This window comes from Prinia subflava, chromosome 2 (assembly GCF_021018805.1).
Source record: "Prinia subflava isolate CZ2003 ecotype Zambia chromosome 2, Cam_Psub_1.2, whole genome shotgun sequence".
NCBI lineage: Eukaryota > Metazoa > Chordata > Aves > Passeriformes > Cisticolidae > Prinia > Prinia subflava.
The window spans coordinates 43,542,437-43,686,615 of NC_086248.1; the positions used below are offsets into that span (position 1 = coordinate 43,542,437).

The window sequence follows — 144,179 nt, forward strand, 5'->3', positions numbered from 1 at the left end:
GAAGAAGCAAATGCCTCCCCAAGAACACGGAGGTGTCCTGCGTGAGCCTTTCCGTGTGCTCGCTACTCACTCGTTCTGGTCACCACTTTGTGTCTCGGGGAGAGAGAGTTTATTGACGGGGGAGGAGGAGGAGGCAGATTTACAAGTTGTTAAGACAGAAAAAAACACAGCCTATTAAATGTGCAACTGCTGTTACTACAGAAGCTATTTGTCAGTAAGTGGAGCATAAGCAATACACGTTTTAAGCAGTAAGAGTGGAGAAGCCTGTGTGTGCCGGTGGCCAGCTCTGAGGTCCCACGGCGGACGATGCAGGGCAGAGCACTGACCGCACCTTCTCCAAAAGTTAAAGGACAGAGCAACCTGTCCTGCTCTAGGTAAAGCGATCAACGCTTCTGAGAACTTGCTTTCCCGAGGGCATTCTTTATTTTCAAGGATTTGCTAACTCCGTGTTTGCCAAGGAAGAAGATGCACACATTTTTGGAATAACTGATTCCCTTAAAACTTGAGAAAGCAATGAGCCAGAGCACTTTAGGCTATCCTGAGTTACATATATTCAAATCTTCATTATCTGATTGCAGTACTTATTTTTATATTTATTATTTTTGAGGTAAAAAAGTATTTTTGTACATCTATTAGAGTATATATTAAGGTTCTTGTAGTTAATGAAATATTTAAAGGGGTTTGCAGTGCAGCTCCAATACTTACCTTTCAGGCATGTTTTTTCACAACTAGTTTATGCTATTTCACAACTAGTTTAATTTTAGAAGTATAAGTTGAGAGACTTCTATATTGGCAAAATGGAGGCAGTAATGATTCATTTTTTTTCACTCTTTGTTCTTTATACTTGGGTGGAGTTGAAAGCACTTATTCAGATTTATCCCCGGTTGCATTAGGCATAAATTTGCCCATTGTATTTACTCTTCACTGGAATGATAATAAAGGGACAAGGAAATACATAATAAAAGAAGAGTGCTAAAGTGTTTTATTTGATCTGTGTATCTACTGAGATTACATTATTCCAATAAACCACTGTTACATCGATTAAAATATGTTCCCTCTAATCACCATAAAAGAAGCAAGAAAATTCTGGTGGCATATCTGTAAGGTACTTTTTGAGTTGTACTTAGTTGGAAGCAATGGCCATCATAATGCTCCACAGACATATAGATCCCCAAGGAACAAGAACCACTCTTATATTTTTTATTTTAAATCAGTCAACTCCACGTCAATATTATCCAGTGCTGTAAGACTGAGACTACAAATTACCTTCTCAATCTAGCCTTGGAAATCAAACCCAGATGAGAGACCCAAGGGAGGCACTAATAAGATGGCAAAGCTGCCATGTGGTACAACGAGACTAGCTCTGCCCAGTGTGCTTTGAACCAACCACTTGAGTCATCAAACTACGCTGATATTTTTTAAACTGCTGGTTGTACTTATATAAAAGGTCTATTTCTAAAAGGTCAGATAATCTAGTAAGTGTAAAGCCAAATTATGACCAAAAATATTCTTTGCAGCAGTATGGCAGGATATAAAGATCATAGTTAAAGCTAGACTTACAAGTGAGCCTGTGGTAAGACTCAGAAATCCAATATTGGACTCGAGAAACCGTAGGAGACTTTGTGGCCCTGGATCAAGAGAGAGGCTCAGCTGTGGCAAATGCTCTGCACAGAGGGTGGGAAGGCAGCTGGCCAAGGGGCCTCAAGGGCCAGCTGGGAACACATAGCAGAAAGGGCAAGATTAGTTCCAGTTGTGCTGGACAGGAACCTGAACACTTGGACAGGCATCTTTGGGCCAGCCCCACTGCTTAGCCATGAAATGGGGCATCGTGAGCTTCTGACTGTGAATAATAGCTCCTTCTTCTCACACCTGCTGTTGGATTTTTGGACCTTAGACACACCTATACCTGGACCTGATTCATCCTATGAGAAGCCTGGCAGCTCTATTAAAAAAGGCATGCAGAAAGCCTTGCTGTTGGCTTCTCCGCTGCCCTGTCTCCCGATGCCTCTTGTACTCTTGCTGCAGCCAAGGCAGGATTACCCAAGCAGGCATCCAAAAGTGCCCCCTTAGAGCTGGCACCAGACCTTCCCTTGGGTGTGCTGGCAACTTCCCCCAGAGAGAGGAAAAAGAAAGCTCAGTCTATGATTTCACTGTCTAGAAAACAGGCCCATCTATTTCCTCAGCAAGTGCTTCAGGAGGGACTGACTTACAGCATCAGATGGTTGCCTTCTGCATTATCTCCGAAGTAATGCTGTTCCCTACATCATGCTGTCCTCTAAGAGGAGAAGTTATCAATAACTGTTTAATGGGAAGATTTTTTCTATTTTCTTAGACTTTTTAAATGTTTAATACATCTCTACTGCATTTTTCTTTCCCTGCATTGTCCTTGGTCAATAAAAATAAGTTATGAAGCATGGGGACATGGTAGCAGGGGCATGATGAATTACCTCTTTAAGAAACGATGTTCTTTTCCACTATGGATGTAATGTTCTTCCCAGGTAGTCATAAGAGGGTTCTTCTGTAGGAGCTCTTAGTCATTTTGGAAAGGGAATTAAACTCTCTGTGTGCTTTGAAAAGGTTTCAGCAGACTTATGTATAGTTGAGCTCTAATGAAACTCCTCCTCTCTTTATTTTTGAGTAATGAAGTAAATAAGATCAGGTTTGCATTTCTGTAGTGAACTAATTTTTGTTGCTAACACTTACAAGCAAGACATCACGAAGTTGTGTCAACACAATGTAATACTGTCATTCAGATCATATCCAGCCTGCAGGACTGAGCAAAATTAAAACTGGAAACCTTTTTTAAAATGTCATTCGACTAACAGCATCCCCTGACAGTTAAAAGAGCTTTAATTTATAGTTTAAATTTAGGGAAAAGGTGCTTTTTTTTTTTTTTTTTTTTTTTTTTTTTTTTTTTTTTTTTTACACATCAGTAAAATAAAATGCTAAATAGTACATTTAAGTTTTTATCTTTCCACATGTAAAGGCTCTCAGATAATGGACTTAGATTTGAATATCTCCGTATCCTCAGCTGAAGTTAAGGTGGAAAGCCTTGGCTGCTTCTTCACCCAGTTTTCCCTAAGGAAGGGTGTGGGAGACATAGCTCACTGTCCAAGTGGCCTCATGCCTTGAAGCAGCCTGACCACAGAGATTTCTCCTTCTGGAAACTGGCTCTTCCCATCCTGAGCTCATTTCAAACACTACCATCTATAAGAGGTGGATGAAGTATCCAGTGTAGGATTTAGCTGTAACAAAAATACATAAATCCCAGTCAGTGGCTGCTGTTGGAGATGTTTAAATTCAATTAGTGAATGCTTTTCAGAGTTTAGGTTTGTAAAGGGCCCTCTCTGATTCCTGTATGTGGCCAGAGTCACTCTGCTCAGGGCACTTTCCACAGCCCTTGCTGGGCTTTACCCCAGCAGAACCAGGGTCAGGCTCAGAGCCTGCTTCTCTCACCTGCAAAAATTAGAGCCCTTCAAAGATTTCATCTGATGTCAAATGCAGGAACAAGAGAAGGCTCTAAGAATTCCATGGGACAAAAAGAAGGGTGCAAAAACCAGGGATGTGTTGAAAGCCCAGTGTTCAGAGCACTCAGTGTGGGAAAGACCTGCATTTTTTTCAAGATTGTTTCCACTTTACAGCTAATGTAGTTTAATGCATGGCTGCCTTATTCAGATACATCCCACAGATGCTGGGTATGTCCAGGTTAGGGTTAGGGTGTTCAGAAGCTGGCAAATAGAGCACAGTAAGTGCTTGTATGGCACAAAAAGGGATTTAGATTTCAGTTGTTCTAGATCTCTTGCTGCTAGGATGGGTGCTTTAACCACGAGTCTGTTGGGGATGTGGCTGAATCATAGCTCTCTGTGAGACAAGCTGCTTCACTGGGCTGATGTTTGTTGGCATCACTGCAGACTCTGGTTTAGTTCATCCCCCAAGTAAGGTGTCTGCTCAGGAGTGAGAATGTAAAGCTAAAAATACAGAGTGTAAACCTAAAAGCTGTTCAAAACATTATGTAACTGTGGAAGATATCAACTGTGAAAATGAAAAAAGTTACAATATAGTCAGGCAAATAAAGCAGGTACTTTCCACCACAAATATTTAAAGACTTCAGGAGTGGAAATTATTTCTGTTAGCAGTATCTTTCTCTTGCTGAAGTTCTGAGCTGTCATCAGCCTCCTACTAGATGTTGCTGGAAAAAGGAAGGAAACCTTTAATTCCCAGCTTAAGCTTGCATGTCAAATATTCCGGTAGTTACATAAAGTTTTCAATAGTTGTTAGATTTACACCTTTTATTTTTAACTTTACACTCCACTGCTCATTTTGCTTTTTCACCTTCTTCTGGCTCACCCTTCATCTTCCCAGAAGCCTTCTGCCTCAGTCCTTACTAATCAAGCTACTTTCACAAGCACTGGCATTAACAATAGATAAAGATCTTTTAAATAAATTATTAACTTTACTTTGAAAGATCCAGATGACCAGATGTGCTAATGCAAGAGATCTGTTTGCCTGGGGGAGCCTGTGTTCTTGTTAAAACCAAGTTTGGACTAGTTTAGAGTTGCACCAATTCCACTTGACACACATACAATATCATTTGTCTCTTGTTTCATCCACTGCAGCACTGTGTTGTGAAGGTGCATCTACAAAGATGTGTAAGATTAATTGCAGGTGGAAAGTCTGGGTAACATAACTCACTGAGCCCTGGCAGCAAACAGAACCAAGGTGAGCCCTAGTGAGGCAGGCTTGTCATGAAAACTTATGAAGTTTAAGAAATGCCTCTCAAATATTTATCAAAAAGCCTCCTCTTCAAACCAAACCTTTTATTTTTAAGTATTCAAAGAGAGAAAAACCATATAGCATACCAATCTCCATGTAGGTATAGAAGAGTGACATGGCACGTGGAGAATTCTGCCCATACCTGGATCCACTGAAGTGCAGCTGGAATATGGAAAAATTATTGCAAATATCTGTTCTTGCATGTGCTTGCACTAATTTAGTTGTAGACTTACCTGGCCAGGGGTTATCAGTAATACTGAGATGTGGGGCTGAATTCCACCACAAATACCATATTTCTGAATGGTTGAATAATCTTAAAAGTCTTTTCCAACCTAAATATTACAATGGTTCTATGAATCGTGGTCATCAACAAAAAGAGGACTCCAACCCTGTAAACAGGTTCCCCATGTGATTAACTATCCTCCATCATGATCACTGTTCTTACATTCTGCTTCAAACACAAAGCTTTGCAGAGAGCCACAGATAGCAAGGATGCAGTTATATTTAATTCAAAGGTATAAAAATAGGAAGTGAGCATTCACTTCATTATGTTTCCAATGAATTATAAAATGTATATCATCAAAATAAATATTCTTGAAATTGCTTCCTAATGAATCACTTACACAATGTGCCTACTCAGTTGTGTCAATGATTAATTATATTCTTGCCTTCTTCCTGGAATACAAATGCTTTTATTAAAGCAATCCAACGACAGTAAGACAACAGACTCATTCTTATGGTCATTCATTTGGTTGTGGATTGATAGAGTATTCCTTTCAGTGTCTTTAGAGTGCATCTGAACAGCTGCAAGTGGCTGTGACATAAATGAAAGTTCATGTCACCTTAAGCAGAATGAGATGAAAGACAGTCTATTCATCCAGTTTCAGCTTATCAGTGCACAGTCATTAAATACTAATATTATCTGGAGCACTGTGATAAATACAGAGCGTACTGTGCCAGCTGCGGGCGTCATCAGATGGGAGCCTTTTTACAACATTCTGATGCACAGAGGTGAATTATTCCAGATTATTAAACATTTCATTACTTCTCAGCTTCAAGATACAGCTTTAGAAGTGGCCGGTCTCACAGAAAAAATCATTATCACAGAATGCAATACATACAAATAGGTATTTCTGGAGTTCAGCAATTATGAAAGAGCCTCACAAACCTTTGTGTAGGTGAGTGACATCGTTCTGCAAGGCTGAAAAGCAGTTGCTTATTTGCATAATGGCATTCACATCATTGTTGAAAGATTAGGATTCATTTAATGAAAGTGGTCATGGACAGAGAAAAATGGGTTTGTACTGAATTTAAATAACCACTCCTGAGCTTAGGTATTGCTCTTTGGCTGCCTCGCACAAGTCACATGGCAAACCTTGACTGGCAGCTGTCCTTGGCACTGATGGGCTTCATGTCAGTGAACATAATTAATAATGTTTTTTCTTATGCCTAACTACTTAGATGACAGTAAGCAGGTTACTTTATTCTAGAAAGTCAACATCTGCAATTACATGGAAAGAAAGGAGTGCTGGAAAATTCATTTAGTGCAGTCTGTCCTGCATAATGCAGTGTCAATACTGTGACAGGAAACGAGGAAGGGTGATGTTAACTACGAATATACCACATGTGTGGGGTGCAATACCTTCAAGGTATACGGTTTAGTTAAAATTGATGAAAGTTAAAAGAAAAACCAAAATACAATCAGGCCAATTTGAAGAATATCCAGACATAAAGAATCCATCTTTTATGTACTCTCTGTATTAAAAACATTTGATTCAAGTGAAATTTTACTGGAAAAAACCCTCAGAGTTATCTTGTACATAGGCTGCAGCAAAACAAAACTGGTAACTTACAGAAGAAGAAAGCAAAGATTTTTAAAATGTGAGTATTTTTAAATGCTTTGGATTACAAAGAAAAGGCAGAGTGCCTGAAGCACTAGTGATAGTGCTCTTTTTCTTCGAAGTGCAACAATTACATGTAGGGAAAATGACATTTAAAAGAAAAAACCACAGCAAAGAAGAACACAATTTCCTTCACCTATTAACATTCCTCTTTCTTGGTTCAAGCCTGCCTTTGTTTTTGCACATGCATCTCACTGAATTTAGTGAGTAGCCCTCTGGATGACCCTCTCCAATTCCATTATGGAAAAGGAGACTCTTGCTGAGTTCTGGGGAGTTTAGGGGTAGCTCTGGATGAGGAAAGATTTGGGGTGGGTCCTACTGTTGACAATCACAGGGGCTGGAACCATGTCCTGTTTGCCCTGACTTTGTCCCCTTCAGCAGAGGGGTCAGCAGCCTGGCCAGCCCGGACAGGGCAGGCTCTCACCATGGGGGTGGCAGCACTGTGGTGCCCCCCAGGCACAAGTCCCACAGCATGTGTGACAGGGAGGGAGGGAGGGAATAAAAAGCCAAGTAAAGGCTCTGTCCTTGTGCTCTGCTGGGGTTATCCTGTGTGGGCAGAGCTGTAGCCGGTGTCCTGATACTGTGTCTGGAGCCATGAGAGGGAGGGGAGAGGTGCTGGATGCAGGGAGCAGCCATCTCCTCCTGGTGCCACACCCTGGCTTGGTACCATCTCCCCATTTCGCTTGGGCAGAGAAGCCCTTGCAAGAGCTACTCGGCTGTTTCTGGCAAAATCTGTTTTCCCCTGATGCTGCCAGGAAGTTTTCTGGCTAGCTGGGCTCATTAGCCTGAAGTAGCATCTGTGACCAGCTTCCTGACACTTGAATTGGCCTGTGGTACATTCATTCAGGTACAGACAAAAAAAAAATACAAGCACTGGGGAGCCAGCCCATTGCCAGTGTGGTGTGGCATGGGGACAGCTGCTGTTTTCTCAGAAATACTCACCTGGGGCTTCCGTGGCACCAGAGAGCATCTGGCTCCTGGAGCATTCCCACCGATCACTGCCCCCTCCTCAACTCCAGATGCTCGCCCAGACCCTGCCCATGTGCAGGACCAGACTGACCATGGGAAACAGGCAGAGGAGAAGCAATTAGTGTGTTAATGATCTCTGCTCTGACTACAGAAGCAGATTCCTGTGCCGTGGAAATCAGCAGGAAGGTACAAGTGCAACAGGATATGAACATTAGTGAGTACTGGTATGTCCAGGCTTGGGGAGTTCTTTTCCCCAGACAGGAAGGGGCTGCTGTTCTCACTGAGCACCGTGTCCCTGAAGCACCTCTGCTGTCTGTGTATTAGCTGTACGAATACATTACCGAGACAGCCCAGTGGGGGGGGAAAAATGGATACATTAAGGGAGGATGGAGTTCAGAATATGTATACTCATACCAGGCACATATACACAGGCTTAGATAAGAAAATGGATAACAACTGAAATTCAATTTAGGGACTCCATAGCTTAGTTTTTCTGGAAAGTGTCATCCACTTCAACATACTCCTTTATCTTTCTCTCTCTTAATAAGGATATTGTCTTTCAATTGAGTTAACTCGCCTTGTTGCTTAATTACTTTAAAACAAGATTTCAATTACTCTTTTCATGATCCATTGTCAGACATGTTTGCCTGCACTTATTTATAGCAACTGAGAAATTTTTTTCTTTAGTCTTTTCTGGTGTTATCTTTACAATTTGCAGTGTATGCTTTGGCTAAACACATTCAGCCAAAAGAGTAACACAGATTAATTGCATACATCTAGGCTAAAATGCAGCTTCATTGGGATTGCTCTCGAAAACGAAGCTCTTCAGAACTATTTATGAAAGTGGCAACTGTATTGTGTTCCTGAAGGCTGGAAATTCAAGAAAGTCATTCTGCTTACTAATGTGGATTGTCTGCCATAATGCCAACAGGCTGTGTGATATTGCACACATAAAATTAATAAATGCTACTGACATCCGCTCTGCTTTTGTGGTTATTACATGCACAGGAAATTATATCTGTAAGAGTATCTGGGCATGGATGACATGCTCAAATACTGTAGTGATTGGCTGCATGTGGAAATCAAAGGGGAATAAAGAAAAAATACCATGCTATTGGTTTTTTTTCCTGCTTCAGAGCTTTACTTTCTGAAGCAAACATGTGTGGACAGATACATATCAGAGATTTATCCAAGTTAATTTTCAAATCAGAGCCCTCTGAGCATCTAATTTACTGTGCTATAGTATTTCTGTCCAACAGCTGTAAAGTAGATGTACCTGGTTTGGTGTGAAGCTGACTCAGAGCTGTCGGTGCCTGCTTAGTCCTGCAGGAACGTAGATGCACTACAAATCATGTCCAGAAGTTTTCAAGAAGCAAGATGGAACCTAGGGGTTTAATATTTTACCTTTTTTTGGTTATTATTCGCACTGGTTACAAAGCATTACACAAGAAAAAATAAGAAGCAGAAACACAACTTACTGTACTACATTTTATCATGGTAAAATGGTCTGTGGAGTAAAGCAACAGCAAACTAAAAACAACCTCAAGAGACTGATATGGCTGCAGAGCTTGAAAATATTTCCCAGTGTGATGATCAGCTCCTGTTTATCATTAAACAATACAGTAGCACTAACTGTAACACACCGAATAACACAAGATTCAACTTGAACAGTGTGAGAATCTCGTCCTGCTGCAAATTGCTAGGAAGGGAAGAGAAAGGAAGGGAAGAGCAAACTAATGTGAAAAACATGCAAAGCACAAACATTAGGCTGGATTTAGAGAGCTGCAAGTTATTTTATGAGCATTATAAACTGGATATTTTGTCATTTAAATGAAGATTCTGAGCTCTCGGCTAGCTTACATTATAACCCAAGCATCAGAATTAAAACGAAGATCAATAAGTGGTTGGAAACATTTGCAGATAATCTAGTCTCAGCCTTTACCCTCATGTGTAGGCCAAGCAAGCAGTGCTGCAGTGTGGTGATGAGCAGGAAGCAATTCCTGTCTTTGGCTCCACAGCCTGCAGCTCCGTGCCTGGGGAGCGGCGGATTCTCCTGCTAACACACCCTGAGAGCTTTGTGCTCCTCTTTGTCAGGTGAGGCTCAAGGGAAGGAGTACCCAGAAAGATCACCTACCACATTAGATTGCATGATCTTTTATATGGAGATAAAAATTTAATGCCAAATTCATGAGGTTTGATATCCCTTCCTATACTAGTGGAAAACAAGCAGAAGAACTTCAATTGTGGTGCCAAACCTTCTTTGGAATCTTACTGACTTCTTGATGTGGGTGATTTCCTCTGGAAATGAGTTCTGGATAATAAGTCATACGGAAAATCATCCATTTCCTCAGTGATGTATTCCCTGCATTGTCATTTCACCAAGGAAATTTTCTTGGCTAGAACAACAGCAATCCCTTTTGCTAGAGAATAATTGTTATAGCTTTTATAGAGGAACATCACTTTCTCAGACCTTCAGTTCTTTGAAAATGTCAGCAACAACTGAATTAGAAAATGCTGGCTGTGCTGTCTACTACTAATCTCCAAAAGGCTTTCAGCAAGGTCTTTCACCAGAAGCTTTTAAGGAAGCGAAGCAACAGTGGAGCAAAAGGGAAAGTTCATGTGTGGATAAGTAATTTATTAAAATAAAGAAACCAAAGGGTGGGAGAAAATGGTCATTCTTCATGTGAAGTGAGATTGTAAGGGGAGTCCCACAAGAAATTCTTACTGGCACCTGTGCTTTTCAACACTGTCATACAGGACTTTGAACAGGGTGAGGAGCCAGATTTGCTGAGAATATAAAGTTAATAATTTATTCTGGACAGCAAAGATAATTATGCAGACTTGCAGAAGGAGCCTGGTAGATTGAGTGGGCAGTAAAATGACAGATGAAACTTGATGCAGACAAATATGAAGGTGGGAGAAAACCAATCCTGTTTTCATATATAAAAAGATGGGTTGACTGCTTCTCTCAACAGCAAAAGCTCTGGGCTATGACAGATAGTGCCATGAAAACTATTCATGCTTTTTATCAGTATGGAGTCTAAGGAAAAGCAAGTATTGAAAACTTGCCAGGAAAGAAAGAAAGAAAGAGAAAACTGGACATCATCATCATTCCACTTCATAAGTCCATGATTTCTCAGTCTTTCTATTCTGCATGCAGTTCTGGTCTTTCTTCCTCAGAAAGGTCTAGAGATGCTGAAAAAGTTTCAGAGAAGGGCAACAAGGATGATCAAAAGTATGAAACTGCTTTTGTATGAGGAATAACAAGAGGAAGGGATCAAAACAATCTGAAAAAGAGTCAATGAAATAGCATGGAAGGGAGCCAGCACAGAAGTTAATGAAGTCATGAAAAGCATTGAAAGAGAGGATCAACAGGACACTCCTGGTAGAGGAATGGGGCACTGGCAGATGGAAGTAGTAGGAAACAGGTTCAGGCTGACAGCACCAGAGGTTGTTGCACCCTCAGGGTGTCCCTGGGCTGTGAGACCCTACTCACAGATGTGGATGTCCAAAGTTTGCAGGTACTCAAGGGGAACAGGACAAAGTCATGGAAAAGAGCTTTTCTGAGGATTATGGGATACTGTGAGTCACTTGCAGTCTCTGCTGGAGACAAGGCACCACCTTAAGAACCTTTCTGGTCTTACATAGCAATCAACAGCTTTAAGTGTTGGGAAAAAAAAATAAAAACAGAACTTTTTTTTTTTTTTGCCTGGGAGAAGTGATTTCTGATCTGAAATTTGGAAACAGAAATCTACAGTGAAAAGACAAATGCTGTTTGATCCTTTACATTTGAGCCTGGTGTTGCACCCTCCCAACTTACTTTCCTTCCTCATCTGTACCAGATGCAAGCACTGGGGAATCCATGGGTAAAAGTCAATGTTTGTGGCCACTGTGGTCCCTGAACTTGTTTCCACCACTCTAGTGTAGTACAATGCAATGTTATTAAAAGCATTTGGTTTTTCAATAAAGGTGGGATTGTTCCTTTGGCCAAAACCACATTAAAGTAGGACACTGAATCAGCCTGGGAGCTATCAAAATGTCCTAATCATTTTTAGCACTCCTACCCACTGCAGTGCACAGCACCTATCCTAAAGAAATTATCCAAGAAAATACAATTGTGTAAAAATGTACTGAGCAGCAAAACAGATAGCACTATGATTTGGAGTAAAGCCATGCTTTTACTTAGAACTAAAAGCAACCTAAGGCTAACCATGAGCTTGTTAGACTGAGTGCTGGGCTGTGTTTAACATCGTGTTTTAGCTGCCATTTGTTAGCCCACTGCATTTCCTTTGAGAAGGAGAAGCTTCTGTCTGATCAATTCCTTTGCTGCTAACAGTGGGTGAGGGATTTTAGAAAGCATCCCCAGGGTACAGAGAGCCCTGCTGGGCTGTTTGCCTTCCTGCCAGCGTTTTCCTGTGGAAGGGTACAATATAATTCTTTGGTTTTAGCAGTTAATTTACATCTGTTGCTGCCTCTCATTTGTTATTCCTACTCCCCAAGCCAGACACTGTCATACTTTGTCCTTGGCATAATGGGTTTCAGTGAGTGTGTATGATGTCATGAAGAGGATTATTAACTTCTAAATTATGACAAGTGAGAGCAAATGAAGACTTAAAGCAAAGATATCAGTTCTCTGAGAAAAATACTAGAAAAAATTAAATCAGATAAGACATTACAGAAATTTGGAATAGGAGGTATAGACAAAATTGTTTATAGTTAGCTCGTTGGGGTTTTTTTCTGTATAGACTACATGTACTTTGTACTATTTATTGAATAGACCAATGACTCCTCTGTGAAACAGTCTCTTTGAAAACAGTCAGAAAGCCTTCTCTGGGGTCACTGTTGTATACACCATGCTGGCAAACCCGGCATGCTGCGTGGGAAGCTGCCTTCACCCATGTTACACCTGGCACGGGGCAGGTGTCTGCTCTGGCACCGCATCCCAGGTGTGTTTCCATGCAAGGGTTTGGGTGTCAGGCCTCTAAGACACAGCAGCTTAGGTGTGGGCTAAACTCAGAACCCACATTTGCATGTCCAAAAGATGACATTTAAGATTTGCGCCACATTTAAATCTAGATGCTTGTATGATAGAATTGGAAATAATCCAAGTAAAGCTTTCCAGTCTATCTAAGCAGTGCTCCTGGGGGGTCTGCAGAGACAAAGCTTGGAGCCCAAACGCCTTTTGTGGCTCTCTGGGGCACATCAAAGCAGGTGTGGAGGGAGTACACAAGATTTTTAACCAGGTGTAGGATGAGACCTCTACTTATGATTGAATGAAATATATTTTCTTTATTCAACAGATGAATGTAGAAAACATGAATTCAAAAACTTGAGCCAGGTATCACTGGGAAGCCAATATACAGCAACTTCAGTTTTCAGGTCTTCAAAGCATTCATAGATGGTTTGTGCTGAAAAATGGGCATATGAAATAAACTCCAACAGCAGAGGCAGCATTTGAATAGTTGAACTAAGCTGCCAATCTTTGAAGTAACTCCTAAACCACCATGAAGTCCATACACACAACAGTAACCAGAAAGCTTTGCCCTACGAAGCTTCAGATACTGAGACCTTGGCCTTGAAAAGAGTTAAGTCAGTATCCTACTTTAATTCATTGTCATCCAAGGAGAAAAACCATTTGCAAATAATAAAATATCATATGATAAAGACAGTATTCATATTTGTAGTTGCTGGACAGTTTCTATTTTTGAAGCCAAGTGAGTGAGTAGAGTATAAATTCTGTATTTGTGTACCAGTAGTACCAAAACATATTTAAACATTTGGATTGTAAAGTTATGAGTAATTTTCTCAGAACAGGGATATTGGTGTCAGAGATGTGACTGGGCATCCTCTTTCAGGCCCTGCTCTGGCAGAGAAGGTAAAAATAACTAAGTTGGTTTTGGAGGGTGGTTAATTCTTGAGTGACTCAAGACTTTCCTTCAAAAGTGCATCAGCCTCACTGTCCATGTTGTGGACATATAGTGCACTTATGTGAGCTTAGATAAGGCTCCCATTATGGTCCCCATGTAAGAAGGTTGTTCAGTTTGGGATGCCCAAGGGTTGTCTGTGATGTCTCAGCAGGGCTGGCACACACCTCCCAGGGCCTGGAAAATCTGTCCCCTTTGGGAGAGTCCCTGGAGGCTGAGGCAATGCTCAGGATCATTTCAAGTGTCACCAGACCTGTGTGGGCAACTGAACTGCTCTGCTAGTCACACACCATTGATCAGCCACTTAGCAATCACACATGAGCTCATCTGGCTATGCCAGACTTCATAGGTTACTTTTCTAAAGATCTTTTTAAAATGTGTATTTGTGGAGTTTTTTGTTGCTTTCTTTTTTTTTTTTTTTAATTTTTTTGTGCATCATAGAACTATAAAGTACACACACTTGCTAGTTGAATTACATTTTTAACAGGGTGCCCTGTTCATGAAGTCTCCATTCCCTGATTTGTTTATCCATAATCCTACCTTTTACCATTTCCATTCTCCCTGCTCTATTTATGAAAGAAAGTGTGCTGAAGACACTCTGGAGAAGTGTAAATCATCATAGCTTGCTTGAATTTAATGAAGTTATAAGAACTTTTATTAGGGAAGGATTTTGCCTTTACATCTTCAGTTGTCATGTGTTTCTCCAGCTATCTTTGCTGTAAAACCCGAGGGGTGCAAACTTATATGGTGAAACAATATTGTGTAGTTCATTCAGATGGTTATGAATTATCTGTTCATTATAAATCACAGATTTCTGTTCAGAATTGATTAGGTTTAAAGATTTTGAGAAAAAAAAATCTTTGTGATATTTTGATTAATTCTGATGTGATATGAAACTCATCATGTGTCTTCCATAGAACACACTCCCATATTAGATGAAATAAAGACTCGGAGAGCAATAATGGCTGTGTGGTCCACAAGTAACTGTACTGATGTGGAAATATATTCTTTGTGTAACAGAGGCATCATAGCCTTTAAGACATCATTTTTTTGGGTACGTAAAATTGAAGAAAACTTTTTCCTTTCAGCATAATGGAATCTTGTCAGGAATTATGAAGCACAATTTTTCTTCTTCAGGTTTTAACACATTGCTAAAGAATGTTTTGCTTTGGACGGAGACAAGAGCTAATAATTCACTGTGCATGAAAATAACACCAAGATTGGACAAATCTGTAAAAGACATTGTTAACAGAGCTGACAGTAGCTGTTAATCTTAACTTTTTTTTTTTTTTGGCAGTTGGCAAATGAAAAGATATTTTCCATTTCCCTCTGAAGATGTGTCTACGAGATTCATTGTAGCACTATGACAAATGGGCAAGAAGAAACTAAAAATGGGATGGTGTAACCTGAATTGTCTGAAGGGCTTAAGACAAACCTTCCAGTAAGCTCCTCATAATGTCTTGAGCATCTTTAAACTGAGCTCAGTGCACACGTGGCTCCCAGTAAAGTTACTGGGAAACACGGCATGGCGGTAACAGCATCCCACTGTCCATTTTACTGCTGGAACCATTCCTGCCTTTCCCTGCCCGTTTAGCATCACCAGTGCTCCTGATAGGAAAGGCAGCCCTTGCTCGATGAGGTCGGGTGGCCACTGCTGGGAAGTGAAGGTGAGGCACCCAGGCCCGGACAATGACTGGGCACGGCAGGGCTCCGCTGTCGTGGGGGGACCACAGAGCCCTGGGGAGGCTGGTGGCTCCTGCACTGCTGCTGCTGTGTGGCTGTGAGCCAGGCTTTGTTTGCTGAAAAACGGAAATAATACAGGAGACTGAAACCCACAGTTTCTCACTACTGCTTCAGACTTGTCCTCGAGGAGCAGAGTTTTCCCTGCTGCCTCTGTCTGAAACTGTAAGAGAAAGGGAAACCCATGCATGCAGAAAGGCGAAGAGAAGAAAGCCCATTCACTGGGCAGAACCACTTGAAGATGAGACTTAAAATAGGGCAAAGCCTTGCACCCAAATCTGAATTTAGGAATACTAAAATGTAACTGCTACACATCCAATGGAAGAAACATGGGGAAGTCTCTTGATCCAGCAGAACTGTCACTGCAGTTAAAATAATAAGCTAGAGGTCACTGATTATGAATGGAGGCTTAGATATAATACCTCAAATGTTGTTTTGAACTGGCAAGAATTTGGCAGGAGGCACTGATTAATGCTTTTGTGCTCTAGCTCCTGTTGAGAGATTATATGTTTTCAGCAACAATCTGGCAGAAAAAAACAGAGGAGCAGCAGCAGACCTGTTCTTTGAAGAAACCTTATAAAGGTAAAGGTGGAAACACACCAAAAATCTCTCACAGGCATATAAATGCTTTAGAAAAAGCATGGGAGTCTTATGGCAATGTAGGGTTATTTAGAGCATGAAGAACAGTGAACATCAATATGCTCAAACTGGACTCCATATTTTAGGACCACACAGTGATGTGTTCATGAGACATTCAGTGAAGTGTTGGAAAAGAGTCTCACAAAATCAAGTTGGTAAAATCAAGTAATTTCATTTTCAAATTTCCTCCCTTTTGTGACAGATGTGCTTGATTTTTTTTTCCTGGACAAATGACAATTTTTCTGCAATTAAATATGAATTTTAGGACATGCGTTTCAGTGAGGGAAAAAACCAAATAGCAAGACATCGAACGCCTTAATATGAGTTTGACCAGAAAACTGAAAACCAGTTTCACAAATAGCAGAGGTAGAAAATGGAAGTGAAAAGGCAGAGACCACTGGCATCAACGTCAGCATCTACAGCACAGTCAGTTAAGTTAAAAGAGAGAAGGAAAAAGAATGAAAGAAAATCAGGTTAATTGTCAGTTGTCAATCCAGCTAAAAATTAAGTGTGAGTAGAGCAAAGGATGTGTAGGTATTTAGAAACATTTCTAGTAACAAGCTGGCACCAGAAGCTTAGTTTTGTTTTGATCAGAAAACAAAGAGCTCAGGAAACTCCTTGATAACCTTTGCATGAATCCAAGTAGTAAGGGAGCAGTACTAATGAACAGGTACATACACGGTCCTTTGCATAAAACCATCTCTGAGCATTTTACCTGTTTCTCTCTTTCAAAACACTGTGCTGCTAAGCTTTCCTACAGGGCAGCAAAGTCACCTCAGATTATCACATGGGATGAAGACACACAAGGAATGAGTACAGAAGTGCATTCCCTTGGCTGAAAAATCCCAGCAGTGGTGGGGTGTCACATTCAGAGAACATGTGACCTTAGTCTTTATAATCTTACTCTTTTTTATATCTTGAATGGGTTCAGACTGCAAGAGCTGGAAAAGATTTAAGAATGAAGGAAAATGTTTCCTTATTACAACCATTTCCTCACATTTCTCCCACCTCACCATCTTTCTAGTGTGAACAATCTTCAGGATGTGTCATGGAGAGAACCATGATGTTTGGAGGGGTTTTCCCCTTCTATTTCAACAGTAAATTGTACATTAAAACGATTTGCTCCAATTCAGAGGGGATTGTCCACACTTTTGTGGCAAGGTTCAGACTTCCCAGGACTTGAAGTGAGCAGGGATAGCAGGGTCTCAAGCTGCCACTTTTCTGATGCTGAGCCTCCCCCAGGAGCAGGGCTGAGATGGAGATGCTATTAGGAATGCCTGCAGGGCTCCCTAGCGTGAGCTGCTAGCTTGGAGCTAGGTGGGGATCGTCCTGGGGATAGGGCACAGCTCCCTGGCCTCATCCCTAACATTTGTTCTCACCTGCCCTGTCACTAAGGGTGGCTGTGATTGTTCAAGGACTGTTAAACAGAAGTACAAAATCAGCAGTGGCAGAAATACCCTAGTGAGGTATATTGAAATATCCCAACAGGTATTTGAGGGCTCTTTTGTACCATCTATGCTGCAACTTCACAATTACACTAGTGTGAAAATTTCCCTGCTGTTTTTGGGTCTGATCTGAAATGATCTTCCCATTGCCAAAATGGGAAGATTCACATGGCTTGTTGTGCTTTGATGAGGACTGCCTTCTGCTGCCAGTCATTTTTCAGCTTCCAGTACTGAAAACCTTGTGTTGGGGGGATGGTGATTCACTTTGAGGAATCCCCAAACTCCTCCGTTCTGTTGCATTTTGTTTGATTTAGACCCTGCTGACTGTGTTTTCCTGAAATGAGAATAGGGAAATGCAGTGCCAGACATGCTATTTGTGTGTCTGCAGGAGATGCTGTAATGAAAACAGCACGGAGCAGAAGGAGGAGGAAAAGGCCACACTGTCTTGTGGGCCTGTGTCTCTGAGACAATTACTGGGACAACTGGCTGCTGTAGAGGTGAAATCACCATCTGGGCTGAAAGCTCTGCAAGCTGCCTATCTTCCAGTGTGGAAAGCATACACAGGCAACATCTTCTCATTAGCAATTTCAAGGAATGAGATGGAGGAGATGTACAAGAGGTGGCAGCAGCCTTTGGGGACAGCTTGCCCGGGTGAAATAATGAGTGAAAGGAAAAAACAACAGAAGCTAAACCACAGCTAGTTCCAGCTAGAGGAGCTGATTAAACAGACCAGGAGGACGTTCAGAGCAGTAGTATGTCTTGGGCATTACTTGTTTGTTAGCTAAAGACATCCAATTCTCACAGAAGCAATTGGAGAGAAGGTTTTTCAAAGCCACAATTAATGTTCCAAAAGTGTTTCTTTAAAAGGCAACAGCTGGAGTTTGCAACAGATGGTGAAAGCACAGTGAAAGCAGGGATTACAACCAGAGAGCAAAATGGGAATTGTAATGCTAGTACCTAACATTCCTGAACAAACATTTGAGTGAACCAGTCCTTAGGAGGGCCACGTATGTGGCAACCATATGTCACCCTAGGAGAACAGTTAGTCTTCAGAAACTGGCTCAAGGGATTTCTGAATTTCTAATAAGTGATCCGGAAAAAAGAAGAAAGAAAGTGAAGCAAAACCCCAAGGAACAGTCTCTCTCTGCATATATGTGTGTGTGTGTGCCTGCAGCTTGTTTGTTTTGCCATAAGCTTTGTAGACATTCTCACATGCTGAAGCCCTGGGTAATTGAAAGAGTAGACAAAGTTAAAAAGCAGGAAAGTCGAAGAATTAAAAATGATCAGGTATAATGTGATTAGGAAAGATGAGAACACCTTTTGGAGCTCGAAGGTACAGAAAACTAGGTATTCCTGTAACATGCAAACCAGTGTAGAGGGAATGAGTTGGAAGAATGAGAAGGACAAAGCTGTTGCTGTAAGATACGTGCTCAGACTCAACAGGAGGATCTATGTCAGATAGGCTTTAGGTTTTTAAGTCTAAAGCTGTCCTTCAGAAAACCCTGTAAGTTCATCGCTTCCATCCAAAAATATCTCTCATGCAGGCCAGAAATCCCTCTTGGTAGCTGGAGGTCTGCTGTGCTAAAGGCCTGACCTGAGCAGGGCTTCTCCTCTGCACTGAATGACAGTCCAGGCTTAGTTTCCTGCCAGCTTCATGCTTTACAGGACAGCTGAAACAAACGAGCCAGTGGTAGTTTTGGTAAGCCCTGTAGAAACTGGGGCTCCCCAGCTTTCCTGGCTTTGGCTGCTCTTGCTAGTCCACAGGGTCTCCTTGCTTGAGCATCTCCTTTATCTATAGGTCTGTGTGGTTCCTGGGTAGGCAAGCCAGGAAGATCAGATCCATGCTTCTGCTGCAGGGAGGAAGACCCCTGGGAAGCTGGCTTCTAAACTAAACTGGTATTTTCATCAAAATCTGTGCTGAAGGTAAAGATGACATGTTCTCCCAGAAGGCTTGTGCAGCCTTCGAGGGCTTGACAGAAGAGTAATTAGCTTCCCTAGATATCTGCTGTCATCCTGAACAGTGAAGAAAACCACAAATGAGATGAGCAGGCTAATAAACTTGGGGAAAAATAGCTTTGAGTGCAAATGTTTAAAGAAAGGTAGCCTGTAATTTGGCAGCATTCAGGCCCTCTGCTGAGGCAGGGCAAGTGGTCCTAGAGACCTCAAATTCCAAATTTATTTCCTTTATGTAAGCCCATTTTTCTCCATAGCCAAGACCCAGGTCACAGAATCAAGCACCCAGAATAATTTAGGTTAGAAAAGACCTCTAACCTTTGACCGATCACCACCTTGTCAACTACACCACAGCATTAAGTCCAGTTATTTCTTGACCACCTCCAGGGATGGTGACTCCAACACTCCCCTGGACAGTCCGTTCCAATGCTTAACAACCCTTTCTTGAAGAAATTTTCTGATGTCCAGTTTTAACCTCCCCTGGCATAGCTTGAGGTAACAACCTCTGAATTTTACCATGACTAAAATTTACTGGGCTAAAATGATTAACATCAGACTTCTTTCTAGAACCTTAATTCAGGAGAGGCATCTCCTACTAATTGGATCCTAACAGGGAACAAGTATCAAAAATAATGAAAGCAATCCAAAATCTCCAATGAAATGTTCTCAATAACTGTCTAACTCATTAGCTGGAAGCAATTTTGTAAATTTGGTACCCCTCCCCCTCATTTGACTTCCTCTGGCAATGGAAGTGGCCCTGGAAGGCTCCACCAGGCAGGAAGAACGGGCAGCAGGCCCATGGCAGCAAACTATTTAATGACTGGGTTGTTGTGCGAGTGACTGTCATCTGTGAGAGGAGGATGTTTTCCAGTTTGTCCTTGGCAGCTGAAGCTTTGCTGAAGGATAACCACATTGCAAAGACAGGGAATTTCAAGAACTACTTTTGTTTTTAGGCATTTTGAGTGATGTGTGCTCTTATGAAGTTCAGATTTGGATCTGTACATCCTTGAAGCTCAAGGAGGGCTAAGCATCTTTAATTAGGAAAAGTAATCCCTTTAATTTCAAAATACAGCTGGAGGCTTGTTTACATACAGTCAACCATAGAGACTTCTCAAGATCTTCTATGTATAGGCAGTGATCATCTATGGTTATTTCACTTTTTTACTGTAATGTGGAGATTTTCTACTTCAGTCTGGAACAAAAGCAGCTTTGGGCTGACCTAACTGTGACCTTTCAGTACCCTGCAGGTAGGAAGCCTACAAGAAAGATGGAGAGAGACTTTTTACAAGGGCATGTAGTGACAGGACAAGGGGGAATGGCTGCAAACTGAAAGAGGGCAGGTTTAGATTAGATATTAGGAACAAACTCTTCACTATGAGGGTGGTGAGGAACTGGAACAGGTTGTCCAGAAAAGTTGAGGATGCCCCATTCTTTAAGTGCTCAAGAGCATGTTGGATGGGGTCGTGAGCACCCTGGTCTAGTGGAAGGTGTAAGTGCCCAGAGCAGGGCAGTTGGAACTAGATGATCTTTAAGGTCCCCTCCAATCAAAACCATTCTATGATTCTACGTGTGTCTACTCAGTGAAACACAAAATGAAGGGTAAACCATTCAGGAGCTGAAGCTCGAGCCCCCTATGAATGGTCTTACGTCTACAGCTTTATGCCATTTATGATGAAAACATGGTTTTAATGCTGAGAACCTTTAACTAAACCAAAAAGCAGCAGAATATTAATTATGAACACTAAATACATTAAGTAGGAAGTATTTAACAGCTTGGCCCAGCTACTGAAAGAAATATCTCCACTGAAAGAACTATCTGCACATACCTACATCACAAAGCTTGTTCTACTACAGCAGAGCTTCCTCTAGAACAGCAGTACTACCAGAAAACAACATATTTTGTTGAGAAATGACACTATTTCATTTGAAACAATCAGAAGACAATAAGTATTGTTTATCTGCTTCTGTTACTGTTCCAAAGGATTCTGAAGAGTGAAATGCCCAACCCCTTTATTCAGTTTCTTCCTTAGAGAGGAAACAACAGTCCAAGTCACAGCATTTTGTCACTTGTTGTCACAATGACATGCTCTTGTTGCACACCAGAAAAGGCCTAAAAGAATAAATCAGCATGGATAAATTTTTCATCAGCTAAGCACTTCCACTTGCATTAACTGATGTAAAACTAACTAATGAATAAACTACTCTGTTACTATGTTCATGGTTGTTCAGTAACTGCTAGGTGGCAAAGCAAACCTTTTTGTTTCTGCTGCTCGTCTTCTGACACTTTCAATGTCCCAGAGCAGAATATATTTGATGGCATCACTGAAATGCAATGCATCTTCATGTTCATCTGTTCTTATGCTGAGGTGATGTCAGAGGTTAAATATGGATCTTCAGAGGGAAAGAAAAAGAACATAAAAATCATAGTGCTAAATGAAATTACCACCTCCTATTAGTTCAGGTGCTACTGCTGTACTTCTGCTTTTCTGATTATTTCCCTAGTACCTTAAGAGTGAGGCTAAAAGATAAAAATTACACATAATATTTTGGGCCTATAGGTTATAGAGAAGTATCAAAATTAATGCTTAGTTAGCACTTACCCCAAATCACTCTTCTGCAAGAGCAAGCTAACAAAAGCCTGATTTTTTATTTTTTCTCCTGGCATGCTGTATCTGAAGGCATCTAAGAAGTAATTAGCACAAGGAAAAATGAACAAAGTTGCCAAACCTGGCTCCTTTGTTCAAACCAGAAGGAGCTATCCATATTCTGAGAGGTCTGGACAAAGAGACAATTACACAAAAGTGGTCTACCAAAGATTTTCGAAGTAGAAGAGCTTGGCAGAAAATTGTATGGTTGTTTATTTGCCTCGCTTCCAAGTCCCTCCCTTGGCCTTCCCGCTAAATCCTGCTCAGCCTGGAAAACCCCATTCACAGGAGAGACTGTCAGGAAGTCTATAAGCAGATCTTTAGGCAATCCTGAGGGGCAACCTCAGGTTAAAAATAAATTAATGACGTGGCAACATTCATCTTTGAAAGCTGCTGCTTGCCGTTTTGAATCCAGAAGTAGTGCTGCTCATGTTTCTGCTTTCCTACAGACAGATGGCAAAGTAGAGCCAAGTCAAGAAAATCCTGGTCAAGAAGCTCTAGCTGCTGGGACAGGTATCTATCTCCAAACTCTGTCTTAGCACCCTTTGTTCTTACATACCCACAGGTCAGCTGCCCTCTTCCATCCCTAAACTACAAGACTGCAGCTCCCAGCTGAATCAGTACATACATACACACACATACACAAATATATTTATCTATGTGTCTATCTTTTTAGCAGCTACCAATATGTAAATTAACTCCAATGCAAAGGAATTCAAATATCTCTTTCTGTAAAGACTATAAAGACTCTCAACTTTTAAAAATACTTCTGACCTTTTACACACAGATCAACTCTAATGCAAATGTACACTCATGGATGGAGAGACAACTAAGGTATCTTTACATCAGTTGTGAAGACTATTAGGAAAAATATGTAAAAAGTTCATTTATTTCCACATAAAACCAGATTTTTCTTCATGTAACATAAGCCTCTTACAGGGCTTTTTGGGAGGGGTTGGATCCTGGAGCAAAACATCAGTACCTAGTTTTTTAAGGTGGTTTTGAAAAAGCAGCTAGTTAGGAGGTTACCTTGCCCAGCTTGTGAATTTTGCTTTACATACTGGAAACAGATACCACAAAACATATCTTCATAAAATAGTGTTTTCACTATAGAGAAAATAACTTAACCTTGAAACTAGACTAACAGAAATTTCATTGTTTTATACAGCAGGAATGGTTTGGCTCCAGGTCTATTTAATCAAAACCCTGAAGGTTTAAATCCCACTATATTACAAGAGCATTACTTGCTCAGACTTACTTACAGATTCCAGTTGGAGTAGGACCCTGTCTGCCTCAAAAGCAGCAACTCAGAAAGAATAACATGACAGCTTTGCAACATCATTTTTTTGGCACCTGAATCCTGAACTCGGCACAGCTGATTAAGATCAAATAAATGTTGACATGATGACCCTGTTACACAAACACAAAGCCTTCCAAATACTGACACCAGCATTCCACAAGGGATACTCTGGAACACTTACTTTGTGAGTGGTGTCTCCAGCAAGCAGCTCCACCTTCAGTAGTACTGATTGCCACTCAGAGAAATGTTTGTTTCCAAAGTCCCCAGATTATGGGTCATTAGTCATGACACTGAGTCATTCAGGGAACTCAGCTTCAACAGAAGGCTTCAGAAGGAAAAGGAGTTACTTTTAACCTGTGCTTTAAGTTTTGTGCTTGAGCTATTGGAGAGCAAGGAAAAGCATTTTTAGGAACAGACCTGGAGATGACTGAGGTGGCTGTACCCAAGCATGTGCAATTCAGTGCACCAACACAGTTCAGCTCTATTTCTCGGATGTCTGAGGACCATGTTTCTACACACTCTATCCTGCAAAGCTCTTTAACAGAGGTGAAGCTCTGCCCTCTTGACAGTAACTATAAATTCAACAGAAGGCTACATGCCACAACTATGAATATTACAAATGGAGATGACACAGTTTTATGTGCTTTTCTTCTGCCATGTGGGGAAGCTGTTGAAAATTTCTAGATGATCGATGAAAGCAGTTCATATACTTCTGGGAAAAGGGAGGTGCTGAAGCTGCACCCTGTTTTCACAGCCTGGAAAGAAAAAAATTCAACCCTCTCTCAACTTCCTATTCCAAGTGTTTAATTCAATGCTGTGATCAGAGTGCAGAAGTCTACAGAGTATCTTGTCAACAACTGTAATGCCTGTGGATCCCAAATAAACCCCAGACCACATACAGGTTTTAGGTGTGGTATTTCATATGAAAGCAGAAATCATTTTTTATTTTCTCCTAAAATCAAATTATCAGAAATAATTTTTTATTTTCTCTTAAAGTTAAATTAGCCATACATAACAAGGGCCTGGAGAGGATGATCTTTCCTGGACTCCAGAGGGAATCAAAAGAAGTCCAGATCATGAGGGAAACACAGAGTGACTCTGGTACAAATTTATTTTTATTTTTGCTGCTCTTTAGAGCATGCCCCTGTCTTTTAAATACCATTCCCTCCTCTTCCTGCACCAAGACATTGTTTCTTTATAGATAAAACTCCTGAGCCCAGAGTTAAAATACAGTCCTTAGGGTCTAAGTATGAATGTAACGACAAGCACGATTCTGGAAGACTGCATCAGTACATCCAAAAGTGAGAAACAGCAATGTTTTCTGGAGGGGCAACAAGACTAATAATAGTTGAGAGAATACTTTTTTTCTCTGTAAATCAAACTCTAATTGCTGCAGTGCATCAGAGATTACACAGTAGACAAATACTCACATCTACTTTATAGCTGTACAGCCTAGATGGGAAAATGGCAGTTCAAATAATGTGCCTGTGTCAAATCATAGGGGAGTCTGACTACGAGCTCTTGCTGTTTTGAAGTCAAAACTAGGTTATATATGCACATTCAGATTTTGTCTTGTTGGAGAATGTCCTGTCAGAAGCATCAGAAAAAAGGTGAACCTGAATTATCTGGACAAAGCTGTGGCTTTGAGTTGGGGTGGGTTTTTTGTTTTGTGTTAGTTTATATTTTGTTCATTTATTTAAATCAGTGCCTGGTTTACTTGTCAGAAACGGTTAAAGAAATAATTTCACACGGGTTGTTGGAGAGTATCTGTATAGCTTGACTGAGATTACAGTGAGAATCTAAGATTTCTTCAAGTTTTTCAGCCTCCAGTTTTCTCTTCTGAGCAGAAATAAATGGCTGAAGAGAAAACTGGTGACATTTTGAAGTCTCTTTGTAAAAGAAAGAACAATTTAGCAGCATCGTTATTACAGACTGTAACATGTTTATGAACAGAATGTAATATAAGCTTTTTAATAATATTTGACATAACTGGATTACTGTCTCTTCATTTTTTCATGGTTATCACTGAACACCTTCAATTTACATTCTTAAATAAATTACTGTGTAAATAAAATATGCTCAGAGTTCTTGTATGTGAACAGTACTTACATTTAATTACAAATGATCTGGACATGTTTATAGGTAAAATACATTAAAATTGTTTACAGGAAATAAGCTCAACTAGCACTAATTTTGAAATCTAAATTTTCACAAAGTACTGAGAGTAACTCAGCTATTTTTTTGAACATGCTTTTCAAAATGGAATTTGGAATGCAGTAGAAAAAAAAATCAAAGAAATGCCAAGAAGAGGGAAGTACAGAAGATAAAAACTCCCTAGCAGGTTGGATCAATAAAATATTAAACTGAAGTTCTTAAATGTAAGTACTATACCAAGTAGTAGTGTGGCTATTCTTAAATGTTAAAGCCCTTGTTTTCTAAAGGAGACAGTAATAAGCATTTTGCCTATTCAATCCATTCAAGATTTAGACATCGTGCTATAAAAGCAAACATATCTGACACTTCTTCTATAACTTTAGCAGTTGGCTTTCCTGCTCCATGCCCAGCCTTGGTGTCAACATGGATGAGAAGTGGGTTGGTTTGTTTACTGCTTCGGCCCACAACGTACTGCAGGGTAGCGATGAACTTCAGCGAATGCAGAGGGACCACACGGTCATCGTGGTCTGCTGTGAGCAGCAGTGTGGAGGGATACTGGATGCCATCTTCCTCTGGTAGTTTGACATTGTGAAGCGGAGAGTACCTGAGAAAAACACACAAATGTTTCCGTATCTTTTTCCTCAAGATCCAACAAGAAGATCCCTTCCCACTGAAACCATCACAATGGCATTTGTTAGCACTCAGAATAGGAACAGTTCTCAGTTACATTAATCAGAATTGCACTAGTGGCAACCGACACTCAGTAGTGGCCCCAGTGGCTCTGAAATGTGAAGCAAGTACATTTCTTTATTTTCAAGGGAGACCTATGTGTACATCTCACAAGAATGTCCAAAGTATCAAGGGTAGCCAGCAGGGAAACTGCAGCAAAACCTGTCAAGTTCATAGCAGGATCCATCCTGCTGGAAACAGGAAAATTGAGACTCTCAACAGAAGTTCAGAAATTAATTAAGATCCCATTATGGTCTACTGCCATTCAATTCCTATAAATAAATCCCACCCACATTGTATAATACACATATGTATGTATAATACACATAATTCACAATGGTGACTGTCTCTCCCTCATGGTAAAAAAATACAATTTTTGTAGTGGTCCACTTGAGAATATTCTGTTGCAATAGCCTAAAAGAGTCATTATTCAGAAGAAAACCTTATGAACTGTTAAAAACAGCTAGGAGAACAAGGTCTTTGAAAATAGGACCACTTGATTCAACAGGGCTTTGAAGACAGTCTTTGATTCAAAATCTGACTTGTAAGGAAATGCTGAACTCCCCAAATTCAGTGCGGGAAAGGATGAAGTAATCATTAGAATAGATATTGATCATGACAACCACAAACTGTTGAGCAGACTATGCATTTTAACAACCACAGAAAGTATTTAAAGGCACTTACTTGTGCAGCCATTCAAACTGCTCTTTACAGTCAGAGCAACCATAGTCAGTGGTCCAAGCATGGCCGATGGTGTACTTGTGGAATTTGAGCATGTCCATCACTCCCACTTGGGCAATAGCACAACCAAAGAGGTCAGGGCGCTGATTAGCACAGGCAGCTTCAGCAGGAAAACAATTCCGTTAGTAGTCAGATCTTAAAGAATTAAGTTCAACAGTAAAAGATTCACTACCAAGTTATACTGGGAATAGTTTGTCAGTGAATATGAAGTCAAATTGAGTTTCAAGCAAAACTGTAAGCAAATACACAAATGGATAAAATACATAACTCTGAAAAATTATGTGTTCAAAAGAACTTAAGAGCCATTTCTGTGCTCTTCAGACAACAAATGTCATTCTGTGAACACTGCCTTTCAAACCACTGAAGGAGAAATGAACTTTTAAAGCATGTGAGATTTTGAACTACTGAACTGAAGGTACCTAAACAATTCACTGTTTAAACTTTTAACATTAGTCTCAAGAAAGTAAAGGGCATTAAGGATCAAACCCCCTCCATTTACTGATGGAAGTTGTCTTCCATAATTACTGTGTAAATACATAGGAAATGAGTTTTGATAAAAGCAGACTGTTAGAAAATCAGTGGAATAAGGTCAAATTTACAAAGTGAATTGCTGCTGTATTTTCTTGTTTTACTATTTGTATCTTCCTAAAACTGGAAGGGACAATTTCTTTAAGAATAATGCTTGCCTCATATATTGTAAAAACAACTGCAGTTGTTTTTAAACATCAAGCTCAGTGTTTGATGTATAAGAGTGACAAATGGGAGATCTTTCCTGTAAATTATTATCTGATAATAATTATAATATAATAATAATATTAATATAATTATAATATATAATAATAATAGTTCTTTCAGTTTTCTCTGAGTTGGAGTTATCTCCAGCCATCCTATAAGAAAGCTATCAAAACACACATCCCCTACAAATACAACTGCTTGCTCTCTCCTTGTTTATTCATCCAGTGTTTATCATATCCTGTAGCAGTAAGTTCTTCAATTACAATTCCTGTTTTTTGATTTAAACCTTTTCCCAGGTGATTTTACAAATTCCCTTGTCTTTTTTTTTTGAATTTTAAGAAACAAGTGCACTGAAATTTTCCCATAATGACTACAATGGATCCCAGAATCCCTTAATTAATTCAGAACTATTCACTGTGCATTCACATGTAAGTATAATCTTTTCCAAATTCTTCTTATCTCCTCATTTTTGCCCATTGTGAAAATGGACTGATTATTGCCACTCTTTGCCTTCTGCTAACCATGATATTACCATGACATGACTTTGCTTCCAGGTCAACAAGGACTTTCTTTCACAGCCTTATGTGAGGAAGCTTTTGAAAACGCAAGAATAGCTCCTCACCTAGATCACTGTTACAAGCCCTTATGCAGCCCGATTCCCTCACATAGCTCTGATACATTTGAAAGCTGCAACTTCAGTCTGCAGAATTCTTTCTTTTATGTCAGCTATTATTTATTGGTTTCAACAAGCTTGCCCAGTAGACAAGTCAGATTTACTCATCTGCATCTTGTGGATCACCATGAACCATTTAAAACTTGGCATTACACTTGCCCCCTTCTGTTCCTCAGATATTCAGGCTTAGTAGTCTGCAATTTCATATCAGAGTTCACTTAGGATCCTGCATGTGCACCATCTGGTCCTGGCAACACACTGCTTTTCATTGGATTGATTAATTCCAAAACCTCTCCTGCTGATGCTTCAACTGGAGTCAGCTCCCCATAATATTCTCCATGAAGACAGACTGGTGCAGGGAACCCCCCCTACTCCTCAGGAGGGAACATCAATACAAACAGACCATTTAGTTGTTCTGCTTTGCATTATTTTTCTTTAATGCTCCTTTTACATCTCACTAACCTGCAAGTCCCACAGATTATCTGGCCAGCTTCCTGCCTCTGATGTGCATAGAAAAATGTCACTGCTAATCTTAATATTGGAAGCAATTTGTTCATCAGTCTCCTGTGGTCTGTCTGTCCCTGCCAAGAGTTTATACTAGACTCTATTTTCTTCATTTAAACATGATTTTTACTTTCTGAAAAACGAAGTTTTACTTTTGGTCATCTCTGATATGTAACTATGCTAATAACTCTTCCTTATTTATGAGTCATTTCCATAAGTTATATATATGGCCTTAAAGACATACTATGTAAAAGATCTCCAGGTTTTAATGGAAGCTTTTGATCAGATCCCTCCCCTTCAAGCTATTTTCTTTTATGATCATAAATTGTATCATGGTAGGAACAAAAGCCAAAACAACTACCATAACATTTTATTTTAGTACTCTTTATTTCAGAGTGTCTCTTGAAGCACTGTCTGTTGCTCAGGATTTTGGAAGAAATTGCTCCTTGCTAGTTCCTTAAGTAGTTACTTCAGTAAGAAATCACCTATGGAGACACTCATCCATGCACACTGCACCTTTTTAATTAGCCATAATACTTAATTATATGCTTTAATGAAGTGTAACCTGGATTTGCAGTACAAACAATTTATTTGTGCATTTTATCCCTCTATACATAACTTTGAGCTTTAAAATTCAGTACGAAAATAAGCTCCAAAATGTCAGAACTAGTTTTGTCTAGGCAAACATGAGAGGTAAACACTGCATTTGCAGGAAGGTTTTCAGCTCACAGCTGTGCTGCTCTGCTCAGCTTGGGGATCACACTGCAGGACAAGAAAGTCTTGTTTTGCGGCTGAATGAGGCACGACGAGCTCAGGGCTCTGCAGTCCTCAAAGTCACCCCCTGTTAGTCTGACTGAAAGGAAACAGTATTTTGGAAGAGTGACAGTACTCTTCCTTGTCAGCTTTTTCTTCAATAAATAAGAACAATTGCTTTGATAGAAAAGACCTTACAAGAATTTCCTGAATTCACCTAATTCTACTCAGTCAAGGAAAATCCCTATCTGGCTCATAAACAGCATGGAAATCCTGCTTCACTGTAAACTACCAGTAAATTCAAGGGAAGGATTCTAACAAGATTTTTTAGAGTGGGAGGTCTAGATTCCTAACACCTGTCTCCTACCAGAATGATGTATTTTCTGCAGTTGTCACTTGCTTTCCCTTATTGACACAAGGAGCCCAGCTGAATAGTTCAGCCAGTAAACCAGGGGGTTTTATTACTGAAGCTGGGGAGGATGAACCTCATCCTGACTGACACTGAAGTCCACATAACAATAAAAGAGTATTTTCAGAAGCTATGTAATATATTCAGAGTTTAACTGCATTTCAAACTATATATTTAGGCTCACACAAAATTGACTTGTGCAATGCCTGCATTCCCAAATGGAGCACAAACCCTTTAATCCTTTATCATATTTACCCATTTCTATTTTCAATGCACAGACACCTGCTGCCACTTGTTATTGAGAAGCATATAAGCAAAAACCAAAATACAACTTTTATGAGTACTTGTTCTTTGAAACAATTGCTTTCTAAAAATAATAATGCAGGTCTAGCCAAGATGGCTTAGACCAAAGAGCTGTTGCTTATGCTAGATGCTAATTCACTGAAAAATAGAGTAAAATCAAAAGTCATCATAGAGCAGCAGATAAATACAAAAAGAAGAGCAAGCAGAGTGGGCCTAGTAAAACTGCTCACGTTTAGTAACTCAGTGGTTTATCAACTTGAGGTGCTGTTTTTACCCCCTTCTCACATAAGTAGCTCAAATCTGTCATACTGTCACCTTTTATGCTGCTTAAAAAAAGGTAAACAGACCCTGATACTATTAGTGTTTCTTTTTCCTTTCAAAATTGCATCAAAAAATCACCTTCCTTTTTCTTCTGTTACTTTCAGATGTTTTCAGATAAGGATCTTATCAAAAATATATTTTGTAGCTCTTAGACTGCTCAGAACACGAGATCTTTCTGTGATAAGACTTCTGTTTAAGAGGAGGCTATTTATTTCTTTGAATTGAAGAACACAGCAGTGAATTTTAAGTGTACAAGATGTATTGTAACAGACCACACACAGTTTTCCAATGCTACGTAAATCATAAATTAATAGTTCAGTAGTTATTTTGTAAAGGTTAACCCGAAGAAAGAAAAATTTTAAAAACTCCATTTTTAAAAAACCATTCTTACTTTCTGTGTGATTCTACCACAGGGTTAGCTCTTACCACAAAAGACTGCGTGGCTTTCAACAGTCAGCCTTTGCCGGAGACTGCAGAATTCCAATATCCTATGCAAACAGCAAATGAAGTCCTACTGTACATATTTAACACCTGGTATAATTAATGCATTGATATTCTGGCAAGTTTTGACAGGCAGATCTCATCCTCAATTTTCGTCTGGTTACTTTAATAAGCCCAGCACCAAATCTGGGAAAGAGACAAGCAGTTCTTACCAACTAAGAGGCCCCCATTTGAGCCTCCATTAATAGTCAGCTTCTTTGGGGACGTGTAGCCTTCCTTGATGAGGTATTTGGCAGCACACTGAAAGTCATCAAAGCAATTTTGTTTGTTGGCCAAGATACCACCTAGCACGGAAACAAAACAGATCAGTTGATACCATAAAATCCTTTTGATACCATCTCTTCAGAAAAACATGTGTGCAAAAAATACCTGGGAACAATTCCAGTTTCATGAACATTTTAATAATTGATGCAGCTCAGAAAAACAGCAAAAATGAAAGATTCTGTCAACACAGAGAGGCTATAAGATGGTTCTGTCAATGATGGTTCTGTCAATTCTGATGCTTTCAGAAGCTCTGAATAATACATACCTATACTGTGAGTGAGTGCCAGGTAATGTTCCTAACCAGTGAAAGGAAAGCCAAAACCTTTGCACAGCAAAATATATACAAAATGACTACATACAACCTACTAGAGGTTTGAGCTAATGGGTCTTTAAAACATCATTAAACTCAGTGACAGCTTCTTAAGGCAATAAAGATTCAGCTTATAAAAGAAGCTATATAAAATAAGCATTTCTAATTTCCTGGATATATAATATGTGGCTGGTAATTTACTTTTTTTCTATTAGTTGTTTTCACCAGATCATATGAAGCTATGGTCAAAAAGAGACTTCAGGGTGGCATCTTGCTTTCAAATTTTATTAATTAGCTTTCAATATGGAAATGCTTAAGATACTGCCATAATGTTGAATGAAATTCCAAATGTCATCAGATGTATAAGGGAATAAATAATGACAGAAAATATTGGTTCACATGACATCATTGATAAGATTTCCAGGCCTGAAAAAAAAAATTTTTTTGGAGGGTAGGATAGGGAAGGAGAAGGATGGTTATACCTACACTCTTTCAATTATTTTAGTAGAAGAGTACCAGCTTAGAGAACTCATAATTGTTCAAATCTTGCTTGTTTGGCAAGACACTATAACTAGATCCTCCTCAAAGGTTATCCTACCTAAAGACCATGGTAATCTCAGGCAATTAAATGCTAGTAAGAAATAGGAACTAGGAATTCCTGTAGCAAAGGCAGTGGCAGGCAAGAAGGGCTCAAAGGATGCAGAAATGGAAGTCCAGTTTCTTCTACTTTCTTTAAAAGCTGGATGATTATTCCAAGTTGATTGCCTGAGGTTACTCTTATGATCCAGGAACCTCCAGGACAACTAATTTTACCCTAAATTAAGTGAGATGAGCTACAGTCTGGAGATGCCTCTTTATCTCCATTCTCCATCAAGTGATCCTAGACAACCTTGTTTCTACATCAGAGAAGTTCAGCAAAATAAGTCTAACATTTAGTCATAAAGATCTTGTAGAACTGAAACCAGTACATTTGCAATACACATGATTTTTGTATTAACAAGAATCTTGAAGAGAGATATACCGGGACAACAAAAAAGACTTCAAGTATGTGGCAATAAAGGAGAAATAAATCTTACTCCTTGCTCAAAACACCAAGCTGGTGTAAGGTCAGAATCCTATTTATAAAATTAAACCTAAGCAAAAAAAACCTTCTGTAATTGCTTCTGGAATTACAAAATAACAGACACATATTTTATTTCAAACTGCAATAAAAGACTTGGGTCAAAATCAAGCAGGAAATAGGTGGATCAAAGAAGCATTACCATATTACGATAAATTTTATTAAAATCTACTACAAATCAATCTGCAAATTACAATTAATGAAGGATACTTCATCTTTAGCAATAATATCCTGTATCTGCAAGCACATACAGCTTCTATTTATGAAACTATTGCATAATTAACTCAATTGTGAGGAAATGACCCAGACAAATAGTTACCACAGATGAAATAATAAAATCAAGATGCACTGATCTGGAAATACCCATTGTCTGATAAAAAGATATTATGGATTACTGCCATGGCAAATTGCAAGATGATAAGCACCACTGTTTTGCTACATTTGCCTTGCTGACAACATTCCCAGCAACTTATGCACCAAATTCTTGGAATACAAGTAAAGTGTCACCATTAAATAAAGATAGGTATGTTCCTGAGATAAGATGGACCTTTTCAAGCTTTTTCTCCTGGTGTAGGAACGTGGACAGTTGTCCACAATAAGGCAAAGACAATTGAAAGATTAAGACAAAGACTTGATGGGAAAAACATGGACAGAAATACATCAAAAGTGTTAAGAAAAGGGGAAAAGAGATTGACAGAGCTTTTCAGTGTTTGACTGAGTTTCCCTGTGGCATGACAATTAGCTTAAAAAAACCCTAAAAGGTCAAATGGTTACCTACAAGTTGGATCCCCCAAGAGTGTGGAGGGGATGATGTGAACACACTTCTGGAGCTGACAGTTTTCATATGAATTTCAGTCATAGAATCAGAGAACCATTTAGGTGGGAAAAGACCTTTGAGATCATCAAGTTCAACTGTTAACTCAGCTCTGCTGTGTCCCTAAGACACACCTATGTGTCTTTTAAATACCTCCAGGGATGGTGACTCAACCAGTACCCTGGGCAGCCTGTTCCAGTGCTTGACAACCCTTCTGGTGAACACATTTTCCCAGTCATATTCATCAAATATTAAAAAAAAAAAAGGTCTATTCATAAATTATTCAAAGACAATATAGAAGAGTTATACTGTGAACCCAAGAGTTCACACCTTCTGCAAAGTTCTGCAAATTTTTTTTGTGTGTATGTGTGAGATACTAAGAGAGTCTAAATAGTCAGTGCTGTTGTCTTGGGGATTTAGAATTGGGCACCTGCAATAATGAAAGAGGTATGTGAAAGCAAGCCAGGTCATGTGCAATAGACTGACATTTTTTGTAAGTTCAGTTGAAGATAAATAGCTGCATTTTCCAGTGTTTAAGTCCAAGGAACTTGATCTTGCTTAAAAAACCACAGTGATTTTCTTGGAAAATATTGTCTTTGTACAAAACAGTTTTTAAGTAGGCTGCAAAAATGAAAATAACCTAATGAAAACCATCAGATTAACACTGGACAAGGTACAGATCTAACATGCAAGTAAGGCAAAAGATCTACTTTTTTGCAGAATAAGTAAAATGCAAAAGGAGATGTGAGCATGGAAGAGGGAGTGAAAAGATGATGTTGCGATTTTCATTGCTAAGCCTGCAGTTTTGCTCCTGTGCTTTGACTGACTTACCTTTGTGCCAGGTCTCTCCATACTCGCCCCCGCCCCTGATGTTTGCCACTGCTAGAACACCTCCCAGGTGTCGCACAAAAATAAGTCTTGACACGCTGAAAAAGCAAATAGATAGGAGGATTATTTTTACTTTCCAATTTTTTATACACCTACCACTTCGACAAAAATACTTTGAGGGAAAGATCTCTCCCAAAATCAATCATGAAGTTGTGACTTAAGTCCCTCTTGATGGTGAACCTGAGTAGTTTGGCTTTTTTCAATGGTTATCAATGGAAATCAAACTCCCAGCAGATTTAGGAGGGGGAGGAACCAGTACTGGTCTGTTCTTCCTCCCTTAGTTCTGCTCTTCGGAGAAGAGTGGCCATTGGTTTGGCCTAACAGATGACCACTCAGAATGTGTCACCATTTACAAGAATTATCTTCAAAGCCTTTAGTCTGCACACTAGAGTTATGCAGTACCACTGGACTTACATAGCTTTCTGAATTGTTGTTTTTTTATGGGATCTCCACTTCTTCAGAGAGGAAAGGAAGATTTAGCCCAAAGGAAGAAATCAAAGAATTAAGATTTAAGATCAGCACTTGATCTTTGTTTATGAGCAGGTATTTTCAACCTAACTTCTGCTTAATATATTTCTTCTGGACCTCTGCAATACTGTGTTTGCAAAGAAAAATTCTGTATCTACCATTCTTTTGTGCCATGGTCAGCAGCCAAGTCAGCAGCTGGCCAATCCCATTCTTATTCATTTTCCTCTCATGTCGCTAAATACAAAACAAATATTATAACATAAAACTACAGGTTCTGCCTTCCCTACTATCTCCTGAACCTGTCTGCAAGCTAAAATAGTGTATTTTTTAAAAAAGCCAAATTGCAAAAGTATCAAAGATATTATTTTTTTTTCAAATGGACTGAAGTAATTCAAATTATGTTCAACAATTAAAAAATGCTAATTGCTGATCTGTTGAGTCAGTACCTTAACATGGCAGAAGCTGCAGAAGGCAAACCACATATATGCTAAAGCGACAAGTAAAATATTAAAATTTAACCTCAACATGTCTTTTTTTTCCTTCTAGTAGGAAATGTCTTGTTTCTTTAAATTTCTTATTTACTTGAATTCTTTGCTCATCCAGAAACCAATGCCTGCAGAAAATAAACTTTTTAACCACAAGGGCAAGGATTGCATCCTTTTACCTCTAAGTCCCACTACTGCTTATCAGAAATGGCTTGAAAAATGGTAGTCCTACACTGTGTCTCATGTGGATGAAGTATCACAACAGGTGAAGTTTTCATACCTCCCAAAGCAATTACCTATGTACTGGCACATGTTCTTGAGAGTATATATCAAGCAGTAAGGAAACAAAAGTAAAAGCACAAGGATAACTGGTAAGAGATTTCTGTATTTTCATAACTATCGAAGGAAAACCTTCCACCTAGGCTGGTTATCCAGCCCATCAGATAGCTCAGGAAGCATGAATTAGCTCAGCTTCCGTAAAACCAATTCTGAAGACCATCACTGTGAATTGCGTTTTCCTTAGATTGCTGTGACATGCTGATCAAATGCAAGATTGATATTCTACAGACACATTGTGCAAAGGTCAGAGAGCATTACTCTGTCAAACTCCAGGACTCTTAATTTCAACACATTTCTACACAGCTAATGTGGAGTAACCTGACAGTAGGCTGCCTCATGAGGCTGTGGCTCCTAAATTTTTGGTATGTAGAGTCACAAAACCTCCCAAAATATTCTGCACTTCCTCTCCCTGTCTGCCTCAAGCTTTGGACCTCTTGGTCCAAAGTTACTTGATTACCTAATAATCCGAAGTAGCAAGTAAGAATTACAGGTAAGGTAAGAGCTTGCTTCCCAAACATATTGCCTGAAAATACTTTAAAAAATAAAATATTCCACAACAGAGTCCTTCCTCTTCTGTCTGCTGAAAGACACTGTGCCTTTCTGAAGGATCATGGTGAGTCAGGACCCCACCTCGATCAATACTTGGGAGGTTCAAACTTGTAACAAACTTTCTCAAAGTTTTTCTCTCTACTTTTAAGTTCAAGGAACCACATTTTATAAGTATAGAATCCACACTTATTACCTTTTAAAAGACTGAAAGTTCCAAGTAATCAGACAGCACAAATCTCAAGTTTCACACACAACCCTACTACTACCTCCTGTATTTTTGGTGGATTCTTGCTTCCAGACTTCATTTCAAGTTAGCTTGGTGTCTGAGTCACAGCAAACTGCCAAGTCAACCTGCATGGCTATGAAATGCCTCATTCTGCAATGTAAAGTCTGCCTCCCTGCTCTTCCCAACATTCTCTGTAGCCTTTTTTCATTATCCCTGTTCTTCCTTCTCTCTTGGAAGCAGGGTAAAGGAAAGGGCAACAGGGTCAGGATGAAATCAGTGGAGGGATCAGAAGATAGTTTCTGCCATGTAGAGATCCTTTCCAGACCCTCTAATCACTCTTAAGGAACAAACAAACAAACAAACAAACAAACAAACAAACAACCACAACCAAACAAGCAAAACAACAACAACAACAAAACACCCCAAAAAAACCAAAACCAAACCAAAAATGTCAGATACTGTTTTTTACAGTAGAGAACAATGTGAGGAGCTGTGCTTCACAGAGCAATACTACTTCCTCAGAATGACTGATCTGCTGTCAGGTATTAGAGCTGACAGAAAAATGCAGGCTAGTGCACAGGTTATGGGGAAGAAGTCCTAAGCCAGGATTTGGTTGCTTTTTCAGCTTTTGTGGAGCTGAAGAGAGCGGTAGCAGAATAAGCAAAAGGAGGGCACTCTGCACTGAGGGCTGCTCTGTTGCCTGACCTTTCTCCAGTCTCACAGTCTCTCTTCCCTGCACCACCTCTTTGCTTAAAGGCTGGGAACAACCTGGCAGTGAAATGCAATTTCATAGTCTGCTGCACAACCAGCTGTATTCCAGGATGAGTTAGAAATTGCTTCTCCTGTACCTATGCAGGCACACCCAGAACAGTGAAGGGAAACATGTTGGTTCCTACAGTGTAGTTAGCCAAATCTGACATTAGTGGTGGGTTTGTGATGGCATTTCCCCAGCAACTCTGCCAAGCCACTGGTATCAGTTCCACCAGCCTTCACTTTTTATGTGGGCTGTATAAATTAATGACAGTGCTCTAGCAAGCACCATCTCAAAATGCCACCAAATGCAGCTCTCCAGTCCAGAGCAGCATATGAAACATGCATGCTTGCATTCAAAAATAAATCACTTCTGTAACTGATTTAATGACTTTGGCCTATCATTCTTGCAGTTATTTCTGGATCCTGTAACCTGCTGGTTTGTTTCTATTGCTTTCAGTGAAAAACAATTTTTTCATTTTTGGTGTGAAAAGGAACACAAATTTGTGAATTAAGCAGAAATAAGCTCCCCAAACCAGAGAGCTGGCTCATGCTGATGGGTGTGAAATACCAGTAAGAAAATACTGTACAGGCTAGAAGATACACAGGACAGAATTGAACCACTGGAAAGGAGAAGATGGAGTGCTTTGTGGAAAGTTTTAAGAGCCTTAAGTTTAAATAAAAAAGCCCAGGTGTATTTAGCCAGGAATTTTTTGTTTGTTTTTTTTTTTTTTTTAAAGGTAAGCTGGCTACTACTTGGTTACACTTCCATGGCTACATCTCAGCTCAGGATCCCAGTGAGTGATGTGACAAGCTTCAGCCCTGGCCATCCTGTGGCTGCTTTCTAGCACTCATGTCTGTGGTAAGAAAAGGAAGAAAAAGGAAAGGAATGGAAAGAAATGGAAAGGGGAAAGGGGAAAGGGGAAAAGGGATAGGGGATAGGGGATAGGGGATAGGGGATAGGGGATAGGGGATAGGGGATAGGGGATAGGGAAGGGAAGGGAAGGGAAGGGAAGGGAAGGGAAGGGAAGGGAAGGGAAGGGAAGGGAAGGGAAGGGAAGGGAAGGGAAGGGAAGGGAAGGGAAGGGAAGGGAAGGGAAGGGAAGGGAAGGGAAGGGAAGGGAAGGGAAGGGAAGGGAAGGGAAGGGAAGGGAAGGGAAGGGAAGGGAAGGGAAGGGAAGGGAAGGGAAGGGAAGGGAAGGGAAGGGAAGGGAAGGGAAGGGAAGGGAAGGGAAGGAAAGGAAAGGAAAGGAAAGGAAAGGAAAGGAAAGGAAAGGAAAGGAAAGGAAAGGAAAGGAAAGGAAAGGAAAGGAAAGGAAAGGAAAGGAAAGGAAAGGAAAGGAAAGGAAAGGAAAGGAAAGGAAAGGAAAGGAAAGGAAAGGAAAGGAAAGGAAAGGAAAGGAAAGGAAAGGAAAGGAAAGGAAAGGAAAGGAAAGGAAAGGAAAGGAAAGGAAAGGAAAGGAAAGGAAAGGAAAGGAAAGGAAAGGAAAGGAAAGGAAAGGAAAGGAAAGGAAAGGAAAGGAAAGGAAAGGAAAGGAAAGGAAAGGAAAGGAAAGGAAAGGAAAGGAAAGGAAAGGAAAGGAAAAAAGACCAAATCATGGATGGAACAGCACTTGGACTTGTGGAATATTGCAGTATATAGTAACAGGGATGGAGTAAAACATTAGTGGAATCTGCCAGGTAAAGGGTGAAGTGGACATCCTGCCTTTCTGGCATAAATTCTGTCTTACGGTTTCCTTTCCCTGATTTTGCCTGCCTACTTTTGGAATGCATTCTCTTACCAAGTACTCAATTCTCAAGTTACTAGTCATAAACATGTATTTGAAGGCTTTGGCTTTTTTTTCTTTTAGAAGGAGAAATCTGCGAACTTATATCTTGATATTAGAGGGAGAAGAGTAAGGAGGGAGGTGTGGCAAATCATGTTTTATTTACATTGTCAGTGGGATAATATATTTTGATCTGGAGGTCACTGATAGTTCTCTGTGCATTTACTTTTAAGGGACTGTTACAGATGCATATTCCTAATTTATGAACTGTATAATGAGGGTTTCATACAGTTCAAAAAATATAGGTCACTGCTCCTACCTCTCATCTCCCTCTCTTCTAAATGTCAGCTGCACCCTCTTGCTGCTGTTTGCTGGACTCCTACGAGAATTAATTTTTAGCTTGCCAAAATGGCAGAAAACCACCCACTCCGTTTTGCTGGGACAGTTTTCTGTCATTCTTGTGAGGTAAATCAGCTTAGCAAAGGCTCCAGCAAGCACTAGGGCTAATGGATGGGAGGTGGAAGTAGGCACTGTGAAACAACTTCTCCTCTTGCCAGCAACTAGCTCATGTCAGCTCTGCAATCTCTGAAATTTTACCTTAAATCAATAGATGTGTAATATTTATTTTACATTCTTTAAAAATGAAAACATGGTAAGTTTTATCACAGTTTTCAGCATCTACAATAAACTGAAATAAATCAGTGGTTGAACCTAAGTATAAAAGAATTTTAAAACTATGCTGTTATGTAATTGTCTCTCTCAAGAACCACAGAAAAGTAGAAGTGTAGCTTTATGAGGCAGATAAAAGCTTGCAAATAATCACAGAGCACAAGATGGGAGGTCCATTGTTACACAGGTATTTGCTAAAAAGGAAAAGAAACTGTAAATGCTATTCAGAAATACAATCACAGCAAACAAGAAAGGCAAGAACTACAAAGGATTTCTCGAAATGTGCTAACTCTAAAGCAAGACTGGTAGCACATAAACTTAATAGGATTGTTTCATAATAGATTATTTTTCTGTGGTGAGCTGCTCTTTGGCTTCCTGAAAAACTGTTCTCTATTCAGCCCTTTCCATTTCTGTTTTCCTCTGCCTCACCTAGGAGCATTTCTTAGGTATTCAAGCACTGCCTCTTGGCAAGTCTATTCAAATTGCCTTGCTTAAGAAATAAGCCTTTTCTTTAAAGAGATCACCTATGCAATAAAGCTTATGGCTTTTGAGAGCTACAAAGCCTGTTCTGAACACCACATTTTTGTTTTACAATGTGTTGCTTTGCATTTGTGAAGACACAATCCTCTTTCCTGATCATATGGCACACAGAAGGATTTTGTTTCCAATGTAATCTCAAAAGTATAATATGAAAATGCAGCCAAATTTTAATCATTTTTATCAATTTAGTCAAACAGTTGATTTTCTGTAATATTTAGACAAAGGTAATCGTTTAACTTGGAAAAAAGAAAACCTACTATGTTATTAGTTCAGTAAAGGGCTCAAATATTTCCTTAATATATATGTCCATATTTTTCTGTTGAACTCAGTGACAGAGCAAGCAGGGGTTAAGGTGTAATCCTAAGGGCAGGGTGACTGTTGTAAACCTCAGGAGAGCAGAGCATTTCTCTGTTCTGACATAAATAATATCTTCTGTGACTCTGGGTAAAACCCTTGAATTCAGAACTAACAAAGCAGACAAACTATGCCTTGGCAGCCCTTATGGCCCCCATCTTGCTTCTTAGGAACCTGAAATGCATCCTGTCAGATTCATGGTCCATGCTGCCCACAGTCTGTGACAGCTGTTAATACCACATACTTCAGAAGAAGGTGTGAATCACTCTGCTTACCTGTAGCTCGGTGTAATTGATATGTTGAAGCCTCCATATCCATATAAGAAGGCAGGATGAGAACCATCTAATTTAATTCCTTTCTTGTGAATAATAAACATTGGGATCTTAGTGCCATCTTTGCTAGGGTAGAAAACCTAAGACAATAGAAAAAGAAATATGAAATGCTCTTAGTGCTGTAACTCTCCATAAGTGTTGTTAGCAAGAATCAGAGGTGATAATTTCTGTGGTGTCTGATGAGTAAAACTTCCTGAGCAACTTGCACCTATTGCCCAGGTCAGGTTCAGTAATGGGCACCACCCATTGGTTGCTTAGCAGCTCTGAAAAATGTACCAAAATGAGACAATCCAAGGGGTATGATGGTATCACCTTTAGGTAACTTATCCATCAATTCTACACACATGAATGTTACAGAAAGAATACAGTTCTCTGCTAGGGAAGACTGTGAAAACACAAGGGCTGGATGGTCTATCACATGTGAAAGGAGCAAAGACTGAGCTGGCACAAAGAACAAACAGAACTAAAACCAGATTTCCTGCACAGATGAAATCACCAAGGCAAGTCTGTATCCAGCAAAAGCGGACTAATCATTGTCCAGTCTTTCGGGTTGTCTCACAGACACTTCAGCCTCACTCACAGCTTGTGTGGTAACACAAGCCATGACAGAAACTTTTGTAGCACTTCAGTGCATTTTCCGACATTAGCAGGCAATTAGAACCAGGAGACCCAACCTTGCAGAAATCCCCAGTTCATCAAGTAAGACAACTGAACTGCCCACTGGCTTTCTAACTGAAAGGAAACCAAAACACCAAATATTCACATAGCACATGCTTTCATATGTCTTTCTATTGCTGCCACAGCACTGTGTCAGGTTAAAAGCTGAATTCCATGTACACAAACACAGACTATAATTGCTTAACACAATTCCCACATTTTCTTGCTTTGATGCATGTCTCTTCCTGCATATTCTAATTTGGGATCCACTGTGTCATATTTTGCCAATCAAGCAAAACACGTGGCTGTGAATGCAGTTTATTGCTCCTCCTAAAATTCTGGCTGATTCCTTTTCATTGCCTTGCTTTAACATTGTTGCAGCTTCTACTCTAATTAGAACAAAAATGTAGTAAATTAAGAGTGACACATTCTTATAATTGAGTTGTGTGTTTACAATCTCTGCTTTTAAAGGAAACAGTCCTATCGTGAATTGTAAAGCACACGATCAACAGGTTCTATTTTTACAACACATGAACCTCATCAGTAATATGAACCTATGCAACACATTTATTCTGAGCATTGCCTGTAATGTGAAACGTGTAAATCCACATGGCACCCTGAAAACAAAGTAATAATATTTAATTTTAGTTTAATCATTGCTAAGGAAATGTGAGAAATTTCAAATGAAATCACATCTACCTCCAAAGGCTTTACCAAAACTTCTAGACATATTACAGATAAAAGTTCAGTATTTCACAGTGCTCAGCAGATGGAAAAAAAACCACCAAAAACAAAAGCCTAAGGGTGTTTTCACACAGATGAAATCACTATTTCCAACTGCTGCCGTAACTGTATCTTAACTGACAAAGTGCTTGTCAGAACAGTAGAGTATAAAGGATTTGCACTTTAAATAGTTACTTGAACACTATAAACGAATAAAATAACTGATGAACAGGAGAACTGCTGAGGTTGATGAGGAGTTCCAGAGACTCTTCCCTAAAATGCCATCCATCGACTCCAGTTGTCACTAGCAATTCTCAGGAAACAAGCACCCGGCCTTTCTACATTTCCAGAAACTTATTGCCATAGACCAGTCCTTTCCTAATGATTAAAGTATGCCACTAATTTTACTGCTGGTTTCTGAATGAGGACTTTATCTTTTCTACAACAACTCCCTGAAAACTGACTTCCGTAGAGCTTTTATTGTCATCAGTCAAGTTAAAATAACATAGCATGAAATGAAATCTCAACAGAAAAAGAAGATGCATGTCAAGCTGACATTTCCAATTTAAGGGTTTTCAGTCCTATCTTTGCTAAAATAATTATTACCTCTCCCTCCAAGATGAACACACGAGAGGGGGGGCAAATCAATTCAGTGAGACACTAAGATATGTGAAGCTATTTAAGCTTCTCCAAATAGACTATTTTCAACAACTGATTCAATCTCACCTTTAAATTAGCTGTTATCTCTGAAGCAAGTCCAATGGTTTATTCATGTAACCAATAAAGGGACGTGCTTCTATCTCAAAGATTAAGGTTACCTGCAAAGGGCAAGCCCTAAAAAGGATTTCCCAAGATGGTGTTTCATGCCTAACTTTAGATGCTGTCAGCTTTTACAATGGTAAATGCTCATAAAAGGGTACTACACTTTCCTGCTTTACCACAGATAGGAGCCCCACTTGTGTCAGTCACACTATATTTATTACTCATTGTTCATAAATTTTCCAATAAGGTCTTAAGTCACTAAAGTCAGCACATATAAGAGGACAAGTTAGGAAAATGAATTTGAAGAGAAAAGGATGGAGAAAAACCCTTCAGAAATATTATGATGAATGCTGAAACTCACCATTCAAGGAGACACATGCTAAAAATAAGTATCTTCAGCCTTTAGGAATGCAACAGCAATGTTGTGTGGTTGACAGGGCACGTGCAACCCTTGGTGCTATTCTAGGGCCATAGTGCTGGAGCAGTAGAGCAGCCCTGGAATAGCTGAACCTGTTAGTCTCACACTAATGTTCCTGTGTCACATGGCAGTGGGGTCTCAGTGCCAGAAACACTTTCAGATGGCAGTTCAGATGGCAGAGCCTGAGCCATACATTTATAGCCTCTAGTCTACTTATTGTGACAGAAGGACACTGTTGCTCATTGCTACAAATTACATGAAAATTAGGCTATATAAGCGAAACAGAGCCCAATCTTAATAATTCTTTAGTGCATACATATATATTTATAGAGTGGTGTGTTACTTTCCTTTGATTTTTAAACTTAGCATTTGAAAGCAATTTACACTCCATTTTCACCAGAAAAAGCCAATGGATGTTTACATCAAACACAGTTTACAGAGTTAGTTTTACAAGCAAATACAGTTAATAGCGCTATGATCTGGCTTGTAAACTTAGTTAGGGGTTAAGCAGGATAAAAAGTTCAAACAATTCATTCCTGAGGAGGTCTTTGTCCTCCAAAGTATCATCTGCTTTAAGTGTGCAGTATTTATGTTAGGTGAATCCTCACTTAGTGAAGAGGGGAACTATCAGCTGGGATTGTAGACACAGATCGAAATTCAGAAAGGCTCTATATTTATCCACCTCTGCCTCTGCAATGACAAGGAGCATCCTCTCCATCTGAAGCCTCCAGGAGGCAAAACTAAGTATTTTAGAAAACCAAAAGGTTTGAAAAACAGAAGTTGCAGATGAAGTTTCTCTTTCATTTATCTACAGAGATAACACAGCCAGACACTGATACTTACATACAGAACTACAAATAATTTTGGCAATTATCCAGTATGCACTTTTCTTGTAAGTAAATATGAAAACATTATATTTGAATATTAAAGAAAGTGATGCAATCATCTCAATAAATAAATAAAGCTAATATGTCTGCATATTCATATTGTGCCACATAATTAAAATACCTGAAATTACTGACATTGAACAGAAACTTCAATTTTTAAAAATGAAAAAGCTCAGCAACTTGAGTATTTAGTTTCCCTTTTTCTCCCTTTCAGAACTATTTTATCTGTTTATATAATGGAGAGATTAAAAGATATATGTAATTTTAAGTGTTTGGGTAAGAAAAGTGCACCTGAAATCATCTTGGTTTTACAAAACCTGAAATCCTTCTACACAAAAACCAACTCCAAACCTTTACACTTTTAAAATTAACCTTCTAAGGTAAGATTCAACACAGGTTTTGAAATACTGCTGTAAAACACAAATCCAAAATAATCTTGTCCATATGGGTCTAAAGTATATAATTTTTGAACTGTGAACAATATCTGAATGTTCAGAAATCTTTTATCATTTGCTTGACTTGCTCATTAATGGCAAGGCATTAAAATCCAGTTAAAAAGTGATTAGTTTGTCTTGTCAGAAAGAGTTATTTCCTGTAGATAAAACATGAGTTTTATATACGAGAAGAAACTTCGATTTCTGAGACTTGAAAACACCCACTAAGTCACAGCAGGCTGATTATTTTTAGGAAGCCAGTAGTTATTCTAATAATGTCTCTCCCAAACTCTCTTTCAAGATTAGGCATTACATACCAGAAATAGCAATTGTTTCCATGTCTATGTGTGCTTGATCAAAACCAGGTAAGAATTACACTTGTCATTAGACTGACATCCATTGTGTGAAATGCCAAAGAATTTTACAAAGAGCGACTAAAATGGCATATAAATCAAGCTGGAATGCTCCTTATTAAAAATTCATGTTCGGTAATTTAGGTTTATTAACACTTCAACAAAGCCTTTAAAATAATTTTTCCAGTGTCTCCTACATAGTTTTTCTGAGATAATTCCTTTTAATTTGAAACAAGCAGAGAATTTAGCAGTTTTGTGAAATTTAGTAATTTTTTTCTGCTTCTAGGTAAAAGCAGCTGCCCTCACACACTGCTGCAGCCACCACAAAGTTACAGACAGCACTGGGGAGGCAAAACACTGTTCAGTCCCAGCAACCCCTGGCAAAGGGGTTACAGGTAATGACTACTTCAGGTTTTACTTCTTGGAACTGAATTTCAAACATTCCATTTCACATAAAGTATTTCCCTTGTTAAGCGAAGATTGCTCATCAACTTACACCAACATTTGCAGTTTGAGATTTGGGGAAGAAAAGTATAAGGAATTCATTATACTTATATATTCATTCACTTATTCACTTCATGTATTCAAAAGTATAAGTAAATCATATAATATTGCCCACATTTTGCCAAATGTCACAAATGCTTTGTTAAACGTTCACTGTTTTAAAAATTCCCTACCAGTATCTTTGAAAGGTGACTGCAACAGTAAAGTTGAAGGAATAGTCCCTAGCAGAAGTCCTCCTTTACAGATGGGGGCATCAAGGTTTTCAAACCTACATTCAAGTACAGAGATAACAGTGCCTGAGGCTAAACAATGCCACATAGCAACATCTCCCTCTGACAAGTCCTGACACTCAGTGCTTCAGGAAAGCAAGTCACAAAGATCCGGCCCTCACACAAGCAAGTCTGAACATGCAGCAGTGGTAGGCAGGGAGAAATCCTCTCTTGAGATGCCAGGGCAAAAAACTCACTGATTCAAGCAGAATCATGTGCTGCCTTCCACACCATCTGTTGATAGCCCATTCCATGCCTCATCACCTCTGACTTTACAGAACAGACACTAGCCTGGGGCTAAAGATTACAGCATGTCACAAGCAAAACTCCCTATTTATTTCAGCAGTGGCGTGGACCCAAGTATAAGATCTGCATAAGTAGCCTCATAGGTGGCTCTGGCAGCCAGCCAATGGCCACACCTCAGAGCAGCTCTTACTAAACACCAGTTTTTGTATTCTTATATAGAACATGAATCAGAAGTCAGGAAAAAAATAACAGAGAACTGTTACCACTACAGAGCAAATCCACAGGAACTGAGGTTTCCTTTCTTCAGAGGGGAATCCTCATTAATCTTCTTTAAGCTTCTTAAATTAGCTTCAAAGCAATTCTGTGTGGGTTGCAAAGCTTGCTTAACACAGAGCTGGAGAGGGGCCAAAGTAACTCAGTACAGTAAAAATTCATGCAGGTAAAACCCAGAAAGGACACCCACCACAGACATTTGCAGAAGTACTATGGAAATAATCAAGAAACCGCTCAGAAGAAATTGTTTCACCACCCACCCAGCATAAAAGCAGACTCATGCTCATAGAGGCAAAGTGCTAGGAGGTGGTCTTTTAGAAGAAATGTCTCCTTGCTAGTAGGTTCAGCTCCCTAACTGCAACTGACTGCAGGGAGACATCTCACAGGGTGGTAGGAGGATGTAGAAGACAAGAGAAAAATACAGGTGAAAGATGAGAAATTTTGCAAGACTGGCATGGCAGAAATTGCTCTTAAGTCATTATTTTCTAGGTAAGTTAAAAGGTATCACCACCCTTACATAAAGCCTTAGTGGTAAACGGGATCCAGTGAGACGCCCACAGACTCTCTACTTCTGCAGCCAGAGAGGCTTTTTGCCTCTTGTGTTTATCCTTTGCCCCTTTCAGTGCGATCTCAGAGCTTCCTGCAGCACAATAATTAGAACCTGCCAAGTAATTTCTTTTCTTTCAATTTGCCTTCAAGGCTTAGTGTACAGTGCACAGGCAGATATGAGACAGATAAATTTACCTTTTCATTTAAATATACACTGTAGTAATGTTAAACAGAAAAATGTCCCAGGGGCCTTTGTAAGTTACAGTCTCTTTTCTGAATTACCTCTGTGTTTATGCATTCAGGAAATGCACTACTGTGTAGTATAGCATGAGACAAGAAAAGGGATGTCTTGATGGAAGTAGCACACCATTATGAATAAAATCATAAATACCAGCTGCTGGCTAGTCCATTTTCTTTCATTAAATCAATCTTTACTTGCTCTGACAAGAGACAACTCACTGGAGTAGTGTGTAGGCATTAGAATGTAAACACTACTCATTTTTACCATGCTGGAAATCAGTTCAAATTGTAATGAAAAACACTCTAAGAACAAAAATACTGAGGCAACTTGCCATGGGGTAAGCAAGAGGGAGAACTTACTTCTTCCAAGCTACTTCACAATAACTGTTCTTATGTATGGTTTTGTGATGTGGTAGATGCACACACCTAATCCAACGTGCTGAGAGAGACACACATTCACTCAAACTAGCTAGTAACTAGCTAACTAACATTCACTAGTAACTAGCTAACTCACCTTCCCTGTTTTTGACTCCATCTTGCTTCAAACTTGCATGGTCATCTCAACATAGCCTCACTGAAGCCTCAGGAAAATGACACAACTACCCTTGGATTTTCTCCCTGATGTAGGGGCATCTACACAGTTCAGGGTGCTCAAATACACAAAAATTCTTGCATAGAGAAAATTCAGTCTTGATAATGAGCATGTCAAGTGTCAGGTTGTGTCAAAACCTCAAGAGAATCCATGCATTTGCTTACATGGCCAATAAGCTTCGTTCATGACTTTCAAAGCCCAGGCAATTTCAGAGGGCTCTGCTCTCTCTTCCTCAGAGAATCCTACCATGTTTATAGATGTCAGCTTGGCTACCCAACACCAGAAGCACTAGAAATCACTAAATACCCTCAAAAATTCTGCATGTGGCTAGTAGAATATTAAAAATTCATTGATGCTTTTTGGTTTGAAATAATAGAGAGACCTTCTACACCAGACAGTGCATGTTTCAAAATCAGTTCCAAATCACTTTCCTATGAATATTTATTCTGAAATACTAACTGAAATAAATAGGTCATTAAAAGTATTGTGAAGCAGTTCCATATGCGTTTTCTCACTCAAATTATAGCTACATATAATTTAATTTCTGAGATAAACTTGAATTTAAGGTTACTCATTTGTGCCCCTACATGATTAAAAAACCACCAAAATGGTAGCAGAAGGGGAAAAAAATCCCTTGAGAGTGGTCAAGGAAAAACTAAAGTCCTGTAAAATATATGAGTTACTATCTTAGAAAAAAGAATTTAAAGGCTCAGATGCTATTGATTTCAACAGTTTCCTATGGAGGCAGTACTATTGTTTTCAGATTTGTAGTAGTAATTTGTACATTGAAGAAAAATCACTCAGGGAGTAGCAGAAGTATGACTTTTCATTCATTGTGGTAACAATGCTTAGGGAAAAAAAAATATTCCAAATCTAATATAAAGCAACCCAGCAAAAATTTCAGCTGATGGTGTAGTTTCCACACAGATGTCAAAACCAAGACTTTGAAGGGACTTCATACGAGGAACACCAAGGACTGTACTGAAGCACCCTTGCAATACTCTTGGAATAGGGCAGAGAAAAATGAGTAACAAAACAGGAACTCTTTTTTAGAAGTCCTAAGTCTAAGGACAGTTTCCAGCAATCTTTCCTTTCTTACACAAAACACGAACAAGACAGCAAAAGCCAATAAACTTGTATCAGACATTATGTAATCCACAACTAATAACCAACTCTCAATAAATCAACAGATCAAGTTTCTAATGATGCCAGATCAATTAGAATGAGTGCTATCAGTTCAAAACCCACCAGTATGCAAAAGGAAAAAGCCAGGGATGTCCTTGCTGGTAAAATATGACTCCCTGATTTCAGGCATTACGCTTTGAAGCTTTTCTGCATCCAGACTATTTTTAGCTGTTAGCAGGGATCTGTGTACACTGGTACCTTTAAAAATAATTGGCAAATTGGATGAAAAGCAATTGGTTCAGGGAGTTGTCAGGGAGAATTTATGTAGCCATTTTTCCCTGCCTGTGAGAATAGAAGCTGGAAGTAAGGAAATCATTTCTTTATATCATTTCTTTATAACATCTATGCAGTTGAAACACTAGTTACTGTGAATAATAATAGTTCTTAGAGGTTTCCCTTGTCTCATAAATCTCCTCAGAGATGACTCAAGGACAGAGCAGAAATAATTAATCTAAGGGAAGATAATATTTTATCCGTACTTCTGAGCAGCGTTGATAAAATCAAATCAACTGCTAAATGAAGATGCAAACTAGATTACCATTAATAAAATTGCACACTGAAGAATTTGTGCTGCATCATAAGCAGACAAAAGCCCAGAGAAAATCACTGATTGAAATGCTTTTGGATAGAAAGTGATCTGAAAAAGAACTATACTCCTTTCTTTCCCTTCAAAAAAATGTTCTTTCAGAATACCCCAAGATTTTGTGATTTTTAAGTTTTTACTACTTCAGTTCTTATACTGAGGACAAATAAGAGAGGTCTGCAGAACAACTCCACTCATGCGTTCCACTTACACTTACTCTGCATCTCTAGATACTTATCAAAGCACTTTATATTTAGCTTGTCTTTTCAGCAGTGAATGCAATTTAAGAAAAAACAACCCACAAAATTTGTTGACAAAGCTATTCACTAAGCTTTTTAAGTCTGCCTTACTGTTAATAGTGCATTTTTTTTCTGTGTTTGGTATAAGTGGAGACTATGCCCTTCAAAGTGGCCAGCAACACCAGCGTATTACTAAGTGGTGTGATTGTGCAACTGAACACTGATAATAGAGCTTCTCCAAAATCTCCTCATTACTATTTAGCAAAAATTATTTTCTCAGTATAAAATGAACTGGTCATAACCACTATGTGATCATCTGGGTTAATATACATCCTTTTCTAAGGTAATCATGTTCACAGTGAATGCAAGAGGTGAAATTTTAGGTTACAAGATTTGCTATAATTTGCTTTCCTTTCCCTCTTTCAATAGCAGAATCTTCTCCAAGCAGTGGCCACACTCAATCAATCATTTTGCAGAGGTTTTCATCTTACATATGACAGTCAACATCTGAAATTGTTGTTTTCCGCTCTCAACTCTATTTATCTGCTTTCCATCACGATGACAAATGTTAATTAACAACAACAAAAACCCTAATTGACCAAGCAGTTTTGACCCTTGATGAAGACAGCAAATATAATTATACTGGGCTGCAGTAATTATGTGTGTGTGTATATATATATATATATATATGTCAAGAGTTTATCTGCATTTTTTACCAGTTCTAATTTGGTTTTGTAGTTTAGGTAGTTAATGCATAGCCATCATTATTAATCTTCCAAATGTAATTTATTTCTCTGTTCTGCTTCAAGCTGTGATTGGTAAGGGTCCTGTGATGGTCTGCATTTCCATGCTGTCCAGCACACTGCTGAATGTGGTCCATGATAAAGACTATTAAGTCCTGCAATAACCAAGTGAATAAAGGAGCAACGACCTTCTAATTTGTTCTCTGCTGGCTGCCCTACCTCCTTAAACTTCTTTGTAACAGTTGCACGCCAAGCCTAATAAATAACTGCATAAACTAGTTATGAACTTGTGTGTGTCTGGAGGCCTGCAGCTCTGAAACACAAACCTCCCAGCTCTGCCAGAGCCACGTCTATTCTGAAAACACTCCAGTTCCCCAGTTGCCTACAGGGACACTATTCAGAATGAGAGATGCATCCACTGTAAAGTATTTAAATGGGAGTATGGAACTGTGGTGAAGCTTAATTGCTAACAGAAAACACTGAGACTGCAGAAAAGAGGGGACAAGGGAGTGTTTTTGGAAGGAGTAACAAACACAAGGCAAAACTACCTGAAATAGTAAAATGCAATCCAACAAGGCCAGAAATACAACATACTATAATGTGACAGATGCACTCACATGAAGAATAGTGAACAACTCACTAAAAAGTAATTTAGAAAAGTATCTTGGAGTTGTAGACATGCCAAACTGAATTTGAACAATGAATTGCTAGAGAAAAGGCAAACCTTACATGAGGATATAAAAACAAAGTATCACCCACAAGGTGTTATAAAGTAACCCCTCCTGTTGCATTCACATTTCCAAAGCCTCATCTGGAGTGCTGCGTTCAGCTAAACCATGGCACATCATATGCTGAGCATCTAAACAGACTCCAGGAAGAGGATGAGCAATAGGAGGCCAGGAAATACAATCCACTAAGAGAAACTGAACAGGGTGCAGATTTTTCTTTTGTTTTGATTCTTTTTAGTCTAAAGGAAAATAAAATTGAGGGACACACAGTGACAGTCTCTAAATATGCAGCAGTTGGCTGTAACTAGAAGAGAACTGATTTCCTGCCACAGCAGTGAGGGACACAAAGCAACGCTTCTTAAACTCAAGAGGGGAATTCAGGCAAAACCTTTAGGTGGTGTGCCCCTATTCCCTGCAGAAGTTTTTTAACAGTAAATTCAGTGAGAACCTGGGACAGGTTGCCTAGGGAGTGTGAAGGCTTTTAAACACAAGGCAGACAGAAACCAGGCAGGGAAGGTACAGGCAGAAGTTACCTGCCCTAGTGCCCACGACAGATCAGTCATGCCCATGTCACCACTCCATCCAAACATTCAGGCACAGTAGTTTCTTCCTTTTCCCAGTCTTTTTGCTCCTTGTTTACTACAGCAGCTCTGCTACAGGTTTTTCTGTTCACAGCTGCAGCCACCTGTTGGGCAGTAGAAGCTGATTCCTCTCTACTTGCAGGAAAAGCCAGTATCCTACCTCCTGGGACTCCAATGGGTAAGATGAGCTTCTGAGATTGTTCTTAGACAGATTTTATATGATTTCAAGAAGAGAAGCTTCAAAAGCAGAAGTGGAGAAGACAGACACTAAAACAGAAGAAGTGCCTTCCTTCTCACTGCCTTCTGCCTTTCATAACACTATGACTGAAAAATGTTAAGGCTATCCAAGAAATTTACATATATAACAAAATCTACAGGAACAGCTGGTGAGAACAGAGATATATACAAAAATCCACCACTTGCATTATGGATCTGCATTAGTTAAACTTGAGAAAATGGTTTAAAAATTTAAGTATTAAACATTTACATGTTAAAAACAAAGAAAACATTTTTAAAACTTGTCCATATGTACAATACAGATGTGCAAATACCTATTAACAGAGTGCCCAACATGTTATTTTTAAGTAATGTGAGCTTCACTAACAAATAAATGAATATAATTGCTACTGTTCTGGAAATCTGTTTGAATTTAAACACTGTCCTGTAGCACAGAGATACTTGGGTATATAACTCTTACTAAGAGTAAATCCCCTTCCTCAGAAACTTAATGACTATTAAATGCACTTATACATGACACTGCTAGCACAGTACTGAAAAATAGAACCAGAAAAGTCTGGTTTCCTTGGTGGGCTAGTAAAGACAGTCAACATGTCTCCCTGCTAGGTCAGTGGCCTGAATGCTGGCCCAGGCCAGTGGTGACTGACAACTGCAATCATCTAACAATCTTCTGCCGGTTGTGTGGATAAAACTTATGAGTGTGGCCCCAGAGCAATCTGTCCTCAATGCAGAATTATCATCACAATTATACCCCACCCCCCCCAGTCAGGCTCCACGAGGCAAAATGATGGGTGGGCAATTGGATAGAAATATTCCCATTCTGCAGAGGAGCACTCTCATTCTGAACAATGCTGGCATGACAAAGTTTGACATTTATCCTCTTAAATGTGAGGATAAGGGGCAGCTATCACTTTTGTCTTTCAGTAGAGGACTATGCTGACATTTCTCATTTTTATGACTACTTGGGTTAAGCAAGAATTAAACAGGTATAAAGAGGCTTTTCTTTTTTTTACTGGAAGCATTCTGTTTGACCCTCCACTGTGGATGGTATTGCCTATTCAATCTGCTATATAAGACACACAAACACCATAATGATCAAAAGACTGTGTGCTGTCAGCCTTTATTACCATTGAACATATCAAGAGGCAGACTTTTTATTGATGCTGAAGTTCTCTAAAATATTTGTGTAAGATTTTAATAACTGTCTTGATTAAGTTTACAATCCACATCTGAAAACTCAACTCTGAGGATCAGCAAACCACTGTCATTAGAACAGCAAACCATATCCCCAGAGCAACACCTCATCAGTGTGAAGCCATGGACAAATTTCATTCTGAATCTTTCTGTTCCTGTAGAATGAAGTTAATAATATTCACTACCTTTGAGAAATAACACTGATAAGTCTATGCAAACGGGAGAAGAAAAGTTGGATGTAGATTCCCACTGAGGAACATTAAATAGAATTCTTACTTATCCTGTGAGTAAGAGAGTTAATTAAAATAGCAATGTGTTCACGCTTAATTACTGGAGGTGAGCTCAATCAGAGGAGTGAATATGAAAGTTGGAGGAAAAATAGGACAGAAGAAATTCTTCAGTGACTTGTTTAGAAAGAAGACAAACCCCAAGTATTTTTACTACAACACTATAATTTTAATATCTCTATATCAGCAAAGAATCTACCTACTGAGGTTCCTGAAGACTTCAACACATGTTCATTTAAGGAGTGAATGACTTTTTAAATCTTTTTGATGGCAAAAGCTATTTTCCCATTTACTGTAAAAATCAAAATTATTTTTTATTTACAATCAATAATGCAATAATTTAAGACGTGAGGCAATCCTTTAAGCTCCAATACAATTGCTTAAGCTCTTGTTTAGAACTCCTGTGTGCAAAAAGGAATTGATTACACTATGCTCAATGGTTCCAGGTCTGTAACAGTCCGTGCTATTTTACCTTGGGTAAAAGGTAAATTCCTTAAGGAATTCTGAGAAAGAAATGGATCATGGAATGCAGCATGGGATTAATTAAGCCAACTAATATCTCCCTTCACTAGAAAAGTGGGAAACAAACCACTGCAAGTTCATACAGAAGTTCTACTGAGTAAGGCGTAAGAATAGTATTTCGTAAGAGCTTTAGTTAAACTACTAAGCAATCACGTCCGTTGTAGGATTGAAACAAATCAATGTTTTTATAAATTCTACAGCATGAAGATTCTACAGATACCTCCATTTTAAGAAGCTTTCCAACTCCATGCACATTCAGCAGAAAAATAAACTATTTACTATTAAAAGCTTGGAACTAGTGAATCACAAAGCCTATATGACAATACACACGAACACAGAGAGTATTTTTTTAATATTTTAGTATTATTTCCCACATTGTGTGGTCAATAGTGTGCTAATTCTTCCTAAGAGCAGTTTTGCATTCCCCTCCATCTCAAACCACATTTCCATTGTTCTGCATTCTGCTGAACAAAAGCTCCCAACTTCCCAAACTATGCATCAGTCCCCAGTGGTATATAAGAAGGGGACAGAGTAAATCCAGACATTTAGACCTTAAAACAGGATTTGAACTGGACTGGTGAAGAAAGCAATGTGAAGTCTATCACTTCATCCTCTTATTTGGAATAGAGAGATGTGGTTCCTACTCCAGATACCTAAGGATAATCTGAATTGCATTGGATGGGGGCTACTTAAATTATAATGGATTTAGAGCCAACTGCTATTCTGCTACTCCAGCATATAGATTTCAAAGTTCAAGAGCATTTAAGGTCATTCATAGGAAATCCATCTCGATACTCTATCTAAAGTCCTTGACTCTATTTCCTCCCTTAAAAAGGAGTATAATGTGGCTGCAAATATGTAACATATTTAATATACAATCTCTTGGCTTTCAAGAACTACAAGAGCCTTTAAACTAAACAATTTCAGTTAGTGTTTCTTCACTGACCTCCAACTAGAAGAGATAATGGCAGACTAATGTGGTATTTGTAACAAACACATGCCAAGGGTGTAAGCTACTACATTCACACAGGCAAACCGCCAATGCTGTCACAGTTGTCACTGTAATTTTGCTGAAGTCCTCCAGAGAGAGACTGGTGCCTTGGTGCCAAAACACTAGGTGAGATCAGAGCCAAAGCCTTCAAGTTCCTTCCTGGGAGCTATGAAAGGAGTGGCTGAAAGCTTATTTCCCCCCTGCAAGACACCAGGTATCTGCCATAATGTGGCAAGCACGAAAACTGTGGTCTTTGTCACATTCCTTCTTCTCCCCCGTACTTCACAGAATATGTTTAGTTGGAAGGGATCCACAAGGATCATCGAGTCCCACTCCTAGCCTTGTACAGGACTATCCCCAAGAGTCACACCATAAGTCTGAAAGTATTGTCCAAACACTTCTTGAACTCACTATCTTCCTTACTGCAATACAAAACCTAAAGGAAATAAAAGGAATAAAATAGAAACAAACAACTTGTTTTCCTCAAGCATTAATTCTATCCTCCCATCCCATGAGATCAAGGCAGGATTCAAACTCCAAACACTGTGAGAAGAAAGCCCAGCTCTTCAAAAATCAACTCCTTTTCTGTTGTGATGGATTCTTAGGAGAGGGACGAAAATTATGCCAAAATTACTTATTCCTCTGTAGAAGAGGGGAAAAATATTTGTCTCTGCTCAGAATTGGTTGAAAGTACATGCATTTAGTTCTCTGGTATGAGAACTATGCTTTATCTCAGCAGATAGATTCAAAGCTACTGAATTATGTTCTCCCCAACTTACAATGATCAACTCATACAGAAAGTCACACTCAGAGTTCTGATCAATGGGGTTGGCATTTGGGCTGACACCTTCTCTCGTCAGCAAAATGGACAGTGGGCTTAAGAGTCTCCTTAGCAAGTTTGCTGACACCAAGCTGTGCAGTGCAATGGATATGCTGGAGGGCAGAGAGGTGGGACTGTGAACCCTGGCAGGCTTGAGAGGGGGGACTGTGAACCTCATGCAGTTCAACAAGGCCAAGTGCAAACTCCTGCACTAGCATAAAGCCAATCCCGAGCACAAATACAGGCTGGGTTGAAATGGACTGAGAGCAGCCTGAGGAGAAATACTTGGGGGTGTTGGTTGACCAGACACTCAATGTGTCCCAGCAATGTGTACTCACAGCTCAGAAAGCCAACTGTGTCCAGGGCTGCATCCAAAGAAGCACAGCCAGCAGGGGTGTGGTGTCACTGTGGTGACACCCCACCTGGGGCACTGTGGCAGCTGTGGTGTGCCCAACATGTGCAGGACACTGACCTGTCAGAGCAGGCCCAGAGGGGACACACGAAGATCAGAGGGCTGGAGCACCCCTCCTGTGAAGACAGGCTGAGAAAGTTGGGGTTGTTCAGCCTGGAGAAGGCTCTGGGGTAGCCTAATCATGGCCTCCCAGTACATAGGAGGGACCTACAAAAGAGCTGGAGAGGAACTTTTTACACGGGCATATTGCAACAGAACAAAAGGAAATGAGTTTTAATTGCAGGAGGGAAGGTCTAGATGAGAGATTATGAATAAATTCTTTACTGTGAGGGTGGTGAGGCACTGGAACAGGTTGCCCAGAGGAGATGTGGATGCACAATTCTTGAAGTGTTCAAGGCCAGGATGGATGGGACTTGGAGCACCCTAGTCTAGTGGAAGATGTCTCCGCACATGGCAGTGGGGTTAGAACTAGAGGATCTTTGCAATCCCTTCAACTCAAATAATTCTTTTATTCTATGATATATATGTGGGTAAAGGGAAAAAATGACGTTAAGACCATCTCTATAACCACACTGAAAAAACCAGAGATAATTATAGTATCAGCTCTTGCATTGATTAGCAGGTTAAGCTTACTACAGTTTTCAGAGGACACTGCTTTCCTCTGTTATTTTTATATTAATGAGGGAATCTAATGCTCATGGAATGATACCACTGGCAACAGCAAGATCCAGGAATAGCATGGGCAGGTGCTGTGCACAAGTTTCTCTGCCAATCAATCTCAAGCCTGACTCATCTTCTGTGAGAAGTATTGTGAGTGTTGTATTTTCCTGAAGCAGAAATTAATCACTGTGCCGAACTGTATGGTGTAAAGTTCCACTTGGAATGAGAATGACTGTAGACAAATTTTCCCTATCAGTGCCTCATAACTTGAAATCAGTACTGCAAGGGCTTGGTGATGGGAGTGAGAGACTGAGCAAGAAAAGGAATAAAGTTCTCATGGAAATTACTTCACCTGCAAAAGTAATTTCTGCAAAAGAAAGGTAGAAATTCATTCCAGCCTGAAGAGAGATCTTTTTTAAGACCTGTGCTTCTTGCATCTGTGCTGCAATATCTAAGCAGCAGCTACTTTTTAAATCAAACTAAGTTGTACAACCAAGTTGTGTTATGAATTTCACCTTCTGGAAGAACTAATTCAAAGTGCATCTGTCAGTAGCAACATCTATTTTTGGTTCATCTCAAAGTATTTTAAGTACTGGAGGGTATTCAAAGAATGAGCCAATCAACATTTTTACTGTTGCAATATTAACACTTAAAAGCCTACACATACCAAAAAGTAGGTGAGCTGTGAGCCATACCAGAAGACTGTTTATCCATGATTAGGTGTCACTGTGAGGTGCTAACATGGAGAGGGGCATGTAAGAACACAATTGGCAACTATACAGAGATAAAATAAAGGCTTTTTATTTAAAGTAACAGTTGAGTTATTAACACAGTAAACATCTTAGGGCAAGTGCTGTTTTTAAGTTCCTGTAAAAGTGTTTTTTCCTTCTGTAAAACCCACCCCAGGCTATTTCCTGAAAAAGTTTGTCACTGTGATAGATGGAAACACACAGGGAAGCAAAACCAAATTTCAAGAAGTGCTTGGCAGAGGAAGAATAATTAATGCAACTTAATGTATCATTTCACAAAAGCAGCCAGGATAATTTTTTGATGTGTGTCAAGCATTTTAAACAGTTTGACTTTTTCATGAAGGTCATAGAGTCTTTCAAGGTAAGAGCATAAGCACAAGCTACAGTACAATAGATTAGACTATGTTCTTGGAGGGTGTCACATGGAGCCAATAACTTACAAACATGCTCTCACCCTGGTGCAAAAGTCAGGTATGCTGAAACAGCTCTCCCTTCAGTGTAAGCTGGCTAATTTGTTCTTAGTTTGGGCTGTCAAAGTGTAAGATCTTAACCCTAGGTACAAAAACAGCAGCAGCTCTACCAAAAAATTTCTTAGTGTAGTAAGCTTTATCACTAGTCCACTCTTGCACTTTACAACATATACCAAATACTACAGGTTGGATTTGAAAGGCCAAATAACAGGCCCTGTGGCAATTTTCAATTGCCATTAATTCAGGTTTCACATACACAAGACACCTTACATTTCAGTTCAAATCTTGACCCAGTTATATTCAAACACTGTTAAAGAACAACTCATTACAGTTTCATACATGCTATGCAGCAAAGCTGGGAAGATTGCTATTATTAGTAGGTATTTCTTCAGGTATATGAGAATAAAGAAAGAACCTTGGCAGGAGACCTGCCTTTCATTAAGGACATGGATTAGGACAGTCAGCAACAATATCCTTTACTACACAGTAATTCTGATGGAAATTAAAATTATTAAATAGACTCTGCAGCATTGTTCATTCTAAAGTAATCAGGGTTTGCCTACTTGCAGTATATTTCTTGCATTCTTATTTTTTATTTTTTTCAGAATTCCCTGTAATGTTCCCTGTGTTTTGAAATGGCTATGCATTCATCTAGGTTGACAGCCATTTACACTCTGCTTTGATACCCTTGCATCCCGTTTCCCTCCTCCAAGCAGAAGCACCATCAAGGCTCTAAGTGGGACCACACAAATGGCAACAAAGACTGGAGTCTATCTGACCTATGCGGCACTGACAGGCTCAGTTACAACCAACCCAAGCAGGCAGTCCCAGCCCTGGCCTTGACAAACAGCCTTTTTCACAGCTCAGCTGAGATTTCTCCATGGATCTGAATGAAAGACATCAAAAACTAATTTCCAAGAGGTTGCCATCCTGAGAGCATTTGCTGGTATAAGGCAAAACTGGATGACAGGTGAGCCAAGAGTGCTCTTTATAAGCGCTGATCCCAGTGTAACTACACAGGTCACATTCCCTAGAGCTGGAACTGAGCAGGAGCTGAGTAAGGAGAAAACCAGAAACAGCGATACTGATTTCCACCACATTACAGCCTAGCAGTGAATCTGCCAGTGCTTTACAAAGTGAAGGTTTCCAAGGGCATAGCAACAGCATGCTTCCTCCTTGAAATTATTTATATTACTGTTCTACTTTACCTTAATTTAGCATGTAGTTGATTTAAGTGTAAAATGAGATTTTATTTTTCCAGACATTTCTTCTATAAAATTTGATTTACTAGAAAAATACATTGTTTCTAATTTAAAGCAATCTCTTCTATACCCTTTTTAATTACATAGGTATTTATTATTATCCTTCTGGGTTTGATGGCAGCATTACAATTGTACCAAGTTCTTTCCTAAAGAGAATGCAGTTTTCTTTTTCTTATCCAGCTCACTCGGCCCTAAAGTTACCTTGAGGAAATCCCTTAATGAATTTGAGTGAAGTAGCAAAAAGTCATTCTCTGTGAGAACATTTCCAGCAAATTGTTCTCTGTCACACTCTTATTTCTGTCTCGTGATGCAGAGACAAACAGATGGGCCTGTTTACAACCACCTCGTGTACACATACTACTGTCTTTACGCTTTTAGAGAATGTGCCTTGCGCATGTGTCAGAGGAACAATTAAAAAAAAGGTATTAAGAGAAGTATCTAATTTCCTTCTGAAGACTCCAAGCCATGCTGTCACATGGCTTCATGTTGCTTACCTTCTACATAATTTCACTGTTTTGCAGGCTAAGCTTATTAAAGTTCCACTTTTGGCACTACATTTTGTTATGCCTTTGTCTACAGAAAGAAGAAGCCTCTATTCCATTCTTACTTTTAGAAGATGAAAAAATAATACATATAAAAAATTGAATCCACCCTCCAATATTTATTCTATAAATTGCAGGTCTTGAACGTGCTAAGCATCCCAATGTAATGATTGTTTTTCTAGACCCCTAATGATTTTGGTTGAGTCACCATCCCTGGATGTTTTTAAAAGACAAGCTGATGGCACTTAGTGACAGGCTTAGTGATGGACTTGGCAATATTAGGATTATGGTTGGATTTGCTCTTAAAAGGTCTTTTTCAACCTAAATGATTTTATCATTTCAACAAATTTCCACGAACTCTCTCTAGAAGTTCCATAAATGTCTTAGAAGTCCTGACCAGGGCATAGTATTTTATCAGGGTGTTACCAAAGCTGTGTTTAGTGCAAAGATCACTTACTACTTAAAATGTGTATTTTGTATAATCTTTTTAGTCACAATACTTGGATGAGGTCAAAACAGTTGTCTGTGAAGAACTCTGTATTTTCCTAAACCCGTTCCATATACTCTGTAGCTTACACTGTTTCCCACTGAAGTACTTTCTCTTAACTTTATAAACCTTAAATTTAACTACTTCTTATATGCCTTCACTATGTGTAATAGGCATCTCCAAAGGAGTCTCCACACTACTACACTGAGATACTTGTCTGAGCCTTCAGAGCACCTACAATGGTATTTTAGTTCAAAACCAAAGCACGGTTCTAAGGCAAGTCTCCTCACCAATAGCTAAGTCCAATTGTCTTGAGCTCTCGCATAGGTGATTATAGCAAGACAGTAGGGTTCATGTTTATTACCTGAATTGTCTGGTAAACTGAAGGATCAAATCCTTTAACAGTCACTTCTCGGAAAACTCTTGGCTCCAGTTCCTCTTTGGTCAGATCACAGTGATATATAATTCCTAAAATACAGAATACAACGCAAGCTTGTCAGCTTAGTATACATCCATTGTTAAAAAGATGCCAGTTTAGGCACTGTGATGGAATCATGAATGGTAAAGGTAACTCAGCAGGGTGAAAAACAGGAGTTCTGGACAAATTTGTTTTATTTATTATACAATTTAACACTTACATATATGCATTTCATCTAGGAGGGTGCAAAGGCTTTCTGTGTAGAAAGAGTAATTCTCACCACTCACACAAAGCCAGGGGGCTTAAGCAAAATAGGGGGGAAAAATAATTTACATAAAATTAGAAAGGACTTACTGAGATCAATAATGTTGGAAGAAAGAAATGTAAAGTCAAATTTAAAACACTACCTCTTTTAGATCCACCAGACTGAGAATAAATATATCAAGAATTTCACTCAGGTTAACAATTTTCTCCTTATGATAAAATATTTGAAATTAAAATTCAAATGGCCCAGATAACAGAAAGAGCTAAACATGCACTTGAAATTGTGGCAGACTAGTACAGGTTACCTACACACCTGAACAAAGTCTGGTCTTGAGTAATTTCTTTTACATCTTGATCCTGCAGGTTTGAAGACAACTTCACTTGAGTTGTCGTGTGATTTCCAAAGGATTGTGCACATGAAAAAACTTATTTTTATAAATAGTATAAAACTTCTAGGTTGCAGGAGAGGCAGAATCACAGGAAATGCAGCTATCTAGACAGATGTGTAATTAGCCAAGAAAAATTTGGCCTTTAAACAATAATATGTATTTCCTGTCATTCAGTCCCAATAACATTTGAGTATATGTCATACAGCATGACAATACATATTGTGTTTGCACACTGGTTAACATACTAAAAAATCCTAATATTCATGTCTGTACTATGGATACATATGATACACAAATTAACCTAAGTGATAATTATTTTTTGTTTTTATCCTTTACAACAAGCTGTCCCTGACAAATTAGGAACATATGTTATGGAAAAGAACACTAAAAGGTATGGCAGCAAGCACTTAACTGGGATCCTCAATGCAATAAAGTTAACCGAGGTGGACAAGACTTGATTGAAATCCTGCTATATTGTGTGTATTACAGATACAGTCAGGAAATAGAAGTAATAATTACAGTGATTATAACTATAAAAATTCATACTGACTAAAACATGACATAATGAGGAAACTTATCTGATACCAGGGAATTGCCTCTTTAAGTTAGTTTTACAGACTGGAAAATCAGGAAGATAGAGATTGGTAAACAAATGTAGATGTAAGCTAACATTTCTAGCAACGGATAAAGCCTTTTTGCATAACAGTGAATTAACAGTGAATTGACTAAAACTGACTAGGACTACCATAGTCTGCTGGGATTTTTTTTTAAATTAATCACAAAATGACTAGCAAGCCTAATGATGTTGATAGGTATAAACCAGCACTTAGGCAGCACTTCCCATAAAGATCAGGACCCAGAAAACGATGCAGAAGAACAGTGTAAAGCCCTACAGGCAGCAACAGCAGAGCAGCTGTTTGACACACAGGCAGCTGCCCAAGCAGGGTAATGCACTGCAGGCTAACACTGCACACAGGGCAGGCAGAATTGCCACATCTTAGCAAACCACGTGATGAAGAATAAGCACAGTCACAGACTGCATTTACAGAGCAAATCAACCTAATGTTACAATAACATGCGATTCAAACCCTGCTACTGCATCTTTTGTTCTGTTTTTTTACTGTCACAACAGTTCATATAAAAAAATCTGTAATATTTTTAACTGTTTTGCTGGGTGCTAAATAAATGCAAAATGCCAGAGTGGTCACCTAAGCATTTGACTAGAGTGGACAGCAGGGATAACCATATTTTTCATGGAATAACAAAAATGTTATAGTGTCAACATACATGGCTTTAAAACTGCTTTATTCATTATTTGATATATGTGTTTATTATTACTTTTGTTGTAGGTATTAAACATTGAGTATGTTAAATTGTTTCTCATTAGGAAAAAAAAGAATAGTCCAAATTAATACAGGAGCAAATTATATTGATTTTCAATAGTAAAGTAGGATTATTTAGGTTAACCAAGGATCAGCCCCATGCCTTTTCTATGATTATTCCACTGATGAGGTGAATGGAGGTTGCACACAAACCAAAAAGGATCCATAAACCTACCTAAAAATTACCTCTCTGCTCTGCTTTTGTCATTCTTTCCTTATCTTCATACAGTCTATCTGCATTTCTTACCTCCCCTTTTACTTCCAGATTCCAGGTCACTCTGCCCCAGTTAACAGAGCTATGCCATAGTGAATGCTTTGTAGATGTTAAGCAAATTAATGAAAAGGAGAAAAAGAATCTGCCTAAGCAACCAGCAGGCAGTGAGAGCAGCTATTGCTGACCAGCTGGAAAGCCACAGGCTAAACCAGATCCCAGCTCTTCCCCTACACATTTTTAGCAGCTGCAGAGACTCAGCTGGCTCAGCTGAGACAAATGGTGCAGGCCTGCAAAACTGGCAACTTCTGGCCCACAATGTGGGCAAGTGAACTATGAACCATCAAGCTGGACGAAGTTAAGAGATAAATGCAAGAGTGTCCTCAAGCTACTCTCCAGCTACAATGGCTGCAACAATCTGAATGTTGTTTAAAAGAGAAACTGAAAATACATCATATTTCTGTTTATGTAAATAGTAAGATAATAGGCAATTCATCACACTTATCTGCTAAGATTCAATCCTGATTTTGATAATTTGACATAATCCTTTCTAGCAAAACCAGTAAACTTCTCTAAAGTATTTTACAGCCATTTTGCAATATAATGTTGCTGTCTCTAACAGCAACAAGCAAAACTATATGTCAGATGCTATAAGAACATTTTTTATCCCCTTATGAGAAAAAACCTTGGCAGAAGATAAAGATCCTGAAGCCTAACTGCCCCTTCATATTTGAATCCTGTCTTGTATAAGATATTGATTGTTTGTGCCATAAAGAAGAAGAAGAAAGAAGCATGAACAGTAAATACATTTTCTTGTCATATAGTGAATGACAACTGTCTTATTATGCAAGAAGTAACACAGAACTTACTATGCAAAATCCTAGAATATTTACTGTTTTGCCACACCTGTATTATGTAATGCTTTGGACAGCCTCAGCTTTCCAGGACTGTACAAAGAAGATTCCTACAGCAAACCAACAACACCATGTACTATAAGGACAGATAGTAAGGATGCTCAAATAAAGGCTATCTATAAATGAATCATAAAACTGTAAGAGAACAATTTCTGTTACTTTTATTAATTTTCTTTAAAACTGTGATTAAAAAAATCTCATTAAACACATTAGTATTATCTTTTACTGAGTTTTTCACCTTCTGTCTTGCTGTATGAAACAAGAACTGTGAGAATGCTACAATTTTATCTCCAGTACAAGTCAGTCTTGAGTCTTAATGCAGGTGTCTCAAATAGCAGTAGGCACATTATTTGATGGATCCAAGACTGATATATTTTATGTGCACAATCACTGCTAACATTGGTGGAAGCAGTTTTATACCAATATACCAAATAACTACTAAACTCCAGAAAATGAGAAAGACACTGTTCTCAGAAAAACGAACAATAACATGAGACAAAAAAATCTTACCTGGAGATAAAAAGGAAGTAAACTGGTAGAATATTTCAGTGTCCTTCTTTTGGCCACTATATCCCACAATACTACCAACTTCTAGGGGAAAAGTCTTGAGATGTGCACCAGTGGCTAGGTCATGAAGCTGCAGGATATTCTTCACATCATGCAGGTAGCACAAAACCAGGAAATTGGACCTCACACAAGCAACCCATTCTGCACAGCATGGGAAAGAAAAACAAAGCCACAAAAAAACCCCACAATTAAAAAACCTAAGAAAGAAAACAATCAGACATGCTCTGATCCTAAAATTCTTTAGCATACCTAAATGCATGCAGCAAAATTTCTTACATGCATTGCCTTTAATTCTTAAATCTTTGTAAATGAACCCAAAATAAAGTCTGACATTCTCTCGAAATGCATTAACCATGCTGCCTAAAGTTAATTCATGCAGACACAAGAATAAAGAATTGCTTCATCAATATGCTTATGCATTTGGGATATTTATTGATCAATATTGCTCCTAAATATCACATATTTCAATGCATAACCCAAGCAAAATATTTATCTTTGCCAGCAATACTTATGAAAAGTCATGAAAATCAAAACAATCATAGATTTGTACTCAAACTAAACTCATAAAGAAAAAAGACGTGATCCTGTATTGCACACTGAGGTATAGAACAGACATTACTATTTGTCTTGGTTCTATTGCTGAAGTAATCAGGAGACTATTCTTGAAAGCAAGCCCTACTGGGTGTAAGAAAAGGGCTGTTTTGGGGGTGATACTCTCATCATGCCATCAAAAAAGCCCCATGTGCTTATTCAAGATGCTAATGTTGCTAAATAGCATTCTTGAGACTGTAAGGTAATAGGAGCAGGATGCAGCACAGTGAACTCCATCCAGCAACAGGATCCAGGAACAAATCCCTCTGCAGGGGTTCACTGCCTTTATGTCTCTCCTGGCAGTCCTAGCTCTAGTCCCACCTTGTCTGTGCAGCTGTGCAGGAATGAGAGCTTCTGCTCCACGGAACTTTTCCCATCCTGAGTTTGTTCCTTGGAATAATTACTAGACATATGTGAACCTTTAGTTCACGACATGCTAATTTTCAACTGGACTTTAGAAAATTAAAGCAAATTAAAATAAAATATCTGGGCTGGCAATTTCTAAAAATATCTGTGGTTCGACTGACTATCTCACTTTAATCTCCATCTCTATAGCCTGTAAAGCATAGAAACTCTTTGGAGCTCCAGTTCACACATGATATATCATGTAACATATTCTCTCCTGTCTCCTGTGCCACTGGCTTTACATCTCTAGTGACAAATCTATTTTGTCAGACAGGAGAAAGATTAAAACATCTTAATCTTGCTCGGCATTTCTGTCATTTAAGAAATTACTTTGCAACAAAAGTATTTTAACTTCTCATTAATTCACAAATTGAATACAAGCAAGACCAAATACAAGCAAAGTCAAAAGTTAAAGAAGGTATCCTGAAGGAGGCAATGTGGGACATTTTTATTTGTTTGTAAGACTAGGTGAGGAGGTGATTCTTATTCTCTCCCAACTACATAAATATGACTTCTTCTCTGATAACTGAGACTGAAAATCTAAATCATGGGAAAAACACAAGTGTTGGACAGTGGCTTTTTTTTTTATGTGCTGAAAGCAAATAATGAGGAGATGGAACCAAATGAGCAAGAAATTTGAGGTAGGACTGACAGGGGTACACTGTAATGCCAAAGTAGCAATGTGAGATGAAGAGTTTAATGTGACAACATTGGAGGAAAAAATGCCAGAACATAAGCATATAAAAATTGACAGAATTTCAGTTTTATGCCATTTTATGTTATTCACATCCTTCCAGTTTCCTCAAAGTCCTATAAAACCAAATAATTTGAATTCACAGAGTTGTAAAGAAGACAATCTTATAAATGCATCTTTGCATATTCAGGTTCCAGAAGAAAAGTTCTGAATTGTGTGATGTGCCCCTTCCATTAAGTTCATTTTTGAACTGAAGGTCAAAACTCGCTATTCTGAAAGCCTCCTATATGCTTTTATATAGAGTTCAGGTCTGTAATAACCCCCTAGAGCTCAAAGATCTTCAAATACTTTTAGCTTGTTTCTGAAGGACCAGTGAAATTTAATACTTGCCTTTCTAGAGATATGAAGTCATGTTTTATAAACACCTAAATAAAGCTTTACTTCTCCCCTCTTCCTGAACACCACCATTCATTGTTTTTTTACCCCAAACCTTCCAATGCCCTCATGAGCTTCCAGTCTAAAGTCAGGAATTTTCTAACCAAAGCCCCAGGGAACACTAACTGAAATTTCAGCCATATTCAGAAATAAGGTACAACATAACATAACACTGTTTATAAATTAGTAATTGATGTGTAATTTTAGCACTAGGGTGGGTAAAATTTCTTAAGTGAGGCTGGAGAACATAATAAACGTTTTAAGTTATTTAATTCAATTACATATTTTGAAATACAGAATCATTCTTGGCTGTATACACGAGCGGAATATGTAGTAATCGAAAATATTTTTTGCATTGTCACTGCACAAATTTTCCAACATTTTTATGTGGTTTATTAACATAAAATGTGAATAAAAAAGTTAGCATCCCAACAGTAACACACCTTTTTTGCATGCAGAATTATTGCCTCTGCAATGAGTATGAGATCGCATGAACTCCACTGGTATTCTCAGCAACATCTATAATTAAAATGTCTAGTTTTACTCTCAAAATTTCTTGAAAAAAGTTTCACAAAATGGATTATAAACACTCTCAGATCAACTTAAAATATGTATAACATACAGCTTTGCTTCAACAAAAAAAAATTAAGGGAATTTTAATTTAAAATTATGTTGTGGTGATGCTTTAATTCCTCACTAATTAATTGATTAAACAGTTCACTTTAATGGATTTTTTCATTAAGAGCTGATGTACTTTGACTTATATACTCATGAAGAGGTATTACTCTTTTTATTAAAAAGATTCAATTGCTCAGGAGTAAGGCTGCTGGCTTAGATGGGGATTTCTGCTACTAAGGAACTTGCCTAGGAAGCAGTAATATCAACTCTCCACCACCTCTTTGGTTTACAAGTTAAGATGGTCTCAGGTGAAGATAATAGATGAGAAGCCAATGCAAAATATTTTTAAAACATTCCATGAGATTTAGGAACATATCTTGTATGTACAGTACATGCATAATAACTGGTTTTGGTGCATTGCTAACTGCCTCCAAAACTTACAGTAATGGCAGCTACAAAGAAACACAAAAATCAAGAGAGCAAAACACTGAAGCAGACTTGAAAGCCCAGAAGAAAAAGCAAACACTAAGAACCAACACTGATTATACACAGCAAGCTAAAACAATGCTGAATTATTAACCAGAGCTATTTTTTGCCTGCAAGCTTTGAGTCTCTGTTACTCCCATGCTCAGTACTGAGAACCACAGATACTGTTGGTGTGTTGCATTAGCAGTCAAGCTTTTGGTTTTGCTCGTGCACTGCAGGATGCATCCTGCATGCCTCTGTATTTCCTAGAAAGTTTTAAGATGGCATGATTTCAAATCTCCAGTCTAACCTGACACCATTGCTGTAGGCACCCTTTATAGACAAATGGGGTGAAGAAATAAGGACCTTTAGAGTGCAAGTGAACCATTTATTTTGAATACCCCATTCTGGGATACTGTGCTTGCTGAGCAGTTTCACTCACACAAGTACTGTTTTTTAAAAAGCTAACTATCCAAAACCTCTCCAGTGTATAGGTCAATTTATTTTCAGCTAATACCAATGAACAGAGCAATTAGTCTCCTGGTTACACCTCAATTTATCAACCTATTTCTAACATCCATCAAGCACAGGACTTCTATTACTACACAATAAACACTAAGAGGTTGCTTTCTCCAAACTGAGCATCTTGCTTCAGGCATCTGAGAGAGATGAACACACTTGGAGGCAGCTCCAAGTACTGAAAGCAGGTGTGAAGAATTATCCTTGGTATTGGCCAGTTCTCTCTGAAGAGTCCAGTGGCCACCTTGGTGACTAAAACAGGTTACACACAATTCTTCAACAGCTAAATTTGGGCTAGAGGAGGTACACTTCTTAACAAGGCCTAGAAAACTGAGCTCAACCATATCTAGAACTTCTAGTTCAACCTTCCAGAAATTCACATACCGCTACTTTCCAAAACCACTTTTTTTTTTATTTTGACATTCATTAGTCTTTGTGACTGTCATTAGTCACAAAGCCACTAACCTGGCATTTGCAATGTTACTACAAACAACTTTTTGAAATAGTTTCCGGGGAAAATAAGGGTTGAATCCTCACACTAAACATCTGTGCCACTAACCTCTAATGACTTAAAACAGTTTGGACCTTTCCTTTCTGCAGCAGTAACTACAGCATGTTAAGTGTCTGAATGTACAAACATACTTTGACAGATGCAGGCTGAAATGCTGATGGAGAACACACCATGCCAGAAGAGCCAGGCAGTCAGAGCTTCAGCAGGAATTGCTGAGTTACTTGATGAACACTGTGCTTATGCATCCACTCAACACTTGTGTTGTGAGTGAGAATAATTAATGTATTTCAATGGATGGCCAAAGCTGTAGCTGCAAGACAGACCTGGAAGGTCATGGTGGTTTTCTTGGTCATCACAGACAGTGACCCTAAACTTCAGTGTCTCTGCAGATTAACAAGTACCAATGCTGATCTCAACTAGAATGACCTGTAGCCATCACTCAAGGCTACTTACGAGTAGACTTGCAGGTAAAGCATGAGCAATTTACAGAGTAAAACATGAATAATTCTGAAACATGTCAGTAAATGTTGACAAGCCCTCACAATATAAAGCATTTATCTTCTCACTGAGACGCCATCCTCAGTGACAGCATGCCATGTCAAAGTTAATGGGAAAGCTTCCACCAATTTTAGCAAATCAAGGATTTGGTGCTCCTTCCAGACTTTTCCTCCTGGCTTCACAACAGTGCCAAAACACAAATTTCAGCTGCAGTAACTCACCTCCCCATCTCCTAAGCATTTATGAATTAGCTAGCAAGTTAAAGGTATAAATAAAAATACTTTTTTCCACTTGGGAATTGTAGCTGAGGGAACGGAAGCACTTTACATGCACTAGGTTTAGGTGTGCAGATCTGTACAAGGTAGAGGGAGTACTGCTAACTTTGGGTGCACAGTTCCCAAAATGAATCATTTAACCTTCTAAACCCAGTGCCTTAGAACTAGGGTTGCAAGTCTGCTACGGTCAGTCAGCATTTATGGTTTCATAGCTGCCTTTCAATTCTTGCAGGTACGTGGTCATTTAAAGCACAAGTTCAATGCCAGATGTGAATCTCTCTGGTGGTTTCATTTCAGAGTAACTGAAAATTAAAACTAACACTTTATAAACAAACTCTGAAGGGAAAGAAATTAGTCTCATCACACTACAATATGCTCTGAGGTGCCCTCTTAAATTTCCTTTTAAAATAGCTGTCATTTATTGCTTCCCCTGAGCTGAGAGAGTACAGATCTAAATTTACCTCATCTCTGTAATTTCTGACAGTTGTAAAATGAAGCGCATGTACAACCTCACTGCAGGAATATGCTTGATTTTTCCCTTTATTTCCCAAATTATCTCATTTATAAACAGTTCTTGAAAAAGAAAGAGTCAAAGCCAATTGAAAAGTCTGTTCTTAAAGAATTTGTTGAGGAAACCAAATTACATTCACACCAACATGCAGACGTGTGTTTATTTCTTGGTTAGATTGTATTAACTGTAGCATCTTTCTAAGAATACAATGGTATTTTGTGAAACACTGGTAGAGATTCTCTATTCTCAATTCTGAATTTATTATTTGTAAATAAACTATTTCTATAACTGCAGCTTTTATGAAATTGAATCTAAGTTAAGGCACAGAAAAGAACAGGCTCTGTCTTCCAGGCAGGTCATACTAACAATAATGTTTGTGAAGAAATACTAATACAGCTAAATAACTTCTCGTTAAAAGTCACTCCCACATGTAAGTAAAAGGCAGCAATACCCATTTATCCTGTGAATCTCTGCTGTCTTAGCTTTTGCAGGAGCTTCATTATACTGTCATCTCTTTATCACCCAAATCAAATTCACTTGACTCCAAGGTTTTCAAGAATGAATTATAAACTGTCATTGCTACATGTATGTCTTCCTTAACAAAGCTTGGAATGCTTAAAAAAGCCTGACATGGAGACTGGCTTGCTTGCTGGCTACATCAAATGAAGGAGTGAGGTTTTTATTCATTCAGGACTACAACTTCCTGACCATGATAAAACTCCCCTATCTTGGTGCTAAGGATACAACACTAATCTGCAAGTGTCCGTAACAAAGGAGTAACTGAAGAATTTAAATTTACTTTACTCTAAGATCTACTATAGATTTATTAAGATCTACTTAAAACTCATCTTCTTATGGAGACTCTTTCATTTGTTAGTTCAATCCAATTTCTTTACATACTGCTCCAAAAGGCTGAAGAGAGAAGTAGACGTACGATTGTCTGTTCCAGCTTCACATTCAACTACAGTAAAAGATTAATGACACACAATATATTCCTGAAAGTCACCCTGATGGTTTTATATGACAAATTATGTTTGCTTTCAAGTGTTTAAGAGCTGAATGCCTGTTGGGTTTACAGTCTAAAGGTCAGTGTCCTCAACAAACCCATTCATCTGAGCTTTCAGTTTTTCTAGGGCAGTTCTTGTTAAGTCTGTACTGTCAAGGCTGTCATGTATAAGCCATTAAACAAACGTTGCATGCATTATTATTATTTTTTTTTTGTGCATAAACATGAACTCATCATGACTTTGACTTTAGAATGAAACCAAAATGGAGTTGAGGTAAATACCACAGTGTAGGGAAGAGCAGATGTGGCATTTATCTCACTGGGAAGGAATGCATAATAAGTGCTTACAGAGCCACTGGTCAAAGCTCCTTTGGCTGCCTAGACCGCTTTCCAGGTAAATCCACACATGGCAACCACATTTCATCCCAGTCACACATTTCTGTCCCATTCTGTTTATACACTCACCATGTCCAAGTGAATTCTTCCATTTGGTCCCACTTTATAAACTGCAGTTCCTCATAAGCATAGCTTAACTCACTGTCAGTCAATTTGCACATGACCAAAATTAAGACTTGGAAGCAATTTTTCACTGACATCTATTATCAATTCTCTGCTTAGGACATGAAACATACTTCATTTAAGATGCAAATTACTCCTATTCAAATAGTTTCCAATCTTAAGAAAAGATTTGTGCCTCACCAACTCTAATTTGCTACATTTCCATTCACTAAAATTCTCTCAATATTCTATACCCCAGTCATTTGCAACATCACTACAATTCTGGATATATTCAGAATCAACATTTACGTCACACTGGGAACAGCTAGGCTGTAGCAGAAATCATACAGGACACACTGTGAACTGCAGACAGAAATAAAGATTTTTTTAAAGTGATAAAAGCCTTAAGATGACTTTGAAATAGTAGCAAAATAGATTTGTCCCTGTGGAAAGACAGAAGTTACTGTATATGCATATATCAAATCATGTACACAAAGAGAATTCCACTCATCCTACAAGCAGCTCTTCACTGAAAAGTAGCAAATATGAAGGAATTGGTATAAAATTGATTAATAAAAATTTAGAGTATTTTTGAATAACTAATTATGCTAGTCAGATAAATCATAATTGTACCTTGGACTGTATGGAGAGCAAACTACATAAATGTACACTAGGCATCTGTAAAAACAGCTCAGAGGAGGTTCTTCTATATTGTCTGAAACTAATTATAAGCTTTCATAGAACTTTCTGCAAAATGATGGGATTAAAAAAACCTTTGTTTTAATTATATCAAAACTAAAGATTTATGTTTTGAACTTGCTTCTATACTTTAAAAATTCCATGCCCTTACACTTTCCTGAGATTTCTTTTTTTCAAGTATTGTTTACTCCTCTTATTCCAGGAACAAAAGAAATCCTGTCTCAAATTCTGACCAGTTCTGTTCAAAGCATGCTGCAGTACTGCCAAATTTGCTCTTTCCCTTCTTTCTGCTTACAAAGTCCCTCTTCTTGTAATGGCTGACTGTCTAGTAAACATTTATTTCCCTGACATGAAGCAGGAAAATACTTTCTTCTCATTTTTTACAAACACAGAATTAAAACAAGGACAGATGAAGCAACTTCACTAGGGCCACACAGGACGTTGGAGAGAGAGAGAAAGAGATATTCTGGATCGTTTGTATCTCAGCAAGTCTTTTAATTGCAAATCCCAAACAAAGTTTAAACACAGGAAAAAAGCAAGAAAGTCTGTAAAAGATCATTCAAATAACTAATTACTGAATTAATTTGGAAAAAGCAGAACCTAATGTCTTAACTTGACATGAACTCTTACCTAGAACATCTTTTTCATGTTCAGGGACGAGAACTTTCCATTTGGATTCCTCTGGATCACTGAAGTCAATGTTGATTAACCGATAATTTGGAGAATGGCGGTTTGTCTTGAAAGTGAACACTGTTCCTTCGTTGGTGACATACTCATACTCAGCCTCAAAGTTATCTATCAGCTTCACCCATTGAAGAATTCCTGCAAGATCAAACACAGAGCGTCAGTTCCTCAGACAAAACCTTTCAACGCCTGAGGGCAAGGCCTTCCTGACAACTGCTGTAAGCTCTTTACTGAACAGTGGCAGTGGCCAGAAGCAGTAGAGCTATGGAAAGGCTTGAATGTGTACCAGGTACTGAGAACTTCCAAACAATGCTTGAGATCAGTAGGCTGCAGTGGAAAAACACCAGCTCACAGACATGTTAACACAACTGGTTTGGAGGAATTTCTAGCAAAATACTGACAGAGTTGTGGCTCATGTTTCACCAGCATTCCTAAGGGGCTTCTGGAGAGCTCAGATCTGTTTGCCACAGAAATGCTTCTCCCACAGTGGCTGCTGTGAAGCCAACGCTGCTGAGCACATCCGGTTTTCATCATGGGAGTTCACAACTGCCCCCTTCTACAGACTTACAACGAAGAGCTGCAGCTGAGTTGAAAGACTGCACTAAGCTTTCAAGCACAATTTTATTTTTAACAGCTTTTCTAAAATTACTATTGAATTATAAAGAAATGTTTGGAAATTTTAGTTCCTGCAAAAAATTTTACTTTGAATGGAAAGTTTTCCATTCTCCTTGAAAGCCCAGAACTTCCTGCAGAATAGAAATGATGCTATTAGAATGATTACAATAAACTTCAACATAAGGAATTTCCCTTTCAACTCAGAAACAACATTCCTGAAATGCTGTTCTGCAGAAATTTGTCACCACCAAAGTACAACTACAGTTAGCAAAAACATCTGAGTTTCTGAAGAATGAAATTGCATTTTGCCTATCAAAATCCTAGAATATTACACTCAAGAAGTAGATTTCTCTCAAAAATGAATTGCCTAAGTAGACTGTGGTACAGAGTAGGCTGTATTGACTCAACTTGAAGATGGGATTTTAAAATTTCACTGCTTTTTATTCACATTTTCCTGTTTTGCAATAGGTTGAGGCTAGTAGAAAGAAAAAAGCAGCAAAGCTAGATAAGATACGTGATATACTTATGTCTACAACCCAACCTAACATCCGAACTATTGCAAGCTTCATACATTAGCTATGCTGAAAAATCAGAATCCTTCTTGATATGTGAAACTGAAGTTCTTGTATCTTAAAATAACATTTAGAGTGCTGTCTGCCCCCTTCCTAAAGCCATATGTTGGGTCTTCGCTTTTAAGTATAAACAAAGAAACTGTTCATAAATCTGTTTGTGAAACTCTATATGCAATGTTTTTATCAATAAAAAAGCATTTCAGCTTATTTTATAATATTAAAAGCTGAGCAGAATAATGCAAGTAGATCATAGCCAAGCCGCAATTACTGTAAACTTAAAAAAAAGAAAAGAGTAATTGAGGAAGAAGTGAGATGACTAAGGTCATTTAAAACCCATTAGATGTAATAACAGAGTATAGTATGGTACATTCATAAAGTTTGTATCTCTTAATTGCCATTTTGGTTTAAAGAAAACTTCCCTGTCTCTTCATGCGAAGTAATTAAATTCTACTTTGTGTACTGCTGTAATACAAACTTTCCAGACAATCCAGACAATTTAGTATCCTGAGTGAATACACTGCCCTTAAATTTTGATTTTTACTGAGACGCAAAGTTTTGCCCTTCTCAAGAGAGTTCATGTTGAAGAAAAATCCTGCTAAGTCACTCCAGTTGCTGTGAGTTCCACAGAGAAAAGCTGCTTCAAGGCCCAGTAAATGCAAAGCAAATCCTACAAAGCAAAGCCTACAGTGAGCCCTGACAAACACCAGTGAAACCATTTCAAGATCCCAAGTCATATGTACAGGCATTTTAGTAAATAAAAATTTTAACTCCAGAGTAACACCATCATAATACTGGTATCTGACAGAATGAAACCATCATACTGAAGTTAAAGACTTCATAAAAAGAAATTGTCAGACTGTTGAAAAATCTCACTTTTTAAATGGTAAATACACACAACAGTTTTAGTCTCCTTGAGTGCAACACAACAGGAATTCCATGAAGAAAAAGGACAATAATGTGACACTAGGGATTTACATTGCTTCCTTGCAACTCATTAACCCACCCCTAAATGAGCAGCTAGAAAAAAAGTGAGAGGGTTGATGTTCTGCAGGGGTACACTTAGTTGTTATTATACAAAAACAAGAGCATCCATCTTATTAAAGTGGCTTTTATGTAGTCCTCAGAAGGAAATATTGCAGATGAATTGCCTCTAAACCACTGTCTTACTGAAGTGGTTAAATACGCCAACATCTAGTCCCGAATCAGAGGCGCTAAGGAGGCAGCTACAGGCAGCCCTCACATCAGACACGTCACTGCTGTACAGGGAATGTGCTGCAGTTCTCCAGTGAGAGGAAGAAATTCTTTGCAGTAACACAGATATCAGCCATAAGAGGATGCTTCTTTATGGCTGGTTAGAGGTGACCTAGTTGTGGCTGTGACTGAAGTATCCTAGCATCGCTTCAGATCCTCCTGCTTAGCCTTCTCCTTTGGGCTAGACATAACAACCTGATGGCAAACACAGGCATTCACTGAGCCCTAATATGGCTGAAAAGTGATTGGGACACACACCATTTCTCCCCAAGTCATGCCAGTGCAACACAAGGAAGGGGCAGGGCCATACAGCTCACTAGTATGGCACTGCCCTCAAGTCAAGCACTCTGGCCTTGCCTCTCAATAACACAAAGAAGAGGACGTCTGTAAGTAATGACTTCAAAAAGTACTTGAAAAACAAGGTAAAGGATGTACATTCAGTCATTCTTCATAAAATGGAGAGAAAAGAGTTGATGAACTGGATCTTGATAAGACATTTACAGGTTTAACCAGCAGCCCTCTGAGAACACGTCTTTGAGAAGAATCAGAGAAGTGGCATTTGTATAGTCTAAGGCTACTCTTCACATCTGAAACGCTGAAGACTTCCATTTAATCCACATAACCATACAATGAGACAGATTTATTACATACAGGAAAAGCATGACAGTTTCCTGTATGCTGCTGCTATACTCTAATCCTTTCCCCTGCCAGTCCTTCTGTTAAAATACATTGCTGAAATGATACAGATGGTTTTGCCTATATGTTTTATACCAGTCAGTTATTCATCATCACATAACTGTGTTACAATAGGAACTGCAGGTAGAATTCAGTGGACAATAAGGCCATGTCACACAACAGAAAATCATAATCCTACAGAGCTAGGCTTCTGCAAAAGATAAAAGCAACATTTAGTATACAGATAGGATTTTTAAACAAAGGTTTTTTTGATACATAGATGATTAAAAGAGATTTTTTTTCAGTAAGCATCACAGCATAAGCTCTCAATCTTGTACTGGCCTCTGAACATAGTAAAGTATTCCATGGTCGGTTCAGAGCTCTGGGTAATGAAGCAGGTCTGTAACTGAATGACAACAACTACAAGAGAAGGAAAAGCTAATTTGAACAAATTGATAAGAGCATGAATTATCACAAGGTCCTGTTACCAGCCCTCTTTTAGACAGAAAGGATAAAGTGGCTGAGAGTTACTGTTAATCACTTCACAAAATGTTCTTGATACTTCCATATTCCGTGTTTCACAGAAAGGCAAAACAATCAATTCATGGCACATAACCTCTTGTCTGTGCCTACTGGAGAGACAGGGTTTAATTGTACGGTTATCTTAACACTGGGAAAAATAGTTTTCAAATGTCAAACACTTGTATTTGGCTTTTTTCATGTGCTCTAACAGTCAAAATTAGCAAGTGAAGACATAAATGTTCATCTCCATAAATTCCATTCTGTCTTGTCATTTTTTGCAAGACAGCTTTTCTAGAAATGGGGCAGTGCTGAGAAAACTCAGGAAATGAACGAGGAGGCTTGGCTTATAACAATAGGACAGGTTTTCTAACCCAAACAACGATGCCATATTTTATTATGGTATACACAGCAGGTAAATAAATTTCTACCCAAAGAAAGATCATGATTTTTTTTACTCCTAGATTTTAATAGAATCACAGAATAATTCAGGTTGGAAGGGCTCTCAAAAGCCATCTATTTCCAACCACCCTGCCATAAGTAGTCACATTCCACTAAACCAGGTGCTCAAAGCCCTGTCGTATCTGGATTTGAGTATCTCCAGGGATGGGGAATCCACAACTTCTCTAGACAACCTCTTATGATGTTTCACAGTACCAATCCACACTAGGTTTTACATTCAATTGCAGACATCATACATACATCAGATTGGAAGAGACTGTTTCAGGGCCCTAGTGGCACGTTCATAACCTATTCCAGGAACTGAATGGCAGAGTCCTTCACTCACACATCTACTTCCACATCAGAATCTAATTTCTTCTTGAATCATGCAATACTCAGCTTGCTCTCAAGCCGCTGTTCTGAGCAAGGCAGCTAGGGAAAAAAACTCAGGGTTTTTTCCCTCTTTTTTTCTTCAAAGCCACAAATATTTGTCTCACTCTGGTCTCCAAAGGCAAGAGAGATTTTCAAACAATTTGGACTCTCTTTAAAAGCAAGATCTCTCTATGTCTTGGGACCTGACTTCACTTACAAACATCTGAGGGAGAAAATACTGTAAAGGAGATATTAAGATGTTCCTGAAAGGAATGCAACTTTTGTATTTGTATTGAGAGAATACCACTCATTTTGCAGATGATGAATGACAGCTACTCAATGATCATGGAAAGTTAATGTATTTGCCATCTAAAATATAAACAAATGGAAGGAAGCAGTATTCATTCGTTTGAGTTAAAAAGTTCAGATGTGTCAAGATATATTCAAAGATTAATCCAGTAGAAAGAAATCAAGCACTTTTATGAACAGACATTTCTCAATCAGTTTCAAGGCTCCAATTTTACTTCCACTAGGATAATCATTCGAAAGACAGGAGAATATATATGATTCATTTTGAGAGACTTATAGCTCATGCCCTCAGACAGCAGAACACAGCAACTGAAAAGCAGGCATCAAAGGTAATCTCTCTCCCTCACACTGCACTTTCTCTAATATAAACAGATAAAAGCATAAATACCTAATCTAGCAAATATCTTCATTATGAATACTATTTACACTGGTGGTAGTTCAAAGCCAGTTTGAATAAGGCTTTGAGTAACCTGGTCTAAGGGAAGATGTCCATGCCCATGGCAGGTAGGGTTGGGACTGAGTGACCTTTCAGGTCAACATTCTATGATTCTGTGACTCATAAATGTTCCGTCAGACAGTATCAGCATGAAGACGTCCTTGCTCAAATTAACAGCAAGCTATTTAATTTCACAGAATAGTTTGAAAGGACCTTTAAGGGTCATTTATGCCAATCCCCTTGCAATGAGCAGAGACATTTTCAACCAGATCCAGTTGCTCAAAGCCTCATCCCACCTAATTTAAATGCTTTCAGCAATGGGGCATCTATCACCTCTCTGGGCAACCTGTTCAAATGCCTAGGATACAACTGGCTATCTGAGCTGTGAGTGCACATTGCTGGGTCATGGCCAGTCTCTCATCCACCAATACCAAGTCCTTCTCAGACCCAGCAGGGCTCCTCTCAATCCCTTCATCCTGCAGCTTGCATTGATATAGGGGGTTACCCCAACACAGGTGCAGCCTTGCACTTGACCCTATGGGACTTCATGAGCTTCCCATGGGTCCATTCCATGAGCCTGTCCAGGTCCATCTACATGGTATCCTCAGGTCCATCTACATGGTATCCTGTCCTTCGGGTGTGAAGCACCACTCATCCTGGTGATGTCTGCGGACTTGCTGAAGGTGCATTCGATCCCACTGTCCATACAGCACCGCTCCCAGTATGGGACCCCTGAGTACGTATGGGCCCATTAGACCACACACACTTGTCACCCATGTCCATTGGGACACTGACATTGAGCACTACCTGATGGATGTGATCATCCACCAATACCTCATCCACCCAAGAATTCACTCATCAAATTCATATCTCTCCAATTCAGAGAGACGGATATTGTAGGGGATCACGTCAAAAGCCTTAAAGAAATTCAGAAAGATGACAGGGCTTTTTTAATCACTAATTTTATTGATTTTTATTGCCAATAATTTGCCTCCAAAAATACATATAAAGTATGCATTTATACTTATATTTATATGTAATTAAAAATACAGTGAAAACAAAACTCTTTGACATTTAATGGACATGACACATTTTTCTTAAAACACTGTTGTTGATCCTTCCACATTTTTCAAGACAACTAATTTTTTTCTCTCCATTTGTTAGGATACAATAGCCTTGTTTTGATACTCATTTCTGAAACTTTTTTAAAAGCTAATTCAATCACAGAAGTTTTTCAAACCATGGAAGAGTATTCTCCCTCTCACCACATTCCACTTTACAGCTTGATGTCTACTGTCGCCTCACTCATTACAAAGGTTTTCATCCACTATTTCAGGCTACACAGCACAAAGTGACTCATCCCTCTGATTTTACTGTACTGTTTATTGCTTATTTATTTATTTTTTAAGAGAGCCTGATAAATTGCAATGCTAAACTCAAACACAAAAGGCCAAACAATCCTACTTTCAACACTGAAGTGCACAAGCATTACCTTTTTTCACTTGCCCTCAAGTCACATACATGCTTTTTTAGTGTGGGGAAAAAAGAACAACATTCTAAACAAAGAAACAGAATAAAAAAACCTTCTGACTGATAGCCTTGCTCTTGAATTCTTTCTTGCAACCTTTCCCTGTCAGTCTAGTACAAAGCAGTTCCAGCTGACAATGACTAAGCAATCAGCAGGCTGTGAACTTATGTGTTTGCTCAATTTTCATCACATCTTTCCAAGCCAGTGGTTCTCAAGTATTTTTCACTAGCTCCTATTCCCCTACAAGTGTCCTCCCACCACCTCACACTGTTCCCACCAGACACAAACTACCAACCTCCAAGCAGCCCAGTACCCAAGCTTAAGAGCCCCTGTTGCTGTTCTCTCTCCAGAAAGCCCCTGTACCTCCTATTTAAAACAAATCTGTGTTTAGCTTCCCTTCCAATCCAACTACTCAGGTGTGCTTCCCAGTTAGCCAACTCTCTCATCTTTTTGCATTCCAGAAATCACTGCAGCTTTTCATTAAGATTGTGTTTCTACCCACCCAAAGGTTTTAAGAGCCATGTCTTCTGATCCCGGTATCCCTGGTTTATATCCATTCTTTTTTCCCTCTGCTCTCATTTTTCAGGTCCCTCAGAAAGCACAAAGTGGGCCTCTGCCCAGAGCTCTGAGTCAGTAACTCATAAAACAGTTTTATAGTGTTCACAAGAGGATCCTGATTTTTTTCATTAGGCTTTCTAGCTGCTACCACAATACAAAAAAAAAAAAAAAAGGTCAATATTAAGGACAACTTCAACAAGACAAATAGGGCATGTCATGCTGGTCTAAGTTCATAGCCAAGGGTGATTAAATAGCTTTCATTTATTTTTTGTTGCACACCAACAGACTGGTGCTAAATTCCTTCGCAGCACCAAATCACATATTCAAATGAATAAACAGTCAAGGCTGACAATCTTAATGAAAAAGAAACAATCTCATTTCTCAAGAAAAGGGAGATTCAAAATTATTACCAGGCACAGAAGAATGAAGAGACATGCTACATAAAAAACCCCTCTGTTTTCTGGTTTGGTTGTTTTTTGGTTTTGTTCTGTGGTTTTTTGGGTTTTTTTTTGCTTGATGCTTGGCTTTTGGTTGGTTGGGATTTTCAAGGGTTTTTTGGGTTTGGGGGTTTTTTTGGTAAGGTATACAACAAGGTTTGCTAATAAATGATTGCTTGATTACTGTGTATCCAGCTATTTGGCTACTATGAGGCATTTTCAGGTACACCAAGAACAGTAAAGCCAAGTGATTAATGGGAGTTTTCTTGTTTGACTGGTTCAACAAACAAGCAAACCTGAGTGCTATCTTGTGGAAAACAGGCTTGATGAAACAGCGACCAAAAATTGTGCCTTACATTGCTCAGTTACTGGGTAAACATTTGGGTTTTAATAAATACTTAGCATTGTATCACTTTAAAATGTTTGTTACAGAAGCCAAGAGTTGAAAAGCCTACTAGCAGCTTAGCAAGTTAAGTATTTCTTACTTAAGAAATTTGGAATACTGAATGAGGGAATAACCTTCTGGCCATGAACCTACAGTAGTGTCCTTCCTGACCCAACAGGCACTGCACTGCTGCTACTGATTCATAAAGCAAAATTAAACTTTATCAGTTGGCTGACGGAGTGGTCAAATATGGACAAGAATCCCGTAATATTGTCCCTTAGCCCACAAGGAAATACAGAGGCAAGCACAAAGGGAAGAGCTCCCATAAGCACAGTTACTTGAAACAGAGTACAAGGGAGTTACCCGAAAAGTTCAAAAAGCAGCCAGTTGTCTTCTCCAGAGTGGGGTCTTGTCACAGCATTGTCTTGCCATAATACTGAACTATGACCACAGGTCTTGAGAAATGGAGTATTTGTAAAACACTGATATGAGATAAAAGTCTTTTTGGGTAAGCTAGTTGTAGACATAAAATTCTAGTCAGTAAACCTGGCCATTTCTAACACAGAGTTTTGTCACAAAAGCTATGCCACAAACTGGGTTAATCTGGTGGGATTCACAAGAAGCCTATGATACTAGGGGAGGAAGAGAAACAATATCTCCCCAAATCTCTTATCTTTTCAGACTAATTTAAAATTACCATTAAAATGAAGCTATTACGTATTTGTTACAGGTTACTTACCACAGTGATTTTTATATTCTAAAATAAAAATTTGAGCACTCTTCGCACACGTATCTCACAATGGCATACTTAAAAATCTAGCAACAACCTGAATATTCAAAGAGGAAAATGACTCAGTCTGAATACAGCAGAAGTCCTGTGACGGGGGAAAGGAAAGCATGAAGAACATTTTAGCTAATCTGGGAGGCAGAAATGATGCTCAGATGCTCCCTGTACTGTTCGTGAAAAGAAACAGAAACACTGCTGTGTAGATTACCTACTGAGGAAAACAACCTGACAAGGAATATCACAGGAGACTGCACTGCAAATTCGATTAATCTACAGCTGTTGATAAAAATATCATGACATAAAGTAAAGGGGAAAGATCTATTGACACATCTAAATTTTCAGGTGTAGAAATAGACAAGTTAAATCCTTTTAAGTTTCCTGAACATTTAGAAATAGTCTACTCTCATTTATTAGATGTGATCTCCATTCAGAGACTAAGATGATTTCCCACTCAGCACAGGGCAAGTTAACATCCACTGAATCACAGCCTGAGAAATACATGAGCAATCAATGAATGCAAAGGACATGACTTCCTTCAGTACAACAGAACTAATATAATGTTCTCTCTTCCAAAGCATCTTTGATGACACCATTATCGCCTCACTTATTATTTGAAGGCAGTATATTCAAAAAGAAGCATCAACTCATGCTGTGCAAGAAGGCAATGAAATGTATTAAATCAAGATTATTAAAGCAATAATTAAGTGACAAATATTGGACAAAGCATGTTTCATAAAAAGATAACTTGTTAGAAAGTTAAACCAGAGGTTTCCTCTTCATCAAAGCAATTTTTTTTAGATTGTTAGCAAAATCATTCTGTTCCATTTCTTGATGATTCTTGTGGAACAACCTGGATCTTCCCTTTCAGTGTCTCGAATTGAAAAAGTGCAAATTTACTTTTTTATTTGTATTATCTAGACAGCAAAAATGGGATATGCATGTAATTGAGTACAAATACAGAAGAAGTTCACAATTTAAGAAGGCAAAAAAGGGTTTTACAGCTTTGTTTTTTTAACTGAATGAGCTTATTTGGTTGGATTAATCTTTTCAAAACAGCCACAAACTGTTGAATTTAATTTGAAATTTAAAAAGGAAATATTTTCTTGCTATAAAGACATGCCGCATGTAAGTAAGAGTAAAAATGGAAGATTACACATGCCTTTCACCTGCTGGGGAAAGAAATATCTGAGCTCCTGTAAGCTTGTTATGGGCTATATTGTGTTGCTTGATGATCCCCACAGTAGCTGACTCATCCCTGAATTCACAGCAGTCTTCCAAGTTCTATCAGGCAGATATTTACTAAGCATTTGCCATTTCCACACATGAAACATACTGTTTAATTTTGCGCTCCTGATTCTTCTTTGTTTTCCCAGGATGGGTACCCGCCCTTTTTAGTATGCTGCCCCACTCTACCCTGGCAATTTAAGCAAAATAATTCAACCAGCTACCGTGGTCTTTGAGAGAAAAGGCCTTTTTTGTCTCTCAGACAGACAAAATGAACTTCATTCTGAGCAAGAACATCTCCTAATATATAGGTAATTTTTTTAATTGTGTCACATTTCTAACCTACAGCAAATTAGAAACAAAGCCCACAAATGAGCTAGCCATCCTTAATTTTAACAACCCTGAAGAACAGAGCATTTACTCTTTCGAAACTATGACTTTACAATAGAAATAAATTCAGAAGTATGAGAAATTTGTTGACACCAGACTTGAAATATTTCATGAGTATATAATTTCATATGTCCAGCTGTGTGCTGAAGTAGATGAGTTCAGCTAAATCAAACAAGTCTCCATAAATGAAAATAATGAAAAACTGTATCAATACAGTCTATACATGAAAGAGAAAACTTAAAATTTTTATTTGATCATACAAAATCTGCCACACACCGTCTATATATCCAGTGCAATATTGCCAGATTGTATGAAGTTTTCAAAATCTTTTTCTGAAATCCTCAGTGAAATGAGAAAAATTATAAAAACAATCACTATTTCTAAATAAGCTGTACAACATACTATCAAAGGGATCCAAACTATGAATCACTTCATGGAAACACAAATGGCTTTCACTGAATCCAAGGGCCTCAACCTAGAAACCACAATATTGCCATTCAGTACAAATAGAGCTAGTAACAGGTAACTAGCCTATAAAACACCTATGACAGGAATAGTTTATTATCACGATCCCTTCATAGTTGAAGGAAGTCTTAACCTTTGTTTTGCTCCATCCAGACAAGGGAAGTCAGGTCTGCCTATTCATCCTTGCTGCTACAGCCAGGGTGCTGCTGCAGAATGACACAGTAGTACATTGAGCAAAGGAGCTTCTGCAAGCAGAGTGTGGCTTTAGTCCATAAATACACACATGTGCGTTTATCCTGACCTGCTGTTCAAAAAGGACTCAAATTCTGATGTATCTCAAAGAAGTTAAACAGTATTAAGGACACTTCTATAACCAGTCTCTGGGATTTTAAAGGACAGGTCCAAACACTGGAAGTGATATAAGGAACATGGATGTAAGAGGTATAACAGGAGGAAAAAAAAAAAAAAAGAAGAGGGGGACAGAACAACCTAAGTACAAAATTACCATAAGATTGTAGTATCCATTGTGTACTGAGGTACATTCCATATATCAGGTCCTTTCCCTTGATAACTAGCTCTGTTTCTTTTTTCCTCTTTGTTACAAAACCATAGTTCTGTCTCTTGACAGAAGCTTTCCTTGGTCAATCAATTTCAATTATCCAGGAAGTAGTTTAGTCAATATCACCTTAATACGGCGTTAAAAACTTAAGTAACTAAGAACTTAATGGTCATTTTCAGCTTTCAGTTGCAAATTCAGACTTATTTGCACCTCTGTCTTCAGCAAGCATCTCCGGGATGTAAGAGCATTTTGACTGAAATAGAGTCTCTACAATGTTATTTCATTTCTTCTTTATGGTTACTAAATTGGAGTTGCACTGTCAAATCACTCTGTCCTTAAAACAGCATCTATATCAGATGTGTTATCTGCTAGATCCTAGGCTACCTATAATATCATTCATTTTCTTTCATTTTTCAATTTCCCTCATTCCCTCTTTGCCAGTCAGTACAATTTCTGAAATAACTAATATTCACTCAAATAGTCCTGCAACTAGTTCTCTTTTTTTCTGACAACTTCTTCACAAACATCCGTGTCTTAATCAGATAATTTTCTCTCTCCCCTTACCTTTGTGTTTTTTTTCAGATTTCCCGCTTTATTTTTTTCAAGTTGCTTTCAGTTTTGTGGTAATTCTCTTTTCTTTTACTCCCTTTAATCTTAAAAGCATATGAGCTACAAGCCATGTAATCAACACAGGGGTCCAAATCTGCGCAGAGCGATACTTGTATTTCACATGGACTGAATCATCCTGAGGGAGCACGGGAGAGCAGGAGCCTGAGCTAATGGTCTAAACAGGTACATTCAGTCCATCATCTTATCACACCTACAGTCTGGAAGTGAGTCTCACTTTACTTCCAATGCAGAATTTGGCAGCAAGCACAGTCCTTCATTACAGCATAAGGTAAGTCTCAGCAGAACAGGCTCATGGAGAAAGCTCTCAAACCTGTACTGAGGAATCAGCACACTTGGGTGCCTGCCTGAACTGCCTCTACACTGATGCACACAACATGGGAACAAACAGGAGGAGTTAGAAGCCTGTGTGCAGTTTCTGGACTATGAACTCATAGGGATAATGGAGACATGGTGGGATAGCTCACTGCCGTGCTACCATGGATAGTTAAAGGTTGTTTAGAAAGGACAGGCTGGCAAAGTGAGGAGGTGATTTGCCTTTTATGTGAAAGAACAGCTAGTATTTGTGGAGTTCTGCCTTGGGACAGTTCAGGACATGGTCAATAGCTCACAGGTTAAGATTAAGAGGCAGACCAGCATGGGTACTACTGTAGTGGTATATACTACTATGTGCTATAGAGTACTGTAGGTAGTGGTGCATGCTATGGACTTTCTAATTATGAAGAACTAGATGATGCCTTCTTCAGACGACTGGAAGAAGAGTCATGTCTAGAGGCCATACTCCTTACAGTGGAAATTCTAGCCACTGATGTCTTCTGTGTGGAAGGACAATGTAATCTAGGGCTCAAGCAATCTAGAATTCTACAGTGCCTTGATGGTAACTTCCCAAGGTGATCATGAAGCCAAAGAAGGGAAGGTGCCCTGCCTGACCTGGTATGTACAAATAACAAAGAATTGCCTGTGCATGTGGAAGTTGCTGGCAGCCTTGGCTGGAGTTTGGTTGTAAACAAGTCAGTAGTAGTGTCCCCTCCTTAGCCTGAAATATTTTGTCAATAAACAAGAGAACAAGTTTCTTGAGATTCAATATTCAACAAAAAGCTACTGCAGTATTTTTTATGTTTCTGAAGTTTCTGAAGAGAGAAGCTGCAAGAATCAAAAAAGCTGTGTTCTATGCAAAACACACATTGAGGAATATCTTTCAATAACCCAATGCCCTGGAAATACAAGACTACATACAGTAAACTACCTAACTATGCCAACCATTAACAACAGTCATATGGTGCAAAGTGCCATACTTTCAGCTCATACCATTGCAGCTACAAAGCCTAAAACACAAAAGCCAAAGGCTACTCCAACTAGAAGGCAAGGAAGGAGCACTTCGTGAAAGCACATTTGAAATAGGAGTTGATACTTCTACTGTAACAACAATGGTATTACTAAACAACACTGGAGGATTTTTATTTCCTAGTACCATGCATAGGAAAAAAGTTATCTGTAAGCCAGTCACTTTTTGTAAAAAAGTGCTATCAGCACTTGAAAGGAGATATGTGAAATTCTAAAAATACAAAAAAAGCTTAAACATGGAAAAGTATTAGTGGTGTAGAATGAAATGGAACATACACAGGTATGGCTGCTTATACTATACTAACATTTTCTTGTGACCTTTTAAACAAACTACAGAATGAAGAATGGAGTTTTTCATCTACTGATACATAACAGAAAATGGAATGCTAGCAGTGCTTATTTTATGTAATTTCTGCATTAGGTTGGCCAAGCAATACACATATTTGAATATATATGTATTTAAATATTTTTTTTATTCAAACATAAGGTATTTCAAATCTTACATTGTCTTAAAGGAAGTAAACTTACAAAGCAACACATACCTGATATACCCTGAGAATCTTTCTGTAGATCACAGTACCACAGTCTGTTCACTGGATCACAGCCTTCTCTGATAGACAGCAGGACATATCGACCATCATCCGACACCTGTAAGAAGTCACAGAAAAATCAAAGACAATTCACCCTCTGGAAAAAAGAAGTCCAACTTGAAAAGCGAGTTCACACATGCAGAAAAATCTAGTGCTGCTGTTGAACAAACAGTACAAGCTACAATCACATTATGATTTATCTGATGAAGGTTCTTGGTTTGCTTTAGCACATGCATGTATACACATAACAGAATTTCTGAAATGGTGTCTCTAGTACAGAAAGTCATCGATTAACCCTTATTGCTACTTAGATTTTGCAAACATAATACATTTCTTGACAAAGTTTTTGAAAGTGCAAGTCCAACAAAGAAAGGCAAAAAGTAACAAGAAGTCATCAACTTAAAGTCTCCCTCTCCTGACTGAGCTGTTTTCAGCATATTCCCAAATTACCAAATTTTGATGATTTTTAAACAGAGCTGATAGAGAAGGCTGTTTACTGTCCACATTCTTATATGACTATTTTTAATGGAAATTTAAACCCCCAGTCACAAAATACAAATTTGGGCTCTGGAAATTTTCCACTTGGCCCTACACATGGCTTCAAAACAATTCTTACATTGTAATTACTTCTTAGATATATTTCAGTTTCTATTTGGAACATTTGTTATACAAAATATCTGCAGAATAAGTTGCACAAAATAAATTTCAGAAGAATTAGGTTCTAATTATACATCTATTCCAACAGATCCAGAATTTTAAAAACACAAAAAAGGTACCTAGAACAGAAACAAATCTCAGTGTATGGAAGTTAACAAAAAAACCCCAACAGCCAAACACTCCTTGAAACAAAAACAATCCCCAAATGAGTGTTTCCAAATTGTATTTTTACAGGCATTTTGTTAAGAATTAATTATACCACAAAAAAGTCCATACATCCGAAAGCTCAGCTAATACAAGACAAACAGAAAAGAACACCTAAGATTCCTACTTAAAAACTGAGATATTTTGCCTTCTTCTTCCTATAAACAAGTATATCCAGAAATGGAAACCAAGATTAAATGATCTTTCTTGAAAGATACATCTTCAGTGGTTTTAGGTAAGAAATAATTCCAGGTGTAAATTTTAATTAAGAAAATGATTGCAATATGCTCCTTAAACATCTGTCCATACTTGTGAAAGCACCAAGTTCCCTTCACTTTCTCACCAACTGAAAAAACATAACAAATAATTTTAAGTTGTATATAAAGATTACAATACATATATACATATATATATATGTATACACACATATATATATACGTATATATATGTATATACAGATTTCAATTAAACTCAAGAGTATGACACAAAAAACTCTTTTAGTCACGGTCAGAACCCACATAAATTTATTCCTTGATTCTATGAGTAAAGCAGTTAAGAGAACTTTAAGATAACTTTACCCAGGAAAGAACAGAGATGTGCAAATTTCTGATGTTGTTGCAAGGGCAATTTGGAATCTCTGATGACAGCGAATCTGAGTACATGTAATTTTTTCTCCCATATTCCCAGCTGGACTAGTTAAGAGCTGATAGCAGTTTATGTTTAATTTGAAATAAGAACTCCCAAAGCATCTTGCTGGTGGTATACCAATTATGTGTGTCTCGATCACTAAAGCTATTCTAATACCAATGAGTACTATAACCCAAAGGACATCCACATTGCAAAGTTACAGTCTGATGAGCAATCTTGGCAGCAGCATCAGTTTATGCAGTCTCCAACTCCAGCTCTTCCTACTGCTGCAGTTGCTTGTGTCCATGCAAGTTCATTCCCCACATCATGCCAGTACAAGCATCCATTTATAAAGTAAATTAGTTCAGGGAACTGATCCAGCTGAAAAAATGGCATGTTAAAAAATAAAAATAAGCCTCCAAGAAATAAAAAAGAAAAAAGAATCCAGAGGAAAAAAAAAACCCAAACAAAACAAAGAATCCAGGAAGGGAGGGAGAAAGAAGAAAGAAAAAACTTTAAAAATAAAAAGAGAGAAAGAGAGAAGAATAAAAGAAGCCCCTCTGCCGGATTATTATCTCAATCAGTTCACTGTTCAGTTGCACAAATGGCCAAGCTAATACACAGCACCAAACAGCTGGAAACATGAAGAACAGGGACAGAGATTGCTCAAGACAGCTCAGACTGCAGCACTGATGAATGTGTAATCACAGCCCAAACGCCACTGACCCTACACTGTAAACAGACAAGAGTATGGGTTTCAGGCTGGCAAAAGGAAATAGGATTTACCAGGTATCATCTGGATTATTCTTATACTGCTACATCACCTTCATGAGCTGAGCTGCAATCCCTGCTCTTGGCTCACAAATTTACAAACTGAAATTTCATTTTAGTACCTCAATCAAATATCAGAATGCATTCATGGTTCAGCATAAGGGGGACAGCTGCAATGTCAAACCTGGTTTCCCTCATTTAAGATGAAAAGCGAACGTATCTCAAGAATTTCTGAGAGAGATCTGGAATGCCAGTCAGTGTACATTTCTCTCATTAAAATAATTACTATCATTTCAAACACCGACTGGTAACAGGTAAGCAGGCTACAAAGCAATTGCACCTCTTAAAACAACATTTAGTATCTGTCAAAACAGGACAGAAGAAATCCTGTAGCCTTTCAACTGGAGCTTTTAAAAAGCTTCAGCATAACAATGATTTTACTGGCATAACACAGCACTAATCCCTAACTTAGCACTAGTAAAGGAAGGATTACTTCAAAGAGCTGATTTTGGTATGTAGCTCTAGTTTCACTACTACTGTCAGTCAGTCAGTTGGTGATTTTGAGTTTGTTAGACCTACTATTTCTTAAATATTTGTCGTGACCATCATTACAGCATACAAACATACACAACAGTATCACTAAGACAGCGGTACTCTCAAGTACTATTTTATCTAGACTTTCAAGCACCAAAACCTTTGAATCCTCCTTTATAGTAGTTTTGGTTCATAGTGGAATGTTTCCTGTGGGTTGTTTTTGGCCTAGTGGTTTCATTTCAGTGTTACCTGTTCTCTCCATTTCCTTGATCAGTAACTACTGCTAAGACAAACACTAAGAGAAGAAGTGGTTTACCTGTAACTTCAATATATCAATGAACACCAAAATAAGAAAAAATTACTTGACGTCTAATAAGTAAAAAGATTCTTCTAACCACGCAAATCTTGTCTTTTGTTACAAAATATAACTAATTCATTATACAAGCCATATAAGGAACTGCAAAGGGTTATGAGGATCCACAGCAAAAACAAACACATGCTAGACACGACTCTGTCTAGCAGCAGCAGCAGATTTCAGACCAAAAATTCATACATAATGGAACAAACAGCAACAAAAAAGAATGAACACGAGAAAGCTGTTGCGTTTTTAGACTTCCTGACTTTATGTATCACTCAACTAAAATGTCAGTATGAGAGATACTAGAGTGGTCTCCTTTCAAGTCATGTGCATATCACCAGTGAATATTAGTGCAAGTGCTGTGAACACTACCTGGACAGTCACCACTGCCAGATTCAGGATAAGGAAGAGCTCTCTATATTTAGTTCACAAACAGGAGCCCTTACAGTATGTCATATTCTATTAAGGCAACTATATATACACATCATTCCTTTATAGATAATAAATTAGAAGTTTTACTACCTTTGCCCTTTTTTGTTATCACAGAGGAAAAAAACATAATCACTGTGTAATTTGTTTCTGCATAATAAGGTACTAAAAATAAAATAAATAAAATTCAATTATTAGATCCTATGCCTTTGTTGAGAAAAAGATAAACTCTCTTCTTAACTGCAGATATTAACACTGTGGTAATCTACAACCTGATCTGCATCAGCAGTTATTTCACAAACGACGCTCTTCATGCACTGGTGCTCTTTGCATATGAAACTGAGCAATTGCCATTGCTATCTAATGCATTTCCAATGAAGCATAGCACATGAATCACGTACAAAAAAATTAAAAATATCAAAGTTCACAAAAATCACAGACAGAATCAAAGCTTTCCAACAGAGCTAAAAGGTCAAATTACAAACTGTAATGTATCCAGCCATGAAAGATCAGATCATCCACAAAAAGAAAGATGTGTGGCAATAAAGATGCAACCATGCAACGTATTGGCATTAATAACCAAAAACTAAAACCTCATTGCATCAATAGGATGGATTTTAACACTGCTACAATTTTCACTACATGTTATGGATGTAACAGCTTAAAACCACCCAGAGTGAGTGAACAGAATTTTTCTAAAAATACTTATTTAGAATGTACCTAGTCACCACAATAAAATAGACTCATGACAGCAGTGACTTCCTTAACTTTAGATACATGCTGCACAAAGACTTCTGCGTAACACCACTGACCCTGGATATCACTCCACTGAGAAGAATTTACATGCAAGAAACCTTTCACTTGGTGCAGAAATTACCTCTTTTGTTGTTTATGAGTATTTTTAAGCTTTCTATCAGATGAACAAAGGAAAATATTAAGCATAAAAATCCACAAAGCATGTGCATTCTACAGAAAAAAATTACTGTAAAATTTGCTGAAACATTTGGCAAGTAAAGAGCAATTACACTGTCTGAACCGCTTCAAGTGTTCTACTATCACAGATGTGCACATGTGCCTGTGCCACAAAGATCTGCCTGCATGATGACAAAAAATCCCCACAGTAGTCTCCTAGCCTTACAAATTCCACTTTTATTATCTCACTTTTTATTACAAAAATCAAAGCAGTTTCTTTCCTAGAACAGGAAACCCTTTTGTAAAGGGTTGTGGGTTTTTTATGGGGATTGCAGGGTGTGGTACTAGTTTGTTGGTTTTTTAATGAAGGGAACAAAAGCTACGTTCTGACATTATCTTTGCCAGAAAGTCACTGAAGCTTGCAAATAGCTCCTATCATATTTTATGTTCTCACAGTCTTTCGAGACGTTGAGGATTGGGGCACGAACTCCCTTCGACAAAGCAACCTCTTGGGGCTGTCTGCACAATCCAAGCCACCTGAAACTGCTACTCTTAGGCTGTAAAGGTGTTGTTTTGTTTTCTGTTTGCAGACTATCGGTCTCAGAATCAACCAGATTTCAGAAGCCCTAATGATGGGTGATCACAGGAATACATATTCAGGATGAGGTTCAACAGGATCTCCTTCCTACATTCTGAGGCACATGCCCCATACATTTTATGCAGGATGTGGACATGGTTACATGCAAACAACATTCTGATGTGTTCTATCCACTCACTCCAGGTTGAAAAACTCACTCTGGGCATTAACTCAAATCCCTTACTCCAGCTGGGTTTTTATTCTTGGATTTTAGATATAATGTGCTAGTATATAGAGCACTTATATTCTGACCATATCCTTTTGAGCCTCTGCTAACTTTTGGGTTGAAGGAGCCCTACCAAAGCCAGGGAACAGGGATTTTGACCCTAGATCATTGTGCTTATGACTATTACAATTCCAACAGAACATCAGGCAGCCTTGTTTCAAAGAGGAACACAGCAATATGTACACATATATTTACATGTATTTTCTTTCCTAAGTCTAGCACAGAATAAATCAGCAGCCTTCTAGGGTGACAAACATCACACACAATTTTTACTGTGGCTTTCTGTTTGTTTTTGAGCAATAAAAGCACCAAAACATCTGGAATCTGGCTATGTAAGAGATTACTGGCTCCCATAGTCCCATGTGCAGCCACAATTACCTGCCTCTTCCTTAAGAGTAAAATTCTCTGGGCCTACTGCCAGGGCTGTAGGAATGTATTCATACTAGGCTTCTATTCAAGATTCATCCTTGACTAAGAGAGTGTAAAACTTTAGAAAAATTCCCACAGCCCTGTTTTACCCAGCAATGTGTCTCACTTGAGTGAACTGACAATGTTTTCAGCCCTTCCCCTCTGTGCTGCTCATGGCTTCTATGTTGCTGCAGTGAAAACACTACAGCCAGCACACATCTGGCACAGCCTACTCCTCTGTGCTCTGAATTTCATATGCAAGATCACCGCCCTCTTTCAGAACCACTGATGTTAACTGACAGCTCTGAATATAAAATCAAGAATTAAAAAATAATTCAGAGACAGGGCACAGTGTTTGTTAGAAATCATTAAAAACTGTACTTATTTTACTGCTGGCAGAATTGGGATAGGAGGGTTCCCCTCACCCACTCCTTTCCGTTCTGTTTACTTTCCTGCTGGTACCACAGGGACTTCTTGCACTACCAACTGTGAAAGACTGTTATATAACTTCTTGTTTAACTTTGAGAATAACAGTCTGTCTGTGAGAGAGAGATATGCTCAGTCTGGAGAAGAAGCAAGAAAATGCTACTTAAACAGAGAAGCATGGGAAGCTGCTGTTTTCCCAGAGTGCCTATGACATTGCCAAGGTTTTAAAAATCCTCATACCAGACTGCCCTCTGCTGGGCTATTATTCAATTACATTCTATCCCTGCCCTTCACAACTCTCCTACCACTCTAGAATCTGTACCAGAAATGCATATGCTTTTTCTAGACTAATGAAAAGATTTGACAGCCTCTTTTTCAAAACTTACATATCTGACTAACAATAAACAGATTTTTTCCTCACAAACAATTCATTCAAGTGAAGAGCTGGAAATGCATCTGTATTTCTCTGCCAACACCATTTTCAGCTCCACAGATTTTGCTTAAGTCAAGCATACTTGGGGCTGGTGTTGAACGTATAATAAGGAAAAGAACCCTAAAGCTATTTGCTTGCATATTGTCTTGTAAATATATTAAGCTGACAAAATTTTATACAGCCCTCTTTTGTCCTTACAAGTGACCTAGTTTCCCATCTCCATTGAGAATACACACCACTCTGACTCCCTACAGTACACCTGAGATCATTTTTTCTGAAGCATCATGGCAACATTATTAATTTTGCAGTCTCTGAAGGATCTTCTTGTCAGGTGCTTTTCATTTGCAAGCCAGGTATTTCTCTTCCTTGACCTTGGTTGCAAGACTTGCAAATTCTCTTCAAATCTAGGTATGAAAGTTCAACTCTCCCCCCACCATAGAGAAAAGTATGGTACATAAGACTACAACACCCACACCGTAATTCAACTGTTTTCACTGAAGCTTGTGTAAAACATAACATCTCTAGCTACTGGGACTAGCAAAGCTGGTAAAATAAAACCAATTTTTTATTTATCTGACAGGAGTGCATGAAAGCATGCATTTTATAACACGTTGAGCTGTGTGAAGTTGTACTTTAAAATCTATAGCAGCATCTTAGCACTTAGCAAGGAGGTATAATCAGAACAGCACCAAAATAGCTATATAATTTGATTTTGACTAATGAGATTTTAATTTTTCCACCATAACTTTGTGGTCTTCCACTTTCTCAAACACTTAGAAAAACTGACCAGAAAACTTGTTGAAATGGCCTGAAAAGAAGATTTTTGATCCATTGCACAAGGATGAAACCACATTTTGCAATTGCACTGTTTTGGTTTGGGTTTTGTTGTTCTTTTTTTTAATTGCAGAATATTTTTCTCCTGACTATTAAAACTCATTTTTTCATTAGCATCAGTACAACAGAGCCACATGTTACAGCTGGAGCTCACAGCACAGCCCCAGAGTATCAGCTGTTTTAAAGTATTCTCACTTAGAAAAGTTAATTATTATTTACAGAGGTGGATCTCTGCTTTTTCACTCCTCCCTAAAATAATGTTTCTTCTTAAGTACCAAGATCTCTGGAAGTTTATGCCTCCTAGAGGTCACAAAAACCACCATAAGCAGCCACACCCATCCTGTAACATAAATTTATTAAACAAAAACCAACAGTAAAGAGCTGTTTCTCTATGCACTGTCCTCCCCACTTCCACAACCGTATCGGGGCTGTTCCAACCCCAGTGGTTTCAGAACTCACAGCTGTGCTACATTCCTCTACCCCTGTTCTGCAGTAAAACTCTAATTTAGCAAACTGCAACAGTCCTTCCCCATGGAAAATGAATTTGCCTTCACAGCAACATGTGTAGTTAGCTCACGATACTGGAAAGGAATAATAATAATATGCATCACTCATGTGAATCAGGGGATACATCATTACAGGACATCTGTCACCGACAAAAAGCCCATTTATTTATGTAACTAGGGAAAAACAAGGATAACAATGTCCAAATTCCATTTTATTGCCAGTTAAAACCCAGAACTAGTTTTTGACTAGTTTTTGAATAACTATTCAAAAAAAACCCCCAAAGTCCCATTTGCAAGCTTCCATTGATACTCAGGTCAGTTGTTAAAAATATGTTTAATGAATACATGAGATTGTGTAAATGAGGTTGTGGTTATTTGCAGAACCTACAGATAGGTCTGATTTGTTAGAAAAAGCTCAGTCTCATCACTCTGCTGGGAAGCCCTTCGCATTCTCACCGTCTCATTTTAAATCCCACCATTCAAATTCTTTGAAAGAACCTTTGTTTTATGGCAGCCTACAGTAAGGACACCCCTAACATTTTCATGGGTTAATGTGTTAAAAAGTGACACAAACTGAGGATCACATTTTTCAAAAGAGGTTCTTCTCACAGAGAAAAGTATTTGTAGGAACTGAATACCCCAAACCAGGCTAAAAACACTTCATATTCATCAAAAGTGTCAAACAAAAAAGAGACAAATATAGAAACGAAATGTACTGATCAAACATAGTAGGCAGGAGAGTCCAGAATATTACAAGTATTCATCCACAGGAAAAAGTCAGTTCCCTGATAAATGGAATGACCATCACTACATTCTAGCAGCCCTTCAAAATAGTGCACTCAACTGCACATTGCTAAATCTTATATGGAGAATAAAACACATTAATTACAAAAGGTTTACTGGGACTTTGCACTACATAGTAGTAGTTCAACAAAATAAGCTTAGGGAATCAATTCCATTTCCAATAACACAGTCAGTACTGTCACACTGTACCATACGTGTGCTGATAAAACTTGTTGTAGGGAAATGTAAGAGTTCTCCAGTTATACACATAGTATTAACAGATTTTGACCTGTGTATCTCCACTCCTCGATTAAGCAGAACAGATATATTTATTTTTCATGGAAGACATTGCAAAATTAAATATAACCAAATAAATACATGGCATGGAATATCCTTTCACACTGACTATTAGAATAAGCTTTTTGTGCAGGAAGTAGAAGCTGGGGCTAAACACTGACCAAGAAGTAACAAGCATAGTGACACATTGTCCATCAAATGGTCTTCTCTGTCTTGGAATGTGTATCAGGCAGAACGACCTCAGTGAAGAAAAAGGGTATACGACTGTGTCATTGCAGATTGGAGGAGTGATTTAAAGCAAATTAGGCAGTCTTATTTTCAGGAATTCTTCATCAATAATTCTTAGTTCAATTGTTAACTCTACAACACTAGTTAAAAGTGCTCTTTTAACAAAATGTTTTCAAATTAATATCCACTATCAGTGGTTAGAATCTGAAAAACAGAATATGACAATGATAAGGTGCAGGACATTCACCATACCTCAGCTCCACCCATCCACTTTGGTTCATCAGGAAATTCAGCACATAGGATATCTTCTGACTGGTTAGTTCCTAATACGTGATAATACAGCTTTTGATGCAGATTAGTGGAGGTCTCAGTGCCTAGTGAAATGCAGATATTTAAACCAGTAAGTTCTCAAAAAAATGCAACAATCATATGAAACCCTTAGAAACTTCTTAATCCCTTTGTATATAAAAGAGAAATTCAGAAGAGAACCAGGAATGGTTCCAAGCTACAACCATTTCCCTCCAAACAAACATCCTCATACAGAACAAGATAAAACTTCATGCTGGAAACCTGTTTAAACTGTAACCCTTTCCTTTTATTGTTGATAATACCTTCTTCAAATTTGAAGATTTATCATTTCATGCTTTGATTTCTAGAAATAAAAGCAAGCAAAGCAAAGAAAAACAAGAATCCCTGCCACCCTCTAATGACATTTTCATTTCCATTTCATCCAGAGCAGCTAAGGGGAGATTTACCACTAATTAACATTCCTAGAAACCTTCATATTTCCATTTGCTGAAAATATAAAAATGACGTATTTTAAAGCACTGCATGAGATGCCACTTGATATGTATTTTTTTTAGATTTCATTCTTGCAACATTTTCCAACACTTTAGCTTTTGAACTACAAACAGGAGGTTAAAAAAACCTCAACAAAACAAGGTTGGTATCTATCTTGCAAGTCTGACAAAATTATAGGCTTCAAAAGCAAATACAGAGGCAAAATTCAGGCGCTCTTCAGTTTAACAAAGAGTACTTCTTCAGAAGAAACTGTTCAGTAACTCTGCCTTATAATAAAAGCTGCTAAATTCCTTTCCCACTGATGCTCCTCCGCAATTTATTCCATTCTCTGTGATGCTCCTTGAATTTTGCTTGCATAAACATTTCATTTTGCTTTGCTGTGAACCACACATGAATTAAACTGGTTGAACAACAAAAACCTTATGCCTCACACTGCTGTTCATCAGGTGTATCTTCCAAAGCAGTTTATCTATGCCCACATAAATGCATAATGGGAAAGATCTAAGTAAGCTGCCACCAGACATCAAATTCTAGCCAACACCACCATTATGGAACCTAAGTAAATCACGCCAGAGAAAAAGAGCAGCAAACTTCCATGAGAAAAAGAGGTGCAGGCAGACAAGAAGCAGCTCACACTAACTGAACACAAGCTTTAGACATACAAGACATAATTTGATCTCTAATTGCACAACCAATACAGCTACTTATTTCAATATAGATTTGTAGAGCTAATTATTCGTTGCACCAATTCACTGAAAAAGTGATTTTGCTTCCACACAGCATGCAATTAGAACAGTCATACCTACCATCACTTTTCCCATCTTGTTTTGGGTAGGAGTTATAGAACATGCCTTTTCCATCATGGGTCCATGCCATGCAACTGAATTTAACTCTCTCCAGTGTATCTGGGAGTTCCTCAGGACCTTCTACTTTCATAAACTTGATAGTAATCCAATCAGAGCCACTAGCACTCAGGCCATATGCAAAGTATTCACCATCTTCACTGAATGCATAACCTAGGAAATCGGAAACGAACAAAATGAAGAGAGATTAAATTGGGATACTAGTTAAAGGAACTGTTCACTAAACACTAAGAGAAGGTTTATTTTCTAAAAATCAGTGCAAGATACTACATCTGGTATCATTTGGGATTCGCAGCACTTTTCCAGTCTCTGTGGACTTCTCAATTAATTCACAGATCCAAGTTTAGGTGCAGATACTCAGTAAGTGTACCCATGTTCAGTAACATAACTTATGCCCAACATCTGAATTATGGTTTGAATCATACTTCTTCTACTGCCCTGAGCTTGGCAGGAAGAGCTAGAAAATTAAAATGAACATAGGTAGAGAACTTGAGTGAAATTTTAGGAGAGAAACAGTACCAAAGAAGCTAACAGAGATGCAAGCTATGCATCCTGAAATAGTGTAAGTACCATTTAAAAAATGGAGTCACTGAAAACCTGACCCTTTAAAAGCCTGAAAACTGAAGTAAATGGAAACTTTGCCACTAGCATGCAAATGGTTAATTATCAGTATTCTCAGCTAAGACCTGTGATACATATTTCACTTTATGAAAACAGTGAGGAAAAAAGCTTGCACTGTAGTTGATAAAGATCAAATTCATGCTTGCAAATCAAGTCAGGTGAAGAGACTGAATTACCATAGGCTTGTACAGACCTGAAAGTATCTACCAGAAAACAACCTAAGAAAAACCTGCACTTCACAGACATGAGTTTTGAGAGGCACAGTGCCACACCAATATATTCTCTCCCGTAAGAATGTAAGAGTGCCCATTTGATTCAGAACACAATTCCACCTAGCTGTCCTCAGGAGTCACCACAATGTGATGCCTACACAAGTAAGAACAACCACATAATCATGGAATGGTCTGGGTTGGAAGGGATCTTATCAAGATCGTCTAGTTCCAACCCTCCTGCTGTAGACAGGGACACCTTCCACTAGACAAAGGTTGCTCAAAGCTCTGTCCAACCTGGCCTTGAACACTTTCAGGGATGAGACATCCACACGTTTCTGGGCAACCTGTTCCAGCACCTCATCATGTTCACAGTAAAGAAGTTTTTCATAATATCTAATCTAAACCTATTCTCTTTTAGTTTAAAACCATTCCCCTTTGTCCTATCACTACACGCCCTCCTAAAAAGTCCCTCTCCAGATTTCTTGTAGGCCCCCTTTAGGTACAGGAAAGCTACTATAGGGTCATTCCACAGCTTTCTCTTTTCCAGGCTGAATAATCTCAGCTCTCCAAGCCCTTTGTCATAGGTGAGGTGCTCCAGCCCTTTAATCTTTTCACGGCCCTCCTCTGGACTCCCTCCAACAGGTCCATGTCCTTCCTACAATGGGGGCCCAGATTTGCAAGTAGCACTCCAGGCAGAGTCTCACACAAGCCCACTGGAGGGGCAGAATTCTGTCCCTTGCCCTGCTGGCCATGCTGCTTTGGATGCAGCCCAGGATTAGATTGGTTTTCTGGGCTGCAAGCTCACATTGCTGGCTCATGTCCAGCCTCTCATCCACCACAATCCCCAAGTCCATGTTAGCCTGGATGCTCTCAATCTCTTCATTCCCCAGCCTGTGTTGATACTGTGCCATGCAAGCACAAGAACAAAATGCAGGAATAAATGCAAGAACAATGCAAGCACATGTAATGTTTCCCTCAAATACTCTTATCGTCTTCAACCATTTTTAATTTAGCAGGCTCCTTTTTCAATCCAGTAGTTGGCTAATACTCCTGAATGCTTTCCTTCACCTTGATTATGTCCAGCTTGCCTTTTTCCACCACCATAATCCATTGGTAAGGGGTTCTACAGATCTACTTCTTGCAGCACGAACCATCACCTTCTTCTGTTTGCTTGGGACCTGTCTCCCACTGCTTTAATTTGATTTTCCCTCATTCTTAAGAGAAAAATGACTAATTAACCCTTATTCTGTCTCTCCATCCTATTGCATGCCACACATGATTCTGTAGTTCTCTAATATCCTTACTAAATTGCCCCTTTTCTAAGCTGATTAATCCAGGCATGCTCAGTTTTTCCTTTGATTGTTCCTATGCACTCCTCCAGTCTGTATTTCAGAGCCCCTTTTGAGCTGAGGAGACTGGGACTTGATTTAGTGTTCAATGATACAGTATAAACTCCTGGGTTGCTAATGTAATGGTGTCTCCTGTTTTGTTTTCTATTTCATAGAATCACAGAATCATTAAGGATGGAAAAGACCTCCAAGATCATAGAGATCAACCTTTGACTGACTGCCACCTTGTCAATCTGCAGCATTGAGGGCCACATTGAGTTGTTTCTTGAACACTTCCAGGGAGAAATTTCTTCCTGATAAATAAATTTGTATTTGACGTACTTGACCGGCTTCTACCAAGAACCAAGTTGATATCATCATGGAATTATGTATTACACTCCAAGCATTGTTCCTAAGAGGTCATCCCAAGCTCAAGAGTTCACTTCATCCATTCCTCCATAAATGAGGTTAGGATTGTTTGTCCCCTGTGCACCACTTAATTTATCTGCACAGAGACTTTCACCTTTTAATTTATTGCTCACTTATTATTAAGGTCTTCCTGCAACTCTTCAATCACTCTTCAGCCAGGAGTAACTTTGTACTGTCACCAAACGTTGTTACCTCATTCCTCACTCCTTGTTCTAGCATTTTCAGCATATGAACATTGCAAATCCTAGCACAGTCTCTGACAGGACTTTACTGGTGATTTCCACTTGACAGCCCATCAGTTCTTCCTTTCCCTGCCCTTAAATGAATTATTCATCAACCCCGGGAGCTTTTCTTCTTGTTACACAGCTGTTGGTTTTCTAAGTGCATTTGGAAGGAGACCATGCTGTAAGACTTCTAGAAATACACAGAGATTATATGAATGCAATATATACAGTTTAAGGCAGGACTTCTCCATAAAAAGCCATATTGATTCTTTGCAACTAGGTCACTTTTAGAGAAACATTCACTAATTCTGTCCTCTGTTTTTATTAATTGTCCTTGAACAGACTTAGAGGACTTTTAGGTCCCAGAGTCTGCTTCTACAAATGAGCAACTAGGGAGTGTGAAAACTGACAGCTAAGGGAAGTTACAGCCCTAGTGAACACAAACAATTTTTTGATCATAGATCACCACATCACCACAGATCATCACAATTGTATTCCTTCACAGTTCCTTACTTTAATTCATTGCCTTGTGTTAAAGATGCAAAATTTAATTTTAAGAGAACTAGTCAATATAAATATGTAAACTTTTTTCCTTGCTCCTTCTCTCAAGAGCTGCTCATATTTCATTGGAAACTTGTTACAGAGCTGTGAAAAAAAGCATTGGGAAACTGAACCAAGTTAATTGTGGAAAAAATGCAGATTTAGAAGTGTTCTTCTGAAACACCATACAATTCCACATGCGCCTTTTGTAATTACTTTGATTAGATTTTCAACTTCTGCTGAAGACTCAGACTTACTCAGCAGGAGCTGGTGTCTCACTAACCTCGTAAGGCCACAGTGCCATCATCAGAAAGCTTATTTGGATCAAGAAAAACTTTGGCATCAGCATCCAAGGAGTCTTGTACATACAAAACTCGCTGATTCTGGAGTCCTGTATTGTAGAAGTGAAAATACCTAAAAGAACATAAGAGGGGAAAATTAAGCAGGAAGAACTCTGATATTCAGTTAGGCAAGCACAAAAAACTTTTATGAGGTTGTTATGAAGTGAATAAAAGACAGATGAATAGGTTAGGGAAACAAGTTTCACAGTACAGTAGGAATCACGGCTAGGATGCATCCAAAATATCCTTAAAAAAAAAAAAAAAAGCTGCATTTGCCACAGTGCATTTCAAAGAATTCTAAGTGTACTATAAACTCCACATAACTGTCTATGTTAAACATCTCTGGCAGCTGCAGCATTTCTCTGTTACAAGTACTGGCACAGGTTCCCATCCCTTATGTTCTCAGCTTTGCCATTCATACAGCTGCTTTCAATCCATACTGAGTGACACACTTATGTTCAAATGAAACAGAACCAAAACTGTTTCAATGTCCCTACAAATGTGTGTTTGAAAAAGTTGTAGGAACAGACAATTACAGAGTTGTCTTTAGTGATACTCTTCACACCCTAAGACACTACAGAGCTCAAAAAAATTAACAGCCATATTCACAGAACTTTACTACACAAACACAACTGCAATGCCTGGGGTTTTTCATGCTGAAGACCAATTCATTGTGTCTTTCAGTAATCTGAAGGTCTAAGAGATGTAATTAAGTCCCTTTACTCCCTTTCTCTAGAAGCTTGCTAGTGTTTCTAACAGAGGTCACATTAAATTCAGTGGCAGCTGCAGTCTCCAGACCTTGGGAAAGACACAGAAACACCATCTCTTCACCTAGCCACAGAGTTGAAACAGGGATATGAGTAGGTTAGGCACTAGAATATAGCAGGTTTTCTTTGTTCCTAAGAAAATATATATTTTTCATTCAGATGATTAAAGTTCTCCAAATGATTTTTCCCATCTACCCTACAGCTACAGGAACAGTCTTTCACAAGGGAATTCCTACTGCTTTTCACTGGCTAGGACTAAACAAAAAAGCCTACCAGCTGCTCAAAGAATGATCAACGTAAGAGCAGTGTTCTAGCAAATATGTGGAACAGAACACACATGATGGGCTGATGCTGTTTTCAGACGACGTGCCTCTAACAATACTGACAGTGACCAAGCCTTTCTTAAAGGAACTCCTCAAAGCATTACTTTTACAATTATTCTACAAAATCATCTGAGTTCTGATAAACTCACAAATTCTTCTTCTTATAAAAAGAAAAGTCAACAAAAGAAGAAGATAATATGATTTGGAACTGGAGAGAGTGAAGCACCTTGTGCTCTGCATCACACAACCACACATGTTAACATTGGCTTCATTTTCTTACTTCCCAACTATAAAGAAATAAATACAAATATAATTTATAGTTCATCTTCCTAATTAGTTGTTTCTGACTTGCTTCACATTTATCACCACCTCCAAAGACATTCCTCACATACCTTTTTCCTTTCTTGAAGTGGCAGCTGTACTTAGGATAATCATAGAGTTCAGTCATTCGTTCCTTGAACAGTCCTCTTACAGGACACTGCTCAAGAAAGGGTACTGTGAGCTTGTTCTGAGCCTCCACAAATGCCTGAAAGAAAAAAATCAAGAAGCATAAACTCAAGCAGAAATGCCTATTTTCTACAGAAAACATTTTCAGAAGCAATGCGTCACAGACATCTTTCCCCCATATAGATTATGCAGTGTCACACATGAAGAATGTGCATGCTTATTTGCATTATGCCACAATTCTTTAATAAGACTCAACTTATATCTTGAATAATATCTCTCCAGGGCATACACTGGGGTAACTAGCCAAAAGACAAGACAGTCCTGACTCTCCCCATAAAAAAATCCAAAAACCCAAAACAAAACCCCAACAACCACAGAAACCTTAAACAAACACAAAAACAAACACAAAAATACCACCCCAAACTAAAGCAACAACCTCCAAAAGCACACCATGCTTTTAAGAACTCTCATATTTGCCTAAATGACAAATATGGCCCACAGACTGCACTATTATTTCAGGAGCTGGGGAGAACTTTAAGATGACACAAAATGTCATGTGCATCATCTGTCCACATCATTAACATAACACACAGAATTAGTCCCAGCCAGTATTTCATGAGAAGCCCAAATGACTGTTCACAGATCAGTTCTTAGGAAAAAAATACTAATCTCTGAAAACTTTGGGAAGTCTGGTTTCTTTAAAACACTCCAGCTCCCTGTCACAAACACGTAATGACAGTGACCAAAACCATTACCACTCCAGCTGTTTGTTGCATGCATGGAAAACCTGGTGCTCTGTTGGTGTTTCATCATCCCTATTTATAGCATGGTACATTAACACAAAATTAATGCCTAAGCATCTTAAGGTGAATCACAGCTGCTAACAAGCAGACATACAGGCTTTTCTGTCTAAAACGAAGCAGGTAGGACAGGACACAGTGTGTAGCTGTAACTCACAGCCAAATGTTGCAGTGGCAGCTACAGTGTCCTCCAGGCTCTCTCCTCCAGCAGGAAATCCCATCCACTCATCTCTTGCTTACACAGGGCTCTTTCCCAGAAGTAGTCTGAGAGAGCCTATTGTTTCTACCTGTCCTAAATCTGTCACAGGGCAATCAGATCAACACACTGTAACATCTGAGTTACACTTCATTGCAGGGCATGACCCGTAGGAACAGCAGTACAATCCACATTGCACAACTTGTGCTTCACAGATCTTCAGAAAAGCCGGCTGCTGTACAGGCAGAGTACCTGGCACACACTTACCAGATGCCATCAGTGTTTAGTCATGTATTAATTCTTCAGGTGAAGAATTAATGTGTACAAAACACATCCCAGTGGTAAGTCATGCAGCCTTCACATTGTATCACCATAACCGTCCCCACCCCAATCAGATGGTGAAAGAACTTAAGAATTATGTGTATCTGGTTTTCTCTAAATGGAAACACATGAATTTCAAAACCCACATATGGGCTGTGGATTCTACACAAATAAACTAATTTCTCCCAGTCCAGTGACATTTTCAGAGAAATGCTTATAAAAACGTGTAAGACCATCCAGTGTACCGGACAGCCAAAAGCACTTTCCAGTTACGTGCAGGGAACAGAAACTGGATGAAACATCTTTGTTTCATCCATCAATAACATGACCAGAACAACAACATTGCTGCAAGGGTATACTGGAACTGTGTGTTACCTACTGTTAACTGCATAGACACATTTTACCACATCTGCTTTTATTAGTAATACTCAAGGAAGAAACACAGACTTTTCCTGACAAGCATTTGTTGCCCAAGAGCATGCTTACAGACTAATTATTGCACTCACAACTGTAGAACTAGTAATTTTCCTTTTACAGGAACTTAATATATTAATTTTCTCATTTCCAATTAGTATGCACCAAAGATTCCAAGAATATTTGTAAAAGGAATGCCACGGCTGTATGATAAAGGAGCAAGGAAGTACAGATTTTTCAAAGAGTTTTATGGAGAAGAATACAGTCCAGTTTGGAAACTTCCTGTTTCCACACTTTTGAGCATGAGGTTGCACTCACATTTAAAAAGCAATACATAATTGAAATATTGCTCTAGATAAAGTACAGGACCATATGTCCTGTTGTTTACCACAGTAAACAACTCCATCCACCACACTGACCTCATCAGATGCCACCCAGGCTACAAGACTAACAGTAACTGTATGCCTTCACGAACCTAGAGAGAAAGATTTTTATTGTACCTCTAGATATTTGCATCTGACAATGTATCGGAAGCCTTGAACCAGGACAGACTTTGCTAGCAGAAGAAAGGTCAGAATAAGGGTACAAGTAAGGCAACTTTTTATGGCTGTTTCGGAAATAAGGTAATCTGAGAAGCAAAACAATTTCTAAAGCATTGTACAAAGAATAAAAATGGTCTACTTGAGGCTGAAGTGTCTGGCCATTAAGCAGGCCAATTCTTATGCTATAACAACAGTCAAACTAAATTTCATCTAAGAAACACATGCCACAAATTTTTCTTAACCATGCTTTTTTACAACCTTTCTACATTCTACTAAGCTACTCTATCAAAACAATTATTCCACTGACAGTAAGTATACTTTCCAAGAAAAAACCTCAGAATAGAAACTGTTTTAACATGACCAGTCTTTCTTATTACTCTGCAAAGTATTTACCGTTCATATATATGTATACATACACACACATATATATGTATATATTCAGCCAAGGACAGTTCAGTGAAACTCCTACAAGAGAGCACATACCTTTCCTAAGTGTTACAAAAACCAGTTTATCAGTTCTTGTGACTTGACCCTGAGCATTTACTTTTTTAGTGTTTAACAAAGGAATATTCAAAGTGCAATTGGAAAATTTATCCAAACATGAACAAAACACTGGTCAATTATAACTAAATCCCTTTAATTGTAGATTTGAGAGTTTCAGTTGTAGCCATAATTCAAGTACACACATATCCAGAATAGTACATCCCAACTCTACACAATCCCTGCTTTTTCATCACTTGTCCATCCCTCACATCTGGAACAAGCTCAGCATTACTGCCTACACTGCCACTGAGTTAAGGTACTGTATACGACTAACTTAGCAGCAAAAGGCTTTGCTGTAGTCTAAAAATGACCTTACTTCCCACAAAGTATTAAAACGAACCAAGAAGTCGAAAGTCCAATTAAAACAACAGTGCAAGTGTGGTGTTGCAGTTGTGGCCTATGTCATTACCAGAAGTGTTTCACCAGTGTAGCACATTTCAGCTGTGCCAGGGACGTTTCCTCAACCTGTCCTAGAAGTCAACAGCCAAACAGCAGCAGAACATGAACTCTCATTCTGCACTTTCTTTCCACAAAGTGAGAGAGGAACTTCCCCACCTGACCAAGGATTCATTTTGATTTACGTATCTGGAGGAAGGAGTTTGTCTGCTTATGGCTGCCCTTGACTGCTCCAAACAAGCACACACAGGAGAAAAAAAAAGAGACACAGCAAAGCACACAGATAGTGAACATGGAAGAGCGTAGTTCTTGAACAACAGCTTTTCCACAAGAGATTGAGGATGTGACTTAATGATTGTCCTTATCAGCTCTAAGAATATGCATTGGACCTGCTTAGCCACCTGCAGATTTCAAAAACCTTGGTTTTTTTTGTAGCAGATAAATGCACTGCATACATAGTAAGATCATCTTTGTGACCTGGCTGGAAAATTTCTAGATATATTTGACTTTCACCTAATTAAAGTAGATTGGGTGGCTAGAAAAGGAAAGATCCCATTCTTGGACCATCTTAGATCCAACTATCATTTGGTTTTGGGATGACCTAGATTAAGCATGTACGTCAATAAAAAACTAATTCACAAAAGTGTTCCCTCCCAGGACATCACCTTGTGATGGTTCTGCCCATGCAAGAGAGGGACAGAAGCATTCATGTTAGTGCAAGAAGGGGAGAGAAGGCAGAGAAAAACTACACAACCACTTGACTTCATGGAAACCCGCAAACAATACTGGATCAGGTACAGCACCATCTGCACTCTACTTACACCGCAAAAATACCTGATTTAGCCAGTGACAAAAAAATGTTCTTGCACCCTTCTATGTTCACCTGTTTGTAAACTGCTAGCTATCAAGAGTCCACGTAATGATTTGGACTAGTCACAGAAAACAAATATTTTTTTTTAACTAATAGCTGTTGTGGGTACTTTTCTTCATCCCAGTCCCTTTAGCTCTATAGTGGACATCAGGTGAAACCACCATGGACATTTCAGAGTTAAAACTGACCTCACATACCTTTGCTTCCTTCTCCATGCTTCAGGGAATAGCAAACTTTATGTTCCGCTGACTCAATACAAAAACTAAGTGAAGCCTACTCATTTATTTTCTGTGAGCACACCAATGTTTGACATGTCTATTCCTGCTACACCTAGAAAAGCAGAAGTCTAACATATTTGTGTATCTATTTGACAGCATTTTTTTCTGACTTCTTCTATGAAAGAGGTAAATCAGAAAAATACTTTAATTCTCTTAGTTCAGTAACTCCTGAAACTTTGGAATATGATATACTTGCATACTTACTTACACAGGAACTCTAGCCACTCTTTTTGTCATACTGCTAACTACTGCAATTTTGCACTGCAAAATTCTGCCCAGGTGAGTGCTTTTTCCAGTGTAGGCAAGTAAGATGTAATGACGACCATTCCACCAACAGACAACTTGTGTCTGGGCTGCTGCACTTTTGCAAGGTTTTTGTAATTCCCTATTCCTTTTTCTGCCTCCTGTATAAACCACAAGCTCTAGAGAATGTGATTCACTGTCCTCCAACTGCTCTCACCCAACCTGTTCACAGTATGTGGTTACAGTATTGAATACAGGGACACGTGAAATCAGGTCTTTGCATTTTCTCAAGCCCTAATCTTTCACAGGATCACAAGAAACACTTTAATGGATGTGTGTAAGGCATGCCTAAAAGAAAGACATAATCATACATCCCCCACATACATTCCTCTCATTTTGGCACAAAATTATCCTGTGTTTACTTCACCCAACTTTCTAAATAGTTCATTTTCAATATTAATGTCCACAGTAGAGTTTTTCACTAAAACCTGATCCCAAATCGACCTTTTGAATCCACATCAGTATTTATATATGCTGACAGATTTGTAAGTAAGGAATCAGTTCCTAACTGCACACATTTTATCTTGCTCTTGACAGTTACTGTAAGCTCTATCTGACCAGCCTCAGGCTCATGAAAATGTGTAAGGTAAACACATTTGCAGAAGAACCTAGAAGGAAATTTCACTAATGGAAAGCCACACTGTTAGGTATTTTTGAACTGAGACCATACTCTTCATCAACTTCCTGACACAATCATGCACAGAGGGCAGAAACCAGAATTTTGGATCTGGAACTACAGTTATAACTAAGTTAGCAGCCAGTGCAGAGGAAACCTCCTCCACACCGTCACCTATCACTTTCTGGCCATCATCCTGCAACTCCCTATGCCATGAATATCAGAGGAACTGGCTCACAGCCATTATTCTTCATGATTCTCTCTCAGTGAAAAACCAGTTCCAGCAGCGCATACTTGCTATACCAGACTGCAGGCTGAAAACACTGCAATACCTGCAATCTGTAATAACAGACACTAACAAAACCTAACTTCAGGAGGAAAATGTCTTTGGTTTCGCTTTAAAAAGGAGCAAAAAAATGTACTCACACACTTTGTCGGTTTTTGAAGAAAGCAAGCCCAAGTTTTCCTTCTACCCTTTCCTAACTATTTTATTATGGCAATTTTAGATTTTAGATGTGCTTAGGACAGTGAAAAAAGCACCCTAAAACTTTAATGTTTCTCTTCAGTATGACACCACCTTCTTGAGCATTCAAACTGGCCAAGAAAAATGGGTGCAAGACAAGCACGAGTTTAGTTTCAAAAATTCTGTCATGTAAGTTATAGCAAGTGCTCCAGATTTTCATAGAATCATAGTTTGGGTTAGAAAGTACCTCGAAGATAATTTAGTTCAATGGCCCCACCATGGGCTGGGACATTTGCTAGTAAACCAGGTTACTCAAAGCCCCACTCAACCTTTCCCCCACTAAAACACAGGGACAAAACTATGGCATTGCTGTTGGTGGCATGAGATACCACATGAACCACATCTTCATTCACTATGTAAGTTTTTAAAAAATATTGGCAGGGTCTCCAAAAGCAGAGTACCAATGCATCTGGTTTATAAAAGAAAACCACGTGAAAACAGCCCATGCAAAAAAAGGTTACCTTCGTCTGCTCACTGTCAGGATCTTCAAGCCAGCAGTACGGATCACTGATTTTACATCCATGGTAATCCGACACCTGAATTTATAAAAGACAGTAATTTTAAAAAAGAAATGCACACAAGCAAACTCTATCCATCCAGGAATTATAGTCAGCTCAATGAAGGGCATTTGAAATTTCACAAAAACATACAGTGTTAAGTAGCAAAGAGTGAACCAACACACTGCTCCCAGGTGAGTTACTAATACAACCATTCTTTGGTGATGGCACCACAGCAGCAGAGTTCTCAGAAAAAAACACAGAGCACCAGAAAAATGGTGAAATGCACACAAATTCCTTCCATAAGGCAGATTAGTAAGCAAAAATGAAATCCCACCAACTAAACCAAGACCCTTAAGGTTTTCAAGCCAAATCATAAAACCTGATTACAGGACGTACGCAAAATATGGTTCCTGGTTACAGTCTCTGGTTTGGCCCTCCCTACTACTGCTGCCCACAAATATGCGCATAATGTATATATATATAAATTAAATTTAAAAAAATCAAAAGCCCATCCCCAAAACAACAAACAAGCAAAACAAATAAACTACAAAGATTAATCCACATGGTTGAATTTACCTTCTTCCTTCCTGCAGAACTAGAAAAAAGACTAGATATCTGCTACTAGGGCTTGCACAGTTCAGCCTTTCAGTCAACTAGGAAAGTAAATACTTCAGAATGTTTTCCAACTTTGGCTCATACTGGCAAACAATTTGGTTTAAATGCAATGTAAATCCTTCCCGGCCGGTGCACAATGCACAGTGCTCTGAGGAAGGGAAAGAAAATCGAACCCATCTTCGGCAAACTTACACTGTAATCCCTTGTGTATCCAGACACGGTGGAAACACAGGGAGATGGAACTATGCTACAGATGTGCCATACTATATAAATAGACTATCTGTTCCTCTGCTGACGCTGCTGCAGCCCGGGCGGAGGCCTGGCTTTCCCTGACACATGCACCGGTACCGAAGCTCCGGGACGCGCCCTGCGGCCGCTGCTCCCTCACCCTCGGCCCCGCCGCCCGCCCCGGACCGGCTGCCGGCCCCCGCACGCGGGACGTGCCCGGAGGCACCGGCGCCAAGGGCCCGAATCCCGCCCGAACAAGTCCCCGGCAGCCGCCGCGGCCCTCGGGCGTGACAAACCCGAGGCCCTCTGCCCGGAGCACGCCGGGCGTTCGCGGCCGCAGCCGAACAAAGCCCGAGAGCCGAGGCGGTACCCCCGCCCGAGGCGGCCCCGCGGGGGATGGCGAGCCGGGAGCCCCGCGCCCGGGCCCAGCGGCCGCCGCACGCCGGGGGCTGTCCCAGCCGGCGCCGTACTCACGGCGGTCTCGTCGCGGTACACCTCGGGGTACTGGAAGGCCGGCATGACGGGCTGCGGCACAGAGCGGTGGGAAGCAGAGAAGGAGGAGGAGGCAGAGGAGGCAGAGAAGGCAGAGGAGGCAGAGGAGGAGGAGGCGAGGCGCGGAGGCGGCCGCGGGGCTGGGGCCGTGTTTCGGGCCGTGGCGGCAGCAGCCGGCAGCGGGCGCGCAGCGCGGCACAGGCGGAGCGCCGTCGCCGCCATACGGCCGCCCCCTGCCGGCCCCGCGCCGCCAGCGCGGCGCCCCCTGCCGGCCCCCGCCGCCCTCGCGCTCCGCTGGGCAGCGGCTGAGGGGCCGGCCCTGCCGCCCCGCCCCTGCGGGCCCACCGCCCTCCGTGTGTGCTCCCAGGTCGTGGTCACCGTCCTCCGGCGGGACCACCTGGGATTCATTCTCCGTATAATAAACGTTTGCCAAAAAAATAAAATCGCAGGCTTTCATTCCTTTTCCGCTCGGCTCCCCAGCCTTGGCACACGGTGAGGGAAAGGCTCGGGTCTGGCTTGCAGAGTTCCCCTCCGCGCTGGCCCGAAAACAGAGCTGCTTCTTGCGTGGGGTTGATTCTTTGATTCTGATTCCGTGACTCGGGCAGCTCGAAGCCAGATCACGGAATCACAGAATCGATTAGGTTGGAAAAGACCTCTGAGATCATGAATCTATGACAGAACACCACCTTGTCAAGTCCACCGTGGTAGTAAGTGCCATATCCAGTCTTTCCTTGAACACTTTAGGAATGGCCCACCTCTCTGGGCAGCCCATTCCGATGTCTAATCAACCATTCTGTGAAGAAATTACTCTTGCTGTCCAGCCTAAACCTGCCCTAGCACAGCTTAAGACTGTGTCCTCTCATTCTATCATTGGTTGCCTGAGAGAAGAGACCGACCCTCACCTGGATAGAACCTCCTTTCTCACCTGGATACAACCTCCTTTCTGGGAGTTGTAAAGAGTAATAAGGTCACCCCTTCTCTTCTCCAGGCTAAACCTGGCTTGGTCCTCTCAAACCCTTAGTGTGTTTCCATCGAACATGCTTCTACAAGTTTCCAGGGTCTCCCCTTCACCCTAAAAGCGAAGGACGAGTTGGCCACCTGGTCCCAGTGAAGACGGCCACTCCAGAGCACCAGCCCGGCTGGCTGGTGCCTGTCACCCTCACCCCCAGTGTCATGGTTGTGTAGTCCCACGCCAGCCCCCACTCCGGCCTGCGCAGCCAGTCTGGATGAAAGGGCACCAGTAAAGATGCTTCAAGTGGATGACTTCAGGCTCATCCATGGGGTGTTTATGTTACAGTAGGATTTCCTGGGTCAGAAAACTTGCAAACATTTTTCCTCCAGGGAGAGACCACATGTAGTCCTCCTGCACAACGGAAACACGCAGGGGACAGGAGGCGGTTTGGCAACACGGCTGAACTGCTTTTTTTCCAAAGGAAGCTGCTGCCCACAGTCTTTGCCAAGCTGGGGAGCCTTGTCCTGTGTCCTGTCAGCCTGGGGAGGATTTCAATGCAGCTCTTCATCCAGGGTAAACTCGTGTGTATGCAAGGCTAATGGCAGCTGAAGACATGGAGGTTCGTGTGTGGTCTTTAAAAGTCTGGTCAGCCCAAAGAGCACTCATGATTGTTAGTAAAGTAACCACCTGAAATGACAATGACCTAAAGCATTTTGGAAATGGCATCAAACCTTTATAGTTACCAGCTCAGAACTGTGATTGCCTTCTCTTAATGGAAAGAGCTACCATTCTAATTGGACATCCTGTGTAGAGGGTGAGGGCTGTGTACATATGAAATATGCCAGCCCCATAATGGCCACTATTACTAAGTGACATAACCGTGCTCATCATCTTTGCTTACATCCTAAACAACAGCTATGTGGCTTCTTTTCTCTCATCCCTTCTCTTTTGGTAATTTTTCCTTCTTACGTTTTTTATTTGTTAATCTTCTTCCTTTGCAAGGCAACAGGACAGCTGCTGACTATGACTACATTTTTTGTTCTGGAGCCCAAGAACATGCCACCAGCAAGGAGGTTAATGGCAATGCCTTGACATGCCCGGTGCTGATAAAAGCTTGCTAATTGTCTGAGCAACTTGCTTAGGTAGATGCTGGCAAGCCAAAGCTGTTTCTGTCTGAAGCTTCCCAGACAGAATTGTATATGCACACAAATTTGCATCATGGGGAGAACTATTAGCTCAATACCTCTGTCAAGTATACTGCGTGCCAGTGTGCAACACAAACAAGCTGTATGTGCACAGTTTGTCTGGGAGTTTTGGGCAGCCTACTGCAAATTCATTTTGTAGACAGCAGAGGCCATGCATCTGATTCAGAGCTGTTGTATGCCTCATGAAAATGTCTTTTTCAACCTGAAGGTGTTGTCCAGGATGAATGTATTTATGTTTGTCCAGAATTCCTGACTGTTTGACAGCTCAAGCAAGGTTATCTATCGTATATCTGATAGGTTTATCTGATAACTGAACATCTCAATATCCTGGGCATTTCCACAACGTCTCCGAAGATCAGCTCCATGCTGTAAAAAAAAGTAGTCTGAGTTGCAGTGGAAGTTTTGGGCAGCTGTGCTTCTTCCACACAGCTGGATCTCCCTGAGCTGGCGGGAGAGGGCAGCCTGGCCACACGGGTGCTCCGTAGCTCCACACGGTAGCGCCCGCAGCTCCTCAGGCTCCGGCAGCGCTCTCAGAGCCGGGCAGGGTAACTCCTGAATGGGCTGGCAAGCATCCAGTAAGAACAGCTATTATCCATCACAATACCTTTCAACTCATCCTGGATACAGGATGAAGGTGGGAATATACAAAGAAACCCCCAAGTACATAGCGGCCCAAGGTAATAACTTTGGACTTGTAATTTTACAAGCAGTAATTTTCTTTCACAGGTGAGCACCAGAGTCAGAAAGTGAATTTTTCTCTATACTGTAAATTTTTTTTTTTTTTTTTTTTTGAGGGTAGTGTGTAGTGAGGGGAGAAGGAGGTGAACAACAGCAGAAGGAGCAAATCTCCACTGTCAGATCTTTTCTTATCAGGAAAGCAATTAATACAGGTTCACATAGTGTCTAAAACACTGCCCAAAATATATCCCTCTTACCAGACATCATGCACACCCTGTACAAATGAGAGAGAGTGCATTGTGCAATCTGATAACAAAAATCCTTACAATGAAAGGTATAGTGCTCTTCTGCCGTTTTCAATATGTTTGCTTAACACAAAATTCAAAGTCATTCACATTAGGACTGTGCTCTAACTGAAAATTTGAAGCCTTTCTTAATTGTTAGTGTCATAGCAGAAGGTAAATTTCTACTAAAATTTTACCTTTTTTTGGACCTAACCAACACCAACAGAGTTCAGCTTCGATATTTGCTGCGTTTTGAGAATAAATTGCTGAGTAAGCAAAAAATTATTTTCCTATATATAAACCAAAAAGTTTGAAAATCTCTCTCATTAGTATTTGTCATCTTATCACGCTCCCATGTTAGCATGATTCTGATCTTTTGCAAAACAGATACTGGTCTCTGCTGATATTAATTATAATTCTGCTGATCATCCAGTCATTAGTAAATCTCTTTCAGCTTAGTCAGCATCTCCACAATGACTCACTGCGAGTAGTATATTGACTCAGTAGGAAGTGAACTCACCATCTTGGTCAGGGAAGATCTGACAAAAAATCTAGCAGCAAAGTTTGTTTTTACCTTTCTTTGTCGCCCTTTCCCCAACCTCACTCACATTATGACTTACCAATAACTGGAAACATTTCTTTTACAGAATGAAGATACGTGTGTACCTTTATCCTGTTTTCTATATATTTTTTTTAAATTTAATTTACTTGTGACATCAGTGCTGCTGTTCAGACGTTTACCAACAGGTGTCAGCAGAACCTCAGTCTTGTGCTACAATGAGCGTGTGCTGAGGTGTACAAATAACTCCAGTTTCCGAGGAATGTGACTCTCAAATTGTCTGCCTTGATGGGTTTCTATCTTGGAAGCACTCACTCAAGAGCCTAAGTCATGTTGATTTTCAGTGATCCTTTGATTCCTAAATTATGTTCATCTAGTCTACACATTAATTATGATAATTTTGTATTTTTTATGGGTAATTAAAGGATTGCTGGTTTTTGAGCTGAATTATGAAGTGGCTTACATAATAAAATATGGTTTTATTATCTCAGTCACAGAAACTTCTACATGATGTAACTCTACTCAATATTTGAACGTACAATCAAGCAAAACAATATTTCATTGTGGTAAACTTCTCTGTATGCCATGGAATAGGATGGGTTGATTGAAGTCGGTGTCACGCTGCAGAATCATCCTCTAGCTTGCCCTGGGTATGTGCCTTGCTGTGCTTACATGTGCTTACACTGCTGTGAAGTCAGTTCAGTGATGTAGAGATGTCCACGGAGCGTTAGCATGGAATTGCAATTACAAAGTAGTATGAAAAGGTATTTCATCAGGTAGGCAATCTAAACCAACATATCTAAACTGTTGTAGGAGGATGAACACAGAGATAATAGTAAAAATACACCCAATCCAAAGTCACTTTTCTGTGAAGGAACTTTTTCAGACAGATGAAAGTTAAGGTGTTTGGTTTACCTTTTCCTTGTGCAGTGGCCTAAGGCAAAGAACCAACAAAATTCTAATTGTAGACAAGACTGATGACCAAAATTTTTTAATTGACTTTTTTTTATTATTATTATTAGATTTTAACATATAATTTGCCATTAAAAGAAAGATTTGCCAAAAGCCAATGATCACACAGTAAAATCTGTGTCCTTGTGTCCTTGGGTAGACAGTCAGTACTCAGGTCTCACTGCATGTGGTGTGCTTGGGTCATTGAGTAAGCTTTCACAGAGACCTTCAGTGTTTGCAAGGTTTGTAGGTCTGGTGCCTACTTATGCACCCTACTTATGCACCAAATCACTGTGTTCCTGATATCTAGATTATACTTCAGCATTTCTGGAAATTAATCCTAATCTTATACAATTCAGCTGGGACTCATGGCTCAAGTATTTTGCCAAATTCTTCTTAAGAAGGCTCTTGCAGAAGAAAAGTTAGAAGGAGATGAACTTTTCTTGCTACGCAGTATTTTATTGCCTCACAGGGTAGAACAGTGTGATATAAAGTCCAACAAAGTCAACAGAAGTTTTTGTGTCTACCTTTTCCCCATACCTATTTCACTGAATCTTGAGTCAGCCCTTCCTCCACCTCCTCTCACCAAACATCACTCTGAAAAAATAATTATCTTTACAAATATAATTTTCTATCTAAAGAAATTATGTTTATTGTTTTGTGTGGAAAGGTAGCAAATCCATATTAGTATAATGGAAATACAAGTGTTAATTTTCAGTGTTTGCTTTTGCCTTTCCAAAGTATTTTTTGTTGTTGTTGTTATTGTATGCTGGAAAAGCAGCTTATATGCTAACTCCTGCCTTCAGTGTCAAAAGCAACCAAGATAATCTTTGTATAGAAAAGGATGACGTATAAATAATTCTTACATGGCAGTATCTGAAAATGGAGATAAGTATATATTGGAAGAAGGCTTTTCATTCTTTTGCATTTGAAAATATAAGGATAAAAATTTTCTGCTTTGGATTAAATCTTCTGCCTATTGAAGTCATAAGAAGTTTTGTCACTGATTTCAAGAGTGTAGGAATGTCACCCCTAATCTTGGCAGTGAGCAAACCAGTAGGCAGCTTCCCGTTAACAGATTATGACATGTTGACACTAAACATAGGGAATCTGATCTATTTTTCTTGGAAAGGAAAACAGTTTTAGCTCTTTTTAAAAGATTCCACATCTAGAAATATCTTCTTCTGCAGTCAACATCTACCCATGTTTAATATGTTTTGAATGTATGAGTTCAAATGGCTTAGAAATAAAGCTTTCCGTTATGCCTCAGAAAACATTAGGTTTGGGTTATAAAAATATAGAAACTATAGATCCCTGCAGAAAGAATAAACTTTGGAGTTAGAGCACCAGAAATGTGCTTCTAAGTGAGAATTGCACATGCTTTTGAGAAGAACTGCTCAATACTTGAGAAAGAAAGAAAACTACATGCAATTCAGTGATCACCAAATCTGAAATTCAAACTAAACTGAACACTGTGCAAGGTTAATCCACAAAGTAGTGCTTTAGCCACCCTGTATAGCAATTCATTTAAAATATTACCTGTACAATTCCACAATGAAGGCAAAAATAAGATGAATGAAAAAATACAATTCCAGAAGTGCTTTTTAAGAAAGGCACCTTATTTCCATAGATGCTAAATAGTTATAGTAAATATAATTCACTTTTTAAACATTTAGGGGTAGCTTTAGCATCTTCTCTGAAGGAGTGCGAGTCAAATCTAGTCCTGAAACTGAATAACAAAGATGTTGAATTCCAAAATTCCAAAGATGTTGAATATCAAATCTCTGTCTTCCTAGTCCTGCAGACTCTGTGCAATTCAGATGTGGACCAGGGCTTCACTGTGCCGTTTTCCCCACACGGCCAGATGATAGAGATGCTGCATGCATTTATGATCTACTACTTTAAATCAAAGTGAAGAACACAAGACAACAGGCAGCTTGCATTCAGAGACATGGAGGAAAAAAATGTAATGTTACAGGTCATTGTGCATGTAACACTTACAGCATGCCCGCAATCTGGTGTTTTGTAGACTGTGAAAAAGGAAAGCTCCTGGGGAAAGGCTGAAGGTGCATAATGGCAAAGATATGTATGTTTTTACAGAGAGCTTTACCTTGGCTGATAGAGCAATGCAGAAAGAGGGCATAGCTGATGTGAAAGGTTCCTGAATATGTGGTGACAGATGGTGCCACGGGTTGTACAAGATGGCAGCGTGGCTGCAGTCTGTAGGCAGAACTACGCTGTGCTTAATGTCAGGGGAGTGGATGGCAATGTGGGAGGAGAGGGGAAACCTGCTTACAGCTGTGGGCACAGAGGAATGAGCAGGAAATGGGGTCTGTCAAAATCGGGGAGAAGCATCTTGTGGTGAAAGGATGAAAGCTGGACTGGTAATTTTAGCTGTGTGGAAATATGAGGAAGGTCAAGGCTTTGAAATTTTGTGTATCAAAATTTACAGAGAGCCTCGAGAGTACTAGACTGAAGGTGCTGTACAAGCTCAAGGCCCAAGCAACAGAACAGCCAGTGATGTTAACCACAGTGATTGGAAAAAGCAGTAGCAAGGAGAGCTTAGAAGACAGATTAAGAGCTCTGGTGAGCCATACTGAGCTTGAGCCGATGGCGAGACATTCAGGGAGAAGCAGACTGAGCTTTGGGCTTGGACAGACTGGAGCAGACGGGTGGATTTGAGTCATCAGTGTGAGCAGTTGGGCTTGTGTTTACAGATGACCTTCCCCAGAGAGGAGGTGCCCTTTCCAGAGGGAGGAGGGAAGCTGACCAAGGACAGAGCCCTCGAGCTCACAGAAAGCTGGAGAAAAAATGAAGGCATGTTATTCTCCTGCTCTAATATGCAATTTGTTGATAAGAAAAGCTTTTAATAACTAATTTCAAACCCTACAACCAAAACTTTTCAAGAGATACATTCTAATGTAATGTGGGGCTGATACAGGAGCCCTATGTGGTTTATTCAGTAAATTATCATTTTTGTAGAAGAATTTGAAGGTTGTCAAGTTACAACAATATTACTGAAAATTAATGTCTTTCATGAATTCTGTTATTTCCTTCTCTTGGAGATTTGTGCAGGAATTTCAAAGATCAGATGTGTATTAGAACAAGTTAAACATTTTTCTTCACCTGTAAATTTTAGTTCAATTTTTGCAAAATTATTTTTTTAAGTTTTTAATCATATGGTTTCAAATTCTGACAGAAAATGTGAAGAAGGAGAAATTGAGACAAATTTCATGGAAATAAATTCTTCTTCTGAATATTTTTATTAGGTGTTCTCCCTTTGCATTCAATCTAGACAGAGGAGACATTTTTCAGTGCCTGGAACAGGTTCCTTGAGTACAGCCAGAAAACATGTAGCAAATCAGAGAAATTGCAAAAATAATTATGACACATTTGAGTAGAAAAAAATTCCACAAAAAAATTCTCACAAACTTCCCTCTAATTCATTGCATCTAATTAATCTAATTTATTTTTGCCTCTTGGCATGTCTCCTAGTCTAAACTCTGCACATGCCTAAGAGTCATCAAAATGCACAGGACAGGGCCAAGGTAAAACAAGGCCTCTGCCCTATAATTTCATAGACCAACTATTCTAAAACACTGCTGAAATTACCCAGATCAGAAGAACGCTTTATGAATATTAGGAAAAAAATTTAAATGAGCATTTGTACTAAATAACAGTGATCTTATTTAGCTCCCTTTCACCCCATTCTTCTCATATGTAGTGGGATTGTGATGTCAATATTCTTCACCCATTCCTGATGTTTAGCTTCTGTAGAACTAAGAGACAACTGCTACAGGTTTATTTGATCCTTTACAAAAATTATTTAATTATCTACAGTTAAATATTCTAGAGGAAATAAAAGTACTTGGGAAAGAAACCTAAATGAGTGAAAGGCAAGAATTAAAGACTAGGACACCACATCTTCTGCAAGAAGGGTCTTGCTTGCCTGGTAGACTTTCTTTGATCTCTAATTATGTTAGATGTTATGTTGTTGATGTTAGTGCTGTAAATAATCCCTCTCTGAATTTACTAATTAAATCTTTTAATATTATTCATTCCCTCCTACCAAAACTTACTTTAGTAATTAAAAACATCACAGTAATTTATTCTGACTGTATGACTATTTTGTCAGTTATTTATTTAAATAATTTTATTTTATTACAACCTCTCAAAAAATTCATCCTCATAATTTAATTAGAGATGTATGTGAAAAGCCAAGAGGTATTTGGAGTTAGGCTGTGTTTGTTCACTTTATTTATGCGCTTACTCCTGCGAACTTCAGGGTATTTACAAAGGTATAAAGGGTAACAGTTGTTACCACACCAAGTAAAACTTGCAAAATATCTCCATTTGCTTCATGATAAGCATGTTATCTAAATCTTGTAAGCACTAAAGAGATCAGAGAAAGAAATGTACCTTTCTCTTGTGTAATGCTAGCTGGATTTTCTTTTTGTCTTGTGGGAGACTGGCATGTTGCTGCAAACCAGCCTTCTTAATCACTTGTGCACTCACTGCCCTTTTACTGATACCACTCACATGGAGAAAGACACATTTCTACACAGCTCTTAGGATTTCTCTTTTACCAGAGCTAACTGAAGGTGGCTGCCTGCATAAGACCTTTGCTCACACTGGCAGTTCTGAGCTGGGGGGTTTCAGCCAAAGACATACTGGGGCATCAGACAGACTTGCTCCAAGACTCAAACCTTTGGAAAATGCACAGTAAATTTAGTAACCATGCCCCTACACCTACTAAAGAAACTGACTTTGTCTTCTAGCTTCAGGGTAATAAACCTAACAGCCTCATTTCCTGAAGGGTGCTGAAAATAAATTCAGCCAGACCCCTTGTTCCAGGGAGTGGAAAAGTTGGCAAGCAGTGCTCTCCAAGGAAAATCAAAAAGAACAAGTTCATTGGTTGGAAACATAGGTCAGTCTTCCTTTTTCTCTTTGCAGAGCACAGAGTTGAAATCATGGTTGTCTGAGTTAACCCTTTTTATTCCCTGGAGGCAGCCTCATATGCAAAATTGACACTGTGCCAACCACCAGGCTGGGGCAGGTGGCTTGCCTGCTGAGCCATCCACTTCCTGCAGCCCACCACAGCCAGAGGAAGTCAATCCCCCTGATTTACTCCTCTTAACTTCTCCTTTTCATGATGATTTGCTCACCAGTGAGGAGAGACATTCAGTGATCAGACAGAGCATTAGACCTGAGCCTGGCACTTCACAAATCACATTAAAAAAAGAGATTTATCCGTGTCTTCCCCACTGCCATTCAACTCCTCCAATCCCCCTCATAATCTGCTCCTGAATGGGCCAGATCAGGTTTGGAATGAAAACAAGGAAATGAGGAGAGTCTTGATTGCCCAGCTCCCTGGGAGTCTGCCTTAGAAACCACTCAACTAGCCCATGGCTCATGGCACACTAATCAAATAGTTGGGATCATGATTATAGGCAGGTCTTCCATGAAACCTCATGCTTCTGTCACTCCACCCGGTCCTTGCCTTTCCTCAAGTACATCGAAGGACATCTTCACCATATGTGAGCAGAAATCTTATGTTACCCTATGCTGTGTTGATTAAACTATGTGAAGATCCTTCTGGAGTAACTTAGGGAGGACCCCAGCTGTCCTAGGAATTCTGGAACGGCACCACTGGAGGACCAGCCACAGGTCTGTTGTCAGCTTGCACCTACAAAGCAGGTGATGAGTAACTAGCAGGACTGAACACATAACCAAGATACCTAAACCTTTCTGCTAACATCCATCTTAACTGTGCAGTGGAGACATCTTGCATTGTCTTGCTACAAATCTTGCAGAATCCAATGCTGTCTGAAAAGCATGCTCTGAAAGCTCATTTACCAGTACATACTATGCTGTCTGGTATGGTAAAAAATGCCCAGTCCTACAAACTCAGGTCCCCTCCTCCTTTCCCCTGCCCTTGCATATGTGCACACTCAGCACTTCCCTCACATAAAGCATGATCTGCCTCTAGGTTTGCTTATCACGGTCTCAAGAGTAAGTGCTATGCAAAGTTAAAATCTGTTGAGCACAAGGGCATTTGACCCTGACCACAACCTGCTGTTCCTTTAACAAACAATTAAGACATTCCATGTGTGACTAAATTTGAAAGCAAATCCAAGAATTAACCAGCTTGTTTTAAATAGGGATATAAATAAGAACCAGCCCAGGCATTGCCTAAGAGATAAGCCAAAACTTTGGGGTTCAATAAAAGTTCAGTCACTTCCGAAGGCTGAATATTTATTTAGGGAACAGGGTCATAATTTAGGGAAAAGGTCTTTATTTAGGAATTTTAGGGAACACAATGTCCCCCTGAATCTCATTTCTATTTGAGTAAGTTTCCTCTGAGTATGGATGGTGCTAAAGGAAAATAACAAAGCCAAATCCATTCTCGCCTAGCACAAAAAGTATTTCTATGGGACTTCTAACTCTAGTGGGAAGTAACAACAAACAAAATAGTTACAAAGGTATCTGCATAACTCCGCATTATGTGTCTATCTCATGGCTTATGAGAAGAGAATGCAGTAAAAAAATGTATTTAAATCAGGTTTGACATAGAGGTTTGGCTGGCATAATATAGATTAGCTCTTAAAAAGATGTTAACAAAAAATATTAATATTTTAAAAATTTTAAAATTAGTGGAACCTTGCTTGATCAATTTCATTAGAATGGCAAATGCCATTTCTTGTATGAAATGGTGTATTAAATCCTTGAATAAGCTAATTGAAATACATCTTCTAATTGTTAATATAGTTATGTGTTACAGTTCTGGATCATATAACTTAGGAAAAACTAGAATAGTTTTAGTGCTCTATCTAGGTAAAAAATGCTATAGTAAGACTGTGTGTATCAGGAGAATTTGAAAGTGGTTTTTTAACATGGAAATTTTCTCTGTGGAAGACAAATAGATATAAGGAGAACTTTGGTTCTGCTTAATAATGTGAAGTTAACAAAATCAGTAATTAGGTTATGAGATCATGGAAAGTGACTATACCCACACATTTTTTGAGGTGATATGGAGTGCAGAGAGTTCATTTTTTCAGGGTTTGTAAATTGAAGATTACACATTAACCACTAACCTAACTGATAACTCTATGGACAGAGTCCATTCTTCTATGTAACACGGCCTCCCTTGTCCCATGCATGATGTTTTATGAGAGCTCTAAAACTTATGCTAGCACCGTTTTCCTGCAAATTATTTTCCATGTAGGTCAAAAGAGCCTTTCCTAAAGGGTTCAGGAAAATATCCGAGGATTTTCATGTAGATAAAATGAAACCTTACATGAAAACTATTACAAGGCAGAGTTTTACTTCAGAATACGAAGTGATCAATTATTTCTACTACTGTTGAATTTGGAAGAGCATTGCTGTTTGTCTAAGAATTGCACACTAAAGCCTATCACTGCAATGTAAAGCTTAAATACTTGATAGTATTCCAGTACCTAACAGGTATTGTGATTTCAAAGAGACTGGGTACATGAGCATCTTTGAGGTCTTAGTACCTTCTACATAAAATCAAGGGCAGTAGCAAAGTCAAGGGGTTTTTGTGATGTTTCTGACACCTCTTTTTGTCAGAGTTTTTCTCTGAGTAGCAGAGAAATTGTTAATATGTCTGAAGTCGCCGGTTTAATATTCTATTTTAACAGCAGAGGAAGGTAAGCACATTGTTACAGCAATTAATACAATGGTAAGATTTTTTTGAAAAGAAGGAAGATTTCATGCAATATTTTAAAGGGATGTTTCAAATGGCAGTATCAGGGGTCAGATGAAAATCAGAAGATCCATTTGTTCTGTTAAACACAGGAAAAAAATTAAGCACATAATAGTGTTATTATCTTCCTAATTAAAATTGTCACTGTCTCATGCTACAAGTGAACTAAAATTGTGTAGCCATTATGGTAAGTTAACACTCAGATACAACACAGTGGTGTCAGTATTGAATTTTATCACCCAGTAGGTCCTTTGTGATATTTTTTCTTGCAACCTCGTGTAAATAAAATGAACACATACCATTCTTTATCTAGAACATATTTTTCTGTATGCATTTATAGCATTAACAAAACATTAATTTTCAACCACATAAATTTTTATGTCTCTTTTTTCACAGACATACTACAAAAGTGTTTCAGTCACCATGATGTTGAGGTTTTCTGTTCTTGGTAAAAGGAAATTTTATGTATTTTGTTGAAATCAGAAGGATTCAGAGCATTTCAATGTCTGTATTTCCAAGACGAAAGTTGTACTGAATCTTTTGACTCACCCATTTGCTCCCACTTCACTATCCTAATTAATTTTTATTATGTGGAATATTTTATTAATCATACATTTAATATGTGCCTATTATTTCAAATCTACTAACAAATAATGTGATATTTCAGCAAGATATTCAAGAGAAATCAGCCCCAATCATTTGATTGTTATCCCTCAAATTTCTGCTTTTCCAAGAAGTTTCAAATTAACAGCTTTTCCACCATAAAAACTGAATATCAAAATGTAAAGAAAAAATTGTTCTAAAAAAGTTTTATTTTAAAACTAGCAATAGTAATTTTTATTTGGAGTCATTTAAAAATACATTTCTTCTCTGTAACATACAACAAATAGATTAACTTTTCACTCATCTGTGGCAATAATTGTCTTTTTGAAAGTCTTCAAACCCAAAAGTATTTAGAATGTTTTAATTAACTTCAGAGAAATAATATATTTTTGATTTCCTGAAACCTCACTTGAAAAGGCAGATAGTGCCTTCTTGTTTGATTTTTGCCTCTTTTGAGGAGCTTCTTAAAGATCAGAAAGTTTAGAGGTCAACGAGATGATCTGACCCTTAGTAAGTGAACCCCTAATTATTCCAAAAGACGGAGGCACTGGGGATCTGGGATCTTCATTATTCTCCAAAAGGAGGTGTTTCCACTGAGCTCTGTTGAGAGATCCCTTTCCTCAATCAGCTCTTTGCCTGCCTGGCAATTCTATACTTCACATTCTTATTTTGCAGATAAGACAAAATCTGTCAAAGGAAATATATACTTGATCTTTCTTATCATATTGTTTTACCACAAATGATGCGGTGCATGGTATACAATTCTAAAACAGCCCTAGAAACTCTTATATTCTGCTTCCAAAAGTGAGGCTGGCTGAAGTCCACAGGTGCTGGCAATGCCTTTTGAAAACTTTCAGGAGCTTGATCCAAAGCCAGCTCAAGCTAATGAGACATTTTCCACTGACTTAAAAATGTTGCTCCTCAGAGTGCAATACATGTTATGTGTTACAAAGAAATAGGTGCATTTTACTTTCAGGCTTTTTAGCGTGTTGTGGTGTAGAGTTTTTTTAAACAATCAGTTTAAAGGCTAGTTCCAAAGTCCAATGGACTCAGAAGGCTAAATCAAGCTGAAAATTCTGTTCTGTGAGTACTAATATTTCACTAAGGCAAAATTCAGCTCATAAATGCTCCCATCACTTACCCAGTTGAGTAGATCCTTCCTCATCCTGCCTTGCCCTTCTGACTAGTGCCCATGTTTGCAAAGAAAGACCCTTGTACTGAGGCAATTTGTTTATAGTCAGATTTAGTGCTCCTAAGTTCTAATGATTAATTATACAATAATGCAAAGGTTTCAGGCTCTAGACCCCCTTTTCTTTCGGTCTTATATGAACAAAAGGATTCCCTGACCCATAATGACAAAGGATTTTCTGACCCATATTCTGAGAGATGCCCATTTTTAAAATGTATTTTATTAACACACATGAACCCAGCTAAAATGAGTCAGAACTGGGGAATTCATTGAGTAAAAATAGTGACTGGCCAGAAGTGAGCTCCAGTTAAGAGTTCTGCATGAGTTAAATATGATATTTTACTTCTTCACCTCTATACACCTCAGTGAAATGGGTTAGTCTTATTATAAAGAAACAGACAAATTTTTGTCTTTCACCTATTTTTTACTGCAGGTTCCTGTCTTTTAACTTTGATTTGTATGGCTTCACTGTCTACTGTGAGCTGGTGTCCCCACAGGACCCTTTGTTTCCTACCTTTGAAAAACATTCAAAACAAACAAGACCCTTTCTCTTCCCAGAGACAGTACACATAATATTAATGCTTATCTACCTGTGATAAGCAGAGCAGTATCATTTTACACGACTTGAAAGGGTCATCCATATCGTCAAGCACAATTAACTTGTCTTACTCTCACAAAATGGGCTGGGGGAAGTAACTAAGAGCCATACTTCTTCACATACCTGGAAAACAGGACAAGGAGACACCCAAAAGACATAAAAAGATTCTAAACAACAAGCACAACAGGCTTTCTACTGAGATAAGAAACTGTATTGCACCTTTTTGATGTGATACTCTCTGTGGTGCCTGTGTGTGTATTTACTGAGATGATCAGTTGCACACAATTTTGAACAAGTCGAGTTGCAGGATTTAACTTTCTGCTTCTCCCACTTTTAAAGAAAGTAAACTCTTTGAAATATTTCTGGAAAACAGAGTGAAAGGTGTTTTGAGGGTATATCCAGACTTCAATAAAAAGTGTTCTGAAATGTCACAAAACTTGCACTATATCTCTATTCAGGTTTTGGTTTGCCTACCTGGTCAGAAGAGCAAACTAAGAGTGAGTGGTAACTGATTCTCTGAAGGAGGCTTTCACACCCTACGGTACCTTTCAGTTCCCAAAACTCAGATGAAACAAAGATTTTGCTTAGAGGAGAAAATGTCCAAGTAACCACTGTATAGAGAACAATGTTTATAATTCAGCATGTGAGCATATCCCCTCTGAGTCAGCACTGAATCAGTGTCCCAGATGATGTTTAGGGTAGTGCCATACTGTTTCATTCAGATGTAATGATGTTGACCACTTGGGCCCTGGAGAATGGCATTGCAGTTGTCACAATAACACAGCTATTAAATGAGTGATGTGACCAAATGTCATATCTGCTCTAGTACTGCTCTAGCCACATATATTATTCCTGCAATTACATGAAATATATTTCACTTCCTGTCTTAAATAACTGGGTAGTACTGCTGCCAACAAGGTGCTGACTTTCAACAGAAAAATGATTGACTGTCAACAGCACATCCTTTATCCTTTGGAGTTTTTTTCCTACAATGCATTAGGATCCTTTAGGAGAAAGTGACCTGGTTAATGCAAATTTTATCTTTATTAATAGAATCACAAGTTTGAATATGCCATTTTCTTTTTAATACTAATGGAAAAGTATTTACAATGCGAATCATGTTGTGTCTTTTCCCCATTTAATATGCCTGCGTAGGGAGAGATGGTCAGAAGAAAGCTAGCCTTCCTTGCTCAGATGAAATTTAAAATAGAGAAATAGTTGAACAATGCCTGTTTCCCATGTTTTTATTAAAAATAAAAAAATCTGTAGATTTTTTTTCAGCAGAAAAAAAAGTCTTGAAAAGAAAGCAAAAGTATTCCCAAATAATTCTTGACCATTTTAAATTATTCTGTGATTCTGTGAATCATTTCTGCGGGCGTTTTCACCTTGATAAAAAAAGGGAAGTTGGAAATGCTTCCGTTATCCATTTTTCATCCCTTTGACAATGATTAAAGCTAAACTGGTGTGTTTCGGTAAAGAAATCAAAGCGTCCTTTCCTCCTCTTATCCTGTAGCGTCAATTTTTTTGCCAGCTGTGCGCGAAGCTAGCGCAGCCTGCGCGAAGCTTGGGGGTGCCCGGGGGTCAGAGCAGGCTGCGGAGGGCGGGTTTGTCCGCAGGGAGAGCGGGGTGCCCGGGGGTCAGAGCAGGCTGCGGAGGGCGGGTTTGTCCGCAGGGAGAGCGGGGTGCCCGGGGGTCAGAGCAGGCTGCGGAGGGCGGGTTTGTCCGCGGGGAGAGCGGGGTGCCTGCGGGCAGCAAGGGGCTGAGCGCCCTGGCCGGTGCTCGCAGCCCGCGGCTGCTGTAACACGAAGCTCGGGAAAGGTCAGCGCCGCGCTCTGTAGTCCGCTCTCCGCCTATCTGTGCCATCTCTTGAAATAACAGCCACTTCCAGGACTCCTTCACCTTCTTGTCTCTCCGGCCCCGGCATCCCTTCCCTCCCCAGTCCTTCTCTGGCACACATCCTTCAGCGCCACTCTCTTTTCTTCCTAGAGCTTTTCCTGTTGTCATCACAGAGACCTCTATGTCCTTTATTGTACTGTGTCCTCTCATTGCCTGGCTCAAAGGCTATCTCTGCCTCTGGAGATAAAGTCTCCACTAAGAAGGATGGAGATTTAATTTGGAAAAAAAAACACCATAAAGGGTTAAGAGAAAGAAACATGCTGGTGCCCTGTTTTGAGAACAAATTCACTCTCTCTTTTATTTAGTCACAGAGGTAAAATCAAAAATTACTCTTAATTATCTACTCTTTCCTTATCATACCCAAACTTTGTGAATTTCCTGAAAAATCTATTTATGATCTGTACCCTTGAAAACTTGGAAGCAGTTCATTTGAGAGAAGCTTCCATATTACTCTGCCAAGAGGATTACCAAAATAGACCTGCATTGTTATTTTTGAGTATTCGTGACCCTTCATTCGTTTGTTTGTTTTAAAGGGTTTTTTTTTTGATTGAAGCTGTTTTGCCTTGATGACAATGAAAGTTGAAAAGGGTGTTTTAAGCAATAAAAAAGTAATTATTTAAGATAGCAGTGCAAATTATTTCAGAGTGATCTGTGTATTTGAAAGAAGGAGCCTGCTTCTGTAACATGCTATATTATGTGGAAGATCAAGTACTAAGAAAAGTCACTAACCTGGAACTGGAACTTTGGGTAGAAAAGTAATTTCTTATGTACTTCTGTGGCATAAGGCCTTGATTAAATTTTCTTCGGAAATGAAGAAACCGTCCTTGCTGTAAGAGCCATGCTTGGGGCTGTGGGGCCACCTGTGGCTTCTTTTCCCAAGTGCTTCTCACAGATGTGCCAGCAGTGGGTCTTTTGCTGCTGGGAGTGTTTGTTACTAGCAGGGCCTCCAAAACACTTGCTCAGGTGGGACACCAGCCTGGTGGCTGGCAGGGGAGGGGAAGACAGGGTTTGCTGTTCACAGACACCAATCCTGTGAATATTTAGTGTCTGTCTGCAGAGAGATAGGTTGGTGAGTACCTGAGTCCCTTCTCTCAATCGTACATTTAGCAGAGAAAGCACTCTGTGCACTGTCACACTACAACACTGATGGAGTTGAGGAGTAATAGCAGCCTCTCCTCTTCCTTACATTGCTAAATCGTTTTGCTGCAACACAGCATAAACACAAGGAAAAATCTGTGGCATCCAAATCATGTTCCTACCTGAAGAAGGTTTCACATTTGAAAAAAAGCAAGCAAACCAAGTGAAGATTCTTAACCTAATACAGATATAATGAGCAGTGCACAGAATTTAACAGACTTTGTCATTAACTGTTCCCCAGTGCCTGCTGAAATATTTCACCAGACTCTCCAATGAAATTCAGTTATGATTTAGTAAAAAAGACAGTAGGACCTATTTAAAAGGAAGGCATTTATAGTAAAATAGCTTGAATATGTTCCTAGGTTAGACAGATAATTTCTAAAACTTCCATGCTCTTTGTCACAATGTTGTTCCTGGTTTCAAAAAGACATGTCAGCTTGTACAGGCAGAAGAATCAAAATAAACTCTGATTGCTGAAGCTATGTTACAATTTAGGAGCATCCTTATCTCCACTCTACTGAAGATAAATCTCTTCCTCAGCCCCAAGTACCTGCAGCCTTCCAGGACCAGGCACTGAAGTAGAGCTCTGAGCACACATATAAGTGTGTTTAATAATTATTTGTAAATAATTCTGTATACATACATGCTGTCTTCTCAAATGTCATGGTACCTATTAATCAGTGGCTCGTCTGCATTGCTTGTCCTTTAATTTACTTTTGAAGCTCCTAACACTCAAGGCAGCTCTGAATTCAAGAATTACAGACATGGTGTGTCCTTACTGAAAGTTTCCCTGCGAAACCTCTGAAAGGAAATTGCCAATTTTCACACAGAGGACAAGCATTCCTTGCCCTTAACAAATGAATAGATATCTGACTATACCATTGTCAAATGTCATTAGATAAACACCCCTCTCATTAATCTGGTGGAATAACATGCCATCTGAAAGAATATCTACTGAAAAATAATATTTTAGGTCCAGAAAAAACACTTTTTCAAATGGTAATTTCTTGAAATTATGGATTATTCCATAACTCCAGTGAATAGACATACTTATAGGAACATGCATGCATTTCTGTCCCCCATATCCTGTGTTTATTTTCTAAAAATTATGACCAAGACAGTGTGGTAGGATTTCAGGTCAATAAATTAAACTAATATCTCACTGGAGGAAGTCCTAATCTTTACATCTCTTCCACATTTCTTTTACATTATTTCTACCAGTGTAGCCCATTTATTTGAAAGGTAAAATTATAGTAAAGAATTATTTATTTGACATAAAGTCATTCCAAAAATCATATGAGTGAATGGTAGAAAGTATTTAATGGCTTTGTAGCCATAGTGAATAATTCTCTTGGCATTGATAGTTTGATTTAGACTGCAACCTAGAAATATTTTTATAAGTCCAACTCATGCTATATGGCATCACAGCTGCCACTTTCTGTCATTGCTTTCCAGTGAAGAGTTTCCATCTAATCTCAGTAGATGATGACCTAGCTTTGCTTATTTATGTCCTTTTGCTGGGGTACAGCAATGTGATATATGCAGGCTTTTGAAGCTGAAGAAACATCAAATGGCATGGAACACTACAGCATTTAAATTATACAAAGCTACTGGAAAACTTTTCTTTTTCAGCTTCTACAAACCATTACATGTGCACACCAAGAGATTCCCATGCCATGTGAAGACCATGGGCAGCAAAACCCTTCCCCTGCTCTAATGAAACTAAATGTAATAAGGATGATGGTCTTTGAGGAGGAGTACAAATAATAGATTCATGAGTGAACTCCTGTCTAAAGAATTCCATCAACTTCCCTTCCAAGGGCCTAGCACCTTGGGGCCCATTTTTTGGACTTGCTTGCCTTACATAATCATACTTGGAACAGAAATTAGAAAGGATTTTTCAACCATTGAAACAATGAGTTCTGAAATAGCTGCCAGAGTTGATGGAGAAAGAATACAAAATTATAAAAATACAAAAGAGTACAACATTTTAAGATAAATTTGAATGAATGGGGTTAAATAGCAAGAGATGATGATGATGATGATCTCTGAGCATGGACATTAATACTGAAGCCATCGGGGTTTGTTTGTTTCATGTCTGGACTTTCTGATCAGCACTAAAATAAAAGTGATCTCAGTTCATGAGAAGAAGTGTGTCATATTAAGGAAAGGCTTTACATTTCTGCTGGCCACTAACAGAGACCAAAGATTTTTTTTTTTTCACTAGACATCAAACTTGACTCTAAATTTGTTTTGTATTTGAAGATAATGTCTTCCTGCTCCCTTCTGCAACAATAAACTACCTAAAGTAAGAAAAAGGATATCACGAAGGATGTGTTGGGTCTTCCATCTACTCTCTTTGTTGAATAAAGTAACCATCAGATTTGGGATCAGGAGCACATTTTCCCTCATGCCCAATTGGTGAGGCCAATAGGTGTCTGGAAAGAGTGAGGGCTTCTCTACAGAGGCACAAATAAATCAGTTCCCACAGCCCTGTGAGCAAACCAAACAGCAAGTATAAACAGGATATTGCCAGAGATCTTGATTTCCCTTGCGCCCTTCTTGTGGCACTACGCAGTCCTGCAAGAATCTTCACAAATCTTTTTTCTGTCGTATGCTGGGAATCATATGGCTTGTGGTAGATGGAGACATGGGGAATACATGTGCTCAGCATCCTTTTAGGCCTTTTCTCTGGGTACCAGTCTGTGTGGAAGTCTTAGATCCCACAGTATATTAAAGAGAAAAAAAGTCCCAGATTCTGTACCAAACCCAAACAATGTACTGCATGTCTCTCCTCTTGGGAAGGGGACAAGAAAACAAACATTTTATGCATGTATGATAAACACTACCTGTGCTACTTAATGCATTAATGACAATTACTTGCAAACTTTTGGTGATTGAGCTATAAGACTCTAAAGCACAGATTAGAATAAAGTATGGGAAAGTAACACAGACAAGCAAAAATTTCACTGCATAGCACCGTAAGTATTTTTAGCATGCTAAGCATAAATTTCCTTCAATTGCACAGATAGAGGAACTCAAAGGTAAATGTAATTGTTAGTGTTCCCAACCTATGTATCTAAAATATGTTATTTATTGACCATTTGTATCATGAAGAAGTGTACTTAAAGACACTTTAGTGTAAAGTGTACTGTCTGCTAAAGATCTCTTCACTGAATGTTTGTAGAGTCCTGAGTGTTTTGCAAGTCAACTAAACCACTGATAGAACAGAGATAAACACTTCCTATTGAGAAATGTCACATCAGTCTTTCTGCTTCATTTCATTGTGTCATTTAATGCTCTGAATGGCATTCAAGTGACACAGCACCAGCTATGATACCATGGCATGGGCTATATAACATGCTGAGCCACGTGCAGATGGATAAACAATACTGTAGTTGTACCAACTAGCACAGAGAGCAGAGACAAGCTGTCATGTACTTATTCTTAAGGCACAGTAACGTGCAGCTGGAGTCTTGATAAATAGATTTTCTCCCATGCATTGCTCTCTAAGGAGCAGCATGCAGGCATGTGCAATTTAACACCTGCTAGCTCTCCCTTCCGTGAAAATTAAGAAGTGTGGCAACCAGTGTTGTCAGGATCTTTTTAGGATTAGGTTTCCTCTTGCTTTCTACAAATGGGAGTGTCAGCAAACACTGTCACTCTATTCTACTTGATACATCACTCACATTGTTCAGGTTAATAGATAAGGCACTGGACTTTCAGGAGTGCTAACAAGTTGCAGTTCAGTTAGTACTTGTAATTTTTCAAACAGATGAAGTATCTACCTATTATAAACTATCTTTATGAAGAGCTCAAGAGGTCCTGATTTCTTAAGAGTTACGTAGTTACGAAGAAGGTAGAAGCATTCTTGGTGAGCAGAGAAAACATGTGTCTTTATTTTAGTATGAGGCCTCATGAATTTGGTTTTAAACTACTTGAAAGCTTCCAGATTTTTATTTTGTTGTTTAGATGCTCTGATACAGTTGATAGCATGTTGTTTAATAACAGCAAAATATATGTCAGAGTTGACTTAGAATTCATTGTTGTACTCAGTACTATGTTTCATTTAAGTCTAAATTGTGGAAGAGGTATACAGTAGCATTTAGAAATATATGGAGAGATAAACAGAAAAATGAGAAGACAGCTCAATGAACTTGGGAGCTATTAGATTTGTTCTTGTACTTCAAATAAATGTTGGTGTCATATGATTCATATTTTATGATAAATTAATTGAGCACCCTGAAATAGAAATAAACCAGGCTCCATTTCTCAGAAATGTGCTTGCATTACTGTTGAAACAGAGCTTGGCATCAATACCAATGGAACAGATGAAAAAAGTGTCCTTTTTTCCTTTACAGGAATATTTTTGGAACTGTGTTTTGAAAATACTGTAGAGCTTGTAGGTGCAGCAAATCAAAGTGTGGTGGGTAGCCAATACAGCCATGAATGAAACTTGTTGCATTTCCTAATCAAAGCAGTGACACAATATTTTCTCTGTTCCTCTTGCCAGCTAACGGTGCTAAGCCTCCTTCCCACTGCCCCTGAACCACGCTTCCAGCACTGGGTGTGTCAGATGGAAGAGAGACTTATCCCTCCTTTCCATCCGTGCCTTTGCTCGCAGAATGCACTTCAATTCGACCTTGATTCTTTTTATACATCATGGCCCTTTTTTCACATTTTAAAAACAAAATTAGAAATTAAATTTGAATCAGGAAAAGGGGATTGAAAAGATCTGGAGACTTCACTTGCAGTTTTTGGGAAAGCAAAAGACATAAAATTATAAAAAGAGAAATACACATAGAAAACCAAAGTCAGGGGTTTGTGTTTATTTCTTGTCACCCTACTGTATACAAAAGGAAAGTCATTAAGGTTACGAGTCAGAAGAGTTCTTCTTGATGGTAAAATTGCTTTGTCAACAAAAGGGCTAAGTATATTAATGTATCATATTTCATCTCCTTCTCTTTCTGTTTATATATTATATGCTTGCTCATTTGAGTGTAATAAACCTCTAAAATTTACAGCTTCTCCTTGGATTTTTATGTGAAGTTAACTGAAAACAGATTTTACTTGGGAAAAGAAAACAAAACCCACTACAGTGTTTGCAGTTGAAATGCTTCTGCTTTGGAATCGATTCTCTGAACAGAGAAGGTTCTCAGTGAACCACTGCTTCTCGGTCTCTCTCTGTGGGACCCTGTACACAGGCTCTTAGGCAGATGGGAACACCCCCTCTTACCTGTGCATGTCCTCCTCAGGAAAGCAGAGCATCAGGCGTTTGCTTGTTTACTCTCCTTTTGGACCTTTGGCTTGACCTGTCATTGTTCAGCCCGATTCATCTTCAGTGAGAAGGGTGGAGGTTTATCTGTCCCAGAAGAACCAATCTGGTGGTCAGAGGGTTCTTCTGGGATGTGGCAATTTTGGAGTCAAACTCTCTGAGGCTGAAGATACTAGCCAGATTTCCTGCTTTCTGCATGAAGGGACTATGGCATCATGCACAATGTAAGCACAGGTACATTCTTCTGCATCTGAGCTTAAGGAAATACAAGGCATAATATTTCTTCCCTGAGAACATAAAATCATTTGAAGCTCCAAAGCCATTTCACAAGGGTGCCAAATGCAAGCAAGAGAAAAATATTCCTGACGTTTCTTTTTTTCAGTGCTCATTGCAGTTTGTTTAGAAAGTCCTGTCCTGCTGAGTAGAACATCCAGACAGGAATTCTTGGGTGCTTACCTCTCTCCATTCAGCCTGCTAGATACCTCACCCAGAAATCCCCCTCCACAGCCAGGTGTTCCAGCTAGTAGTGTGGGTTATTAAAAGGCTGAAATTCCTTCTGCTTTGGCCCTAACAAGGTTCTTCTTAAGTAATAGACACTCAGCACTGCTGTGAGCCAGCTGCTTCAGTACATTCTCGTTCTGTCATGGGCAACATGTGCCATTGAGTGCTGAAGGTCACCACAAGGTCACCTAGAAGAGCATTTGGGTATGAATGAGTCCAGGTATGGATGCAGCTGGACACTGAACCCTTGCAAGAGAAAACCTCAGATCTGCAGTAACCAGAATCCAACCCAGAGCCTGTAGGAGTCAAAACAGATACTGCTGTCTTCAGTGTAAAGGAGCAACTCCATTAGCTGTAGGAAAAAAAATGAACTTTTCAGCACAGGTGAACTATGCAAAAGCAACATTAAGCTACTTCACTGTTAAAATTTTAGAACAGATTAACATGAAGATTATTCAGAAATCAAAAGAAAATCTTTAAAATTGACTACACTAGGGATAAGAATATATATTAAAGGAAATTTTCAGAGAGCTTGGATAAAATATTAAATTTTATAACATTTTGAAATAGGCAGCATCTTCCAAGAACTTCACCAGGTGCCCGGGTTTTTTTGTCCTGAGGGCAAAAGGAGCGTGAAATAAAACCAGACCAGATTGATAAATCTGTAGTATAAAGCTGCAGCAAGCCAGTCTTTGGGCAGCATCTCAAACTGCAGCTACTGAGGCCAGACACATTGCCCCAGAGAATGTGTGACAAAAGTCAACAACACATGTGATGAGCTGCCACACCTTAAATCCCACACCTCTTAACTTTCTAAATTGCCACAGTGGTCATGTCACAGCTTAAAATATATCTTTCACAGTTCCTTATGTTCGCTACCCTGAGAGTCACTCTTGAAGCTAGTGGAAGGCAGGAAGTTAGGTGCTGTTATGTTTTTCCATGTGTATGTAAAGCTTAATAGACTAAACTAGGAGGGTCAACAATAGGCGAAATGAAAACAGTTCTAAAAATGAACTAGACAAGAGGAAACAATTATAGGGCTGCTGTTTGGAGGAAACAAGCACTGGGTGGTTCAGTCGCTAACACAATTAAGGAGACAGCCCATAATGGTGCTTCTAAACCCTTCCTGGTCTGATATTCCCAAACTGTCCAGAGTTGTTTAGCTGCCTGGAACACTGCCACAGACACATCCTGATAGGTCAGGAGCAATCCTCCGCAATTGCTGTGAGAAATAGGAAGCAGGCAAAGAGGGCAGCAGTAAGTGACATCTGCTCCTTTGAGGAGCAGTGAGCACTTTCCTCTCTCTGGGTTGTCTGAGGCAATGCCTTTAGTCAAAAAATAACTCCAGGAGATATCATGGATTTCAGAAAACATCATCAGATAACATTTACAGTTGCCCAGGTCTGGTTTTAGATTGTCAAAGTGCTTGGTAGTATTCTTGATTCCATAACCCCAAATCATTAAAGCAATATTAATTGGTGGGGATGAAAAGAGACATGACCTTAAGCCAAATGCACTGATTGGGAACTTGGAAGACTTGTTCTGGTTTTTGTGTTCATACGGAATTACATTGACCACATCCTTGGAATGCTCATCTTTTCAGATGTGACTAGAATTCTTGCTTTCTCCTTGTCCTTTAATTGATACATTCAGCTGCAAGAGGTTTGTGGCAGGCACTGTCTCACATTGGATGTTAATATTATACATGGCACAGCAATGCTAGGTTTCACACTGCCATAGCAATAACAGAGAGAGACTCTTGCATCCATCTGCCTTACTGCTAATTAATGAACTTACTTATCAAACCCTAGATCTGTAAAATAATCAGTTTCATTTTTAGTAGCAGACTTTTGCCAGGCTCTCTGATGTCTAGATGAAAGTTAATAATTAAAAAGCAAAGGTCTTTGTTAAAGGCACGGGAATGTCAGAAAAAGAAAGTCCTAAGAGCCCAACACATATATTACATAAATATCCATTGATAAGGAGGAGAAAGATAAGAGAGAGTTTTTCTAATATTTTTTTGTGTGTGTGTGTGTTTCCTAAAAGGTTTTTAGTAGATGAAGGTAATCTAAAAACTTTCATTCAAAAGGCTAAATAAAAAACCAATGAAGTGCTTTCAAACCTCTGCTCTGGAGAATTTATGGAAGACATTTTGTATAGATGTTCTTGTCTGTCAGGTTTTATGACGTGAGGTGAGAGTGGTGGTTTTCTTTAATACAGAAAACAATGCAGACCACAACTATATAATCAGAAACTTACCACATGGTTATTCTTTTTTTTCTGCAAACATTTTAATTGCAGCTGCAGGAGACTGAAAAATCCTGCCTGATAAGCTTGCTTTTCTGCTTTAAAAATACAATGGAAAGCTACCATGCATACACAAAATCTCATTAAATTAAATGCTAGGGATTATCTCTGAAGGTAAGTGAATATAGAAGGCAGGTGGAAATAATGAAAGCAGGACATTATCCCATTAACATTTGTTCTGTTACTGCACCCACTTTGCTGTCAGTTCTCATTAGCCTCCAACCAGAAAGCAACAGCCTGGCTGGAAACTCCAACACCTCTGCATACCGGCCACTCCTGCAGAGCGAGGGAAGGTGCTGCTGGCTGCATGTCACATGCCAAGGAGAGGGGCAGGCCGCAGGTGAGGGCCCGATGCGCCCTTCTCAGCACAGCCAGGTGCTGTCGCTGATGCACGAGCTCTACTCGGGTCCTACCAGAAAAGTGTTTGCTCTTTCAGTGTTCCACCGCCTCACACCACCCATGCAGCTACTAATGGTACTCCTATTGAAAAGAGATTTAGCACAGAAAACATGTCCCAGCGCACACACAGCACCCACAGACCCCTCTCTAACACCTAGGAACTCAATGTACTCTTTAAACACAGGCTGGCAGCCAGGGTGGTGCAGAGCTGTGCTGGCCCTGGGGCAGCTCAGGGGAGGGAGACAGCAGAGTGAGGATCCATCCTCCTGTGGCTCCCGGGCTGCGGCAGGGGCCAAGGGTGAGCTGGCAGCGTCTGCAGCCGTGCCCCTCACCCAGGCTGTGAGGGTATTCCAGAGCAGGAAAGTCAAACGGGAAGATGACACTAGGACAGCTCTGCTTTGTCCCTGGCTCTGCCCTCTGGAGTCTCCCAGGAACTGGAGAAAGGCATTTCCCTGCATTCCAAGGGTTTGTTTCATTTTTCTGGAGAATCACAGTCATGGCAGTGGGAAAGCAAGAGCCACTGGGAGATAGTTCTTTGGGTTTGTTTGGGAGACTGATTTAGACCTTTCCTTTCCCAGAATTTGAAACCATTTCTGCAAGCACAGACTGACCTTGTGTGTTCATCTGGTTAAGCACAGACTTTCATTCCTCCTGCAGAAGATGAGGAAGAAGATGGAGAGGAAAAAAGCATCCATGAGTCCTTATGATGCCCCCAAATGGGTAGCAATTATTACATGACAGCAGAATTTGCAGGAGAAATGGGGACACCAGAACTAGCTGGCAGTCTATTCACTGCCAGTCCAGGTAATCAATCCACTTTCAGCCAGTGCCCTCACTATTTTTACCTTCTCCTGTCTCCCATTCTTTCCCTTGCCTTTGGAGATTTTCCTGCTATTTCGCCCCCTTCCTTGTCTTTCTATGTAACTAATCTCTTCCTAATTAAACTCTGTCCCAAGAACCAAACTGCTAAATCCATTAATCACTGTTCTCCCTGGTTTTATGTTTTAGTTTTCCCTTTCCCCATGTGTAGTTTGTTTACATACACTAAAAAACCCTAATCTGTTGAGGTGGGGAAAGCCCATTATTCTCTGTTTCTATTCTAAATCTCTTTTACCTCTTTTCTTTCTCCCTCTCACCCCCTAACTGCCCCCAAGGCACCGAGTCTTATAAACATAAATACAATTGCATTTGTCTTTGAAGCACATATCAACCCCACACAATAAGATGCCATACAGAGGATACCTATAAGCTATGCTTCATTTTCTAAACTGTTTTCCTTCCTCTTCTCTCCTCCTGTTTTCATTATCTCTCTGTTTTTGTTTGTCTTCTCTGCCCCATTTTTCATCCAGGACCTCTCTCTGCTCCACTCCACCCTTGCAGCCTCACCTCAGAGGAATGCAAACCAAATAACCATTCAAGACTGTTGAACTTTAAAAGCCATGATATTCAAGTGGGTTGGAAATTAGACAAAACAATTTCACCCATCCCTTGTTTAGGACCCTGATGAACAGCTTGCTGTAGCTCCTGGGTTAGTGTTCAGAAGGATATGCTGCTGCATGCCTCCCTTTCATAAGGGAAACACTGGAATGTGGCTGGGTACCAAAAAGCCTGTTGCAACATGGTTTGTTAGAAGGACACCCTGGATTCCCCACACGCATCTCATACACAGGGTTTTTCAGCTCACCTTCTTTGATAGTGAGCACATGGAAATGGCAGGATGAGTCTTGTTAATTGCTTAAGTGGAGTAATTTTTTAGGGTAGTGAATAGACTAGTTGGCAAATCTGCTTGGCCCAAGTTGAAAATCTATCCCAAACACCCAAACAGAGCTTTGTCTTCTTGAGCGAGAAAACAAAATTAAAAGGACTCCCTAGTTTTCATTTTTCTTGCTTTTTATAAACAATTTCTTGAGGCTGCCTTAAGAAAGTCACAAGCTATCCCTTCACTGTCTTCAAAAATTACAACCAAGCTGGGTCCAAAATGTATTTTATTTACTTAGCAGTTTAAACAGTGTGAGTACCAGCAAAGCCAGGGTGCTGGAGTCTGAGCCATCAGGAGGAGATGCTTCCCCTGTGCCTCCAGCAAGCAGGGCTGCAGGCAGCAGCAAGAGGCCCTCGATGTGGGGGCTCCCAGGCAGCGGGGAGCAGCAGCGGGTCCCCAGACCAAAGGGGACAGCACAGCAAGGGGGGACACAGGGGCTCAGACACAGGCGCCACAAAGGCCAGGGCTGTGCCACCGCATGCAAGAGCAGCAAAAGGCCACCCCCGCCCATTGTTCACTCAGCTCTCTCCCTTCTCCCTCTTCACACGCAAAATCAGCCTTGCAATTATCACAATAACAAAGCTGGAATTGAATTTCTTTTCTGGAAAACCTTTAGTATCAGTTCTAGTTTTGGCTCTTATAGGATGAAGCTGTTCTTTTTACAGGAAGGGGTGGAAACAATTTCTTGAAAATGAGCAAACAAAGTGAAAATGAAATATTTTAAACTACAAGAAAATGCCTCAATCCAGAATGCTGAATCAAGCAGTAACAGACCTCTAAGGGGCATAAATCTAATTTTCCATGCAATTAGTTTCAAATCATGATAAGTGACAGATGCTTTCATTTATTTGGCTGAATTGTGACATTTTTTTTTCTGTAGCCCTCCAAGCCTGATCCAAAATCTACTAATGCCAGTGGAAAGACTCCCACTGTCCTCAAATGGGCTTTGGATCAGACCCTAATTAGTGTAGGACAAACCAATAAACTCAAAAACTTGAATTGTTTTATGTTGTCTCAAACCTTACTTTGTTTTCATTCTTACTAGAAAAGCTATGAATAACTTCATTCAGGAAAATTTAATTTAATTAGTTTATATAAAAAGCCCCCAACAAGTTAAAAACATGCCCTGGAAACACTGTACCTACATTATGTTAAGAAAAAATAGGAAAAGTGTACAATCTTCCCATAGACAAAATGCAGACATTTCAAACATCACAAAAACCATACCCAGGAATCTTCCTTCAGCAGAATCTTAGTGTTCACTAATGATAGTCTGCTGTATGCCTACCTATACCACAGCAGCTGATGTATGTATGATATATAGAAGAGTGTGAACACAAGGATGCATATTAAATACACCTATAAGCGACTATAATTTTTATTGACGTAAATAAACTACACTCGCTGAAGGATATTTTTTGTTGGTGTAATTATATCTACATTAGAGTCCTTTTGGAATGACTGTGTGCTTCAGATGAAATTTTCACACATCATAACAAAGCTGGCAAGACTTTTAAGGGTTGTTAAGTTGTAGGCTGGATAACATTTTAGTTGGCAAGGTGTAAGCTTCTCGACTTGCTCTGCACTAAGATGATACAGTAGAATTTACCTAATGAGCACACTGGAGAAGGCTGTTGGTTCAGATGCTCAAATCAAAATCTTGCATCCATAACAGATCTAGTGCCAATCACAAGTTTTTATAAAGACTAAAATAATGCAGAAAAGGTACACAAACAAGTGCAGACAGCTGCCTTTTCCCTCTGTTTATAATTAGAACAGACAGCACCCTACCTAGCTCACTCTGTTCCAGAAGTCAGGTAGCCACTTTATTATTGCCACATACTCTTCCAGCAATGTGGTTTTCTAGGCTGGGCTTGCTGCCATGATAGCACAGCCTCATGACTTTCAAAGTAGACCTGATGCATGTCTGGCTAGCTCTGAATGGAGCCACATGAGAATCAGCTGCATTGCTGTACTGGGTGGGACTTCTGGTCCAAAGTTAGAGGTCCACCATGTAGGCATCTGTATCTGAGTTGGTTCTCAAGGCTCTTTTTAGAAGCAGTGAAGAGAAATGGCCGCATCTGGGGTTCAGCTCTTTTGATTTGCAGGTGTGTGTCTAAAGTCAGAGGAATTATGTGTGCATGTGTGTAAACTTACGTGGGGTGATCTTCAACCACCTTCATAAATGGCTGCAGCTTGGGCTTGATAACATGGAAGCTGCACTGGTTTAAGTAAAAAAAAGATGCTGTAGCCATATGGAACCATGGCCGTGGTACAAAGTGAAGATATGTGCCTACAGATAGTATACACTTGTATTTTCAAGGACAGTTCAGCAAAATTCTTTTTTTGGGATGCATCAAATCATTATGTTTGTGCTGTGACTTTTTCTCTGGGGAGCCTGTTCCAGTTCTCTATCATATTCTAGGTGAAAAATCTTTTACTGATACCCAGTCTGAACCTCCCCTGACTTAGCTTCATGTTTCCTCAGGTCCTGTCACTGGTCATGAGAAAAAGGAGTGAGAGTAATGGCAAAAGCAAATCATGTTCTTAGTGATGAAGAGGTCCCAGATACTGGGGCCTTCTCCCTGTATGGAGTTCCAATGAAATGGAGGGTGGCTGTGTCAGCAGGCAATATGTCTTACTTAATCAGATCATTTGCAGGAAAATAGCCAGTAAAACCTCAGGTTAAAAAACATTTACAGGCTTTCAGCAGCTATGGGTATGAGATATAAACTTTCCAAATGAATAAGCTGATTGTGGTGTGTCAGACACTCCTCACCAAGTTTGAAAGAAAAACATTTAAAAAACCTCTTCACACTGCATAGTTCCATATGTCCTTTCTGGTAATTAACACATCTCTTCTGTGAAACACCCTGTTAAATAAATTAATTTGATCTACAGCAGTTTTTGTCAATGGTTCCAACAAGTTAACCTAATGCATCTTAAAGGACTAAATCTGCTGAAAGAGGGGTTTATTTTATTCTGAAGCAATCTAGCTGCATGGGAAGGAACAAATGGGTGGCTTTAGAAGGTGCCAGCAACAGCTTTTGATGTGTATTTGATTTTTAGATATACCTTCATGCTGTAAAGGCACTTCCTATTTCCCTTTACATGGAATACAGAGTATTTGGGTGGAATCCTTCATGCTCACTGGTGAGCAGATAATTCCAATATCTGGCACATTTCGAAGTTGGGGTTGTTTTAATCTGCCAGTATTAAAGTCTGCTTCACAAATTTATCTCATGACAGTATATAGCGGTCAAAGAAGATTACTCATATAAATTTGAATGTGGTGTGTTATTCAGCAGTCTCTCCTGTCTTCTCTGGCTTCCTGGATAGCCACCACCAGATTATGTGCACATAAAAGTAAACTAATCCAAATCAGCAGCCTGCCTACCTCTGTGATTTATTTCAGTCACCTGTGGAAAGATTTTTCAAAACTCTCACAATTCAGTCTTTTAATGGGAACAGCAGATTGTTTTCCTGATGAAGAGGGATAGCATTTTTATAAACATCCCAGGCTTTTCAGTCTCACAATGCTTAGTAAGAAGGATTCTAAACACTAGATGTGACTTCTACACATTAACCAAAGGCTACTTAACAGAAACTATTTTCTCTTCTGTATAGGAGACATATTTTGCCTTTATTGATTCTTCCTTCTAAGGTCACTTTACATACCCAGGATATGCCCAACATTTTAATATTGTTCTTGCAGTTTTTGAGCAACTCTCCATCAGTATAGCAAGTAAATGTCATAGGGATCTCTAAGGTAGGGTTACGTAAGTCAAAGACTACAATCTCATGTCATTTAAAATGGTGTAACTCTCCACACTGTTCCTCTTGCCTTCAGACATTTGCTCACCCAGCTTTGAAAGAACTGTTAGGAACATAGCCCTGGGGGCTAAACTAACAAAACTTTGATCCAGCTACATACAAATAAGCTAGTGTTTACTCTCTGTTTGACAGCTTGGCAACAAATTTCACCCCTGATTTCACCAAATCCTTCAGAAGAAGTTGCATTTATTTTGACAGCCTTTGTTTAGCCAGGTATAGTATATCTTACCAGATCAGCCCAAAGTTTCTTCAGGTAAATGCATACCACAAGGTGAGACATAGGTCAGGGGATGATTAAAGGCTGTATGTCTGGCCCTGGGATGCCAAGGTGTGGGTGTCACTCACCCACGTCGTTCTCAGGGCAGCTCAGCATGCAGAGGCCCTTCCCTGCCCAGAGGAGCTGCCTGCCTACGACACGGGCCCTTTCCCCAAGGAGAGTGCTGGCTCGCCAAGCAGGGCTGTCAGCGCTCCAAGGCACGCTGGGGCTGGCACTGCAAACCCATGCCGAGCCAGCCTGGCCTCTCCTGTGCTGCCACAGCAGTGGCTGTGAGGGGGCATGCGGGGCCAGCCTCCTCTGCCTCCCACTGTGGTTTGCTCAGGGCTCTCACAGGAACCCCGTTGCCATCAAAATGCTTGGACCGCTGTTCAAAGGGCCTTATAAGGGCTCAAATCAGAGTAAGGTCAACACGAAGCATTACTGCATTACTGCTGCGTGTAAGGTCAATTATTTTGTGACTTTAGCCTTACTTTTTTTGTCTAGAATGCTGGAAAACATTTGCTTGATCTCTGGTCAAAGGCCAGGCTGGACTCAGCTGTCCCTAGAGGGGTAGTGGGGAGCTCTGGTGGATGCACAATGGTTTTCCTAACTTCAGCACATCCACATGAAAATGAAAAGTGCTGTTAAGCTTGTATCTACTATTTCTAGAACTTAATGTTAGTGGGCAATTAGTCACTGGAGAATGAGACAAATATTTGCCTGGAAAAGGGACCTCATGAGATGAGTCAGCAATCAGCCTCTGCTCTCTCCCCTAACAGGCAAATCCTTACTCAAATGCTAGTCATCAGGGCAATCAGGGATTACCATAAACTGGTAATCCAGGCAGAAGTAATGGTGTGAAGCAAGAAGAAGGGATATTCCTAAATGTTTTACCCATCCACTCATTCCTAGGATGAGGAGCTAAGTTTCATCTCTGCAACAGATGTGTGCCAAAGTTCACATAATGTTGTGTTGGTGTTCAGCAGTTCATCAGTATTCATAAATTAAACTTATGGCACATTTGTTACTAGAATTTAAAATAA

At 39.2% G+C, this 144,179-nt stretch overlaps 1 protein-coding gene across 1 annotated transcript; it reads right to left on the reverse strand.

Annotated features, from left to right (window-relative positions):
• Window positions 1–24,854: 24,854 nt before the first annotated feature.
• PREP (prolyl endopeptidase) lies at window positions 24,855–111,294 on the reverse strand. Its single transcript, XM_063389722.1, has 15 exons — window positions 111,010–111,294; window positions 109,654–109,728; window positions 103,335–103,468; window positions 101,795–101,925; window positions 98,101–98,310; window positions 96,746–96,867; window positions 87,176–87,281; window positions 73,086–73,277; window positions 64,674–64,871; window positions 60,950–61,053; window positions 40,930–41,066; window positions 34,452–34,546; window positions 31,265–31,396; window positions 26,857–27,013; window positions 24,855–26,047 (listed from the first exon to the last, which is right to left on the reverse strand). The coding sequence occupies exons 1-15, from the start codon at window positions 111,247–111,249 to the stop codon at window positions 25,753–25,755; spliced, it is 2,328 nt and encodes a 775-aa protein (XP_063245792.1). The 5' UTR covers window positions 111,250–111,294; the 3' UTR covers window positions 24,855–25,752.
• Between the last annotated feature and the right edge of the window lie 32,885 nt (window positions 111,295–144,179).

Bases quoted from the DNA above. Each gene is read 5' to 3' on its own strand.
- PREP (XM_063389722.1), bottom strand. From the start codon at position 111,249: ATGGCGGCGACGGCGCTCCGCCTGTGCCGCGCTGCGCGCCCGCTGCCG. The intron at 96,868-98,100 runs GTAGGTATGACT...GCATTTCACTAG, and splicing joins ACAAGATGGGAAAAGTGATG to GCACTGAGACCTCCACTAAT. The intron at 31,397-34,451 runs GTAAGTCAGTCA...TTTCCGTGCTAG, and splicing joins TGGAGAGACCTGGCACAAAG to GTGGTATCTTGGCCAACAAA.